The sequence below is a fragment of the Cryptomeria japonica genome, chromosome 6 (genome assembly GCF_030272615.1).
Source record: "Cryptomeria japonica chromosome 6, Sugi_1.0, whole genome shotgun sequence".
In the NCBI taxonomy this organism is placed as follows: Eukaryota; Viridiplantae; Streptophyta; class Pinopsida; order Cupressales; family Cupressaceae; genus Cryptomeria; species Cryptomeria japonica.
This window is the reverse complement of record NC_081410.1, coordinates 107,995,250-108,124,729: the sequence shown is the minus strand read 5'-3', so window position 1 is coordinate 108,124,729 and position 129,480 is coordinate 107,995,250. Positions and strand designations below refer to the sequence as shown.

The window sequence follows — 129,480 nt, the reverse complement described above, 5'->3', positions numbered from 1 at the left end:
GTGATGGGTTGTACATGATATGCTATTCTAACATGTGTATGGTTGTAGGATGGACTTATTTTTACATGCTAGAGTACTAGATCAAAATGCCTATGGACCAACAAAAGAATGGTTAAATAGAAGATAGAATTAGTGAGGAGTGAGGAATATTTAGGAGATAGAGGTGATTGGTTGAATCGATCTTGAATCCTTTTTGTGTTTTTATTGGTGTGCCACACAATCATCATTGATCCTTATTATATTGAAAACAAAGGTGTTTGCACCAAATGTATTAAGAACCAAGGTGCAAATGCTTTCATATTTCTATTAATAGACATATTACAGATAGGGAGTCTTTTCATCCATTATAGGGTTTGTGCATTAAGGGTTGAGGTATGTATGACAATCACAAGCATAGTGATACAAGATTTCATTTTTGCATAGGATCCTTGTCGAATGAATGTGCTAGCATGGAAACCCAAAATGCCTTTGCCCTAGAACTTTATGAAAACACACCGCAAATAGTAAACAATGAAAAAAGAGATCACAAACCATCTTGACTCCTCTAGTCACTTATGGACATCCTTGAGTAGGATAGTGTAGCGTCCTAAAATTGCGACACTTGCAATTTCGACTGCATTTCGGTCTTCACGATGGCGACGCAACACGCAACCTGAATGGAGACCCCAAAACTTGCTCACGACACTGAAAACTACATTTTTCAAGCACCATTGGCCTGAACCTCCTTGCACCCCGCTGTCCCGGAGGTGGGACCAAAGCGCCCAGCACCCTGGTCCCTCAGGACCAGGGTGCCCAGCGCCCTGGTCCCTGGGTCCTATTTTGGGCCCGGTTTCCTAAGTGATATCGGGTCTTTTTTATTGCAATTTGGAAATATACTTCCCTGGTCGGCCTAAGGTCGGGAAAATCAGTCTATCAGCCCTAATTGACAATATAAACTACATTTTTTCTCTCTCATTTGGGAGAGATAGAATAGAAGAGATACATGACGGAAAAAATGTGGAAACTATACTCAAGCATTCAAGCAATTGATCATTCCAAGTCTCCATTCAAGGCTAAGTGTTGCATTCAAGTCAAGGATTCAACCATTGAAGAGGAGATCACTTATTACATGCTACATACTACAACATACAACATCTAAACCTTTTCACATAAGGATACAAACATCCTTAGAACAAGGTATTAGTACTTGTTTTACATTACAGTCATTTACATTTACAGCACTTGCTCATTTCTTGGTTAATTCCAAAACCGGGGTTTGACCTAAAGGCAAACCCCTAATCCCTAACCCCCCATCGTCTTCGCTTTTCTGTGTGTAGGTTGCAGGTACGCGGCTGAGATTGAAGATTTGGAATCCTTGTGCAGAGACGAACCGATCCCACTTCGTTTCGCGGATTTTTCGGAGGACCGTGGCGCCGGGCGCCATCGTCCCGACAACTTTTTCTCAAATTTGCAGGACAGCGCCGTATCGACATTCTACTGCTAATTCCAGGTCCGCAGCTTCATCCTATAACCTAAACTCAGTTTATAAGCGAATCTTTATGACTTTCTATGCATCCTTAGCTTAATTTCCTTAATCAACATTCTTTACAAAAGAGGGTAGCTTTGCTTTCCAAACCCTTGAAATTCATTTAGCATCCAATCTTACATCGTGTGGGATTGAATCTTATGAGTTTCAACCCCTCTTTTGAATGTAAAGTCTTCCCCCTAAGTGAAAACCCATCGAATCCTAGCGAACCTCCCTTCTCTCTCCTCGGAGTTAGAAGAGGGGAGACCAACTAGGGTTCGACCGCGATTTTCCGCTTTACATTTTGGTGAACCCGACGTGAACATCCTTTCTGATTTTTCATGCTTAGATCTAAAAAAATTGATTACATTTCCATGTTTGATCTTTTGCAAAATTTTAGAGGTGATTGCATAAAAACCCTAAAATTTCTTTTTAGTAATTAAGCTTGTGAAATGTCTAAATGTTAATGCTTGTTTCAGATCTGCCCTTCTATTACAAATTATCAATTCATATTTGTGCTTTAATTTTGAAAATTAAGTGGTTAAGTGTCAAAACCCTAATTTTTGAAACCCTCTTGATTCAACCTTTGTCTGACAATTTGACCGATCAAAACATCTCCAAATCAGCTGTAACTTTGGATTCTGTAATAAAATCACAATATCTTTCATCCCTGAAAATTTGGAAAAAAGTTGCGAGGACCGTGTTGCACTCCGAGCGCCATCGTCCCTGACATTTTTTCCAAAATTTCGGGAGCGAGATCTTGCTGTATTTTCCTGCTAAAATCCAGAATTTTGGCTAATTTTGTCAATTATAACACTTTCAAAATTACAGTCAAAGTTGGTCTTGTGATTGCTTGGTTTAAGGCTCCTAATCATTCAAAAATTGTTGAAATTGAAATTTTGTGTCAAAATTGTGTTCTTACTGTCCTAAATCTGAAAATTGTGTTTGCATTCATTCAAAATTTCAGTACTTTATTCAAATTCTTGCATTTTGTGACTTTTGAAATTAAGTGCTTAATTAAAACAACCTTGATTTCCGCTTTCAAAATTGAATTTTGCGTGAAATTGAATCAATTTTTAAATTTCAAAACTTGCACTGCTTTTGACATTCCCTCTAAAATCATAAAATTCAAAATTTCAGTTCCCCTCTCTTTTTCAAAATTCAAAATTTTGCATTTTTCGACAATCTTGGTAGGGTTCAATTTTGAGATTGCAACTTTAATTTGGCCTATCTACAGATCGTAAAATCCCTCAATTTTTTCAGATTAGCTCTAAAATCATCATACCTTTCATCCCTGCAAATTTCGAAAAAAGTTGCAAGGACCGTGTTGCACTCCGAGCGCCACGGTCCCGAACATTTTTTCCGAAATTTCGGGAGACTGTTGTGATTGCATTTAACAGCTTAAATCTGGAAGATTGGCTGGTTTTACTGAAAATTGCTACCTCTAAAATCAAAATCTTCTCTCTCTCTCTAGTGCATGAGTTTTACAACAACAAGCCCTGCTTACACTATTCCCGTTAGACGAAGCCGTAGAATTAAGTCCTTCCGAGATTTAACTACCGAGGAGATGGAACCTAATTTGAGTAGTCTTTTTAACGAGGACATGGGTAATTCCTCTAATCCTCCGAATGATGAAGAAGCTCTCCATGAAGTTTTCGTTGAACAACTTTCCAAATTGGATAACCAATTTGACGATTTTCACCAATGGATGTCTCATGAGTATCCCGATAGTCAAGCTCTTCCTTTAATTGAGGGTCTAAAACGCATGCTTCAAAGTGATAAGAATGGAATTGATGTTTTATGTGGTATCGCACATATTGTGGATTCGAATGTGATGCCTATGAAGAGTTGTGCTGAATCTTTAGGTTATACACAGCCTCCTACACAAGTCAATCATTCTATTCCTTTGATCACTTCTATTGCTAGTATACCTACCTTTACATCAAACATCATGGCTACCTCTATACAAGACATTCCTCCTGTGATTACCAGTCATGGGGGCAATCCTCCTTCTTCAATTAACCCAATTCCTTCATTCAATCCGACTTCTTCATTCATTCCTTCAATGAGTGTTCCTATTACATCTTCACAAATGAACATGACGCAAGGGGGCAATTCATTTAACCATTCCATTCCTCCTTGTAGTGTTCCTCCTATCCAATCATCCCCTATGGTTGACTATCATAGGGTCCCACCACCTTACTCTTTACCTTCTTTCAACAACATCACACCTCCATCTCAATCTAACACACCTAATATGAACTCTTCGACTGAAGCTACCATTAATAATCTTGCACAAACTGTCTCTTCTTTACAGCAACAAATTGCCTCTATGAATCAATATAAGTTTAGTGTGCCCACATTTGATGTTGCGAGCCCACTTTCTCTTGACATTGTCCGAGCTGTTCCTCCTAAACATGTTGAAATCCCGCATTTGGAACTTTATAATGGTAAAGGAGATCCTCTAACACATGTTAAGACTTTTCAAACAATATGTACTGATTTTGCTTATGACCAAAGGTTGCTTGCAAAACTGTTCACTAGAACATTAAGAGACAAAGCCCTACAATGGTATTGCTCGTTGCCTTCTTATTCTATTACTTCTTTCGAACAACTTGCAAATGCTTTCATTCAACAATTTCAAAACAATATAAGCCCTAAAGTTACTTTGATTGATTTAATGCATTGTAAACAAGGTGTTAAAGAAAAAGTGACTGATTTCATTGGTAGATATAAGCATTTGTATGCTCAAATTTCTTTTCCAATGCCTGATAATGATATTCAAAGAATTTTTATTTCTAATTTGCAAAAAGATATTCGAGACAAACTTCTGTTTTCTGAGTTTACTTCTTTCCAACAGTTGTGTGCAACTCTTCACAATTATCAACTGACTGTGAGTCAAATGGAACAATCACATCCTATGGCTCTGAGTGATAAGGGTGATAGCAGTCAACAACCATTTGGGAAGTTTAAACCGAACAGAGATTCCATCAAATTCAATGAAAACATCATCAACAACAATGTGAATGCAGCATTAGGTGTGCCTCCTATTTCTAAATTTTTCAGGAAAGAAAGAAAGTATACTCCTTTGAATGAATCATTGCATGATATTATGAATAAGTTATTGGGACAAAATGTGCTTACTCTTCCTCCTGCACGACAAATTGATCCTGCAAAGATTACTTCACCTTATTTTGATCAGAAAGCTTTTTGTCATTTTCATCGTCAGCCTGGGCATGATACTGAAAAATGTTTTTCTTTAAAGGGTAAAATTCAAGATTTGATTGATAATAATACTATTTCTGTTTCTGGAGTGAATGATAAAGGCAACACATCTGTAGCTCCTCCTAACCAAAATCTTTAGATTTTTACTGATCCATTACCTTCTCATACCTCTCATACCTCTAATGCGATTGAGGCTAATGATTCCTCTTTCTCATCTGATGGTCTTGTGTCTATGACTCCGAATGTGATTAACTTTGTAGAGCAACAAGAAAACCCTAAAGAACCTTCCATCACATTTGATTCTAGTGAAACCATTAGAGCACCTGATGGTCCTTTATACATAGTTGCAAAAGTCAAAAATACACCTTGCCGTGGAGTGCTTATTGATCCTTCGTGCATGGTTAATGTTATTACTGAAGAATTTCTTTTTACTTTGCAATTGAATCAAGTGATCTATGACAAAACAGATGTGATTGTGAAATTATTTGATGCATTTTCTTCTCTTGCAATTGGTTCTATTACATTGCCTATTGAGGTCCATAACAAATCTCTTGATGTGAACTTTGCTATTATTCCATCTTCCGAACAATTTCGTGTGAAGCTTGGCTATCCTTGGCTATCTTCCATGAAAGCTATTGCTTCTCCTATTCATAAGTGTTTGAAATTTCCCCACAATGGTGAAGTTGTTACTGTCAATCATAGTCTCTTTAAACCAGCCGAAAGAACCTCTAGTGTTCCTATTGATTACTTTTGGCCTAAACAATTCCAATCTCTTCCTCCGCGAAGTGATCATCTTTTTAAATCTTATCAAAAGTGGAAAACAGATATGATCCTATCTCTAAGTGAACCTAGAACACCTAAACTTGACATTCCTATCATTCTTGAGAAGGAAATTCTTCCTTTGAAAGACAAAACTAATGTCTTTCCTCAAGAAGATTCCCAACCCATCCCTATGGATGTGACTATGTCTATACCTAATAAACTTCCTAAGAGTAGACCTATACCTCCTCGTCATGATGGACTTGGTCTTCTCCCTAAACCAAAAATTCCTCCTTTATATGGAGCAGTTCCTCCTCCTTCTTTTTATAGAGAGAAGAGACCTTCTTCTTCTCCTATTATCCAGCCTAAGAGACCACAACCTAAACACCCAAGTGCTAAGGATGAGAACATTCCTCCTCCTCAGTCTTCGCAACTTCCTACTAAGACTAGACGAAATCGTTCTGCACGTGAACACCGGCGAAAGCGTCGTCTTAGAGCTCAAACTTTGCAATCTCCAAAAACACCTTCAACAAGCATTATTCCATTTTCTCCTCAGCCGGACATTGAGCCTAAATCTCCTAAACATAAGATGCATGATGGTCTTGATCCTGTGCGAGTTAAAGATCCTATTTTTATAAATCTTGATGATGATATAGATGAAAATGTTATTCATGATGAAAATGTTACTCCTCTTGCTTCTGATAGTGAATATGAACTTGTTGATGTTGATAACCATTTATCTAATGAATTTTCTAAAGCACTTATCCTAGCTCCTAGACAAGAACAATGTGGCTTGGAACATGAACATAGCCCTTGTTTGGATCTTGTGATAGCTCCATCTGCTGTGTTGGATGTTCCTCCTCTAGCATGTTCCCTGCCTTCCCGAAACATTGATCAGCAAGATCGGGGGGTAGATGACGTGCTAGACTAGTTACATTAGCATAGCAGATTCTCTCCCCCTCTCTTTTGTTACTTCTTCTATATGTTATTCTCATTCTTCTATTTGTTGTCCTTAGTGTTGTCTACTTGAGGATGATGCAAAGCATTGAGATCTCTTTGGTCTCTCTCATGTTGACTCAAAAGACACAAGTGTTCCCTTCTTCTAGGTGACCTTCCTTGATTGGGGAATGAAGAACAATTATGCATACATCCATATGATATATACATGACTTATCATACAGCATACTGACCCCGAGGAAAGCGAAGTCACCTCGTGCTTTGTGTTTTGTGTCTATTATCCTTGGGTTTATCTCACACTTGGGGGCTAAATCTTTGCGATAACGTGCTCCTTTTCCTTTCTCATTTCTTATGTGTATCACTACGTTAAAACAATCACCCCCGTTGAGGCGTGTGCGATCGCTTTAACGTAGGGGGGCATACACCCTGTCTATCCTTTCAAAGATACTTGAAAATTTCTTGGCAAACTTAGCTTTGTCTTGAAGATTTTTGGTATTGCTTTTGCATGACTCATAGTGAGGGAACCTTGCTACTGACAGTCATGGTTCTCCCTCGTGATCTTCCCTTTTACTTTGTCAATCGAAGTCGTAAGATCCTTAGTCCACTGGGGGCTTGGTGTATCTTGCCTCCTTGACGTGGTGAAAGTTTTTCAATGTTGTTTCCTTGTACTTTACCGGAAGTATGAGCATACATACTCCCGCTAAAGTGGGGGCTAAATGTAGCGTCCTAAAATTGCGACACTTGCAATTTCGACTGCATTTCGGTCTTCACGATGGCGACGCAACACGCAACCTGAATGGAGACCCCAAAACTTGCTCACGACACTGAAAACTGCATTTTTCAAGCACCATTGGCCTGAACCTCCTTGCACCCCGCTGTCCCGGAGGTGGGACCAGAGCGCCCAGCGCCCTGGTCCCTGGGTCCTATTTTGGGCCCAGTTTCCTAAGTGATATCGGGTCTTTTTTATTGCAATTTGGAAATATACTTCCCTGGTCGGCCTAAGGTCGGGAAAATCAGTCTATCAGCCCTAATTGACAAGTATATAAACTACATTTTTTCTCTCTCATTTGGGAGAGATAGAATAGAAGAGATACATGACAGAAAAAACGTGGAAACTATACTCAAGCATTCAAGCATTCAAGCAATTGATCATTCCAAGTCTCCATTCAAGGCTAAGTGTTGCATTCAAGTCAAGGATTCAACCATTGAAGAGGAGATCACTTATTACATGCTACATACTACAACATACAACATCTAAACCTTTGCAAATAAGGATACAAACATCCTTAGAACAAGGTATTAGTACTTGTTTTACATTACAGTCATTTACATTTACAGCACTTGCTCATTTCTTGGTTAATTCCAAAACCAGGGTTTGACCTAAAGGCAAACCCCTAATCCCTAACCCCCCATCGTCTTCGCTTTTCTGTGTGTAGGTTGCAGGTGCGCGGCTGAGATTGAAGATTTGGAATCCTTGTGCAGAGACGAACCGATCCCACTTCGTTTCGCGGATTTTTCGGAGGACCGTGGCACCGGGCGCCATCGTCCCGACAACTTTTTCTCAAATTTGCAGGATAGCGCCGTATCGACATTCTACTGCTAATTCCAGGTCTGCAGCTTCATCCTATAACCTAAACTCAGTTTATAAGCGAATCTTTATGACTTTCTATGCATCCTTAGCTTAATTTCCTTAATCAACATTCTTTACAAAAGAGGGTAGCTTTGCTTTCCAAACCCTTGAAATTCATTTAGCATCCAATCTTACATCGTGTGGGATTGAATCTTATGAGTTTCAACCCCTCTTTTGAATGTAAAGTCTTCCCCCTAAGTGAAAACCCATCGAATCCTAGCGAACCTCCCTTCTCTCTCCTCAGAGTTAGAAGAGGGGAGACCAACTAGGGTTCGACCGCGATTTTCCGCTTTACAGATAGAAACATAATCTGAGATAAATTAATAAAAGATAAGAATAACTTAACCAAATGAGTCAATACCCATACTGATAATTGTCGATGTTGATTTCTTGTGTGATGACGATAATGATGTCTAGTTTTAGAGATTTAATACTCTATATAAGACCAATCGATCTATTTTTGAGTGTACCCTTTCCTATGTAAAACAAATTGATAGATGATGGATATGGATTGATTGGTTTGATTAGTTAGACATATAATCAATTTGATTGCAGACTTGATTGATTAGTTGCCTGTTGTTGCATGAGTTGGTTGACTTGTTACTTTGATCTGATGCACGTCTACCTATATGTTTGCTTTTGGAAGGGATAATTTATTGTTTTGGATTTTCATGGTCGATTATTTGATTTTTAGGTATTTCTTCAAGACATTTTTCAATTTTTAGGATTTTCTTGAGGACTTTATATGCTTTTTATGATTTTTTTAGCACTTTATATGCTATCATGATTTTGTTCAAGACTATTTGTTTTTTATGGATATTTTAAGAGCTTTATTTGATTTTTATGATTTTTTTAATTTTTTTTTTTTAATGATTTTCTTAAACACTTTATTTTATTTTTTATGGATTTTTTCAGAGCTTTATTTGATTTTTATGATTTTTTTAAGGATTTCATTTAATTTTTATGATTTTTTTTTAGGATTTCAGCTGATTTTTATGATTTTAAGGACTTTATGTGTTTTTCATGATTTTTGTAGGTCTGTATATGATTGGGAAATTTTCTCTAGGTTAGGCCTAGAACCATGTATTGTAGATATGGGAGATGGACTAACAAATTCTAAAGAGGAGATAATGACATTGAAAACCAATGAGTCTTAGACTAGGAGAGGTATGTTGGCAAAGAGAATGAAGTGACCATTGGCTAGATAAAATGCTATTAGATGGTGACACCTATTTGCTAGGTTTTCACCATGGTATTTACCTAAAGTGTCTGTTTATCAGGTTTTCACTATAAGGTGAATTATTTCTCTTTATTATTTTTCTATTAAATTTTTTTTTTTGTGACATACAAGATGCTTGTTTACCATGTTTTCATTAGGGTGACAAGTTTTTATTTTTTTTATTTTTTTCACTTTTCAAGATTTTTTTGATTTTTCAAGGGATTATCTAAGGATCAAGTGTAGAAAATTTTCAAATGCACACTGTTGAAGGGATCTGGAAATGGTTTGCCTTCGGGAGTTGACAACTAATATGCACCTTTTCCATATGATGTTGTGATGATGTACTGGCCCAACCAGTTTGGTTCAAATTTGCCTAGTCTCTCTTTGTCTGCTAGATTCCTTTGATTCTCTTTAAGGACCAAGTCTCCTATCTCAAAGAAGTGAACTCTGACTCTCTTACTATATCTTCAACGAAGATGAATCTGATATGCTTGGATATGATTTAATGTATTTTGGTGTTTCTCATCAAGCAGTTCTAGCTCATGCAATCTTGCTACTTAATAATCTTCATCTAAAATCAGATTTTGCAATGATACTCTAATTGATGGTAAGTTGATCTCTATTGGGAGTATAGCTTCAGATCCACATACAAGGAAAAAGGGCGTGGCACTAGTAGGGATCCAAAAGAAAGTTTGGTAAGCCCATAAGGCAATATTTAGTTGGAGATGCTATTCATGACCAACATCAATGACAACTTTATTTAGGATCTTCAAAGTGGTTTTGTTTGTTGCCTCAGCTTGATCATTGCTCTGGGGATAGTAGGGTGTGGTGAATTAGTGTTGGATATGGAACTTTTCACATAGTTGATGAATATATTGGTTCTTGAAAGAATGGTTGTTATTTGTGATAATGGATAGGGGTATTTTGTATAAGAATATGATATATTTATCAAGGAACTTGGTGATTTGTTTATTGCTGACATAATTAAGTAGAATTACTTCCACCCACATTGTGAAATATTTTGTGGCAGTAATAATACATTTGTCTCCATTTGGAGAGGTCAGACTAATTTTTTGTATGAGGACAAGTCCCCATTGCGAGAATGATCATGGATATTTTATAGGCTATAGTTCCCAAGCTGCTGCATGTATTAGGTCCCCATGCATTTGACATTGTCGGTACTTCTGTAAAAAAAAGTATGCATATTTTTTCATTGTAGGCTAATAGTATCCGATTTGCATGAGCTTCTTGGCCAAGGCATGACTGCTAGTGTGGGATCCACAAATACCATCATGTGCTTCTTACAAAGATATTTGTGGTTATGTTGAGTTGAGGCATTTGAGGAGAGTTCCATCTAGACCTTTTTGGTAGAAGGTTTCAATGATTGTAACATAATGGGTAGCTTCTTGAATAAGGGTTTTATGTTGGGTACGAGACAAATTGGGAGAAAGGTATTGATTGTGGAGGTAGGAATATATATCTTTATATTGTGGAGAATCGATACCAACAATCTCACACACAAATTCAGATGGATTAAATTTGAAGGCTAGAATCATGAGCTATTATACCAAGAACTTAAAGTGCATTACATTATGTATCCTATCAAGTAAAAATCCTATTACAGTCATTGCATCAACAACTTTATTTTGTATTCAAAGGTTTTTTTGAAGGCAATATTGTCAAATACTTTTTGAAATCATCCACCATGCATTTGTAAGGTTGAATCTTATCATCCTTGGTGAGATAATCATCATTAACCCATTTCACTACTAGCTAGGAGTCACCATAAACATGAATATCCTTTATCTTCCATTGAACTTTTATGCAAAGGCTAGTGATGAGAGCTTTGTACTTTGCTATGTTATTGGTGCAGGGAAAGTTTAATTCGTAAGACTTTGGAATGGCATCCCCCTGTGATGTGATGAAAAAAATGCCTACTCTTTCTCCATGATTGGTGTATGATCCATTAAAATATAGTTTCCATTGTGTGGATACATTCAAAGTGAACATTGATTCATCTCGCATATTTGAAAGTATTGGGTGATTTGCTTGGATCAAAGCTTCTGCATTTTAATCTGCTATTGCATATCATTTGATGGCTTTCTTGTCCACATATTCTATGTCAAATGCATTAATTATGATCAACCATTTGGCTAGTCTTCCTGTGAGAGCATTTTATTGAGGAAGTACTTGAGTGGGTCAATCCTTGCTATGAGTCTTATTTTGTGACTTAGCAAATAATATTGAAGCTTTTGAGATGTAAAGATGATTGTTAGACATGTTCTCTCTATCAGGGTATAATTTAGTTTATATCTTACAAGTGTTATACTAATGTGGTAGATCGCTCTTTCTTTTCCTTCTTCATCTTGTTGAGATAGGAGGACTCCTAACGAAAATGCGGTAGTTGATATGTACAAAAATAAAGGCTTTTGTTGAATAGGAGGCATAAAAACTAGTGGTGAGAGTAGATAATCTTGAGTAGTTGGAATGCCTATTGACATTGATCTTTCTAGTTAAAGGGGAATTTGATAGGGTTCACCTAGCCTACTCACCACTTCACTAAGTTGATGTTGCTTAATTTCACCAACTCACCAGGCCTAGTTGCTTCCTAGACCTACAAGTACTTATTAATCTCTTCTAGGGCTTTCTCTTACTTACTCCAAAGTATTTTCTTTAAGTGTCCTTGCTAGGAACCCTACCAATTTGCTATGTTTCCCATATGCTCAATGATGGCTTCTTGGCTCAAATTCATCAAACTGCCCTCCAACAGTCTTGAGATGTTGCAGAGGTGCAGAGGGTTCTTCTATCATGTTTTTAGATGGTTTTGAGGTCCATTTGTGGTTTACAATCCAAAGGTTTCTTACCGATTTCAAAAATTGGTCTAGAAAAGGCTACAAGGGAAAGAGCGCAATTAGGCCTCCTAGAACTAGGTTTTGAGGTCTTGGGCTAAAACTATCCAAAGGACCCCCAAAATAAAATGGATTTTCTTCAAATATTTACTCAACCCCAAAGGATTTCAATGGTTTTAAGCTTCCAACCCTTCTTTGCATATACAAACCCCAAAATGAGAATTTCAAGGGCTTCTAGGCACTTGACTGGCAGCAACAAGTAAAACTTGTCTTTGGACCTTCAAATGGAACTCTTGAGGATTCCTTCTACACAAGAAAACCTTTAATAACATATTAAAACTTCCCAAAATCTTGGTACTTTCATTTACATTCACCTCTGCAATTTGTGCTAACTTTTCATCTTGCCAACTCTAGCCGAGTTGCTCCTGGGCTCGCCTAGGGCAAGATGCTAAAAATATCAAATGACTCTTTCAGAACTTCTCCTTTCATATGTGAACTTTAAAATAGGTTGGATACCATGTCCCAAAAGGCCGTGATGAACACACGGTGGGATTTTATGGGGCACCCAAATTAGCAAAAATTGCTAATTACAAGCCAAAACTAGCTACTTGTGAATCAAATCACCTAAACAATAGTAAATGCTAAATAAAAAACTTGAAAATGAAAATCCTACCCTGAAACACACTACTAAACCTCAATCCATCATTGGATTCATGGATTCAATCCATTGAACCTTCAAAGAATGCAAAAATTGACAAAAACAATGAAAAGTGCAGTCCAAAATCTTGTATTTTGATTATTGCTTCCAAAATCTGAGTACACCAACCTTGATAAACATGAAAGAGAGGGTTTATATAGCCTTCCCATGTGTGGGGTCCTTCCATGGCATTGGGAAAGCCCTAGCTTCAACATTGAACCAATTTCAGGACAAAAATTGCCATGACAACAAAAGTTGTCATGACAACTTTTTACAACTTTGTGTTTTTTTACATTTTTTATCTCTCCAACCTAAGAGACCTATTCCCAGTCATCACATATGACATTTCAAACTTTCCTAAGATCTATTTGACCCTCTCTAAGGCTTTTGACAACATTTGACACTTTTGACCAACCAAAAGGCCAAAAACCTTCTCAAACACACTATTTACACAAAAATGTAAACCTAGGTAAAATGAACTCCACCTAGGCCTACATTGAAAAAATACTCACTCTTGGAACCTCTTGGATTCCTTATTTACTACTGACTTGGCTAGGTTCAGTACAAGCCAAAATTTGTAAAAACAAGAAAACTAGGACCTAGGTGCTCCTGCACCAGAATTCCTTGTGGAATAGATGTTGAAATGGATGGCATTTATCTATTTATTGAGAAATAAATATTTTGATGGATTATAATTTTTCTTGTAAGCTCCTTAGTTGCTCGATATTGGAAGGTGAAGGCATGTCTAGGATTGCTTTAACTTTTCTTGGATCCACTTCGATTCATCAGTGTAAGACAATAAACCCTAGGAGCTTCCCTAAAGTAACACCAAAGACACACTTCTTTGGGTTCAATCTAGTGTTATATTGCTCTAATCTATCAAAGATTTTGGTTAGGAATGCAAGATGACCATCTAGCAAAGTTAACTTTGCCAACAAGTCATCAACATAGTTTTCCATTATAGTATGTATCATATCATGGAATAAGATCATCATGACTCTTTGATAAGTTGCTCCAACATTTTTTAGGCCAAAAGGTGTGACATAATATGTGCCCTAAGGACAAGTGAAGGTGGCCTTATGTTGATCCTCTAGTGCTATTCTGATCTGATTATATTTGGGGAATCCATCCATAAGAGAAAGCATCACATATCCAACAATAAGATCAACAATCATATTAATGTTTGGTAGGGGAAAGTCACCTTTTAGACAAGCCTTGTTCATATCTGAAAGTCAATGCAAATCTTGATGCCCCATTTGTCTTGTTTACTAGTACCAGATTGGATATCCACTCTACATAGTCAATTGGTCTTATGAAACCCACATTTAATAACTTTTTGAGTTTGACTTTAACCAACAAGGCAATTTGTGGGTGCATTTTCCTTAAATTTTGCTTTACTAGTTTAGCTTTGAGAAGAGGTAAGTGATGAAGAACCAACTCAGGATCTAGTCCAGTAATATCATTATAAGACCATGCAAAGTTTATTTGCCTTTCCTTGAAGGATTTGATGAAGTTCTCTTTTTCAACTGGTGTGAGTGACTCTGCAAAGTAGACCTTTTTTGTATTTTTATTATCATCAAAGTTAACCTCTTGTGTCTGTTCCACTAGTAAAGAGGATATTTCTTGGTCCATGGGAAGAGGTTCCAACCTTCCATCCTCCAGCTCCTTAGAGAGATTTTCATCATTGGATACACCTTTTCTTTTTACTATTTTGCGGTCAGAAGGTATTATTCATGAAAGATCATTAGAGAAAAAATGTTCAACATATTTTGATTCTATTATTCATGCATGGATTCCATGAGGAGATTGACATCAAAGAAACACACAAGAATGCTATTAATTTTTAGTTATATATTTATTTCAAATATTTTGTACTTAGTTGTTTTGTATTTTAACTAATGATATGTCTAATATCATTAATGATAAGTCCTACAAATTTTTACACAACATCCATGCCTTCAAAATACACAACAATTGAACCAAATAGACTTAGAACATGGCTAAGAAGAGTTATTGAACTGTGTTGAATGTCATAAAATGTGTAAAGAGGCACCAACAATAGATAATCTTGATTGGAGAAGTGATCATGAAAGAAAAAAATGTTCAAATATTTTGATTCTATTATTTATGCATGGATTCCACAAGGAGATCCACATCAAAGAAACATACATATATGATATTAATGTTTAATTATATTTATTTCAAAATATGTTATACCTAATTATTTTGTATTTTAACTAATAATATATCTTATATTGTTATGATAGGTCCTACAATTTTTTTCACAACATCCATGCATTTGAAATACAAAACAACTGAGCCAAATAGACTTACAAGATGACTATGCAACTGTGTTGAATGACATAAAGTGTAAAGAGGGTTCTTGCCTTCGTAAGAAAAGAGGAAGAATATTTTGTAGGTAAGCTATTCATATATTCAAATATTTTGTATAAAGACATAATTAAATTATTTGTAGAAATTAACAAGTTGCCTTTTATTTGTAGGTACAATGTACCGTGTCCATTGCATCTAGATAGATCAAAATTATTTGAAGTTCCAATGATAGGAGATACAATATATGAACCTACAAGAAATAATGATCGAGTAAATACACATAATCATAATATACTTCAATTATGGAGAGCAAACGTTGATTGGAAACTAGTACTTTCAAGACATGTTGTAAAATGAATTATATTGCAAAGTATGCAACCAAAGCTAAAAAGAGTTTAGAAAAGTATCATCAAATGCTAATGCAATTTGCAAATATCAAAAAAATAGATGAAGCAACATCAAGGGCATACAAGAGACTTCTAATAGAAACACTCATTGAAAGAGACATTGGAGCGCAAGAAACATGTCATATGTTATTGGAGTTGTCATTGGTAGAATGTAGTAGAGTATTTGTCACATTAAATTTTTCAAGGAGGTGAGTGCCAAAAAATGAAGAGAATGATGATAAAGGTCAACTAAAAAAATTAATTGAAGGATATTTGGATAGACCATATGCAATGAAAATTGTTACATTGATAGATGCAACTAGATATTGGACTCATAATACGAAATGAAGAAGAGGTAACAAATGAGAAGTAATGACTATGGAAGCTATTGTGAGGGTGTTTCCAAGATTTACAACCATACCTTAATGACAATAAAAAAAGTGGGTTGACTTTTATTGGTCAAAGTTATTGTTGTACAAGCCATTTTGTAACATACAAAGAGATATTGAGATTGACAGTAATACAATTATATCAAATTAGAAATCACTGAATTATAATCCATGACATTTGGAATGAAGGATTATTTCAAATAAAATTAAAAATCATAATGAATTTGAATACGAGGATTGCATGAGTAAAGAGATAAATTATATCAACACCATGAAAGAGTGGATTATTAATAATGGGTGATATAATGACAAGTATATCATATGAAACCTTAGGTGCTAAGCATAAAAAATCATTTGATATTATCATGTCACATTATTATCAAGATGAAAAACATCATGCTACTATGCATGATAATTCAAGGAACAACTAGAATAGGTAAATCATATCTAATTTATGCAATTTGACAAGGTCTTCAAGATGCATCAACACCACAACATTTTCCCCTATCATTACTAGCACCAATTAGAGTCATAGCTTTTAACATTGGTGAATCAAAAATTCATTCAACACCAAGAATTCCAATTATAGATTTTGTTGAATTAGAAGGCACAAGGCTCAGAAGTTTCCAAGAAGAAATGAGTTTTATTGGACAAAATTTGTTACAAAATATTGACTCGAGATTATGCCAAGCCTTTCCTAATAAATCAAACTTGAGTTTTGGAGGAAGATCAATCATTTGCTAGGAGATTTGGGACAACTACCTCCTATTGGTGATAAAAAAACCTTATGGAAGTAACACACGTGCAAAATTACGTTGGGAAGAATTTAAGATCATTGTTACTTTGGATAAGGTATTCAGATATGAAGGTGAGAGTGACGACCAACAAAGGTTTCACTAGATATTCACAAATATTGGAGATGCACATCCAACAATCGATGTTTGAAAACTATTGATTCCAAGAACATATGTTTCATTGCATCCAATAGTTAAGGAAGAGTTTGATAATAATATCCATCTAACAAATGATAATGTACATAACCATAATAGGAAAATATTATATTCATTAAGAAGACCCGTAGCCTGTAACATTGGAAGTAAAGAAGTTAGTACTAATCTAGTAGGAGGTCAAAATGATGAATTGGATGTTGAATTATTAATTGCTAAGGATGTGAGGGTTATGTTGACCTCTAACCTCTGCATAGAAGCGGGTCTTGTAAATGGAGCATTAGGATATATTTGAAATATCATATACAAACTTGGAAGTGCTCCACTAGATCCACCAACATATATTATGGTTGAATTTGATAATTACTTTAAAATTCCATTTGAAGATGCATCTCCAAATTTAGTTCCAATTTCTCCAATCCAAAGTGGGTACACATTTCAATTGCGCTTACGATTAGCTTGGGTATTGATTATCCACAAATTACAAGGACTAACTCTTCCGAAGGTATAAATTGCCATAGGAATGAGAGAAACAATGGGCTTAATATTTGTTGCTGTATCATGTGTTAAGTCATTGGATGGAATCGAAATCTCACCACCATTTTCACATGATCATTATGAAAAGATAAAAATGAGTAAGCAACTCACCAAAAGGAGAGCTGAGAAATAAAGACTCAAATCTTGGGAACCATAATAATTTTATGTAATTATACATTAGTGAAGATAATTTTTCTATTAATATTTTTGGTTTAAGATGAAATGTCTAATTAATTATCTTTTAATATGTTTATTGTGGATTTGAAAAACATAAATAGATAACTAGATAGATATATACATGTGAGCTAGATATTTGGTTCACATGTATTAAATAGATGTTGCGTTGCAAATGCTACTAGCTTAGATATCTTTAATACATCTATCTAAATACATTGAGAGATATCAGTCTTGAGACACCTATCTATTCTCAGAAATTATTTTATCTCTTGGTGTATTTTAGATAGATGTATTAAAGATATCTAAGCCAGTTAATATATTAATAATAATACAATTGATATATTAATATTATTATTAAAAATTAAAAAAAAATACAATTAAAATGTTAAATTATTAATTATAAATTCTATAATTCTTCAAACAAAAATAAAAATACATACAAAAAATGTTTAATAATTTTAAAGAAAAATAAAATAGTTATTCAATAAATAATGATTAAATAATTAAAAATAAAATAAAATAATCATTAAATAAATAATCATATAATATAGCATTGGTTTGATTTTCTTGGTCTATTGATTTTCAATATTGTATTACAATTCTCTTTTTTTTTTGACAAATTTATCTTTAATTACATTGTAGACATCTACATATCAAATTTAAAAGTCAACTTTGAATCAAATAATAATTTTTTTCACAATTCTAACTTTGAACAATTCCACTTCCACTTTGATTATGCTTCTATAGATTTTGCTATCAAACTTAAAATCAACTAATCTAATCAATCAATTATTTATCTAAGAAACAAACTTAATTTCAATTTTATCAATAATGATTGTGCCTAGTATCAATCTTAAAATTTTGAAATCTAACAACTATTATCTTCACATTAGAAGTAATTTAATTTACAAACATTTATCCATCTCAAACTGTTACTAATCTTAATCACTGAGTTATATACATTACAACTCTTCTATCAACTGTCTATTGAATATATATATATATATATATATATATATATATATATATATAATTTTATTTTATGAAATTTGATTTGAATGAATGAAAGATTTTAATGACGTCCACGAGACTGATCAGTCTATGGGACCGAGGATAGTAATCTTAATTAATCTTCATATTCTTTTCCCTATCCACTCTTCTACTATTGATTTTGACTAGGAGGCTAGCAATCTGATTAATTCTATCTTCTTCAAATAACTGATGCATGTTGTCAACCTTTAACCCATTTTCATACTGAGTGTGGATGTCCTCGTAAGCCGCGCACTCCACGATGTAGTACCGTTTTGTTTCTACCACCCCTTTATTGTAGAATACACAAGTTCTTTCATCCCATGCTTCTTTAGGTATCTTCCACCTACCGGTCTCGCATCTAAGGTGGTGTGACCCGGTTCTCAGTTGTGCAATTAACATCCGCACTTTACCTTTAATAGCCCCTAAATATGTTTTTTCACCATGGTCCTTTGTTGGATTAAACTCTTTGATATAGTATGTTTTTTTCCTCCCAACCTACTTTGTCCACATGGTAATACAAACTTTTTCCGTAACATAACGTTTTATTTCACAGTTGGTGTTAGGGCACTCATGCAAATCAATGTTCCACTTGTTCATCCAATTGTTGTTCTGCTTCGTCCAGGTTTTCTTCCTCCAATTTAGCATCTCTTCCACAACCATTTTAGGCCAGCGATGCTTATCCATGTTCGCAACTTTCTTTAAATAACATATCAATCAAACTATAGCCGAAGCTTCCAGAGGAAAAGTACCTACTTCAGCTAACAAAATTTCATACGGCCGTGTTTTTAACTTTGAGATTGCTTGTTATTAAATGTTTCTGGATTCTTTCTAGTTGCCTCCAATTGCAGTTTGACATGCTGCTACCCCATACTTCACAACCGTAGAGAATAACCGGTGTGACTAGAAGACCAAAAAGGGTTTTCTTGGTTTTCCAATCCCAAAGTTCTGCTTTTTTCCACCTATTTTGAGGTAAGTATGAGGCATTCCAACCTCCTTGTATCCTTTTTGTCTTACAAGTCTCCCAACTGAGCTTGTGGTGAAAGTCGATCCCAAGGTACTTGTATTCTTTCACTATTTCCAATTGACTGCCTTCAAAAAGAAAAGTAACTTGTTTGCCTTTTCTTTTTAATGAGAAAATCATGATTTTGGTCTTGGATATGTTCACTTGCATCCCAACCTCTTGACAAAAGACTTCTAAAGCTTTCAAATGTTCTCTTAGCCCATGAGCTGTTTTTGAAATTAGGATAAGATCATCAGCATACAAAAGGAGTTTCACCACATAACCTGCCAACTGAACACCCTCACCCTCTATTTTGCTTAACCAAGCTTCTAACTTGTCAATGTATAGCCCAAAAAACATGGGAGATAGAGGGCAGCCCTGTTTAACTCCAATATCGCTACCAAAACACTTTGACATGTCTTCACTTGTTCTGATTTTAGCTCTAACCTTCTCATATAATCTATGAACTGCAGCTCTTCCATTCTTTGCCATAGTTTATCTCTAGGTACCTTGTCAGAGGCTTTCTCAAAGTCCACAAAACAACAATATGCTTCATCACCTTTGATTGTTCCAAATTTTTCCTATCAAATGTCGTAGAGTAATGATAGATTTTGATTTCCCCCCCAGATTGAAAGAAGGGTAAACCTGAAACCACTAAATAGATTGAGTCTCTCAGCGTGCCACGATTTTAAGAAACGCTCGGTAGGATTTTTATTTTTAGAGATGAGCTGCATTGTTAGCTTCAATGACGGCTTGCTGCTGTGTAAAAGGCAATCGATAAAATCGCTGGGAATCGGCCCACTGACATATCGCTGCACGAAACCCTCAAACACCAACAATAAGTTTTTTAATACTAATGACAGTTGCCTGCATCTGAGCAAGAAGAAAATATTACACCGTAGATTCCCTGTGATAAGAGCAAGTAAACAATTGGCTGAATCGATTGAGCATGAAATCGAGAAATACATTTCCACCGGAAAATTTCTAGAATTTAAACACCGTGCAGATTTTCATTTGCTCCGTGATAATGGAATCGACGGAGTAGATCTGCAGACTGCAATTGTTACTTACCAAAAGAAGTTACCGGGGTCGATTCTTCAGCCAGGATTGCAGGTTAAAGAATTATAATTCGTGCATTTAAAAAATAAATTTCAGTTTGATTTTAGTATTTGAAAATTTAATTTGTCTTTTCAGCTCACATGTAAATATAATTACGTTTTGATTTTTATATCTTTGGGATTTATCTATATAAACTTTGTTAGAAACACTCAAATGATTTTCATTTCTGCAGGTTGCCTTGGTATCTTGTCTTCACCACGCCGATAAAGAGTAAGTCCTGAGCTCGATTTTACTGTTGTTATTTAATTGCTTCTTATTTTGATGTGGCGATTCTTGGGTGAAGTCAGGGGTTGGCTTCAACTCAGTGTGAGTCAAACATCATCTTCATTTTATGCTTTGACCGTAGCTAAACCACCTCACAGCCTTGTTTTCCCGTTCTCTTGGTATATATAAAGTGAGCTAATGGGGCACCTATTACATGTGTGGGGGTGAACATTGACCATATTCTTTTCTGTTTTCTTTGTAAATTGTTGTTGGTGTAATATTGTCCTCCATCTGGGATAGCACCATTTTCTAAGAGTTTCGTTGCAATTTTTTGTTAACTTAACTCAGGCTGTAGGATATTTAATTTTTCAAATCTGAGTAGCTAATAAACCTTTGATTTGAGGTCATCGAGTGCTAACACCTCTTCAATAATTTTTGATTGATGAAGTGTAGGTGCCATCTTTGTCTCACTTGATTTTGAGTTAACTCATTTGTCATCCCAATGCACTCATTCAAGAGGTCTATATATTTGTATATTATTCGTTGTACTTTTGCTCATTTTTGTTGTTAACTCATAGACCTTAGGTTCTGAGCTATATTATTCACCATAAAATTTAAGATGGTATCAAAGCCATGATGTTCTAGGGTTGGTCTAATTTTGCATTTTAGAGCACATGGATTTAAGTGTTTGTTGTATTGGGTGAATGGTGGAGCTATTTGGAGCCCACCATTATGTCTAGAACAATAACATTAATTAGCAGCAAAGATTATTTTGTTTGATTTTGACTACCAAAAGCTTGCTATGGGGAATGAGGGTTTGTTTTGGTTTTGGAGCATCTTTTCCAAGAAACTTCTAAGTGAAAAAAGATTGTTCCATTGCATCTGAGAGGTTTCAATTTACCAAGAACACTTGTAAACATGGCCTATTACTTTAGGTTACTTTTCTCCAATACATGGATTGAGGTTGTGTACAGTCATCATTTGCATTTGGCTAAGGTTTTTTGTTTTTGTAGCAAAAATCAAGGTTCAAGTGTGCAGGTTCATCGCTCCCTTGTAATCTTTGTGCATGGTTTGGATGCTTTATTGTAGAAAAAGTTTTGTTCCTAGGCATTTGTAGTGGTCGTACCCAACTATCTATGCCCTTGTTATTGTAAGTAGCGTTTGAAACTTTGATTCTTGTGATTTCGACTAAAAGAGTTCAAATGATTGAACAATGTAAGGTGTGTGGGGGCTTGGATTATATGTATAAGACATGTTTGAGGTACTTAGTCTGAAGTACTTTAGTGTCTTTTTCTTAAAGTGCCATTCTTCAAAGTCAAAGTACTATTCTTATATAAAGTGCCCCTCTTAAATGTATGCAGCCTTTGTTGATTTCTTTGGACTATACACACCTTTCAACAGCCAGAGTCTTCCCATATTCTTTTGGCATAATCCTTTGTTGTGTCATTGCAATATTTCTTGATCCCCTCTTAACGCCTCTTCAAATGCTTGCATGTAGATAGGTAGAAATCTTTCCTTGGGTGTTAAATTTGTGATTTTTTATAGGTGCTGGAAAGCTCCTTTTGAGTCCTACTCATTGATTCAACTTGTGTTATTTGATTTTGCTCAAATTGTTTATAATTTCAATTTAAATCTTCTATTTGTCTTTGTGAGAAATTGGGCATAACTTATATATCTTTTTGCAACTTTTAGGCGTAAAAAATTTCTTTTCAAGCACCATGTTTTAGATTTGTACTTTGTAGTTGATTCTCCTACTTGCTTTTGTTTTTATGCAATGTCTAATAGGCTTGTAAGACCACACTAAGTATAAAGTGTGTTTTTCTTTTTTTTATAATTTTTATTTTTTTGTTCTCTTCTGGGGGGTTGGTGTTCTTGCATCATCTAATTATAATTGGTTCTTTTTTCATCTCAACATCATAGACCTAGAAATCGTTTCAACTTCAGCACCCTCTAACTAGTTTGTTTGGAAAACAAAACTCACTATGTAATTGAGGGCCAATAGGTTAAATAAGATAACTCAAAGAACAAAAAATGAACCTAAGGGAAAGATGGATAAAAGCAAGTGGCTTAATTGGCTTTTTGTGTCCATGTCTAATGATCTACTCTTTCATATAGGAAGAAATTCCTAATCAAATATGGAACAAACTATATTCTTTGTTTGGTCAAATAGATGAGCTTAGAGTACATCAATAACAATATGATCTTCATTGAATGAGTCTTAATCCAACTAATTTTGGCAATGTTCAAGATTTTATCATGCAATTAAAGTTAGTTACATCACACTTGAAAGATTGTAAGATTGAACTAATATTGAGTGTATTCTCTAAACTTGGGCATGATTATTCAATGTTTGATTTTTCTTTTAATGCTATTAAAGCTGCACTAGGAATGGAGTTTAAAATGCTTTCTTTTGATGCACTAACAAGAGAGCAAAATAAACTAATCCAAATGAGCACAATGAAATCATCTAAGTCACAAGCTTTGGTGGCAAGTCAAAACATTACAAATAAGGAAGATTATGGTAACAAGGAAAATAATAAGAAAAAGACCAAAACTAATCCAAGAAACACCTCAACTAATTAGTACAAGTCTTTACCCAATTCAAAGCTGAATCTAATATGTATTCTTCTAAAGTGATTCATAATGAAAGGGAAGGCTAATTGTCTAATGTCCATTTTTGTAAATGCCCTAGTGTTTACCCTACAATGACAATTCCAAGTAACTTTCCTACTAGATTTAGGAACATAAACTTAATCATGAGATATTTCTAATTTATTGGGGAAATCCAACCATAGGGAAGCTAGAATAAGGTGACTTGATAGGGTGCCCTAGAGATCCTCTACCCTAGGCCCAAGGACGGTTATACCTGTTGGTCGTAAAAGGGGCTTTGTACTACTTGTTAAGCTACGTTGGTTAAGTATGTTAGTGTCGTCGAGGGTAGTTGTCCATTGCACGACGGTTCCCCATGGGTGGTAACCGCAACCCTCGACCGTGTCTTTATATATGCTCTTGTACTTGTTGTTGGAGACACTGATGCAAAGAATGATTATTGTACTACACATTTTGGCATTAATGAAAGCATTGCTCTGAGTTTCTGGTTACTATTCTATCCTATGGTTATCATCTGACTATTGATATGCAATATTAATAACACACCCCACGGGGTAAACATCTGGCGCCGTTGCCGTTTGAATATGGGTAGCCACGAAGCATGAATGGCCTACGGAGGATAGTGGGCCAGCCCATTGGCAATAGCATCGAGGGGGATGATAGGCGACTGAGAGAACTTTACGAAGGGGAGAACACATTGACAGGCGACTTCGTGATCCTGTTCCAGGTGGCTATAGAGACTTTCGTACGAGGGGAGGCTACACAAGAAGAGGTACCCAAGGGTGTAGTCTGGGACATTCTCAACGTCAGTCCGGCGGCAAATAGGTTGTTGCACCAACTCCCGCGTCTCCTAGCCCAAGCAACCCTTGCCCACCAGCATCGAAGAGAGGAAACCCAACGTGAGGAGCGACGCCAATAGGTCCTCCGTGATGCAGAGCCCTCCTTGTATCCTGCCAAACACTCCAAAGTGTATGACACTGACCCCTCAAAGCAACAATAGGATCCTATCAAGGCAAGGCTGTACAACATTAGTTCAACATCTCACAATCTCCTAGACTCATACTTACTCAACTTGGATAATTTGCTCCAACATACACTTTGAAACCTCCAAGGGTTACTGTCCATTAGCACACCTATTTTGGGTCAAACATGACTCACCTAGACTAGATCAAACATTGGTTGTAAGGATTCAACCCCATTCCCTGTAGCACCTTCACAATTAGGCCTATTTGCTAGTAGCCCTTCGAAACGGGTAAAGGGACCCTAAGTCCAAACTTTTCCAAACACCCTGGCAAGCAAATCACAGATTCAAATACCCTTTTGGGCCTTACACAATTCCCCAAAAGGAAGGGTCAAGGTCTGGCAAACAAAGGTCTGAACCGGTAGAAGGTTAACTGTCCTAAAGGGCTAACTAGGTCTCCCTTTGTGAAGCTTCTATGTCCAAATGAGCAACCCATACAATCACAACCCCATGAGCATGTGGGGACCCATAAACCATCATGGATTCCAGGGTTACACGCCTGGAATCATCGCCATTTGCATTCAAGGGTAACTTTTTTGTTTAAGGACTAGGTAGCCACATAGAGATGTCTACCTAGGGTTGGTTCAAACACACACCCCCCTTGCTCCTCTTGCAAAAGGCTTTTGGAATCTTAGAATACACCGGCCATACTTGCATTTCACCCAATCCCATGAGTCTCATATTGATAAATTGCAAGTTATGGCCATGGAGGAGTAAAACCCTAGGTAAACCCTGGTTTTCCGAGCACCTACAACAAAATTGGAATAACAGGAGCAAAACACACGATCTGGACCTCAAACCACAACCAAATCAAAGGTAACTCTCTACTCTAACCAATTCACATATTTGGGAATTGACCCCAATCCGTACAATGCCGTACTCTGTACCAAAACTCCAGAATTGCAGGAAAAACTTAGAATTTCATTAGTTTGCAGTCATCAAATCTTTCCTCCGTACAGTCTAACCTTGGGAATTGGATCCACAAGGTGTATATACCACTCCACAACCGTTCTCAACCGAAAACAAGAGGTTAGCGCTGTTGGAGGAGTTCAAACAAACAAAAATGCAAAAAGTGCATAAAAGTTGCTTATGACAACTTTTGACAACTTTTGCCAAAGTTGTCAAAATGTCCTCTTGCCTCCTCATGCCTTGGGTCAAGACTAACCCCTCCTAAAACACCCTAGAAGCACTAAAACTACTAGGATAACTATGTCCTACACACTCTTGATCCTCTTTTGTCCAAAAGTCCTAGTTGGCTTATTAAGATGCCAAAATAGGAGTTTGGCTCACAAGATGGGGTCTTTTATTACAAACACACAATGCATGATTGAAACACATGTAAAACATCCTAAAGACATGTTTGATGCCTTATCCTTCCTCCTCTGAGCCTGATTATCATCTTGAAGGGGTGCTCCTGCACCACTCCGGGAGTACGAAGAAAACAACCGTTGCTGGGAAGAGGAGCGTAATGGCAAGCGACGACGGGAAACTTGAACCTTGAGCCTCAGGGGCAAAATAAAGAACACTCCTACATTATGTACGAGAATTAATGCCCAACTTATTAAATAAGGATAGAAATAAGAAGGCACAAAGTGAGGAGTGGGAGGCTGCACATAGAGGCTTGATTCTGGAACAACAAGTAGAACGTAGATGGAGGCTGAGGCAACTTGCCGAGGATGACCTGCCAAAGGGTTGTCCAAAGGGAACCAAGGAGGTGTCACGGAGGGTGCAGGAACAGAAGCTGAAGGAGATTGCAACTTGCCGAAGGATGACCTGCCAAAGGGTTGCCCGAAGGGAACCAAGGAGGTGTCACGGAGGGTGCAGGAACAGAAGCTGAAGGAGATTTCTACGTGTCGCCAGAACACCGTAGGGTGAGAAGCTACGAAGAATTTTTGGAGGAAACAAGGCTACGAAGAAATCTGGTCGAAGAGACCCGAGATCAGTTGAGGAATTTATCCCTTACACCGCACACGGAGGACCACCGAAGGAAGCGAACAAACGACGAGGGTGAGAACGGAGGGGAGGGCAACCGTACGACCGTAGGTGCGAAGGAGGCACAGGCACACGACAAGTAGGACCCCCTCTTGGGACCCATCTCACCAAGCATGCTGGTACAAACCACCGTACCCCCAGTCACTCAAACAGCAAACACCACCGGCGCGGGTGGGAGTGGTGCAGGTGCACGACAGGCGACACGACCCCCATCAATGGCTAGTAAACAGAAGCTGGCGAAGTTCAACGACGACGGGAAGGAAGATCCCATCCGCCATTGCTGCACTTGCGAAACCATATGGTCAGCAAATGGTGTTACCGACCAGGACGAATGGGTAACACAATTTCCAACAACCTTAAGGGGAGTGGCCATCGACTGGTACTCCGATACAGATAAGGCCAAAGTCGGTACATGGCCCAACCTAAAGGAGGAGTTCGAGATAGAGTTCCGCCTCCTCAGAGACGACAATGAAATAGTAGCCGAAATCTATGGCACAAAGCAGAACAAGAACGAGACGGTCCGAGCCTATAGTCGGCGGCTCAAGGAACTGTTGGGGAAAATGGAGGGTCAACCAGCGGATGGGTTGAAAAAGAGATTGTTCGTGGAGGGACTGAAACACTCCCTCCGGAAGAAGATGAAAATTGTTCCACCAACCTCATACGAAGATGCATATAATAGAGCGATGGATCTCAAGAGCGAGACCAGGACATCCAAGAAGAAAAAGAAGGATAGCTCGTCCGAGGGAAGCAACAGTGATGGCGAGTCCGGCAAAAAGGTGCAAGCCCTGCAGAAGGACATGTTGAGGATGATGAAAGAGCTGAAGGTTATGAAGGGAGGTCCGAGCAAGACCGACGAAGGGGAGCTTTGGTGCACGGAATGTAAGACGGACGGCCACACGAAAGGCTCCTGCCCAAAGAAGGCCTATTGTGATATATGCCAGTTGATGGGGCATCCCACCAGGGAATGCCCCTACAACATGAAAACACGAAACCAACAAGTATTGCTTATGCAGGAACAACCAACTACATCGAGCGGTACCGACAACTCCCAGGCAAACAACAATGCAACATCGGGAGGCTACCGAGATACCCGGTGGGGAGGACGAAACAACAATAACAACAATAACAATACAAGGAGCCGGATCCAATACGACTCCAAAGGCCGACTGATGATACAATGCAGAGCGTGCAGCCAGTGGGGGCACTTCACCCAAGACTGCCTGAAGGGAGAGGCCACACAATATTTGTGCAAATGGTGTAGACCGGGAGACCACGAAGACGCCAGTTGCCCGAAATCCGACGTCAACTTGCTCAATATCGAGGAAACCAAAGAGGAAGTGCTGGCCGTAACCCGCGCCCAAGCCAAACAAGCAACATGCCCAGAACCGGAGACGAAGAAGCGAAGGGTACGGGAAGCACGGGAAGAAATTGAGAAAGAGATACTAGAGAGTGCGAAGGCGAAGGGTACGACGGGTACTTCCAGCCGATCGGAGGCGGAGGAGGCTATACTAAATCAAATTTTAAAACTGGAGGTGCCTGTGAAGGTACACGATCTTCTCTAGACGATGCCTCAATTACGAACAACGTTGCTAAATAATCTCTCCCAACCACGCACCAATACCAACCACCGCACGGATGTTTCTGGGGGGTCTGCAATAGACCCCAGGCTTCTGGCAGGTAACACTGGAAGGAACCCGACCATTGTGGAGATGGGTATCCTTGGCACCATTCAAACCGATACCATCGTCGATGGTGGATCGGGAGTGAATGTTCTTCCAGAAGAAACATGGTGGAAGCTGGGGAAGTCGACGCTGTGGAGATCTACATTCAATCTGCTCAGAGCAGATTAGCATGGAATCAAACCCATCGGGACACTGATGGGCCAGCAAGTTACCATCGGGGCGCAACCCTTCATACTGGACTTCGTGGTAATCCCACTAAAGAAAAAAGGGTATGATGCGGTCTTAGGGCGAGGGTGGCTGGTGGCAGCCAAGGCCACCCACAATTGGAAGAAAAACACTCTGTCTATGGAGAATGGAGGAAGGAAGTTTATCATAGACCTTGGGATGCAGTTGGTTAGTGAGGAACTGACATCATCTTCGGAATTAGAGGGTGAAGGAGAAGGCGACCTGAGGGACGAAGGATGGGGCTGCATGGAGCCCAACGACGAAGGGATTCTCAAACTAGGTGAGTGCTCCGTGGATGAGATGGGGTCATTGAATGGGCTCTTCCACTAGCAGATGGAGGATTACGAAATGTTCCAGAGCTACAGGCTCGAAGTAGAGGAACCAGAGCAAGTAACAGAGGAGGTGTACCTGCCGGAATATAGAGAATATTGGAAGGGAGATGCCCGTGAGTGACATCACCACACACCAGTTCCCGAAGGAAGAACCCATCGAGTATCAAGAGGTAAAATTGAAGGAGACAAACCTCGGTGACGTAGATAATCCCAAGATCATTCGTGTCGGCAACGATTGGAACCCTGTGTGGAAGGCCGCAGCCTTCAAAATCTTTATTCTTCGTCTTCTTCTTCTTATGTACGGGCAGGAGACCGTGGTCCCTGTAGAATTTATGGTTCTAGGTCTTCGGATGGCCATTGAAAATAGACTTGCCATCAACGGGTCCAAATTGAAACCCTACCACGAGAAGCGTGCAGGGGACCCGAGAGGCCAGAAGGACACCTGAGAGTCCGGAGGGGGACCCGAGAGGATGGAAGGGGACCTGAGAAGCCGGGCAGGCGACTCGAGAGGCACGGGACCAAAGTGGGAGCGCAACCTTCAAAATCTTTATTCTTCTTCTTCTTCTTCTTATGTACGGGAAGGAGACCATGGTCCCTGTAGAATTTATAGTTCCAGGTCTTCAGATGGCCATTGAAAATAAACTTGCCATCAACGGGTCCAAATTGAAACCCTACCACGAGAAGTGCGCAGGGGACCCGAGAGGCCGGAAGGACACCCGAGAGTCCGGAGGGGGACTTGAGAGGATGGAAGGGGACTCGAGAAGCCGGACAGGCGACTTGAGAGGCACGGGACCAAAGCCGGAGGCTCTCGGGCGAGGCAAATTGAGAAGAATGAAGGGCGATCCCAGAGGCATGGGACCCGAGCCGAAGACTCTCTGGACAATTACATTAGGAAATTAAATTTTAAAAATAAAAATTGAAATTTTTTTTTTTTTTGCAAGTGGTGGTGGAACCACCGTGGTGAGACCACTGTACGGTGGAACCACCGTCGACGGAGGCCTACGGTGGTGGAATACCACCGTAGGCCTGAAGGAGCACGGCGACGATGGTTTAAAAAAGGGTGAAAGGAAAAATACCACGGCACGGCAAGGATAAATGGTGGTGATGGCACGTGAAAAGAAAAAATGCACCAACATTCAAACAAGCATGCATTTAATTAAAAAAAAAAACGACGACCAGATTGAAAAACCATTCAATGGAGTTTGGAGCCAGGACGCTGAAAAAATTTGAGTGGAGAAGAAGGTTTTTGGCATCTTAAAATATCACAAAAATGATGTGCGCCATGGACTTCCGTGTGGTTCTGAAGGTTGTAAATTGGTGTTGGCGCTGCCCCTCGACCTCGTTGGGGCATTGCCCCAGACCCCGCGAGGGTGCTGCTCCTCGACCCCCAATTTATTTTTGAGCTACAATACACTTTTGAGTTGGGTGAAGGGCATCAAAGAAGTCATGGTAAGTGTTGGGGTTGTTCCGTACTGTGAGAAAGAAGCCTAAAGTTAAGCATTGGCAAGGAAGCCATAAGCCGTAGAGGGAGACGGATTTGGAGGTTGCGAACAAACAGAGTTTGAGGGAAGGCATTGCAAGAACGTGAAGTCGTATGGCACCAGGGAGTTATTCAGTTCAGTTATCAGCCTTTGGGGAGTGTGATGGAGGATTTGAGGCATCTCCTAGCCTTTGTGCTAGAGGGTTGTGGCCACTTCCAGGCATGAATGGTACGCTTTGAGGAACTCGGAGTATGTCTCGGTTGGACGTGAGGTTGCCTTGGTGGATGCACAGAGGGCTTGGGAAGAGTTGACCACCAGGGTGGAGGCAGTAGTAGTGTGAGACTTAGCTCAACGTACCTAGGAGTTGGATGCCGAGAGGGCAGCGTGGGTGGCTATCGAGGACAAATTGGCTAGGGAGATAGTATCATTTGAGTAGCAATTGGTGGAGGCTGAGATTGAAAAGCGTGTTTTGCAGACAAGTTTGGTTTAGGCACAGGAGGACTGTGATGTCAAGGAAAAAAAGAACTCCTTGCGGAAGCAATAATGGTGAATCCGCACTTGAGCATCAGATGGTAGCAGAAAAGGGTTTTCAGGCGAGGACGCAGCAGGTGTATGAGTTTCGGGCTCGACTTGCGTCAGCAGTTCCTGCATCTTCTTCATCGGCAGTGCAACTACCTCCTTTAGGGACGCCCCCTCAGCCCCTTCTTCTCAGTGATTTTCTTATTGTATACAGTGTACTTCATCCCTATTTTGTTGTGTTAGTCTCGGATTTTTGTCCTTGTCGTCCGGAGATGACTTTTCTTAGGGGGGATGATGTTAGTCGTAAAAGGGGCTTTGTACTACTTGTTTAAGCTACGTTGGTTAAGTATTTTAGTGTCATCGAGGGTAGTTGTCCGTTGCATGACGGTTCCCCACGGGTGGTAACCGCAACCCTCGACTGTGTCTTTATATATGCTCTTGTACTTGTTGTTGGAGACACTAATGCAGAGAATGATTATTGTACTAGACATTTTGGCATTAATGAAAGCATTGCTTTGAGTTTCCAATTACTATTCTATCCTATGGTTATCATCTAACTGTTGATATGCAATATTAATAACACACCCCACGGGGTAAACAATACCATCCCTCTTGGCCTCATGTGGCCCTTGCCATCCATATGAGGTGGTGTACCTAGTGAGGTGTCCTATAACTGTTCCCCTCAATCTTGCCACATCTATCCTACCTCCCATGATTGAACATTCTTAATGCATTCATTTACCATGACAGGGAGCACGAGGAGCGTTCACAATATAGTGCCCCGAAAGTCCATCCTTTCTAAGCCCAAAGGCAGTACCCTTGTACCCCTTTGGCCCCGTGGGACTCCTTGGTCTTATACCATGAGGTGCTGTACCTAGAAGATGACCCCATTGCCGTTCCCCTACTTGTAATTCCTCATTATTCCTACCATGGTTGAAAAACAGAATATATATATAGAACATCCTATATTATGTCACATATTCTATATATCTATAATTAAATATTCTAATATATTGTGATCCAATTTTTTACTTTTGGTTTGCTGATTTTTTTCGCAAACGTTTTTTGCTGCTATGATATAAAGCAATGCAATTGTGGAATATGATTTGATAAGCTTTCTAAAATATTGAATTAACCCTACAAAACTCCTTGCCTCAATCACAATGAAATTCTTGGATCACTTCAAAATGACGTCCACTTCTACTAAATTCCTAATAGTAGATGGATTGTTGTTTGTTAAGTTTTGATCGCAGTTATTAAATAGACTTAGCTAATATTTGATCTCAGACTTAGACAACTATTTGGTGACTGTTCTCTTAAAAAGTAAACTGAATATTTGCCTATTTAATCAACAATATGAATATAAACAACAAAAGAATATTTTCTACAATTCATGGGTTAAATTCTATTTTGTTTGCTCTGCATATCTCTATGTTATGGAAATGCCCTTAAGGTTTTTAAAAAAATAGTTTTTGTTTCTTTTTCTACAATTTTTTATGTTTTTTTTTAAAATCTGATGTTTTCCCGATTTTTCCCAAGTTTTTCAAAAAATCTTATACTTTTGGTTTGCCATTTTTTCCCCAAACAATTTTTGCTGCTATAGATTTATGTACTCATGCCATCTATATGAGTAACTTTTTGGGATGTATGGTATGCTCATTTGAATTTGGCACAAAATGGAGTAACAAAGACACACACTTAGATTCCACCATTTCTTTTTTCTTACCAAGATCAATGTTGACTCTTCAAAGTCATCTAATGCTTCTTTTCAGCAAGTTACTTACGTTTTCTGTATGCAACTCAATGTGATGCTTACTTAAGAGATCTCTCATGTTTGTTTGTTGAAACCCATCTTTCGAATTTGGAGGACGCTATTGAGGACTTGTTTTTTCTCTTTAATGACAATGCTCTAGCAATTGCATCATCATCTTTTTTTGAGAATAGTTCCATCTCATTCTCCACATACCTTGGACATGTCATTTTCTTTTGTACATGGAATTCCTAGTACGGGATTGACAGTATTGAACACCAACATGGAGATTTAAGGAACATGTTGAAGAATTCATAATCTTTTTTTTTTCTTCCCTTATTTTCCTTCATGTATTGGGAAGACTGTTTTTTTCTTCCCTTATGTTCCTTCATGTATTGGGAAGACCTTTTGCATGCACCTATGGGTGGATCTCTTTTGAAGGGGAGAAATGTTATTTGGTGAAAGTCAATTGTCATTAGCATTCAGTATCATCCATCCATCTTTGGTGTAGGAGGCTACTCATTGGGGGCTACCTAGATCACTCTCTCATATGCCTTCTCTTCTAAGAGGTTCTCATTCTCTTTCCTTTGAAAGGGTCTTCATTCTTTTGTAGTGGGTACTATTTTTGTACACACGTACCTAACATGGTCTCATTGTTTGCATGCATTTCTGATTCTCCCTAAGTTGCATTAGGTAATATTATGTTTTGATTAGGATAGTATTATATCCTAAGTGCAATATTGCATTTGTTTATTAGTTTATGTAAGATAATAAGATATTTAATTTCTTTCACCTGGGTGGCTAATAATGGTATGTGTAACCCTTGATATTAGGTCATCTAGTGCCATGATTTCCTTATCAATTCTTGATTGATTAAAGTTAGTTGCTACCATTGGCTAATCAAGGGCCATCTTTATAACACTTGATTGAGTTAAGTCATCTCTTGATTGGAAGTTAACTTGGACCTCTTTGTTGATGTATAGCTAGGTCGGATCCCTTGGGTGGGCCGACGTAGTCAACTGAATTGCTAATGGGTCTTCGACCTTAGCAATTTGCCTTTGTATTGGGCTCTATTTGAGCGGGTTATAGGTCAGCCCTATAATTGTAACATGTAAAGGACTTCATGTAACGTGTGGCCCCATTTGGACAAATTAATGTAACTTGTAATAGGACTTGGGTTAGGTCCTACTTGTGCGACTTGGGTTATGTACAAATGTAACATGTTATAAGAGCCAACCCAAATGTGTCTTGCATATAGGGCATGACCTATATTAATGTATAATGTGTGGCCCTAATTCAATTTGGCGCCACCTCAATACATTTGATTGTAATTTAATATATGCTAGCCGACTTGAAGAATTAAGGGTTAAGTCGCCTATAAGTACAAAGTACTTATCATTGTTCATATCATTCTTTCAGTGAACTATCTCTGCAATACATTAGCGAATTTGTTCTTATCTTCAGCAAAGTATATTTGCATTAGGACATTAGCCTATAACAGCAGATTGAGATCTTGAAGTCAGCGAACCTGATCAAGGAGAGGCGAATCCATTCTATGCTGTGCAAATCTCAGTCAGGAGAAGCGAATCTCTTCTTTTTGCTGAGTGAACTCCATATTGAGCTGGCGATCTTGTGTTTCGGACTGCTGAATCTGTTAATGACAGATCTGTTATCATACTGTGCAAGATAAGTTGTCCTAAGCACCTGCCATTGTAATTATCTGCTGACTGATTAATCTAATATAATCAGAGATTTCTTGCTGGGTTTTTTCACCTCCAAGAGGGAGGTTTTCCCAGGGTACTGCTGTGTTCTTGTGTGTTATGCTGTTATGTGTTGTAATTCTTGTCTTTGCTATTTATTGTCTGTCTGATCACTACCATAAAATCAACACTCTTGACATGTGTCATCTCAACACACTCATCCAAGGGATCTATATATTTGTACATTATTCATATTGTTTCTCACTTTTGCTCATTAATATAGAATAGCGTTATTCTTTAGTTTTGTGGCTAATGGATTTGGCATCCTTGTCATCCCTTGGAGAATTGACTTCTATTAGTTGTCAAAGGAGAGCTTAGATTGCTTATGTGACTAGACATAGTGACTTCGTCAGCCATCTTGAATTCGAGAAGCTGAAGCTTTAGAATTTTTTTGCATTAACTGCTTTTGCTCCAAAACAATATATTCAAATTATCCTAGATTTTTTTAGACGATGTAGGTGGTTTCTCATTTCCATTTACTGTTGGTCACACGGTCTTCTGCATCTATTGCATTTGGATTTTTTCTTTCCCATGCAGAAGTTGAGGCCAAAATATTAATCTAATGTAATTTTCATTTCCAAAAAAATATGAACATACAATTTTTTTTTGGAAAATTTCAAACCCCAATTATTTTTTTGGACTATTCAAATTTTGAATGCAAATGGAAGTACCTTCAACCTTATTTGGAGCTGATGTGAGGACACGTAAAAATGGTATGCCCTAAAATCCTCCACTGAAATCCCATGCCCTAGCGACTAATAAAATCCTACAACCTTCTACAAATTTGTTTAAAAACCCTCAAGATATTTGCTGTAATAACAATGCCTTAGTCATGTTTGAAAATAGAGCTAATGAGAAAGGAATTTGTGATTGTGAATAGCGCCAAAGTCACACTCTAGTTGCAACTTGCAACTTTATGTGCCCTTCAAGATCTTGCAACCTTGTTTATCCTTCAATTTGACCTTTATTGTTGCAGCAACCTCTGCAAAAGTCTTGCAATGTCTAACACTCACGGGAAAAAATCCTTTCTAATGCCCTCAATTGTGTAACAACGATTCCTTCAAACACCCTATTCCGCAATTTTTCACATACCTTCTAACATCCTCAACCTGTAAGGAGACCATAATGCAAAAACTATAACACATTATTATTCCATCATGGTATCAGAAAGTCCATAATGCTCTGGTATTATGGTTAGCACATTTGTTCGACACTTGTGGATTAGACCAAGACTTTTCTGTGTGTCGGACAAAAGTGTTAAAAGTAAATGTGTCCTAATATAAAGTTTGGGAGATCTAACTGACAATTTTAAATGTGACTTGTCCTAGATTCTAAATACTAAATATAACAATAGCAACAAACCACTTAAGTCACTACGACTGAGCTTATTACAAAGGTAAGCCTCAAATATTTAACATTGGAAAGGATGGAAGGAAGCTGGCATTGAGTCCATTGAAAGAAAAAAGAGAAGTGGACAACAGTCACACAATGTGTTGGAAAACAACAAAACCATTTAAAAGTAGTAAAGGAGGTTGGGACAGCAGGTAGAGATTAAAGGAATTCTTTTTATGAAATTGGTGGATGAGTTGAGGAGTTAAAGTGACTTGGAAAGAATTAGTGCTGGGTATATTTATGAATTGCATAAAAGGTAAGGTATGATTTGAAGATGAGCAACAAAAGTCCTAAGCAACATGCTTACTTTTAGAGGATAAAGTAGAATTTTGAAGTTGGGGAGTTGGTCTTTGCTTATGTGGAAGGAAATCTCCCTAGAGGAAACTAATGATAGCTTTAAAATGGAATATGATGAGACTATTTAGGGTCTCAGATAAATTTGCAGTGAATGAATATGAGGTAGCATTTTTAGAAGGACTGGACATCTCAACTGTTTTCAGTATTACAGATTTTATCACTACTGCAAGGGTTAGTCATATATAGGAATAAATATAGGTTTATGTTTAAAAATGGAAGGTTGCATGTGGTAGTTGCTTGGAAAGGTGAAGAATTGGATAGGAGTAAAGAGGAAGGTAAGAGAAAAGGAAGGCAGTGGATATTTGGTGAAGAGGAGGAAATAGTTGGATGAAGAAACAACTTGGATAAGAAATAAACATTGAATCTTGGTCCCAAGTTTCACAAACTGTTCATGAATCATAACTCATGGTACATTTCACTTACCCAACTGTGTTTAATGCAATAGTGTTCAGGTTTATGAGCAACACCACATCATCAAAAAACAAAATAGGGTAGTGCTGATGTGTTTTTTACGCTCATGCGAACACAGAATAAAATACCACAAGTATCTTGTCCTCTCTTGAACAAAATCTCTCGGATGCTGAAGATTAGCTTAAGGATCATTCGAGACGACTTCGAGGTTCACGAATGTAGGGTCACTACGTGTGGATAAGCTCTGTTGGTTGATGTGATTATGTTGGAATAACAAGGGGACTTACATTCGATTGCCTGAATGCTTGATTTACTGGAACTTAGATCCTATCTATTCGGCTGGAAGATAAAAAAAGAGCAAAAGGAATAGGGTTTGAGAAGTCTATGCTAGGACCTAGAATGTAAGAAGATGAATGAATGACTTTATGGAATCCTACTAGGCATGGTCTCACCATCAAATAGAACAATTTGACACAAGCTCAATGCAATCTTCTAAGGACATTTCAAAGATATTTGAATCAATACCATCAAACATCAATTACCATTCAAGTTAATGCATAAGCAATGAGTGTAGAACGATTCAAAGTTAAGCCCATATCAATCTAGTTGACCACACAAGGCACACTCACAATCAGTAAGAGGCTAGTGGTATGGATTAGGTGGATTCCACATGAATACGTCCAACAAATTCCTTCATTCAATCTAATAAATTGAGAAGTAGAATCATGAGGCTTGTTGAAAAAACAAATTTCACCATAACTTCAATGAAAAGAGTATCTCATTTACAAGTCATACCAACAATTCTTCCTTCTTTTAATCTACTCTAATTGCTATTCTACTTACTATTAGCTATTCTATTCACTATCAGCTATTCTCCAACTATTCACTATTCACTAACTATTAACCTTTACAAATGAAGAGTCTGAGCTTTTATAAAGAGCTCATTTACAATGAACGACCAGGATTGAATCTCTTTCAATGGCCAAGATTTTACAATGAAAACCCTAATTAGGGTTTGTTACAACAAACTCAATTTGACCAATGAGAAAATTACATTTAATAAGTGTGGACCAATAGATATCAGGGGTAGGTGCCTCTGAGTTTGTGCCATCACTGGTAAGTTAGGTACATTGCACCTAGACATGCTGATGTGGACCTCCACTGATTTGTGGAAGTAATGACTAGGATTCTGCCTTTATCTTGCACTTCGTAGTCTTGATTTGATTCATCATCATGAAGAAATGTTGAGAGATATCTCTTGATACTCAACATTATTCAGTTGCTCAATGTGATGATGATGATGAGAAGCAAACTTTTGATTAACTCTTCTGAAACTATCTTCTTCTTCAATCGTGCTCGATGTAGGCTTCAATCATAAGATGTGCGAGGTGTAGATCTTAGTTTTGAAGTATTGATGTACTTATGATCATTATTCAGTTGCTCAATGTGATGATGATGATGAGAAGCAAACTTTTGATTAACTCTTCTAAAACTATCTTCTTCTTCAATCGTGCTCGATGTAGGCTTCAATCATAGATGTGCGAGGTGTAGATCTTAGTTTTGAAGTATTGATGTACTTCTGATGTCACCGCTGTCTTTCTCCTTTGAAACTCCAAACTCCTTTTCTTGTGACTCTCTTCATGTCGTTGGACGTTTCTTGTGTGATCTCCTTATTTCTTTCTTCATTTCCTGCAAAACAAACAGGTGAATATCAAATACACTTGACATATAGGCTTAATAAGAGCATATAAAGAGGATTTGCCATCATGAAGTAACACTTGAAGTTGCTTTTTGCTCGTAAAAGGGGGTCTTGAAATTTACTCCACTCTTGATATTCATTAAGTTGCCCTTGTCTTTTGAAGTCACTCACTTCACTGAAATCATAAAGTTGTTAATGTAGATCAAATCATATGATTTAACATGAAACTCGCTCATGAAGCTTTTGAAGATGAAGATTGCTCTAGTTGGTGTGCCCATGAAGTTGTTTCTCACATCTTGCTCATTAGGTTTGTCTTTCCTTTCCAACTTATGAGGTTCGCTCATGATTTCTAACTCATGAAGTTTGTTTGGATGAAGCTTGCTTAAGTGAAATCCGTTCCAAATCCTTGAGTTATGAAGTGTACTTGTTATGAACTTGGCTCTAAATCTCCCAAACTTGAAGTTCACTCCAAATTGTCACCTCATGAAGTTGACATTCATCTCACCAATTCATGAATTTCATTCATCTCATCAACTCATGAAATTTATTCATCTCAAATTTGCTTCATTCCTTTATTTCCAATTTTCATTCATGAATGCTTGAAGGCAAAATTCGCTCCAAATCCCCAATTTATGAAGTTCGCGCCAAATTGGCAACTCATGAAGTTCCAAATTTGCTTCAAATCTTGGACTCATGAAGTAGGAGATTCGCTTCAAAACAGCAAGTCATGAAGTTGTAACACCTCATCTGAAGGTTTGTACTCATGATATCTTATTTCCATGGCCTTGTTTGCTAAGTTTGCTCATCTTCTCCAAACATGAAATCCGCTCCAAAACTCTCAAACTCGGAGTTCACTCCAAATGCCTCAAACCTGAAGTTCAACTTCGCTCCAATGCATGAAGTTGTAATATCGCTCCCAAAAGGTGGAAACATGAAGTTCTCTCCTAAAAGCAAAGTCATGAAGTTCAAACTTCGCTCCACTCTTGCAACTTCCAAAGTTATCTACTTCGCTCGAAAATGATGATTCATGAAGTTGTCAACTCCGCTCCACAACCCAAACTCATGAAGTAGCAAAGTTCGCTCCAAAACTAAAACTCATGAAGTTGGAAGTCCGCTCCTCTTGGTCAAGTCATGAAGTCTGTATTTCACTCTATCTTAGCAGTTCATGAAGTAAAGGATTTCATTCCAAAGTCTAACTTATGAAGTTCACTCTTGAATGTTTGATCATGGAATAAGCACTTGTTAAATTCCCTTCACTCTTCCACTTTTAATATGAAGAATTTCCCTCCTAATGTGCAACTCTTGAAGTCTGCTTGGAATTGCTTGAACATGAATTTCGCTCCAAGAATCAAACACATGAAGTCCGCTCCAAGATGCTAACTCATGAAGTTGTCAAGTGGTTTGCTCCATATTGCCCAAAAATGAAGTTCGCTTCAAGTTGTTGTCTCATGATGTAGACTCAAGCATAGAGTTTGGAATGATCATCTTGCATCTTGATGAAATTGTAAAATTCGCCTCAAATGTGCAACTCATGAAGTTTGCTTGGAATGTCTAACTCGTGAAGTTAATTCTTGATTTCTCCAACATGAAGCGAGTGTTCACATATTTCTCCATTTTTCATCTTCATCATGAAGAAGTTCGCTCCTTATCCTTCAAGCATGAAATTCACTCTGGATATCTCTAACATGAAGTTTGCTTCAAACTGCTAGAGAAGACTTAGAGATGAAGCGGATTACAAATGAGCTAATGATCACTTCATTACCCATTCAAATGCTGAAATTCATACTTTCACCAATTCTCAAGAAAAAGACTTAAAGACGACTCACTCATCATTCAACACGAAATGGGCAATTTCAATGAATTCCTTAACTAGGGCTTTTAATTCAACTGACATGGCATGCAAACCTTATAAACTCACTCACTTACTTCACATTTCACATAAGGCTCCCGACTCTTGGCCATTTTGAGCATCTATACCTCTTCTAAAGCAAAGGCTAATAGCTAAGACTCGACAATACCTAGAAAGCAGAAAAAAGTGGGGGTCCCCATTTGCAATGGGGTGATGTGTGAATACCTGACAATAGGTAGGTTGAGATGAATTTTTGGGTTTTTGTGTGTTAATTAAATGGCATATTGAAGAGTCAAGGAATGTTCTAGTTGAGATTGTTAGCAATAGAAATATATAGTACATCTCCTACAACAATAGATTTTTATTTTGTTAGCATCAAAGAATATGGTCACAACTTCTATAGCAACATGCCATCTTATGCACAACTTACAAGTTACTTTTGCAGCCACCACTGTTGACTTCATTAGCAACAAGCCTTGAGTAACTTCTGCAGCATCATAGTTTCACTTTGTTATCAAGCAATGTGGACTTCACCTCATCAACACGTTGTGCATAACATCTTTGTCAAGAAGTTGTGTGGTTCATATCGTTAGCTTGATAATTGAACGACTTTTGCAACACAACATGGACATCTTTCAAAGGCGTTTTGATGACGTGGATCTCATCTTTGTCTAGATCAATTACTTTTTAATGTACACTTCTTTGACCTGAGCATTTGGGGAGATATTATTAGCCTCTTATATTCTCGTAAGCTAATTTGGAAAATTAAGAAGGGAATATTTTAATTAATTAAATTAAGTGGCCTTAAGTTGTGGTGACTTAAAATTCAATTAATTTCTATAAATTGCATTAAGTCAAAAAGCAAAAATAATATAAAGTTACTTTATGGCTCCGAAAGGTTATTATTTTATTAAAGGGGAATATAAAACTGTAACTTCTCGAAAGTTCTTGGGGAGTTTATAAAAGAGGAATAAGGGAGCTCATTTTCATATCTTGGACATTTTATTTCTCATTACAAGCTTGGACTGCAAGTTCAACTTGCAACTGTAGTATGAAAACTCTAGAGGTATTTGGCTTCAAGAACAAAAAGATTTTCTCCTAGTCAAAACTATGGTGGATTCACAATTGTGCTTAGTTAAAATTTTTATATTTATAGTTGCTGGCATCAGAATATCAGGTACAAATTTATTGAGATTTGCAAACAAATAATTAATCTATTTTTGTGATGTGTGTGAATGGTGAAAACACAAGAATTGTAAGTGTGGTGTGTGCCTGTGAGATATCAAACAAAGTTACTGTGCTGTGTGCAAGTGGAGAGCAGAAAGAAATTTACAAGTGCTGTGTGTGTGCAAGGGTAGAAAGATATAAAGCTAAATATCATTTATACTTGCTGAGAAATATCCCAACCGTACATCCTGAAGCTCATCAAGGAGCTGTAACACTACATATTGCAAGGACAGGGGAGTTCGATGCCAAAAAGGAGGCTATAAAGCCTTAAATACTTTCAAGGCAGCTTGTGGGAGGAGGGTTTAAACCTATTGCAGCACACTTGGAGGCCAATAGGAGTCAATGCAGCACCTTATTAGAAGTTGACCTTCTTTGAATATAGTGGTACCAAGTCTAGGAGCTGCCGTACCAATTTGTACGCCGCCGTACCATGTGCTTGGGATAGGAAAAAGTATTTATTGGGTGCTGACTATGATTTGACGTCAGTTATTTAGTATATAATATTGTGATTTAAATTGCTGTATGAAATTTTTTAGAATACTTCCTTTGTAACAGCAATACCAAAAATTCTAAAGAGATTCACTGTGATTATTTTGTGTAATATTTCTGGTATCAATGAAGTTGATTTCAATACGTGGGATTTAGAAATTAATACTATGTTGATCACTTACAATACCATTTCAAAACAAGTTGAAAACCATCTCAGACCAGTCTTTTGCAAACTATTTGACAAAATGTTTGTGCACCAAAACTTGTGAAAATTTCAATAAATAGGTTTAAAATTTATTTCAACTTATTATAGTGATATTAGAGCTGTGTATCCTAGAAGCCTGTGGTAATTTGAGACATTTTATCGTAGTGAAATGGATGGAAAATGGTGTTCACTAGCTTAATAATGCAAACTAGGAATCATTTCCAACCTTACTTCTGTTGGAGAACAATCAATTAGGCTCAGATTCAGTCCTTAGGAGAGCTGAGCATTGTGATTAATTGTTCCCTTTCTAATTTGATATGATTGGAATGAGAAATGATGCAAGAACTAGGTAAAATTCTAGGAAATTGACAAGATTTAGCATAAATAGAAAGATACAAAAGAGAAAGCAAACACAAAAGTATAGATCTGGAAATTAGGTACAAAGAGGAACCTGTTATTGAAATCTGAGCTTGGAAATGTTGGACTAAGGAGCTAGGCACGGTAGTTCCGAAGGTGTTTTCATTAGCTAAAACTTAAGATCTCAGATCAAGATGCTCAGTAGACTACTCCCTCTGAAATCCAAAAAGTGTTGGGCAAATGCTCTAACCAGATTAGCCTTGGGGTTTTTACTTGTTTAAAATGTTGAACTGTAGCTCTCAGGCCTTTTGCAACTTTTCAATTTTTTGCAGTCGGATTTGAAACCTGCACATAGAAAAGAGGGTGAATTGTTGTGCTGTATAGGGGCTTTCCTAAGTCCAAACCTCGTGTAGGAATTAACCTCCACTATAGCTATGCTATGATGTGAGAGAGCTTGACTTTGGTAGGTCAGTGGTTTAAAACTTTAAAGGAAATGCTGAATTGACAAATGATACCTTTGCTACGAACTTCTTGCCTTCAAGCCTTCACGAAAGGTTGATGATGCTTGATAGGAGTTAATGCACACCTTCATTCATGGATGAACACATAAACTTGATCATGATGCTAGACTTGAATGCTTGAATGCTTGACTTTAGATCTCTCCTCTAATGCCTTGTAGATGCTTGATTGTCATGCTTAATTGGAGTAATTATTTTGGAATTAGGAGATGTAGATATTCAAATGAAGGGGTGGGGGTTGTATTTAGACAATTTACATGTTTTGTGTTAAATTTTTGAAGAAGGTCAACATTAGGCAGCACTTTCCTACTCTACAACTTCCCAACCATTAGAGGTTTAAATTTTGGTCCAAATTGATTTGACCATGGCACTAGGCACCATTGTCTTGGCCTTTTGAGCCAAAATCAAGGTCATTGAGCTCAAGATTGTGCTAGGCTTCCAGATGTGGCTATGGATTGAGGACAATCATTTATGAATTAGGGGCATGAGGGAAAACCACCAAAGTGAGCCCAAAAATGGGAGTGAAATTGTATAGGGATACGATTTATGACACTACATTTATCCCCCACTTTAGCTGAAGTATGACCTTACGCTCATACTCTCGTTAAAGTAGGATATCATAGAAAGACTTTCTCCAAGACATTAAAGAGACAAGACAACACTACATTTAGCCCCCACTTTAGCTAGAGTATGACCTTACGCTCATACTCGTTAAAGTATAGGATAACATAGAAAGACTTTCTCCAAGACATTAAAGAGACAATACAACACCAAGCCCTTAGGACTTAGGATCCTATCGGTCTAAAATATCAAGATAAAAGAAGCAACATGATCAACACAGGTTACACATACACATGAAGCATGCAAGAACAAAGAAGGGATATGGCATCTGGGTCTAGTAAGGGTTGCTTACTAGGAGTCATAGGAGAAGAGAGTCAAATAGGTCTAGCAAGGTGCATTATGCTAGTTGACTCTTGCTAAGGAAGATTAAAAAGCATAATCTCTAGTTGCTAAAGAATCTGAAAAAAATGTGATTGCAAAATTGGGTGTTGTAGTGTGCACCAAGCACATCATGGTGTGTGGTCAAAGTGTAGATACCAAACTTGTGGTGTGTTCACAAATTGTAACATATAGTGGAGAATATATCCCTACGTTAAAGTGATTGTGTATGCTTTATTGGGAGCTATTTCTTTAAGGTAGCATAGATATGTCCAAAAGATAAGCATGTTGCAATAGTGAAATGCCCCCAAACATAGGAAAATCAAAGACTATGGTCACAAGACATGGAAGAGAACATAAGGGATCCACTATCTGGGGTTAGTATGCGCCTTTGATAAATCATGTATATCAAGTATGTTTGTTTTGAATTGATCTCATCCCCAAGTGGAACTACAAGCACAATGGAAGAAGAGCACATAAATTAACAAAAATTCTTTTTGAGTCAAGATGGAAATGACCAAAAAGATCTCAATATTTTGCATCATCCCCAAGTAGACAACACAAAAGCGCATGTACAACAAGAGCACATTTACAACACAACACATATACAACATATAAAAGAATGATGATACAAATAGAGGAATGTTACGACAGGGTCAGTCTTGTTGATGGGTGTTTTATGACCACACCAACACAGAATAAAGTTTCCAAAAAACACTCTATCCTCTTTTGAGCAAAATCCCGTGTATGCTAAGATTGCGAAAGATCATACAAGTGATTCTAAGGTTCCTACTGCGAACGTGCGACTTTGTGATGGATATGAGCTCATTTGGCTTGATGTATGTTGATCCACGAGTGACTTACGCGAAGTGAAACAATCTTCAAAGGAGAGTTAAGCAAATTTGGATTCAAGGAAATATGGTGAATGATTTGGCAATGACAAGTGCTTTTTGAAACGTTTTCTCAATGAAATATGCAAAAAGTAAATGAGTAAGGGATTGAGAGGTTCTAAATCTAGATTTAAAGAACTCAAGAGACGATGACTGTTCAAGTGAAATTGACCACACTTTGTTTCGCCAACCTAGACAATTACACAAAGGAGGTGCAATCTTCAAAGGTTGTGCTAAGAATTTTCATACCATCAATGAACACCATCAAAAAGAACAATGCACATTCGATGATCGAAGTTAAACGTACACAAAAAGGCTTAGTCCAACTTTACACTGCAAGTAGAAATCATCTATTTGCAAAAGGTATGAGCAAATGATTTCACCACAAAACAATATTATCCATTTCGTTCATGTAATTGCTTGAAAACAAATTTAATCTAGACTTTAGAAAGGGAAACCATGCAAACTCCAAAACAACACAAGTAATCAAAAAAATTCAATGAGTTACTCTTATTATCTTGATAGTTTATAGCAACAATTTCATAACATTCTCCCTTTGTTACAAATGAAGGGGTGAACCCCTTTTATAGGCCCCAAAAATGAAATGGATGACCAAGATCAAATTGAAATCAAGGGCTAAGATTTCTCCATTCAAACCCTAATTAGGTTTGACTGAAAATGACTTATGTGGTGCCAAGTAGTGGGCTTGGCAATTAATAAGGCATTGCGCCCACCATGTATTTAATAGCCCATCACTGAAAATAGGGCACCTACTATGCATTTAGTAGCCCACCATTCCAATATGCACTTAATAGCTCATCGCCCAAAATAGGGTGCCCACTATCCCTTTCTCTAACGGCAAATGCAACGAATCAAGCCATGATGGTTTCAAGTTTGCCCATAGAGACACTTGGCACATTCTCGAGCTTATGCTTCAAAATAGCTATGTCCTTTTCATAGTTACAGAAAATCCTCTCCCATCTTGACATTGCTTCCAAAGTCTTGCGCATGATGCTTGGAAATAGGGAAACATTCTCTAGATGATCCTTTGAGAAGGATTCCACGAAAAAGAATTCCTCTAGCTTGTTCCTCAAATTATCCACTGTTAGCTCCTCGTCAGTTAGTCTCTTTGAAAACAATGCCTCGACATATTGAGGATTCCTGCTTGAATGTTCTTGACTGATGCCCTTAATCGAGCGGACTCCTCATTTGATCTTTTAAAGAATTCTTTCCTAGTAGTCACTACACGATACCACCAAGGGAAGTCATATGCTTCATTTTCTCTTATGACATCACCATCTATCAATGCTTGCCCAGGGATTTCAATCAAAGCTTCCAGGCATGAAATGGTCATGTCTTGATAGATATGCGTGTCTTCCTGGATGCTTGGTCAACATTCTCAATTCTACCAAGGATAGCCAAAACTGTCTTGTATATTTGAGTCAAGTCCTCAATGAACTTGCATGCTACATTGAAAATGGTCTTCACCCACTTCTTAGTGCCTTGGGTGATTTTCCTCGTTTCTTAAAGGCCATCAACTGGTTCTTTCAGAAAAATTGTATGAGGAACAAAAGCTTGGTCTTCTTGCCTGAATGGACGCATTAAGCATTGCACATACTCACATAGAGCTTTGTTCTCACTTTTCAATTTCTTATATTTCTCTTCCATTTTCTTCATTTGTTCTTTTCGTGTTTGAGAAAAATCCTCAAAATCCTTGATGATCTCTGCCCTGGTAGCATGTCCAAAATCAACTGTTGTTACATCATATTCGTCTGGGTTGATTTCATTCCTGGCCTTGTCAACCTTTGGCATTGCCACATGTAGAGTTCTGGATCCTGATTCGTTCTTGGTGACCTTGGAAAATTTCTTTGCCGCCTTCTCTATTGGCTTATTTATCCAGTTTAGAAATTCTTCCAACTCTATTGCAGGATCAATTTCTTCTTCTAGATCCTTTCTCATTTTTCCCTTAGCCATTTTGGAGTGGTCAACTGCTGATCGTGCACTCCTAGCTGCTCTTGCTCTTGCGTTACTTCCTCAAGGAGCCCTAGGTCTTCAATTGTTGTTACTTCGAAATAATCCTGGATATGTTGCTTTGTATCCGGAGGAAGTTCTTGTTCTTTATCCCTTTGCTGAGCAGACCTCTTGGAAGCATTGACACTTAGTGTATCTTGTTCTGTTGAAGTGACTTGGTCCACTTCTTGTGATTGATTTTTTGTGTTGAATCCCACTATTTCTCCTGTGAGGATGCCAATTTCTTGCACGCTTGAGGAGTTGTTAGGTGATTGCACCTTTTCTAATCTTTTTTTCTTCTGCCGTGATTCTTCTCTTTGGATCTCCTGCCTTTTCTTCAAGTGCAAATCTGGGGAAATGCTCTTCTCTTTTCCACATTCTGCCTTTTCTTGTGGAATTGTTCCTTCTTTGGCTTGAACTCTTGATGATTCCTCGGTAACCTCATCTCGTGATTCCATGTCTCCCATTAAATCGTAAGTCAGGTGGGCGTTCTTTGCTTTTAGCTTGCTGATGTGACGCTCAATCCAAAGTCTCGTGAATTTTGTAATTGGCTCCCAAAGTGTCGTGAATTTTGTAATTGGCTCCCAAAGTCTCATGAATTTTGTAATTGGCTTGCTTAATGTGTTGAGATTGACAATCTTTGGTTTTGACCAATTAGTTGTTTGGATTGCTTGGTTTTCTCTTTCTCAAAATCCGGATGAATATTGTTCACATCCTCTTCCACCTGATCTGACACTGGGAGGATTTCACATATCCTTATCATTTTGAGGGGTAACCTGGAAAACATTCTCTTCTTGACCTCATAATCATCCTTGGCATTAGTCCAATAATCTTCGAGTTGTATCTTATGCTTGTGCTTCACGCCAACCACCATTCTCATCTTGTCATATGGATCAAAATCTGATCTCGCATTGTGGAATGTGAGGTGATAGAGCTGCAGTTCCTCCATTGACTTCTCCGTTGCTGCTAATGATGGGAACACTTCATCAAAATCTCCCATGATGATTGGGAACTCAATTCCACCCTTCTTCTTTTTTTGAATCTTGTCATAAGCTGTTAGTTGCCTTGTCACCTCAAGTAGTTCCATCTTGTCGGTAGTGTATCTCGAGAGTTTGTAATGATAGGAGGAGAATCCTTGAAGCTGGATGTAGGTGAATCTTGAAAATTGGATGAACCATGGTCCAAACTTTTTAATTAGTTTCTTTGCTTCCTGTGACAACCTCATGTGAATGCCTCCTTGTAGGGATCGAATAATATGCGTGGTGAAGGTGTCATTGGCTCTTTTGAAATAGAGGTCATATATAAGTGCAACCGAGGATAGCACTCATACACTTCAAATTGTCTTGGACCACATCCCATGGGTCCTTTGCTTAATAATCCATTGAATTTGGCCATCCTTGCTAGCATATAAACAATGTATGATCCCATGTAAAAGGACTGGCAATGTATCAAATTCTTCAGCTGTTTGTCTAGGTTGTTACTAATTATTCTTGCCCAATCTACCATCTTTATTGCATCCATCACTTCCTCAATGAAGTAAAACATCCATGGCTTGAAGATGAATGCCTACAGACATCCCATGACTCAACTCATCAATAGCATGAGGTCACTGTACTCTTGCTTGAAGTCCAACCCGATAAGCTGCTTAGGCATTTTGGAATGATGGGGCTTTGGCTTTTGCATCCATTTACAGTTGATAATACCCACACAACAACCCACTCTGAAATCATAGACTTTGGCTGCCCTTTCCTTTGTCTTGTACAGGATGGAATGATACGTGGGAATTCCAAATGCTTCAGTATTTGCCTCAGCTGTGAGATTCGCCAATAGTCTATCGTCAGGAGCTACAATTGCTCTTCGCTCAAAGTTGTAATAATTTGCACATTCAATGATCAACTCCAAGCACTGTATGGTAGTAGGGAAACCAATTGCTGCCATAATTCCACTTCTAGCTATCTTTTTGGCTACAATTGATAGAGGATGTCCATCGTGACCAAACATTCTCTTCTTTAATTCTTCCAAATTGAATGTTCCTAAGTTGGTGTTGTTGACTTCCACTTTGAAATGATCTTCAATTCTAGGAGAAATCCCTTTTGTTCATTTTTAAATTAGTTTTCTTGGACGTGTGTGCCACCTTACTTGATTCCGCCATCTTGCTTCCTGCAAAACAAAATGAATAACATTAAAATCATGCTAAGGAAATTTAAAATCCATTATGGGAAGAATTCCATGTTGCATGTTCCAAATGAGGAATAAATTTAAATGTTCGAGGACAGGATTCCTGGATGAAAAGACCCACACTTCAACTACTTTGTACATCTTGCTTCTTTCCCGTGCTCTCCAAAGTGCGATTTGAAGAATGAGGGTCACGTCTTCTTTAAATAAGAAATTTGCCCACTATGCTGCCAAGCTAGCATTGGGATAATTTTAGTAACTTCATTATTTCCTTCCAAAACACACTTCATATTTCCATTGTTGAGGGGGAGATAACTTGTTGTTTTGGTGGACCCCGCTCATCATACTTAGTTTCAAAATAGCAATTTCCATTATGCCTTGAGTCATGCCTCATTAAGAGGAATATTCCTTTCTGGGTGTTCAAACTTGCTCTTCATGTTAATTGGGCACATTCCAGATGGGGAGGTGGATTTTCTTGCTTGTGCGCACATGAGATGTATGGAGGATTTTTCAAACACTTAGCCAAATTTGCTAATTTCATGTCATCTTGAAGTTGGGCACACTTGAAGAAGATAGGAGGAGTTTTCCTATACTTTGTGAAATTTTGCCATTTCCATGCCCTAAGAGTGTTTGGGCGCATATGGAGGGGGAAGAAGGATTTTCAAGCTCAAGGATGAATCCTCTTCTTCTTGGGATTTGCACCCAAGGAGACATTCCTGGCACATTTAGAGGGGAGAGAAGAACTTTCCAATACCTTAGTTAAATTTTGCATTTCCATGACCTCATGCATACTATTGTTCTCATTTTTGAATTTTCAAAAATGTGAAAACCCCTACAGATTTTTCCTCAAAATGTGTCATTTTTGTCTCTAAGGCACATTTTAGGAGGTGCAAAACTCACATTTGTTAGTTTCAAATAATTAGGGGGTGTCTTTGCCATTGTTATCCAAGTTTTGGTGAGTTTTGGCCTTCATTTTTCTAGCTTTTTGTGCAATTTCGGGTTTGAGAATAGTAACTGCAAGTTGGAGATTTTACTCTAAGGCATGCTTTTCGAGGCAAAAGTTTTACTCCTTTTTGAATTGGACTAATGTTCAATTCATCCTTGATCCATGTTTCAAATTTCATCGCGTTCTGAGTTCGTTTGCTTGGTCTTTTCTTCAAGATCGAGTTTTGTTCTCTGGACTACGAGTGGGAAATTTTCCTTTTTTTGCAAGTAAAGAGACTTTTTGTTTTTAAGTTATAGGAGCTTTTTCAAACAATTACAAGTGAAAGTTTATAAATATGTGTAACTCGTAACTTGTCTTTTCTTTTCCATTTTCCTTTTTGCCTTATAAGTTGTTTTGTAGGAACTTTTTGGTCATATTGCAAGTGAATTTAAAAATACAAGTTTATGAGAACTTGTGAGTTCTCTTAAAAGTTCCTACTTAATAAGGATTTTAAAACCCAATTACAAGTCTTTATGTGCTCTTTATGTTTTATATTTTTTGCTTCTCAAAAACTCGATTTTGGAGGTTTGCAAGGGAACATGTTTTAATGAAGCATGAAGTTGGGTTTTTGAAACCCGACTACGTCTTTCCTTGGTCTTGTTTTTAGCTTGTGCTCTATGCTTGAAGTCAGATTTTAGAAACCCGTTTGTGTGTTTCTTCAAGGGTAGCAGACTTCTGTTTTGGCTCTCAACCTGAAATCCGATTCTTATGGGAGTGGGGCTTTGAATGCATAGCAACATGGGGGTTTTTTGCTTCCATATTTGCTGTATTACCTCTGAATTTCTTGGCCTTTTGCCCACGAATTCCGCCATATTGTGACACGTTTTGCATTCAGCATTCAATGATATGTGTTTGACGCCTTATGGGATTCTCCTTCCTTGCCGGTTTTTGTGCTTTGAGTTGAATGCTAAGTCGTTTTTTCTGCAATAAGGAATGTGATGTGGTGGCTTTATTATCTATATATAGAGCATTTTGGGTCATCTCTTGTTCATTTGTTTTTGTCTAGGGCATTTGATCAAGCAAGGTATGTGATTTTCAGTTTTATTTTGCGTTCTTTTTGTTGTTTTTTAGTTTTCTTGTTTGATCAATTTTTGTAAATAATCTTGCTTTTGTTCTAAATTCAGGTTTGTAAGAGATCTTCCCAATTGATAAGTTCATTGAATGCAATTTGTAAATTTGCATGATTTTCCCCTCTTACAAATTTTTCCTATTTACTTATGATGCACGCGGGAATAGGATGCACAGGAACACAAGTCAAACGTTAGTGTTGTTAGTGACAATAAAAAACGAAAGAAGAATGACACTACAATCCTAAGCATGCATATCAAGAGAGATATAAAACAGATTATGGAAAGCACACAAAAACGAAGGAAAGATACAAAACCCTCCAAGATGCCTTCCAATATGCTCATAGTTGCTCCTCCCTTGTTCCTCTCCTCTCCAAGTTCCACATGAGTGTAGCTCTCAGCTTTTTGCACTACTATGGATGTCTTATGGAGATTCAAGATTATGAAAATGAAGATAAAAAGATTATGCAAATGCAAAACAAGCTATTATGAGAAAGCACCTAATTATCCTTTGTTAATTTTATCCAAAATAACAAAGTAAAAATGCTCCTAGAATGCTCTCTTAAAATTGGTATAACTTTGATGCATACAAGATTTCAGGATTTGGATATGAAGGAAATGGGCTCTATTTATAGGAAAAATAGAGAAATGAATGGTTGAGATTGAGTAATCTCAACAAGGGTCAAGATTGAAAGGTTTATGATCCATGTGAGGGTTTTCAACCCAATCCCAGGATGACAAATGTCATCATGAGATGGCTTGAGAGGAGAGGGAAGAAGCATTAAATGCTTGAGATGACATGAAGGTTACCTTAGGAGGTAAGGTTAGGTTTGAGTTTGTGAATAAAACTTTTATGCAATGAATAATGTCTTTATCCAATGGACAAACTCTTGTGCAAGAGTTAGTGGGGATAACCATGGTCAAAGCAATGAATGCTTGAAGAGACCCATGAGCTAAATGGAGGTTGAGTTAGAGGAAAAACTTCTAACCATGTGGGCAAGTGGAATTAACCATTAATTGTTATGTAAGAGCCATTAATGGTTGGGAAGACTTTAGGGGTTAACTTGTTGGAGACATAAAGCATTTAATGCTTTTCAAAGACTTTGGAGGCTTTGAGAAGTGACTTCAAGTTGCTTAAGAATGTGACAATAATTAGGGGATGGATTAGGCTAATTAGAAGGGGTTAGAAGAGTTTAAAAGGATATTAGAAGAGCAAGTGGGTTTGGTGGGTAAGAGAAAATAAGATTTTAATTAAAATAAAATTACTTTATTTCAACAAAATAGGTGCAACTTGCATTTGTAGGAGAATGCAAGTGTGGGGGGGGGGGTAGTTTAGGGATTTAAATAAATATTTATTTATTTAAAGGAGGAAAGGGGTTAAATTAAATAAATATGTTTCATTCATTTAATTGATTGTGAATTTAGTTTAATGAATTAATTTAAATAAATTGAATAATTTATTTAATTAATAGGAGAAGAGGTTGAGGGTGAATTAATTAAATATTCAATTTAATTAACTGGTTATTGATGGTTTATTAATCAAGTAAACATTAAATATTCATTTAACTAAGTGGATAGATCTATGTGTCTACAACTTGTATTCGGGATTTTGAAACCCGATTACAAGTAACTGTGGTAATATTGACCTTCCCCTTTGGTAAAAGGAGTTACCTTCTTTTTACAAAGTTATCATGAAACTCATTTACTTAATTTGGGGTTTTATAAATCTGATTGCAAGTAAGAGTTTTTCCCTTTTTCCAAGTTGCCAAGATAAAAGTGTTCATCTCCATATCTATCCATGGTCATCCAAGTTTGCCATCATTGGTCAAAATCATTTTTTCCATCATTTTCATCATGTCAAAATTCCTATTCACACCATTGCGTTCATTCATCACACCTTCATTTATTTTGCCCATTCTAAGTCTACTTGCAATCAGAATTTTTAAACCTGATCGCAGTAACATCTTCACAAAAGTTTTTCCCTTCGTTGCACTTTCAGTCAGCCTTCTAGAACCCGAAATTGGTCCAAAATGCACTCAAAAACACTTGAAAATGTGTCTTAAAGGTTCAATTACAAGTGCAAACTTATAGTTACCCATTACACATATGAAGTTGCATGTTTGTTCTCCACAATTGCAATTTATGCTCTTGTTTTTCCACACATGTAATGCAGTCCTCAAAACCCAAAATTCACTTGTGAGCCCATATTTGCATCAATTTATCCCTTCCCTTGTAAATCTTGTTTGCACACACGATCTATCAAAATAACAAATCAAGGCATGGGCATTGTTTAATAACAATATCATCTTGAATGTGTTATGGGTTCTTCATCAATGAACAAAAGAAGAAGAGATACAACAACAATTCATGGATGCAAATTATAGAATGCTTTCAAGACAGAGATGGTCATAACATGAAAAGAGGACGACAACCCTTTCCCTCTTGAAGAAATGGTACTACCCCAAGCATGTGAAAGGTTGAAGTTCGCTAGTTAAAGACACAAAGACTATCAAGGGTGCAAGTTCTTGTTCCAATTCAAGATGTCATTTACCTCGATCATAGAGTGTTTTGTAGCAGCATGAAGATTTTCAAAACAGAGGATGATGTAGTTAGAGTCATGTCTTCAACATAGAATATTTTCAACTATGTATTTGTAATTTTGTTTTGACAAGTTACATGTAAAAACAAGTTTTGTAACTGCGAGTGTTGCTTTCACTTGCACTTTTGTAAAATGTAATTACATGTAAGGCAACTAAAAGATGAGTTAGATTAGGACTGTAGCTGGAATAATTCATGGTGGTTAAGAGAATTTCTCAAGTAAGTTGGGATCCTCCCACCTTTTTCTCAAGGCTCCTCTCCTATAAATACTTGAGGGGGTCTATTGTAATCGAGATCTTTTTGGCAATGCAACAAGAGACTGCTAGTTTGTATGTACACTCTAAGACTTTGAGCTTAGTTGTAAATCAGATTGCAGTCATTTAAAAGAGGCAAATTGCTTTCAAAGTTTGTGTTGATTCAAGGTGTTATGTGACGACATTTTCTGGAGATTGATTGTGAGTTTTGAGGTGTTATACAAGAGGGATTCAAGCTCAATCTTGCAGACTTTGAGCTGCTTATTGTGCTTGGAGTTTTAGATTGGTTTTAAGATTTGATACTGCAGACTTTGAGCTGCTTGTCATGTTTGAAACTATTGTAGGGTGCTCAAGCAAAAGGGGGCAACTTGCAGACTTTGTGCTGCTTTTGTTTTCTATGTTTGTGCATAAAAGTTGCATCATGTAGTTAGACTTTGAGCTGCTACATACTGTGCTTGGTTACCAGAAAATCATTTAAAAAGGTCAATAGGAGAGTAGATAGTTGAAGACTTTGAGCTTTCTTTCTGTTTTCCCATCCCGGAGAAGCAACGGAGGACTTTGTGCCTTTATGGAAACTTTGCTTCTTTATTTAGTTTACTTCATTAATCATTTGTGCTTTCAGCTGTGATTTTTTTCTGAATGAAGAGAAAAGAATAAGTGTCTTTTTTGAAAAAAGAGAACAGGCCCAGATTTAGAGTTTATTTTTAAATTGTTGAAGTAGAAAGCAAATGTTATGGCCCCACTTTGGAATATAATTTAATAATAAAAATACAATACAAAAGAATAAAAATAAAAAATATAATTAAAATACATTTATGTAGTACCGATTAATCATCCATTTATTTATCTCAGCAACATAATATGAATTGAATCAGTTAAACAATATAATATTAATTAAATTAATTAAGCATGTATTTTTATAAGATACCTATTTAACTAATAACTGAATCTTAACCTAGTGATGATTAACAAGTAAATATGAATTCTATTAATAAGTAAATATAAATTCAATTAATAAATAAATATTAATTAAGTATTAAATTATAAAAAGTAATTGTCTCCTAAAAGTCGCGATAGTGCAAAAGAAATATTACTAAGAAGAGGACATGACTCTCAATAAGCCACGTCTCTCCCAAAAGGCTGTGGGTCTACCTTTAAATTTTGATCCATTACTTCTCATGGAGGGGAGTTAAGGAGAAAGGGAGGTATAAAAAAAAGAAACACAGAAAATAAGGAAAAAGAGGAAAAATGTATCTGCCAACAAGAAGTATAGATAGAAACTACCGGGAAGAAAAAAAAGAGAGGAAGGGTCAATAAAGGAGCTGTTCCAGCAGACCACACTAGCAAAGGTATGAGTTCCGTATTACCCAAGTCTTACCTAGAAATATACATGCACAATGACACAATCACTACAATCTGACAATTCAAACGATTATCTGGTAAATGATCATCCACAGTGAATGGGGTTTAATAATGCAATTGATCATTTGATAAATGATCGACAAATATAATTTAATACTAAGATCATTTAATGAATACAATCAAATATAGTGGCATAATGAGGGATACGAATGTGATGAAGATGAACTCTATAATGCTCTTAACATAAAATGGGATAATATAATATAATGAATTGAATTTGGTTTATCATAAATCTGATAAATAAGCGTAATCTGAAGACTATCACAAAATCTGATATAATACAATAAACTAAGCTTTCATTGATAAATAAGGCAGTGATATTTATGATGACATTAATAGAAAAATGATGTAACTTTACATTGGAACTTATAATCTATATGAGATTGTTTAATTGATCAAATGAACTGCATATTACTGTTTAATATGGGACCCTCTCTTAAGTACGCCACTCCATAGTGGATGCCTAACACCTGCCACATGGAGCCAAGAGGGGTGAAGCATATGCTCTTGGGCTTAAGAGAGAAGGTGGTTGTGATGAGGGGGAACGATGATAGAACACCTCACTGGGTACACCACTTCATGATGGATGCCTAACACCTGCCATATGGAGCCAAGGGGGATATGGTGTTCTGCCCTTGGGACTAGGAGGGATGGTTTCTAGGACACCCTATCCAACTAATGTACTAAAGGAATTGATTACAAACTGACTTACAAACTGACTTTATATAATAATCTAATCTCATTAAGGAAATATAATAATCTAATTATATTCAATAATTATAATTCTAACAGTCATTAATATAACAGATTCGATATCATTTAATATAATTCATATTTCAATTTTAAGTATTATTCCATATATGCTCTCAAATTTTGTTGTAGGAAAACAATATACAAAGGTACACCTACAAAACCCAATTACTTATTTATAAATTTGGCCAAATTTAGGTTAAATTAAAGCATAACTAATTGGGGGACATTACAACAAAGGGGGAGCCTTCCCTAAATTAGAAGAGTTTTATACTCACACACAGTGGCTGAAACCACAATTTTGTACATCCCCTAGGGGTACAAAATTTTCAACCAACACATACTTGGGCGCACTTCGGAGGGATAGGAGGATTTTTCCCACAGTGAAATTTCGAAGTTTCATGCCATTCTGTGGTCTTGGGTGCACATTGGGCCTAGAGGAGGAATTTTAAGTAGAAGGATAAATCCTTCTTGCCTTGGGATTTGTGTCCAAGGAGGCCTTAGTGTCGTACTTGAGGCTTGGAGGAGGATTTTTGGGTTGAGGATGATTCCTCCTCCTCCTGTGATTTGTGCCCAAGGAAAGTTCTTGATGTGCTCAATCCTTTGAAGGAAGATTTCTAGACTTAGCCAAAATTTGATCATTTGCTTGCTTCATTCATTTTTCGAATTTGGAACTGGATGCCTTGGTTCTTTTAGCAATCAATGCTTGCCTGTTGCCAAGGATAGACCTTCTAAAAATAGATTTACTAAAAATAGTAAGTTCTTCCAATCACAAAATTATGGCAAATAGGGACACAGTGAAACTAAAAATAGACATTGCTAAAAAAAGTAAGTTTATTCAAACTCAAAATTAGGCCAATCGAGGTCACAATGAAACTTACTAAAAATAGACTCACTAATTTTAGTAAGTTCATGAAAAACACTCAAACTTTACTGGTAGGCCCTTTGAAAGATTTTCTTCTCTACACTGGTAGTTACCTTGAAACACAAATACCAGACATGACGCAAAAACAAACATATCTTCTAGCATCATGTGGAGCATGCAAGGACGTTCCTTGAACATCCAACATCTCCAAATATTTCTTTCCCACTATCACATGAAAGATATACTTGCACAACACAATTGATACTTTATTCTAGAGGGCCAAAAAAACCAAGCATGAACAAAACATCATTATCAACTCTTGCAGACAACATTTGCACCTGAAACTTGAATTGAGACATAGCACAAACATTACTAACATGTCCTTCAAGCCGCGTCACTTGAAACATCAATGCGGAGAAATGCTAAGCATTTTTTTTGGATCAATCCTGACAGACAACCAAACTGTCAGCAAACTACAATTACCAAGAGACTTGAAATGATAGGAGTGCAATGTCCATAGAGCATACACAGTAGGTTCAAATCTGCAAAACTATATCATCAAGTGCGGAGGAATGCAGAGGATTCTTCCAAATTGACTTCAACGTACATCTTTGCAACTACTTATTTCATGTAATGTCCCCACTTGGGATTTCCCTTAATCTAAACCTGAGACATCCATTCTAACCTCAAATTAGAATAGTAATATATTAATAAATATAATTTTAACATAATTAGATATATTTTACTATAAAATTCTGAGATTAATTCGAATAATGGAACTTATCTTGATCAATTTTCCAGATTTTGACAATTGAGGATATGTTATGACTGATAGAGTTAATGATACCAGCAGTTCTGAAGGTGTCATTCATTGATATGAGTATGCAATTTGTGTCCATGACTGATTTTGTAATGGCAACTGTACTGTCATGGTTTGTTTTATAGTTCTTTGTCACTATGCTATGTATATACTGTCACCCCTGACACAAGTCCACGTATTCATGCGATCTGGTTTACTGACTCTGTGCATGTAGAACCACCCAACTGGGCAATGATGGTGGTGTTCTTCCGGCTTTCTATCCGTAAGTATATATAACCAATTTATGCCAAAATGTGAATGAACAACTCAGCTCATCCCCATGCATACCACCAAGAACTAAGATGTCACTGTTTGTAACTTAATAACAGTTCTGATCTTATCAATCCATCGTGATGTTATTGGATGCTTTGATTCCTTTCCTTTATATCTCTCAATGTGAGGGACAGGTCACACCTCTTCATCATGTATACCCTTTGGCAAGAGACACGCCCTTTCACCATTAGCACCCTTTGAAAGAGTGCAACTCTTCATTATTTCTGCCCTTTGAAAGGGACACAACCTCTCATAATCAGATCAGCACTTCTCATTTCCAAATTATTCCCCCTCTCAAATGAGGTTCTCTTCTCCCTTTAATATCTCATTGTTGAGGGAGTCGCAACTTTTCCTTTCATGTCTTTTGACTTTTCATTAACTTAATCAATTTTTAATTAATCATATTTAATTATATTATTTTATATTTTAATTTAATTTTAAATATTTTAATTTTATTATTATCATTTATTATTAAATTTTATTTCAAAGGGGGGACATTACACTCCATCAATTCTCTAAGGACCAAAATGTCCCAGAAACATCATAAACCATCATCCTGTAGTACACAAGATCATCACATCCACTTGTTTGTTATGCATCTAATCCTCATCTTAATGTATCACCATCATCATGCTTCTAATCCTCATCTTAATATGCCACCTTCAACATACTTCTAATCCTCATCTTGATATATTACCTTCATCATTATATTAACATCGACAGATAATGTTAAGTGTAGACATCAAACATCAAGAAGGTGGACATCCACAACACAGAGCAATTGTAACAATCATCAATCTGTGACAACAACTTTCAACAATTTTCTTATACACAAATAATCATCACACTAGACATATCATCAATGACAACACAACAACTGCCAACTATCTCCTTCTTTGTCATTGATGGCAACACTTATGAATGCTTAATGCAATGTTTTTTCCTTCCATATTTGTATTCTCCCCCTTTCACTAGTATCTCTCTAGTATAGTAACATCCAATATCTGTCCTCTTTTGACAAAAACAATGAGCATTCAACAATGTCTCTCCCCTTTGATATCAAGGATAAAAGGGCACATCTTCACCTGGTTCTGCATTCATATTCTTTTGCACCATCTCTCTCTTTCTGATTTGCATTCTTTGTCTTCCATATTTTTACATTTTTCCTTTTCAACAACAATTAACCATCTACTCCCCTTGAGAGTAGCAACCACATCATTGTAGGAGACAAAGGATATGCCTTGAATTTCTCCCCCTGGATAGATGCACCAACCTATGCATCTAGTTAGGAGGGACAATAACCCCTAGCTTTTGTCTGAGATACTCAAAAGTATCCTTTGAATGTGCTTTAGTGAAGATATTTGCAATCTGATAAATTAGTCGATTCATACTCCAATTTGACTTCTTTGCAACTTTCTCTCTTAGAAAATGATATTGGATAGAAATGTGTTTAGTCCTTGAATGCATCACCAAATTCTTTGAAATGTTTACAACACTTGTATTGTCACACAAAATAGGAATGGGCTCATCATACATCACCTTGATATCCTTCAATGTTTCCTTCACCCACAAAACCTTAATGTAGTTGGATGCTGCAACAATGTACTCTACCTCTGTTGTTGATAAAGACATTGAATCTTGCTTTTTATTGAACTAGGAAACCAATCTGTCTCCCAAGAAAAATGCACTACTGTTGATACTTCTTCTGTCATACACAAAACCAACCCAATTATCATTAGTATAAGCCTTCAAAGAGAAATCATTTTTGTTGTACCATAAGCCATAATTTGGAGTCCCTTTCAAATATCTGAATATCCTTTTAACAACCTTGCCATGAGATTGCTTAGGATTAGTTTGATATCTGACAAGCAAACATACTGCATGCATAATATCAGGTCAACTAAACCTACAAAGAATCTTGATAAACTCCCAGAGACTCATCATCCTTACTCAAATGACAACTAGTAGCAATGGGGGTACTCATTGGTGTAGAATTCTCCATACCAAAATTCAACATCTCCTTTATATACTTTGCTTGAAAAATGAAGATGCCATCATCTAACTGAGCAACTTGAAGTCCAAAAAAGAAAGGCAACTCACCTATCATTGACATCTCAAATTCTTTTTGCCTTTCCTCTACAAATCTCTTACATACACCATCATCTTGACCAAAGATGATGTCATCAACATATACAACAACTATCAAAAGTTTGTCATTTTTAACCTTGAAAAATAAAGATTGTTATTTTTTGTACCTTTCTTGAAACCTTGTTGCAGTAAGTACTTGTCCAACCTTTCATACCAAGCTCTAGGGGCTTGCTTAAGACCATAGAATGCCTTTTTAAGTCTGCACACCATTTCTAGATCTTGTCAATTGATATCATCAGACTGCTCCATATAGACTACTTCTGAATCTCCATACAAGAAGGCTGACTTGACATCCATTTGATACACCTTAAAGTCCTTGTGAGCTACAAATGGAAGAAACATTTTAATTGCCTCCATTCTAGCCGTTGGAGGAAAAGTCTCCTCAAAACCAATTTCTTCTTACTAGGAGACATGTCTCTGAACCCCTTGGACACGTCTCCGATACTATGACTCGTCTCTCGTCCCCAAAATGTCTCAAGAGACTTAATGGTGCGCAATAAGGTCTCTTGAAGTCTCCAATGTCTCCTGAGATAAGTTTTGCCATCTCTTGCAATAGATTTTAGAAAAAAATGTAGCATAGAATAGAAAAATGTGGCGCTAAAGGAAAAAAAACATCAAAAATAAAGGAAAAACCGAAAAAGTATCATGCACCCTAGGGATTTAGAAGTATTTGAGTGTTTGCATATATTATTGCACATCCTATGCTTAGTTTTGAAACCTTAGTATTTTAAAAAATTTCGACCGCCTTTCATCTATTAACAACCGCAACAGCCACGACACAACTTATATTCAACACTTAGAAAAATATATCTCTCGTAACATATTAAAGTCACAACCTTTGAGACAACTCTTCTAGTAAACTCAAAATATTACGCTATTATTTCCGATAGCAAGGTTCACATCAAATAATTATTTCAAACAATAGACTTTGCTGATAAAATATGGACTTAAAAAGATTCTAAATAAAGGATCGAGACCAATGAAAAATTAATACTCCGATATACTGTTCAAAAATAAATTAAATCCTTATTTTAATTGAACCTTATAATGATATTTGCAATACTTCCTCAAAGACAGTTTCAATACTTATCAATTATTATATTATAATTTTAATATTATTTTTATTATGTTTTATATATTAAAAATATTATATTATTATTTTTAATTAATGGGTCTCCAAGTACCCTTGTCTCCTTTTTTTCAAAAATAGATGTATCGGTATCGGTACTAGTATCCAGAGTCTCCAAGTACCCCATCTCCTAGTAACCTTGGAGAATATCTTTTGCAAACCAACCTAGCTTTGTTCTCTGTCACTTCTTCGTTCAATTTATTCTAGATCACCCACTTGGTTCCAATAACATTCTTATTTGTTGGTTTGAGGGCAAGTTCCCATGTCTTGTTCTTCTCAATCTGATCAAGTTCTTCTTTCATATCTTTCATCCATCCTTCATCTTTGCTAGCATCAAAAAAAGTCTTGAGCTCTACCTTTGATAAAAGACAAAGATTCACCTTCTCACTTGACAAGTCTTGTTCTAGTTTGCATACCTTCATTCTTATATTAATCATTTGATCTTTTGAATGATTCTTTTGAACATACTTTGTTGGAGTCTCAGGGGCCTTCTTTGATTCTTTTTCCCCTATTTCCTTTTATTCTTTCTCGTCATCTTCTTCTTCTACAATGTAGGGAGAACCTTCTATTCTGCAATCCTTTGGTTCTTTTGTGGTTTGATTCCAATTTTCATCTACTCTGGCATTTGTGCTTTCACTATCTTCTCGAGTCTCTTGTTGTAACATTTGTAAGCCTTGCTTTTTGTTGAGTAATCGAAGAAGATTCCTTCATCAATCCTTGAGTCTAGTTTTCCAAGATCTTCGTCTTTTTTGATGTAACATCTATTTCCAAAGATTATGAATTACTTGACAGTAGCTGTTCTTCCATACCATAGCTCGTAAGGGTTCTTAGAAATTTTGACCCTTACCTACATTTTGGTAAGAATATAGACAACACTATGCACAACCTCTTTCCAATATACATCAGACAAATTAGCAACCTTTAACTTTGTCCTAGCTATCTTTTGAATAGTTCTATTTTTCCTTTTTGCTACCCCATTCTGCCGAGGGGTCTTAAGAGAAGACAAATGCCTCTTAATACCATGATCTTCACAAAACTTATTAAACTCATTTGATGTAAATTGACCTCCTCTATCAGACCTTAAACATTTGATCTTCACATTTATTTTATTCTCAACCATAGACTTGAAAGCTTTAAACTATTTTAGTGCTTTAGATTTTTCTCTTAGAAAAGTAACCCATGTCATTCTAGAGTAATCATCAACAAGTAACATAAAATACCTTTCACCATTTAGTCCTCTTGCCCTGGTACATTTGCATAGATCAATATGTATTGGCACCAAAGTTTTTGTAGTAGAATACGCCTTACGCTTGAGTCTTGTCTTTGTCTGCTTTCCCATCATACACTTCTTACACAATGTATTTGTAGGTTTTATAATGTTTGACATATCTCTTACTGCTTGTGTAGAGCTGATCTTCACCATGTTGTCAAGATTGAGGTGTCCCATCCTCTTGTGCCAAAGCCAACATTCACTGCCTTGAGTTATCAGACAACTTCCTCCTTTAACTTACTTTAGATGATAGATATTTTCATCAATCCTTTTTCCTTTTGCAATCAATCTTCTTGAGCTACCTTTTTCAATTTCACAGCCATTCTCATGAAATGTTTGTATCTTTTGTTGCACATTTGGCTGGCACTAAGAAGATTATGTCTCAATCTCTTAACATAGAGAACATCCTCTATCGTGTTCTTTCCATCAATGGTTATGGTTCCTTTGCCACAAATCTAAGTAGACTCTTCGCCACCAAACTTAATTGATCCACCATTTCACTTTTCAAGATTAATGAACATTCTTCTATCACCGGTCGTGATTAGAACATTCACTGTAACTCACCCTTGAGCATTTGGTTCTTTTTTTTCATGAAGAGCAATCCACACAATTAATGATTTTTCATTGTTTTCATCACTAGATAGGGTATTTGACTCCTTACATTCATCAATTTTATCAACTTTCACAGCCATAATTAATGTTTCATCATTTGAATCATCACATTTCAAATCTTCAGATGAGCGACTACTTTCTTTGGAATAAAAACTTGTTTTAGGCTTGTCTGTTCTATCTTCTCTTGTGTTTCTAGCATCTCCTCTTCTATTGTTATCTTCCTTGAATGTACATGTAGATGCATAATGACCAATTCTTCGACAATTAAAACATTTGAGGGGTAACTTACCTCTGTATTTACTGGTGCCTTTCTTCAATCTTCTCACAAAGTTTGCTTCTACATCATCAAGATCATCATCCTGATCGACATTACCTTCCACTTTCTTCCTGACATTGAATGCAACTTCCCTGTGATTATCAGATCCAAACTCCCTCATCTTAAAGGTAGAGAGCACACCATAGAGTTGATCCATTGTATATTTGACCAAATCCCAACTTTCCTCAATAGTAGACACCTTAGAACTATAGGATTTGGGAAGAGTTCTAAGTATCTTCTTCACTACTACATCTTCATCCAATTTTCCACCAATACCTTTGATTACATTGACCACTTTTGTTATTTGGTGTATATAGCTATCAATATTTTCCTCTCTTGACATTTTTAGATTCTCAAATTTGCTTTTGAAGTTTTGTAACTTGACTTCTTTTATTTTCTGATCTCCTTCATAGATACTGCTGAGCCTCTCTTACATATCTTTAGTAGAATTCCAGTTCATCACCTTCAAGAGTTTTAAATCAGCCAAACCACTTATGATTGCATTCCTTGCTTTTCCATTGTTCTCATGCATTCTAATCTCATCCAGAGTAGTTAGAGGAGTAGGAGCAATATAACCATCTACAACAGACTTCCAAATTCTAAACTCCATAGAATTCAAATATGATTCCGTCTATAGCTTCAAGAAGGAGAAGTTCGTACATCAAACTTACGTATCTTGTAAGATCCATCTTGTGCCATCTCAGACCTTCCTTAAGCAGTTAAGCTTCTTCTAGAGGTACCCAACTTTGATGCCAATTGTTAAACACGCCTCAAGACTAAGAGGGAGGTGAATCAGTCTTGATCAAACACCTAAATTTTATTCCACAAATCAATGTCAATTTAACCTTCATCTTATCAATGGCAATGAAAGATAAAACAATGAATCACCATGCACAAGAGAACACCGGATTTACATGGAAAATCCCAAATAGGAAAAACTACGGTGAGAGAACTCACAATATATGAACAATATTACAATACTGTTTTAGGTTCACCGCCTGTTGTGACGTTTTCACACATCGCCCCATTGCAAATGGGGACCCATGTTTTTTTGTTCGTTTTCGCTTTGCTTTTTCTAGGGTTTGGTTAGTTTGTTAGTTGTCTGGATTTAGGGTCAAGCCTTAGGGTTCTAATTACCGTCTTTTCGGACCAAAATCCAGTCGGTTTTGGGAGCTTTTTGAATTTCCTTTTCTAGAATGCAAATTTTGAATGCAATGAATTCGCCAGAATGGTCTAATTTTCAATTGGAATGTTGACGCAGAGTCTAAATTTGTCTAAGTGTTGATGATGAAACATGAATTTTGTCCAATTGAGTAATTTTGACCAAATTTTGACTTTTTTGAATTTTGATCCTAGGCATTTCAAATGATTTGTTTTCGCCTTGTGAAGTGATAAAATGTGTAAAATCATGATATTTTGGCCTGTAGGAGCAAAATCGCTCCTGTCCCTCAGTGAAGGACAGGAGCTCAATCTCAAATATCTCATCATTCTTGCAGAGTCCAGACAAATTTTACGTTTGAAGTGATGGAAAACGGCGAGATCTTTCCATTGAATATAAATTGAAGATTTTCATGAGCACAGAAATGCCTCCAGGAGGAAAATCGCTCCTGTCCCTCAGTGAAGGACCGGAGCTACAATTCAAATTTCGTCTTGTCCTTGCAAGATTTTGAAAGTTTAATGAATTGAGGACGTCCGAAGGAAGATACTTTGCCAAATGAATATAATTTGATATGCAAAAACGAAGGAGAATGACCTATATTGACCAAATCGCTCCTGTCCCTCTCCAAGGGACCAGGGCGAGGTACCTTGTAGCTCTCGTCCCTCTCCAAGGGACCAGGGCGAGGTACCTTGTAGCTCTCGTCCCTCTCCTAGGGACCAGAGCGATTTCCTTCATTATGCAAAATCCAGACAAAGGTCAAGGCAAGTTTACGTTCAAAAACAAGGAAAAACATGAGATAAATGCGTTGAATATAAATTGAAGATTTTTGGGACGTCCATAACAGTGCTAATTGCCTAAATCGCTCCTGTCCCTCAGTGAAGGACCGGAGCTACAAATCCAATTTTGCTTTGTCCTTGCAAGATTTTAACGTCTTGACGATGTGAGAAGGTCCAAAGAGGTACATTTTATCAAATGAATATAACTTGAAGTGCTGTCGGGGAGATCAACAGGGTAGCAAGTCCGGCTTGAGTGAGGTCCTGATCCTGAAATTTGGCTAAGTCTGGAATGTCCTGATCCTGAAATTTGACTAAGTCTGGAAACTGAAAAACCTCCAAAAACTAGATTTTGCAATATAACTCCTGGAGGTCTGAAACCACTCTCAAACATCCTGAAAGTATATATGGAATATAACTTAAAGTATAAGAAAGAAGAAACATAGAAGGAAATGTCACTTATACTTAAAGTATAAGAAAGAAGAAACATAGAAGGAAATGTCACTTATACTTAAATGTTATATTCCATTAAAATTGTCCTGATCGAGAGTGCGAAAAGTCAAATTTCGCTCGTGTCCTTCTTCAAGGGTCCAGAGCGAAATGCGCTCGTGTCCCTCTCCAAGGGACCAAGGCGAATCGCTCGTGTCCCTCACCAAGGGACCAGAGCGAAAATGCTTAGTTGAGCCATTCCTGACCTTGTTTGGACGAATCGAGACATCAAAGGCATGGTGAAGGACGAAATGAGCATGATAGAACATCCAGACTTGATCAAAAAAAAATGAAATGATGAAGTTTTGCCTAGAGGGTCAAATTCGCTCCTGTCCCTCACTGAAGGACCAGAGCGAAGTTCTTCATAAGGTACGATCTGGGCAAAGATCAAGCAAATTTTATGTTCGAAGGCAAGAAAGGAGGTCAATCGAACCCGTTGAAGACAAATTGAAGATTATCAAACGTCAACAAAGGACCAAAATGCTTAAGTTCGCTCCTGTCCCTCAGGAAGGGACCAGAGCGATTTTTGTTGTAGATGATTTTCTCGCCAAATTTCAACCGATCTCAAGGCATGAATGAATGAAAGGAGGCATTGCGAATCCGTTGGATATAATTTTCGAAGGTGATGAAGTGAAATGAGGCCCACAAGAGCAAAATCGCTCCTGTCCCTCTTCAAGGGACCAGGGCGATATCACATCTAAGGGACATTTATTTGCAAGACAAGTCACTCAAGTTTGAAAATCCTAGCGAAAATGCCAATTCCAACGTGAGGTTAAAGGCTTTGAACGTCAAAAGTGCAAAAATCAAGACCAAGTGATGGATCGCTCCTGTCCCTTAGTCAGGGACCAGGGCGATGAGGTACATATTTTCCATGTTTTTTAAAATTTTGGCGCTCAAACGCATTTTTGAATTTATTTAAATGCTAGGAAAATCGATATTTAATTAATGGCATTTAAATTTAGCGCTTGGTATTAATTGATTATTTTTGCCTTGTAAGAAAATCGAATTTATTAATTAAAAATGAAGGCATTTAATAATTGATTATTAATTCATTAAAAAATTAAATGGAGCGCTTGGTATTTATTTGTTTTATGGAGGTCGGCCCTTGTTATTCATTTAAAAATCATTTAAATTGCTTTATTTTTACAAAGTCGGCCTAAATGGTGGTGAGAAGGTGAGCGCCTATAAAGGAAGGTGTTTATTTCATTTTTCACATCATCATTTATCATCTCTCATATGCAACTTGGAGAGGGCAAAAGAGGAGCGAATTTCATACAAAGGTGGTGCGAAACTACTATCCAAAGGAGAGGCGAACTTGAAGTTTCCATTTGAGCGAAGTTGCCTAGGACGTCAAAGACATATCAAAGATGGCGAAATTGCTAACTTGAAGAGGAGATCACGTCCAAGACTTGAAGGGTGGCGAAGTTGATAAGAGGAACGTTCTTTTGAAGATCACATCAAGACCATCTTATTTCAAATTTTGCCTAGGCAATTTTATTTATTTTGCATTTTAGAGTTAAGCTCTCAAAGAGGTATGGTGATATGGATTTATTGTTTTGATTTTGAATTTTGATCGTCATTGCCTTAATTTTGGAATTTTGTTTTCCCTTAGCTCAATCTTTTTTAGGAAATGATTAATAAAGGACTTATCTTTAAGTTTCCTAAAATTTTGCTCTCTAATTTATGTTATGTATTGCAAAATCATGTTACTAATTTTGAAATGTTGTGTAGGCATCAAATGGAGATCTCATCAAGGAAAATCAAGCCGGATCAAGGACGGTCTTTGCCGGGACGGTCTTAGCCAGGACATGGGCGACCTCTTTCAATCCAGCGTTCCAAGGCGAGGTACATCATCTTCCTGCACATCAAGGACGCAAGGAGTTAGAACAAGGGCTCGTTGAAGAAGCAAAATAGATCCAGAGGAATTAATTAAAGCAAGTTTCTCAACAATATCAAGATGAATATCTACCAAGTTACAAGTGTTAGATGAGGTGGCGTCCTAGTCATCATTTCTCCAGTCAGTGTGTTCCACCTCAGCATGTCCAGATTCAATGTACTTAACTCATGGAAGGTGGCACAAACTTCGATGTACCTACCCCGGCTATCCATTGGTCGATTTTTCTAGAAGGGACATGTGTCCAAGCAATACAATTTTATCATTGGTCAAGCATTAAATGTTATGTAATGGTTGTAACAAACCCTAATTAGGGTTTTCATTGTAAAATCTTGGCCATTGATCTTGAATTGATCTAAGCCATCAAATTGTATTGTGGGCACTATATAAGCCCAGGCATTTCATTTTGTAAAGGGGGATTTTTTAGATGATTAGAGAAAGTTGTAAATAGTTGGAAGAGTTAGAATATAGTTGATAGAATAGCAATTAGAGTAGAATAGGAGGACAAGGCAAGAAATTGTTGCCATTGATTGTAAACAAACTCCATTTTCATTGAAGTAATGGTGAAATATGTCGTTTTCTTGCAATTTGCATGGTTTCTTGTTGAAGTCTTCAATCTTAGATGATAGATGATTAGATGAATGGAGGAAGTGTGATTGATTGATGGTGGAATTCGTACATCCATACTACTAGCAGTTTGTTGATTGCAGACTTGCCTTGCGTAGTCAACTGGAATCATTTAGCTTAAGCTCAATTTCAATTTGTCGCCTCTTCATTGATATGCATCAACTTGGATGGTATCTATGCCTGCGGTGATGATTTGAACATCATAAAGCTCCCTTAGAAGATCGCACTAGTCTTGTGTAGATGTTCCATTGATGTCAAAACAAGATCTAGTTAGAGTTTTGTCAAAGATCAATCATTGCTCCTACATTCTTAGTATTAGGATTAGATCCTCTCTTCGCCCTTATCCTTTTTCCATTTTTTTTAATCTAAGTTAGTAAGAGCCTGTGTCCAGCAAAGCAGATCGGAAGTTCAATGTAAGTCCCCTTGTGATTCCAGCAAATCACATCATACCACTGGAGCTTGTCCACACGTGGAGACCCCACTAAAAGAACCTTGGAGTCCATCTAACTGATCCTTTTTGCAGATCTTCAGCAGTTAGAGACTATTTTCTCAAGAGAGGATAAGATGCCTGTCGGTATTTTATTCTGTGTATGATTGTGTACAAAATACACGTCAACACCGCCAAAGAAGCTCATCGCTCCTAGAAGGACTTGCAGGTTGAGTTGTACAACCCCAGGGCAAGATACGAGGGACTTGTAGGTTGAGACTAATTGCCTAAGGGTAAGATACAAAGAACTTGCAGGGGTGATTCACTATCTCCAAGCAAGGTACATGAAAATATGAATCAAGATGAATAAGCTTTTAGCAACATTGCTTCCAACAATCTCCAAGTATGAAGCTGCCCTTGAATGTCTATCTCATGTGATCAACTTCAAAACTATCACCACACACTGCCTCATCTTTGTATCACATACATTGCAATTGATATGATTATGTAAGCATGCACACATATTCTGATCCACACAGTTCATTCCACATTGATCCACACATGTACACCAATCAACATTGATTTGATCTTCTATATATACCATCCTCTTTATTGCAAACATCAATTAGGTTGGCTATAGTAGGAAACAAGCATAAGTCCTATTAAGTTGGCCACCAAACACAATTGTGGTGAAAGCGGTCCAATTCAAGAGATAGAGAGGACCTAAAAGAATCATATCACATCTTTCCAAGCTAGTTAAATGAGGAAGTTGTCTGATAGCTTAGGGCAGTGAATGTTGGCTTTGGCACAAGAGGATGGGACACCTCAATTTTGACAACATGGTGAAGATCAACTCTGCACAAGCAGTAAGAGATATGCTAAAGATTATCAACTCTACAAATACATTGTGTAAGGAGTGTCAGATGGGAAAGTAGACAAAGAGAAGATTCAAGAGCAAGGAGTATTCTACTATAAAGATTATCAACTCTACAAATACATTGTGTAAGGAGTGTCAGATGGGAAAGTAGACAAAGAGAAGATTCAAGAGCAAGGAGTATTCTACTACAAAACCTTTGAAGTTGATACATACTGATCTACGCAGACCTACTAGGACTAGAGGACTAAACGATGAAAGGTATTTTATGTTACTTGTTGATGATTACTCTAAAATGACATGGGTTACTTTTCTAAGAGAAAAAATTAAAGCTTTCAAGTCTATGTTTGAGAATGAAATAGATGCTAGGATAAAATGTTTAAGGTCTGATGGGGGAGGTCAATTTACATCAAATGAGTTTAATAAGTTTTGTGAAGATCATGGTATTAAGAGACATTTGTCTGCTCCTAAGACCCCTCAACAGAATGGGGTAGCATAAAGGACAATGTTAAAGGATGCTAATTTGTCTAATGTATATTGGAAAGAGGCTGTGCATAGTGTTGTCTATATTCTTAACAAAGTGTAGGTAAGGGTCAATAATTCAAAGACCCCTTATGCGCTATGGTATGGAAGAATTGCTACTGTCAAGTATTTCAAAATATTTGGAAGTAGATGTTACATGACTCCACAGAGCATACACACTATGTTCAAATCCACAAGACCATATCATCAAGTGTGGAGGAATGTGGAGCATTCTTCCAAACTGACTTCAGCATACATCTCTGCAAATAATTATTCTATCAAACCTCCAAGGACTAGAATGTCTTGGAAACATCATAAACCATCATCCTGTAGTACACAAGATCAACACATCCACTTGTTTGTTTATGCATCTAATTGTTATCTTAATATATGACCATCATCATGCTTCTAATCCTCATCTTAATGTATCACCTTCATCATGCTTCTAAACTTCATCTTGATATATCACCACCATCATTATATCAACATCAACACAGCATGCTAAGTGTAGACATTAGACACCAACAAGGTGGACATCCACAACACAGAGCAATTGCAACCATCATCCATCTGTACTCTATATCAGTGACAACAACTTCCAATAATCTTCTTATATACAAATAATCATCATACTAGACATATCATCAATGACAACACACAAATTGTAGGTTGACATCAATGACAAGACAACAATTGCCAATAGAAGCATTTGCTAGGACGGGGAAGGAATAGCAAGTGCAAGAAATTAAACTATTTTGGGATTTTCACCCTCAAGCTTCTTTCCCAATCCACAAAGCTTGTGGTGTGTATTGAGCTTTGTAAATCACCCACTCACCCCATGCTAGAATGAATGTGAGATAACTGCTCAAAACAATCAGCATGTGGTAATTATTTTTCATTCAACATTTTTAATATTTAATTTACTGTACTGGTACAAGGCAAGTAATGATTTATGTTATTCTTAATAACATGAAACATTTGCTATTATGGGGGAGGAATAGCCAGTGTAAGAAACTAAAGTATTTCAAGTTTTCAACCTTGAGACTGTTTCCAATTCAAAAAGCTTATGGTGTATACTGAACTTTTAAAATCAACCACTCACCCCATGTTGAAATGAATGTGAGATAATTGCTCAAACCAAACAACATGCAGTAAGTATTTTTAGCTCAGCATTTTTGATATTTAATTAAATTGGAGCAGTAAAAGGCGAGCATGATTTATATTATTTTCAACACTGTGAAGCGTTTGCTATTATTGGAGAAGAATAGCTAGTGCAAGAAGCTTAACCATTTCAAGCTTTTCACTCTTGAGCCTCTGTCCAAATTCAAAAAGCTTGTGCTGTGCATCGAATTTCTTAAATTGCCCATTCACTTGGTCTTGTAATGAATGTAGTATAATTGCTCAAACCAAGTAGCATTCAGTAAGTATTTTTAGTTAAATAGTTTTAGTATTTATTTAAACTGGAGTAGTACAAGGTGAGCAACAATTTATATTATTCTCAATATCATTAAGCATTTGCTAGTATGGAGGAGGAATAGCTAATACAAGAAATTAAACTATTTTGTGCTTTTCATGCGCAAGCCTCTTTCCCAATTCTCAAAGCTTATGGTATGTATCGAACTTATTAAATCACTGACTCACCCCATCTTAGAGTGAATATGGTATAATTGCTCAAACCAAGCAGTATGCGGTAAGTATTCTAATTCAATATTTTAAATTTTCAATTAAACTGGACCAGTACAACACAAGCAACAATTTATAGTATGAAGCATTTGTTCAAGGTGAGCGATAATTTATAGCCAATGTGAGAAACTAAACTTTTTTTGGGCTTTTCAGCCTTGAGTTTCTTTCAAAGCCTATGGTGTGCATTAAACTTCTTAAATCACCCACTCACTGTGTGTTAGATCGAATGTGGGATAATTGCTTTAACCAAGCAGCGTGGTGTAAGTATTTTTAATTCCACATTTTAAATATTTAATTAAACTGGAGCATTACTGGTGTTTATTGCTACTGAATGTTGCATTAGCTTAGATTTCTTTACATCACCTTTCTAAATGCTCAATTCCATGAAATGGATGACACTTTAAGGGCAAACACTTGTAATCTCGTACTTGATGTCAGGTTCTTCAGTATGTAAAAGTTTAGTTGTTATTGGGAGGAGTTGGAGGGATCTATTTTAACATGTATCCATGCATACATTCTTAGGGATTTTTTCTTAGTAACGTTAGCTATGCTAACAAACTCATGAATAAAATTTCCGATATCCCTAGAAATCAAGTGATTTTACAATTCTGATGGTAATCCAAATAATCTAACCTACACATAATTTTCTCATCATTTCTTTACTTGGATGAAAATTTTGAGGCCATGACCTTCAAATGTAGTCCTAAATTCTTTGGTTGTATTGATTAGTTCTCAATCACTATTAATGGTGTTATTTTGTAATTTTGATATCTGCATTTTGCTGGTTTCTGGTCTTTTTCCTCTATTTCCACAATTTGTTTACTATGGTTTACATTCCTTGATATTCCATTTTTCCCGCCTCCAAATTTAGCCCCCATTAGGCCTTTTTGCCATTCTTCTGGTGTCTAAGGGATTTCAATCCCCCTTGTGATATTGGTTTCTTCTATATCCATAATTCTCTAAGCTCTTAAATTAAAAGCCAATTTGCCATTCTTTTTGTGTCCTCAGGAATTTCTATCCCGTTCTATTTCTCCTAGGTGTGATTTGATTACCATCTCCATCTGCTAACATCTTTGACTTTTCCCCCTTTAGTCACTCGTTAGTATCTCCATTTTTCTGTTGCTAGTCCTTTATCTCCTTTAATCATGGATAATCTAGGAATTTTAATACAAAACTTGGTGTCTAGCTGCTTTTTCAATTTGCAGTTCATAATACTAAATAAAACGTGAAAAAATTACGGTATACAAATTTCATTTAAGACCAAACAAATAAAAATGTTTAACTTGTTGCTGAATTTGATGTTTTGTTTATTCATCAACTATGACTTTTTTTGCAAGTTGTCTTTATTTAGAAGACATTAACTGCAGTCAGTTGATTTTCAGGTTTTATGCAGACCTTCAGCAAGAACTTGATAACTATGACAGGGTCCTATATGAAGGAATTATATTTAAGGATCCCATCAAGCAATCAAATAGAAATCCAGAAACACGCTTGAAACTTAAGAATTATATTAAGTTTCATCCAAGTCCATTTTTTTTAATTGCATACTTTCTTGGTCTATATGATCACTCGAGTTGTCTAGATTATGGGAGGGATAACTGGTATAATGCAGATCTTGATTATCACACGTACAATCGGATGCGGGTAATATTTTTCTTTCTTTCAAATGTATTTACATTAAAATTTTCCATGTGTTTATTGCACACCTCTCCTGGGCATACAATCTTTTGTCTTTTTGTTCAAAGCTCAAGGACTATGTGGGGATTGCCATAAATGCTATTTGGATTAAGATACTAATGAAAGTATGTTGAAAAAAATTGGCTGACTATTATTTCTTTGGTAATATTTTGAGCTTAAGCGTGAAGCTAAGGAAAATTGCACGGACTCCATATTGGAAGAACAAACAAGTGACAAATCTAGCGAGGCAATTCCTTTGTCAGCATTTGATGAATCTCATCCGATGAAAACATCTTTGACAAATGTATGCAAACTTTTTTATGCAGACTTCATTGCTTCACGGTATGTACCATGCTCCTTATTTCATTTCCTGCAGAGTTTTCGACTGTTTGGTCACAAGTTTTTTGTTTTCATAAAAAAGTACTGAATACATTTTCAAGACACTAGTAATTCCATAATGCACTTTGAAGGTTGGACGCTGATGGTCTAATTTACTCTGTTGACATTGAGGAAAGGAACAAAGTTGTAATGGAAGAGTTGAGAGCAGCAATGAATGATGGATGCAATAAAATAGCAGTACTATATGGATCTGGCCACATGGCAGACCTGGATAGACGCTTACAGGCAGAACTTGACCTTGTACCTACCCAAATATCGTGGAAAACTGCATGGGCGATTAGAAATCAGAGCAATCTTCAAAAAGAGCTGCTCTGCTTTTCGATTCTTGCAGTACTTGTGGTTTTGGCAGTTCGTCTCTTCTCTTTGATTCCTGTAGTACTTGTGGCTTTGGGAGTACTTGTTGTATTCCTTTTATAGCCTCTCAATAGAAGTTTAGGTTAATGTGTTCTATCCCCATGTTCAACTGATTGCACTATTGGGAGTTAGACAAGAAGAAATCAGGATATAATTGTGTATGCATTGTCTATGTATGTTTTTGGTGTTTGGGATAAACGATTGAGAGTTAGAGAAGAAGATACCAGGAGATGAATGTGTCTGCATTGTCCATATATGATTTTACTTTGAGCCTTAGTAGGAGATTGATAGAAATGGTACAAGGCATGCAGTATGAAATAGTAATCTAGATAAACGTGTATTATTACTGCCCTTGTTAAAAACAAGAGTTCTAGTTGGGTTGTAATGCTTTCTTTCAAAAGCTTTTCGTTAATTTATGAATAGTCTTGAGATGGTATACTTCGTGGGATCAAACTCTGCTATTTAAAAAACAGTGAAGTTCTTAAAGAAAAGTTTTTATTTTTATTTGCAAGTTTTTGGTGAGTACAGATTCTGTACCTCGAAAAATAAAAAAGAAAAGAGAAGGCAAATATTGGATCTAGGGAAGATGACATCTAAATATTAAAGTGCACATGTCTAAAGTTTTTAGAATTTCAATTCTAAATTTTTATTAATATTGTCTAAAAGATATTTTATTATTTGCCCTTCTTAGAAGTTAGTCAGTTCCATTTGTTAAATATACGATGTATAGTTTAAATGCATGCAAGGACATCTAGTGAGCTCAAAGTTTGTTTGTGTCTAGTTCTACTGCTGAATTTGTGAATGGAAGGTAGTTAGTGGGTTTGCGCAGTTGCTCTATTGCATGCGTCAAATTCTCATCAACTTAAGGATATACTTGATCTTCTTAAGACATCAAATCCTTTTGCAATGAGCAACATATGCAAGATATATGTTGCCAACAATGTGCTTAAAATGTAGAAAATAAAGGAAAGATAATAGAGAATCTACACCATGAAAAAGAGGAATACATGCCACCATGTAGATGGAGACACCCTTAATGAGAAGAAAACTCTAGGAAGATTGCCATAGCCATTACATCAATGTTATTACAAGCATTACCCCTACAATTATGACCATGTTGCCCCTCATAATATTTATGAATTCCTTTTGCAGTGAACAACATTGGCAACATATTTTTATTATTTTGCTAATGATGTGCTTAAAATGTAGAAAATAGCTGGAAGAGCACATAATAGGAGAATCCACACCATATAAAAGATGCATACTTGCCACTGTATAGCTGGAGACACTCTCTAAGTGAAGAAAACTTTAGGAAGAGTGCAATTTCTTTTCTTAGCCACTATATTAAAGTTATTACAAGCATTATCCTACCCTAAGGGGTTCATTGGAAGATTCAATTGTCAACATATTTGTAATGTCCCCTTCTATGTTGTCACTCTTGGAGGACTTATTAACCTATTTAATTTTCGTAGGTTATAGTGGGGATTAAGAGAATTAATTATTTTAACTATTTAATATTATCCTTCAAAAGTAAATCTTAAGGGTAATATTATTAATTAATATAATAAAGTTATAAATTGACAAATTAAGTGATTTTTTTTTTTTTTATAACTAGCAGTAGTATGGTTATGCTTGGGTAGTCATAGGCGGTTTAAAAAGTAGAAAGTTCAATTAAGAGGACGAATTGACAATTCTGCAATATTGAGCCATAAATGGAATATATATTTAAAAAGGAAAATAAATTTTATTAATAAAACACTAAGAAAATTTAATTGATGGTTGTAGGAGTGAATATTTTATTTTATTAATTTTTTTTCTTTTTACATACACATCACTTGGAAGGGGAAATGATATTTATAAAGTGGACACCACAAAACCTTAAATTTCTTATTGTATTTTGAGTAAGAATATGTTTAAGCAAGAAACAAGGGAGAATTTTATTTTTTTTTTAAATTAAAATATTTAAACTTTTAAAAAAAATTTCTACATAATATGTGGAAGGGAAATTCTTATTTATAAAGCAAACATTATACAAACTTAAATTTGTTATTATATTATGAATAATAATATATTCAAGTGAGATGCACAAAAAATTGTATTATAAAAAATATTAAGAAAATTTAATTGATTATTGTAGGTGTGAATTGTTTTTTTTTTTTTTTTACATAGCACTTGGAATTTAAAAAGTCAACACTACAAAACCTTGAATTTCTTATTATATTTTGAATAAGAATATATATAAGCGAGATTCAAAGAATTGAACACAAAGAAGTGCACATTGCAATAAGGCAAAGAAAAATTCTAAATATATATAAGCCAACCTATATGAAAGTAATATTCAACAACTTATACAAAAATACCTAAGTTGAGTTTAACCTATACAATATTGAGCCATAAAAGAAAAACATATTGAACTTGGTTAAATATATCTATTGAGGAAAAAAATAAAATAGTTTGGAGAAAATATGTGCAATATGTACAATTTTTTAATGTAATAATTGCTTTTTATTAGATTATGATTGGTTCCTAATTTGCATGCATGAATCTGCAAGACCATGATTGGAATCTTTCACTTTTAATCTACAATCAAAAGAGAATTGAAATTAATATCACAATTAGATTTAATATATACATATATAGTTACGTAATGGGAACAAGATTCAAATTGAAATCCTATTTAAATTTAGGTGTATATATTCAATAACAATACTTCAAAATTATGTAGGAAATATAAGACAATCTAACTTGGGCATTCAATGTTTAAATTGGATGTGTGAGAGGATGATTGAAATCATCCAATTTACATGTGCAATGAGAACAAAATTGCAATTAAAAATCCATTTTAATTTGAAATTCCACATATCTTTTGGTAATCTTATAATTGCAAAATTCAAACATGTAGCATAAACATTTATAAGGCAAATACTTGCAATGTAGAATGAAATGGGTGGGAAAGAAAGAGACTTTGTATTTTTGTAAGTTGCAATTGTGGACAATGGAATCTATTTATTTGCAATAAAACAATTAAAATTATTAGAATATGTTTGATTATAATATTTTTAAAGTATTTCAAAATATATAATTACATTTATTATGCAGTATATATTATAAGTAAGTAGAATATACATATATTGTTAATGCAGAGAATCAATATGAACATACCAGTAATTTAGAATGGCAAGATGGGTAAAAAAAAGTAGGAACGTTTTTTTTTGTCTATACAATGGAGAATACTTACTTTGATAATTTATTCAATTACAATGCTATAATTTTTTTAGTTAATATACAATCACTCTTCAAATCAAATGAGGAAGAGGAATAAATAAATTATTCGATCTGCATCTGCAACGAGGATAAGCTTGAAATTAAAATCTTATTTGATTTCACAATGCTTGTATCTTTTGGTAATCTTATAACTTGAAAATTCAAACATATAGTATAAATATTTATCAAGCAGTATATATGATAAGAAAGGGGACGATACCTGCAACCAAGAATGAAATGAGCAGCAAAGGAAGGAATCTATTTTTTTTTGAGTTGTAGTTGTGGATAACAAAATGTATTGATCTGCAATAAAGAAAATGTAATTATTAGAATATGTTTAATTACAATATTTTAAACGTATTACAAAATGTAATGCCCACTTCTTACCCAAGTGAACACCACTAAAAAGTATCAACATTTTTTTTATTTTGACAACATATTACAACATTACTAAAAAGGAATATGATCATACACACTGTAACATAATAAATTCTAATTTAAACAGTACACAACTAATAAACCTGTCACCTCATACCCAAGAATCTCTCTCTCTAGTAAAGTACACGACTTGACCTACCGCACGTTCCTGCACACAAACCTATACCACTAGATGCACACATTAGATCTATGAAATGTTAGATATATGTTCAATGGGCTAAATCATACAATGACTTAAATTGGGTCAAACATCCACCATTGATCTCACAAGGGTAAACATATAACATAGGAAAAGCGACAAAACTAGACAACTCAAAAGAGCCAGACCTATAGTCTCGGGGGCTCATTGCAGATGGCCTTGCCTACGTGAATGCACAAAGATTTTGTAGTTTGACTTAAAAAAAACATAACAAAAGCGGGCACGCAACCCTTTCTAGGGTCTCCTACCCCAGACAATTCTCTCGTCGACTGCCACCCACTTAGGTGAAACAGAGACGAAGTCCTAGATGGCCTAATATAAAGGTTATTGTACAACAATTTCCCTACAAAACTACACCAAGGGACCCAAACACCAACTTCAACACTAAGATAAACCAATATGATACCTTGGAGCATTAAGAATACTTAAAGTGCTAGATATAATTAACATCTAACATTTTGAACTAGATTATTACCATGGAAATGCATCACTAAAATACTCACACCTAATTCTACCAAAGATGAATCTTATTTTCAATCAAAAGTCTTCATACAAAAATATGCTTGGAATAGCTATTGATTTTAAGGGATAGCCTCTAACATATAGAATCAACACTCTTTCTCTTGGTTCCTATCCACTCTTGCCTCTTAAGAATAAGCATTGCTAAATGCTAAATCAAAGGTAACATGACTATAATAAAAAGATTTACATACTCAACTAACTACGTCAAACCAATTGGAATTCAAGTACAAGATTCACCTAAGATACATAACACACTTTACTCGATACTAAAGAACCATAAATCAACAAAGATTCTTCTAGATCACTTCCTAAATTTAATATCCACCTAATTAATGAGGTTAACCAGATGTAAACATTTCCCTTAACAAATTGGAAGTCTTTAACTACAATTTACTCTTTTGCAAACAAGAGAACCATATCAAGTATAAAAGAAACTAATAAAACCTCATCTATAGACATAAGATTTCTGTCGATTAACGGTATCATAGTTATAATAAAATCAATTTATTTATAATCCACTATTCAATGCACAAAATTTTCCTTCCGAGTAAATACGTACACCTACACACTTCCTTACTGGTCTCGGTTGGGGAGAAAGAAATTAACTCTAAATACCAATACAAGCACCAAAATCTAAAATTATGAACTATGCATCACCGATATACTCATCACATGGGGTATCCAACACAACTGCTAGAACTTTGACCATTATCAACTGTAACAAGGGATGGACTACCTGGAGGTAATTGGTCAACACACTAATACTTGACCACTTCAAAAGGATAAAGACACCTAGATTGACAACAAAGGTCAAACCATAGCATATAAAACAAGTTCATTTCTTAATACCATAAACTCATTTAATAAAACATATTTAAAGCATAAAATACACACTTACCTTTTTCACATTATTTCCATAGTTTTTCCCAAACTAGATTATAAAACCAAATAATTTGATCATCCTTGAATTTCCAATTACATCAAATTAGTACCTCAAGAAATAATTACTTGATTCACATATTACACTTTCAATAATGTATTACTTTAAATCCAAATAATCTCATTAGCCAAAACATAACTATATTTATAAATAAACATACATACATACATACAAGAAAAGTTAAAAAACACTCTACAATAATAACACCATAGATTGTGGATTAAACCCTACAGTCGTGGATCTCCATGGATTGTGGTTCCCATAGCCGTGGGTTTCCACAGTATTGTGGATACCATAATTGTGGCCTCCACGGTTTGTGGTTCCATAGTTGTGGCTACCACGATATGTGAATCCACAATCGTGGCTTCCACGGTATTGTGGATACAACGATGGGTTGTGGGTGATATTTAACTTCCCACACCCATAAAAATAAATAAATTGAACATTTACTAACCAAAATAAATTTAATAAACAAATATTACATAATAATAATTATTATTTTAAAAGAAATTTATAACTTCAAACCCTGTAAATAGAACAAAATTAAACAAAATTCCAAACACAATTCCCAAAACATTAAACCCATACTTAATATCTATAAATTGAGATTTAAGAAAACAAAATTTGCCCAAAATTTATAATCAAAATAATATATTTTAAATTTCATAGCAATGGATTTTGAAACCCCTGGAAGCAGAATACAAAAGTTCAAGATTAGACAAAACCTCAGATTAAACACAAAGCATTACTTTTCTTCAGTTGAAATCCAAATAGCCCATACAAATAATCCAAAAACATTTCATAGACAATACTCGCAATCTTTCATGGAATAAAACAAACCCAATTTTTTTTTTTGCAAAATAATAAAATGAATCCACATAGACATAAAGGGATTTAAATCCCTGCCTCCAAACACATTCCTAGAAATGACACTTGCAGGTGAAGACTCAAGTTCCAACACCTGGCAACACTCCAACAACCCAAAAAGCAAAATCCAAGCTTCAAAACTTCATCCCAAAACCTCTACCAATATCTTCTTTCCGAGAACTCCCTTTAAAAAAAAAAATCCAGAAAAGAAACATTTAAGAACCAACAACCCCGATAAGCCCAAAACCCCCAAATTTCAATCTTTGCAAAATTTCTTTTTGCAGAGCTTTCTCCCAAAGAAAGAACCCCCTATTCTGGCCATTTTCCAAAATATAAAAGGATTTTCCCTAAAAATGTACGCACAAAGATCCCCAAAAGTCACCCTTTTTGAAAAATTAATTAAAAACTTTAATTATTAATGCTCATGAAATTAATATCTATTTAATTTATTAAACATTAAAACATAATTCAATAAAATAATAAAAGAAAGCTTTTATTTACTTTATTTAAACAAAGCATTTTTATTGATTAATTTATTTACAACTATAATAATAATTTATTAATCAAAAGATAGTGCTAATTTAACCCTTAAATATCTTTACAATTACAAACATAAACATCAATTATTAATTACTTGAAAGTACTAATAATTGATCAAATTAAACTTAATTATAATCAACACTTAATAATAAATTAATAATTAATAAAACCAACACATCCTCAATAATCTATATTCCCAACTATATTGATTAGCATTTAATATCGAATATATCTACTAATATTATTATAGCAAGGGTATAGTGTCACAATACCTGCTTAATCTTAGCCGGCCTCGAGGGGCATTACATCCTCCCCCCCTAAAACTTGACTTACTCCTAGAAGTCACAAAAGCTTAGATGATAAAGAGCCCACATTAGTCTTGAAACTTATTAAACAAATATCAAAATGTACATGCATATCTTTTCTTAGGTAAATGAAACATCACTGCTAAATCCTTTATGAATACAACTATCCAATTAGTTAGGTCCATCCAAAATCATACATTTCCTATCATTCTAGGAGCTAACTATAATCACAATAGTGAAACAAGAATTTTCTTCCTTTAATCATACCAAATTTATGCCTTAATTGAGATAAACAACAAATTATATCATTCGTCCACTAATTCATACAAGAAAAACATATCATCATTTTCAATTTCATTTACTATTCCATCTGCTTCCTAACATAGTATTGCATAAAAATAGCTTCAAATTTCAAATTCCATCTCCATGTTATTACTCATGAAAAACACACAACACAATAATTTTATACTTTTCAGGCATATTAAAACTTTTCAAATGTCTATTCGCAATAATATAGTGACAAAACCCACATTTTCTTCAATAATTTACACATACATACTCATCCACATCACTAGGAAGTGCACATCACAAGGCTACATGAGCATCTCCATGCTCAGTCATACATAATATGCATAACCAACATCTACATGCATGGTTTCAAAACAAAGTACATAATCATATATATCTAGTGCCTCCATGCCTCAAACATCTCACTCAAGGGCTTGATGGTGCTAGGACAACACATAGTGGTGTGACCTTCTATGCAAGACCCTCGTGACCATCCCTTGTTTGTGTAAGGTGGTTAGCCCGATGGAAATATTGTCATTGATGTCAAAGGAATTCAGAGAAGCATAGAAGTTGATGAACACAATATGAAGAATTGGTGCAAATTTTAGAAGACACGGAAATTAGCTTTGACAAATTTCTAAGTGTATGACATCACATATGTAAATTTATATATATACGGATTTGAAGATAGTTATAGTAGATTTAAAGGAGGGATTTATAGAAGATGTAAGAAAGAGTCTATAGAAGATTTGTGAAGGAAAATTGAGACAACTATAAGTGACAATAATATATCAGACCCGTTGAAAGAAATAATAGCAGATTTGTAAAGGAATTTACAAGAGACTTGTATCACAGATTTATGAAGAAAGTGTGGCTAGGTTTATATGACTGGTTACTAATGTTCATCATAGCAGTTTGAAGAAAGAAATTAAGTGTCCATCATTCGTTGTTATAGCAACATTGTCAAGGTGGAAAATAAAATTTATGTGAAGTGGGTTGGTGCTCACAAATTCTGAATTTGGAGTTGGTGCTTCTAGTAGGTAGTTGCTCAGAAAATCTGAATTGGGAGTTGGTGCTTCTAGTGGGTTGGTGCTCACAAATTTCAGAAGTGGGAGTTGGTGCTCACAAATAGAGTCAGGGGTTGGTGCCTCCGAAATATTGTAAAAGAAGAAATAAATGAAAGCATTAATTTACCGTAGTTTTCTCCCGTAAGGGTTTCCATGTATATATTTTGTATTCTACCTGTGTCTATATTATTTAGATCACATATGAATGTTGGTGTGCAATGAATATGTTAATGAGATAAGTTATATACTTAAGATTGGAGTTGAAAAAGGTTTAATTGGTAAAAGATTTTTGTTATACCGATTCACCCTCCCTTCTCAGTATAGCCGTGTGCTCTTGATAGCCTCCACGAGATAGTCACCACACATAGGTAGGTAGTGGATCTTAGCTGCATCACAACCTCACATACCCCATCATCAAGGTTCCCCGTATCTACTTCCTTGCATAGACTCAACCAAGAATGCCTCATATGTCCTTGGAGAGGAAACACATTACAATACAAGACCAACATTAAAAAACAATAAAGAGATACTTTTTAGCCACCAATATGTAAATGAATAAAGAAAATAAACAATCAATTTCAACAGTAAGACAAGAAATATCCATGGAATTGCAACACTAAGTCAAATATGCAAAAGATCACATGATCATGGCTAAACCTTCACAACCAAGGATAAATAAATTTGTTGGCCACACAAGAAAAAAAAAAAGTCCTCAAAATTGCACATCACAACACTGTGTGGCTACAGATAGCCACCTCACGAGAAAGGAGGGAACCACATCCAGTTATCACAATAGCTCATTAGGTGGTGTGACATAGTCACACTACCCACATGGCATGGGAGTGTGAACCTTGACATCACCTCGTATCACATCATCATGCGACATGGCCCTACCCCAAAACAAAATTGGTAGGCCGCATGGTGATGTCTACTACATCCCACATTGTGTCTCAACATGACATGGAAATACTCCAAGAGGAGAAAGCACGCAATGGACGTATTTCGCATGATAGTGTACCTCACAGAAATAGGCACATGCAAGTCACACCTTGTATATCGATGTACCTCTCACGATACTCGTTGTAAGCTAGAGGTATACATGGCTAGGGCCCACCCATATGCATACTGATGCAATAACAATCGAGAAACCATGGGTTCCCGTCTACATGTGCATGCGTCTCCCTATTGCTCTGCATCATGTAGGAATACATAACATACATATGTGCCTTTATGTATCTATGTACACAGAATTGTACGCTCGAGCTCAACTTGCTACCATTAATAACACAACATCATCACCTACCGCTGTGTCGAAACATCAGTGGGGTGTTACATCATACCTATTACATAATGTTGGAACACTTGTAGGTACAAAATTTGTCTCAACATGAGTAATAAATCTTCGTCCACATGTTGGACCTCAAACTATACATATGCATGAAACACATGGTCCCACATGGGTTACCCTGGTAGTCTCACTCACCCTAGAACCCAACCCCCAAGTGGCGACACATGTTATCACATAGTCCTAGTGGGTTACCTTGGCAATCCTTCTCACTCCCGACCCTGGTCCCCAACTGGCAACTCATGTGGAAAAAAAAAACATACCTCTCATGAAGACAAGGTAAATGATCCTCCAAGACATACCGTCACTATGCTCAAGAATTATGGGGATTAGGCTGACACATATGAACCATACAAGTTGGTTCATCATAGGGGAAGCATTGAGTACACCTTTTAATATAGTTTTTTTATATATATTTTTCCTTGAATTAGAAAAGCTGAGGTCCCTTCGCGCCGCCATGATTCGTACATTGATCCATACTATCTGAGAAACGGTGAATTCTACTACTACCCCTTCACATAATGACTTATCAACTACCAGTGGATTGGCACTCAATAGGGTAACAAACATGCAAACAACACATAGATAGTACAATTTTACCATACCCATAAGTAAACATATCCTCCATAGTTGATTTCTTCATCATCCCATGGGAACACAAAGCAAACACTGGTTTCTCACAACACACAACATAAGCACTGGTACTGGTTTATTCACATTTACGAGGAGTAATTTTCAATAACACTATCATCTACTCAAAGAAATATCTTCATTACTTTCCCACGTGAATAACCATATAGAATTTATTCCCAGATACAAGTACCCCCAATTTTACTAAAATTCCCTTTAAAGTACATAACACTAATCAACCATCCTCATAAAGATTCCAACAACATCCAAGGAATTTCCATCAAATAATAACATTCCATACATTTATTCATTGCTCTAGATCTCTTAGATGAGCACATTCTTTCCAAATTCCATTCACGACGAAATGGTAACACCATTACCTTTCATATTTACTTGATCAACCACAACATTCATGTTTCATAAAAAATATATAGGTCCTTTCAAGGTTTAACCCAACCATTACTCAAGTCAATAAGACATGAAAGAATGATTCAAGTTTCACATACACCCTTTTAAAATATCATCAAGAAAAAGACATTCCATTCAATATTCTAAATTAAAAAGATCATGAATACAATGCAAGAACTTGTTTTTCCAACACAAGATTCATTCTAATCTAACAATTCTCATTGCATATACTAGTATACTTATATTCCCAAGTAGCATATTCATTAATAAAACATCTAGATAGAGAGAGAAGAGGAAAATAGAGCTATCATTCTAATGGATAATGTGTACATACTAAATCAAGTAAGGTCATCGAAGAATAACTAAATTCTCTAAATACACAATCTTTATCGAGCAATGCAACCACTACCACATGCTATATAGTTATATTTTGATAAGGAACACATATAATATTCTATAAGATTTCCAAGATTTAATAAATGTAACTTGAAAACTTAGGACCATGCAACAAGATGAGTTCTATACAAACAAGATTTTATACATACAAGATCCCATTCACAAAATAAGAAAATATTGTTAATTGGTACAAAATACATCATAAAGCATCATCCTTTTATTGCATATCAAGGTAGGGAAATGAGGGAAATAAAGGTAATACCCATATGACATATACATCATTTAATTTCTTCACCTATGTGTAAAGCTTAATCCAAAGAAGATGCATGCAAATTTTCATGCAGACCCACACTTCTTGTAACTAGTCATAAGGAAAACAATACATCATCCTAACATGTTAAGCCTAATCATGTAAATAGAATTTTCAATAAATAAGTTCTTACAATTTCATTCTAATATATAAACATGTTCATTTTTTATATCAGTACTATCTTTTGCATCCAAGTTATGCTAGAAACCTTTATGTAGTTCAAATCAAATCATCAATTACTAATATTAAAGAAGTATACCCAATAAATTAATATACACAAAGTTGGACACTCTAATTTAGGGTAAAGAAAATGAGAGTATTAAGTAAATTATTCTTTCACTAACATGCATCAAGGAAGACAAGAAACACAGTTAATGACTTACTCCGAAAACACATCATACAAGACTAAGGGTAAAGTACTTGACTAAAGATCCCAGTGTTGCAACTTGCGCTCTGATACCAAATGTAATGCCCACTTCTTACCCAAGTGAACACTAAAGGGTAGCAATTTTTTTTTTCACAACAACATAATACAATATTTCTAAAAAGGAATATGATCATACACATTGTAACATAATAAATTCTAATTTAAACAATACACAACTAATAAACCTATTGCCTCATACCTGATAATCTCTCTCTTTGTTACTTTACATTACTTGACTTGTCACACGTTCTTGCACACAAACCTATACCACTAGATGCACACATTAGATCTATGAAATGTTAGATATATGTTCGATGGGATAAATCATACAATGACTTAAACTGGGTCAAACATCCACTATTGATCTCACAAGGTAAACATATAATATAAGAAAAGTGACAAGACCAGACAACTCAAAAGAGCTAGACCTACAGTCTCGAGGGCTCATATCGCAGATGGCCTTGCCTATGTGAACATGTAAAGACTTTGTAGTTCGACTTAAAATAAATAAATAATAAAAGTGAGTACACAACCCTTTCTAGGGTCTCCTACCCTAGACAATTCTCTCATCGATTGTCACCCACTTACGTGAAACAGAGATGAAGTCCTAGATGACCTAATATAAAGGTTATTGTACAACAGTTTCCCTACAAAACTACATCGAGGGACCCAAACATTTCCTTCAACACTAAGATAAACCAATATGATACCTTGGAGCATTAAGACTACTTAAAGTGATAGATATAATCAATATCTGATATTTTGAACTAGATTATTACCAAGGAAATGCTTCACTAAAACACTCGCACCTAATTCTACCAAAAATGAATCTTATTTTCAATCAAAAGTCTTCATACAAGAATATGCTTGGAATAGTTATTGCTTTTAAGGAATAGCCTCTAGCATATAGAATCAACACTCTTTCTCTTGGTTCCTATCCACTCTTGCCTCTTAAGAACAAGCATCACTAAATGCTAAATCAAAGGTAACATGACTATAATTTTTGTTTACATACTCAACTAGCTACCTCAAACCAATTAGAATTCAAGTACAAGATTCATCTAAAATACAAAACACACTTTACCCAATACTAAAGAACCATAAATCAACAAATATTCTTCTAGATCACTTCCTGGATTTAATATCCACCTAATTAATGAGGTTAACCGGATATAAACATTTCCCTTAATGTTGAAAGTCCTTAACTACAATTTACTCTTCTGCAAACAAGAGAACCATAACAAGTATAAAAGAAACTAATAAAACCTCATTTGTAAATATAGGTTTTTTATTGTCTAACGATATCATAGCTATAATATAATCAATCTATTTATAATCCACTATTCAATGCACAAAATTTCCCTTTCGAGTAAATACCTAAACATTTCCTTACTGGTTTCAGTTGGGGAGAAGAAATTAACTTTAAATACTAATACAAGAACCGAAATCTAAAATTATGAACAAGGCATCACCAATATACTCCTCATCACATGGGGTATCCAACACAACTGCTAGAACTTTGACCATTATCAACTTTAACAAGGGATGAACTATCTAGAGGTATTCGGTCAACAACAAGTCAACACACTAATACTTGACCACTTCAAAAGGATAAAGACGTGTATTGACAACAAAGGTCAAACCATAGCATATAAATCAAGTTCATTTCTTAATACCATAAACTCATTTAATAAAACATATTTAAATCATAAAATACACACTTACCTTTTTAACATTATTTCCATAGTTTTTCCCAAACTAGATTATAAAACCAAATAATTCAATCATCTTGGAATTTCTAATTACATCAAATTACTACTTCAATAAATAATTACTTAATTCACATATTACACTTTTAATAATATATTACTTTAAATCCAAATAACCTCATTAGCCAAAACTTAACTATATTAATCCAAGCACATCAATAACTCAAAATTATAAATCTCTCTCTCTCTCTCTCTCTCTCTCTCTCTCTCTCTCTCTCTATACATATATATATATATATATACAAAACTTAAATCATAATAAAAAAATCCACCATAACCAAAGTTAAAAAGAAACACTGCAATAATAACACCATGGACGGTGGATAAAACCCCACACTCGTGGATCTCCATGGACTGTGGTTCCCACAACTGTGGGTTTCCACAGTACTGTGGATACCACAACCATGGGTTTCATAGTTTGTGGTTCCATAGCCATGGCTACCATGGTTTTTGGATCCACAGTCGTGGCTTCCATGGTACTGTGGATACCACAATGGGTTGTGGGTGAGCTTCAACTTCCCATGCCCATCAAAATAAATAGATAGATAAATTTAACATTTACTAACCAAAATAAATTTAATAAACAAATATTACATAATTATAATTTTTTTTTTTAATGAAAGTCATAACTTTAAATCCTATAAATTACAATTTACAGAGAACAAAATTAAACACAATTCCAAAAACATTAAACCCATATTTAATATTTGTAAATTGAGATTTAAGAAAACAAAATTTGCCCAGAACTTATAATCAAATTAATATATTTTAAATTCCATAGCAATAGATTTTGAAACCCCTGGAAGTAAAATACAAAAGTTCGAGATTAGACAAAACCCCAAATTAAACACAACATTATTTATTTTTCAATTGAAATCCAAACAACCCATACAAATAATCCAGAAACATTTCATAGACAATACTCACAATCTTTCATGGAATAAAACAAACCCAATTTTATTTTTGCAAAATAATCAAATGAAGCCACACAGACATAAAGGGATTTAAATCCATACCTCCAAATGCATTCCTGGAAATGACACTTGCAGGTGAAGACTCAAGTTCCAACACCCGACAACACTCCAACAACCCAAAAAAGCAAGACCCAACCTTCAAAACTTCATCCCAAAACCTCTGCCAAAATCTTCTTTCCGAGAACTCCCTTTGAAAAAAATCCAGAAAAGAAACATCCAAGAACCAACAACCCCAATAAGCCCAAAACCTCTAAATTTCAATCTCTGGAAAATTTCTTTGTCCAAATCTTTCTCCCAAAGAAACGCATAAAAGAAAACAACAACCCCCTATTCTGACCATTTTCCAAAATTAAAAAAAAGGGTTTTTCCTAAAAACACACGTACAAAGATCCCAAAAAGCACCCTTTTTGAAAACTCAATTAAAATCTTTAATTATTAATGCTCATGAAATTAATATCTATTTAATTTTTTAAACATTAAACCATAATTCAATAAAATAATACAAGAAATCTTTTATTTACTTTATTTAAACAAAGCATTTTTGTTAATTAATTTATTTACAACTATAATAATAATTTATTAATCAAAAGCTAAAGTGTTAATTTAACCCTTAAATATCTTTACAATTACAAACATAAACATCAATTATTAATTATTCAAAAGTAATAATAATTAATCAAATTAAACTCAATTATAATCAAACCTTAATAATAAATTAAATGATTAAATTAATCAACACATCCTCAATTATCCATATTCCCAACTATATTGATTAGCATTTAATATCAAATATATCTACTAATATTATTATAACAAAGGTATAGTGTCACAATACCTCCTTAATCTTAGCTGGCCTCGAGGGGCATTACACGAAATATAGAATTAGCTAACCCACCATGTTTAATGATTAAATTGGGCATGTTCTAGAAAGGAAACAATTATTAGGCAATATATATTTTAAGTAAGGGGAGTATACATACATTGTAGAGGTGGAGAATCAATATGAACATACTAGTAGTAGAGAATGGGAAGATGGACAAAAATATAGGAATGCTTATATTTGTCTCTATAAGTGGAGGACAAGTTCATTTACAATATATCCAAGTGCAATATTTCAAAAATTATTCAAAGAATATATAATAATCTCATTTTTGTAATTAGATGTGCAAGAGGATGATATAAATCATTCAATTTGCACATATAGCCAAAACAAAATTGAAATCAAAATCATATAAACATTTATCAATTAGTATATAATAACATACAAAATATTAGTAATTTTAGTCATAATAAAAATTTATAAAATCTGAGATATCCGATTTCTCTGACAAAAATTTGAAATCTTCGAATTTGGCTTGAGATTGCTTTGGGATTTGGCTAGGAATTGTCAAGCCAGGAAAGTCAACAGAGAAAACATGTTTTTGAGTATTCCTTGTTTTTCTAGACTTTGCCCTGGTGGTTGATGACTTTTTTTAAGTCGAAATTGATAAAATGAAAAGGGATTTTTAAGGACATTCTCAACTTTCCAACAATATGATGCAGGAGCATCCCCTGTTCTTAGCAATCTTGCATCAACCAAAAACATTTCCTTTGTGTTTTTCAGTTTCCGCATTTTATTCTGCATTTTTTGGCATTGGCTCATTGGATCTTGAGGAGTTGGATTTTCCTTGAGGACTTGATCATCTTCCTTATTCCTAAATCATAAAGCATTTGGATCATTTTTCAGCAAGTTATCGATTCCGGTTTTCGAGACAGTTTTCTGGCACTGGAACCAGTTAGACCTATTTGCTTTGGTGAATCTACTCGATCCCTTTCATATCTTGCGGAGCCCTAAGCGTCTATTCCAGTGATCTTTGGCGTGTGATCGACATTCCCTTTGATCTAAACTTCATCCTTTGGATTTTCTAGAGGAATCTCTTTGGCGAAGGCTGACCTTGTTGGTTTTACACGTTTGGTCTTGTTCTTCGACATTTGATCCTTTTGGGCCGACATGATCCCCTTGGATCGTATAGATCATTGTAATGGAGCATTAGAATGTAGATCTGAGGAAATAAAGAGCATAGAAGCTAGATCAAAAGTTTTGAGATCCCGGTTGTGAATTGTTCTGTAATTGAGCATGTTTGTAGTAGGCCAATGAGCTTAATATTGTATCCTAGATGTTACTGGTTGCTTGTAATTAGTTTTCATGATTTAATTCATTCAGTTCACCACTACCTCCATCATATCCTTGTGTTTCCGTTGTGTTTTCTCTTTCTAACCGGTCTAGACTGATCTCTTTGAGGTCCCTCCTAATCGGTGACTGCACCAAGTGGTATTAGAGTGGACTTCGTTTCAGAGATTGCGTGGTCCTGAGAATTTTGTTGTGGGGTGGTGAATTGTGGATCCGACTTGCAGCTGTAGAGGACTAGTGTGAAGATGACGTGAGGAGGAAACATGAATGGTGGAACACTTGGGAATGCAAACCCGACTGTGATGGAAATGTTGAGAGGAATTGCAGCCCGGTTGGAAGTCGCCCGGTTGGAAGTCGTTGAGACAACCTAGAGAAGAGGCCAACATATTGAATATGTGAGTGAAGATGAAGGAGAAGAAGCCTCGACAAAACAAGTAAACTCATCGGTGATTGATCTGGATGAAGAAAGTTTCTTAAGGGTTTTGAGTAGGGTGAATACTAAACCATGTTTTACTCCACTAGAATATGATGGAAATTTGGATTGGGATGAATTGATGGATTGGATCTCAGAGATGGAGAAATATTTTGATTTTGAGAACACTGTAGAGGAAAGGAAGGTGAAATATGCCTGCACCCGATTGAAAGATCATGCATCTCTTTGGTGGGAGCATTTGCAGGTTGATAGACAAAGAAGAGGTAAAGAGAAAAATTAAAAGGTGGGATTGGATGATCGCTAAGTTATAATCAAAATTTATGCCAGGAAGTTGTAAAATTTGAATTAGAAGGAATCTAGTGTAAAGGAGTATACCGAAGAATTCTACAAGTTGAATATCAGATTTAGACATGTTGATAATGAGGTTGAACAAGTTGCAAGATATTTGAATGGATTAAGGATGTCTATACAAGATGAAATTAGTTTGATAAAATTGCAGAGTGTTGAAAAAGCTTATCGGTATGCCCTGAAAGCAGAAGAGAAGGTGAACAAAAGATATGAGGGGAGACAAAGAGGTAGGGGTGGAAGGTTTTTCGAAGGAATATTTCAAGGAGGAAGAGGATATACCAGAGGTAGAGAAACCTGTACATATCAGAACAAGGACAAGGAAGTAAGCAAAGATGGTGGTTTATACCAGAAGGATGATAGAAATTTCTACTGGAGAAGAGAACTTGATGGTTACCGGAATGAGAATTTTGGAAAAGATGACAGAAGATAAGACAAGAGAGAGTTAAAAGGAAATTGCTTTAAGTGTGGAGGAGAAGCACATCATTATTTTGAGTGTAAGAAGGTGGAGAGCACCTAGAGAACAATAGTGGTGGAAGAAAGCCCACTGGATCAGCTAATCCAGATTTGAGGAGTTGAAGACCTTGTATGATGATGACCCGGATTTTGCAGAACCTTGGAGAGCATGTAGAGAACCGGTTATGGTAGATAGAAGAAAGTGGTTGGATTACTTCATTCAGGATGTGATGTTATTCAGAGGAGTTCAGTTGTGTATACCTAAGATTTCAATGAGGGAGAATCTGATAAAGGAGAAACATAGTTGAGGATTAGCCGAACACTTTGGTATTGATAAAACAGTAGCATTGGTGAGTGAGCATTACTTTTGGCCCTAGATTCATAAGGATATTATGAAATTTGTGCAGAGTTGTAGAGTTTGTCAAGTTGCAAAAGGTAGTAGTCAGAATGAGAGATTGTATAAAACTTTGACAGTACCAGAAAGACCTTGGGAGGATATAAGCATGGATTTCATACTTGGATTGCCTAAAACACAGAGAGGAAATGATTCTATATTTGTGGTAGTGGATAGATTCTTGAAGCTGGCTCATTTCATACATTGTAATAAAACATTAGATGCGGTGCATATAGCTGATCTATTTTTCAAGGAAGTAGTAAGATTGCATGGATTACCTAAGAGCATAGTTTCAAACAAAGATACTAAGTTTGTTGGTTATTTTTGGAGAACACTTTGGAAGAAGATGAAGACAAATTTGAAGTTCAATTCTACTTTTCACCCACAAACTGATTGATAGACAAAGGTACTTAACCGGAGCTTGGGAAATTTGTTAAGATGCTTAGTTGGAGACAAAACTAGAAGTTGGGATTTGATTCTTGCACAAGTAGAGTTTGCCTACAATAATTCAGTAAACAGGAGTACCAGAAGGACACCTTTTGAAATTGTTATCGGAGCACACCCTAGAGGTATATCAGAATTGAGAGATATCAACAATGGAGATAAGAGAAGTGCAGAAGAAGAATACTTTGCATACCACATGATAGCCTTGCATATTCAAGTTAAGAAACATTTGGAGGACATGAACAACAAGTATAAGGAGAAAGCAGATGAGAAGAGAAGACATAAGGAATTTGAAGTTGGCAATGAAGTGATGGTGTACCTGAGAAAAGAAAGATTCTTAGTTGGAACTTATAACAAATATACAGATGAGGAAGTTTGGACCTTGCAAGATTTTGAGAAAGTTCAGTTCCAGAAATGCATATGAAGTGGAGTTACCGAATGGTTTGAGTATTTCACCTATATTTAACATTGCAGATCTACATCAGTATCATGAACCAGAATTCAGTGAGGATAGTATTACAGACTTGGAGAAACAATTACCCCAGAAGGAACCGGATCAGATTGAAGACATTTTGGATAGTAGGATTGGGTGTAGTACCCAGAGAAGTCAGTATAAAGTGTATCTAGTGAAATGGAAGGGTCGACCAATTGAAGACTCATCTTGGATTTCTCAGGCAAAGGTAGACCGCCTTGGTTTTCCTCTGATGCCAACAAAGTGAGAGACTCGCCTTTTTTCAACAACCCTGGATGTTTGATGCAAGAGCATCCCCGGTTCTTGGCAATCTTGCATCAACCAAAAATATTTCCTTTCTGTTTTTCTTTCTATTTTGCAGCTTCAACATTTCATTCTGCATTTTCTAGCATTGGATCACCGGATCTTGAGGAATTGGATTTTTCTAGAGGACTTGATCATCTGAACCTTATTCCTAAAACATGAAGCATTTGGATCATTTTTCGACATGTTATTGATTCCGGTTTTTGAGACAGTTTTCTGGCACTGGAACCGGTTGGACCTATTTGCTTTTGTGAATCTACAGGATCCCTTTTGTAGCTTGTGGAGGCATGAGTGTTGATTTCGATGTTATTTGGCATGTGGACGACCTTCCCTTTGATCCACACTTCATCCTTTGGATTTTTGGGAGGAATCTATTTGGTAGAGGCCAACCTTGTCAGTTTTACACGTTTGGTCTTGTTCTTTAGTATTTGATCCTTTTGGGTTGACCAGATCCCCTTGGAGTGTATAAATCATTGTAATTGAGTATTAGAATGTAGATCAGAGAAAATATAGAGCATAGAAGATAGATCAAAAGTTTTGAGGTCCCGGTTGTGACCTATTCTATAATTGAGCATGTTGGTAGTAGGCCAGTGAGTCTAATCTTATATCCTAGATGTTACCGGTTGTTTGTAATCAGTTTTCATGATTTAATTCATTCAGTTTTGCATTGCCTCCATCATATCCTTATGTTTCCATTGTGTTTACTCTTGCTGACCAGTCCAGGCTGATATCTTTGAGGTCACTCCTAACCGACGACTGCACCGCGATATAACGTTTGCCTTATTTTGACTTGAATATATAATTATTATTTATTTTCTAATTGAATTCTGACTAAAGTCCCGATTGATAGGTTGATTGAAAAACACCCATAACTTTCAAAATATCACATTTTTTGAATCCAAAATATGCATCACATTCTATGCTTCGTCTATTATAGGATAAAAAATGATAATTGAATTTCATAAATTTTAGACCAAATTAAGGTGGTCAGATGTACAAGTTTTTGAATTTCTGAAAAGTAGTAAAAAAATCATAATTAATTACTTAAAAAAAAGTACAAAAAAAATATGTCACATTCGGACATGAGTCTACTACTTATATCAAAAATCTTATGAAAAAATATTATGATTTGATTGTGGTTAGGGTGGTGAGTCATACACCTACTTCTTATCTTTTTTCCTAAAATTTTAGTACTACTGCATTGAAATTTTAAATTTTTGTCACATAGAATCTCTTTTTTCAAAAAACAACTAGTAGCTTAGAAACTACATTTAATTTTCTACAAATATTCTCACATATTTTTAAAATAATGTTCATAACTTATTCAAATTTTCATGTCAAGTTGCATAACTTCGATTTTTTGAAATTTCATTGCCACTTAAGGGTCTGTTTTGGCCCACCATAATCCTACACATAACCTTGTGATGAAAAATAAAGTGTTGATTTGATCTTTGAAACACCTCCTCAAGTATATTCAAGTGAATACTTATCTTCACTAGTTATTTGGGAACTCATTAAAAAATTTGTAGAAAATTTAGATCTAGAAAATCTAAATAAATAAGGAGCCCCTTGTTGAATACACCAGAAACTAAGAGGGAGTGGGATGATTCAATATCTATCAAAAACTTACTTTTATACACCAAAGAAGTTGCTACATACTCAAGTATCATGAATGATTGATGAATCTCACTACAACACTTCTACACCATTAGTTGCCTTTGCCTCACTACCTCAAGTACACTTTTGGGCTTATCCAATGAGATTACCTTTGGCTCATTGCCTCCAATACCATTAAGCTATTGTTTGCCACTCTTCATAACACTCACTAAAACTAGACACTTTTTCCATGATTTAATCTTTCATGTATATCCTCTGCAACCCTTCAAAAAACCAATTAGGTCAAGTGCAAAAAGAATATAGATAAAATGTGTAGCATCACACCAATTGGCCACAAAACGCATACCGAAGAAGATAACACATTGTAGTTCACAATAAGGTTCAACTGGGCCCAAAAGATATCTCAATACATCTTCCAAACTGGTGCAAACATACATCTAATCATAACACAAGCTCAAACAACCTTCTTGTAGTCAACCGATATGAAATATGTAGACATGAAATGTGCAATGGCCAAAGAGATTGGCCCAAAAACTTCCACATGGAGAGAAAGTAACTGCAACACAAACTAGAAGATTAACATGACTTAAAACACCTTATAACGCATCATCATGTTGGCGCAAAGAAAAAAGCATAGGTACAATCACTCTAGGTCAGCTAGGCAACCATTTAACCTTCCACGCATTCACTGTAGTTACTAGACCTCTCTAGAATGATCAGGAACTTCAATGCAGAGCACATGACAACATTATATTACTTTTGTACTGTTCCTTTATACTATCATGTTTATTTGAGCTAACACAAACACATAGATACTGAAACCAATCATCACATTCATGTCAAAAAATATAGTTAAATCCTTTGTTGCATATATATGTTTTTTCAATAGTGGAGCTATAAGCTCTAAATCTTCTAGTACATTGATGCATTATGTGCCATTTTTTTGTGCAATAGTCAAGCCAAGCACTAGCGATTCATATTATATAATATTATATATACATTTGAGTGTCAACGTGAAAGAATACTTAAATGTCTCACCATTAGATGCAAGATAACCTTCTGTAGAACATGCTCAATTGAATAATATGATCCACACACCATTTATACTTTTAGTAGTGTTGCAAACAACAATAGTTTTTGTCACATCCATTTTTTTTAATCATAATACTCGATAAATGAACTTTGTATTCATGTAATGCACTTCAACATTGGATCCGTATGCATCCTCAATTATATTTGGCACTTTGCTTTCCCTACGGAGTTTAACAATATCTTTCTCTTATAGGATAGTAACATAAGGAAAATGCATTTGTATACTACCACCTATGGAAGCAACCCCTATTTTGAAAAGAAGCATACTATGTTGGAGTAATTTGGACAATTATCTAATTATTAATTAATTAGGTCATTTATTTACTTTGTTCATTTAAGCTAAAATTAGGGTCTTTAAATAGCTTTTATTTAATTAGGCTAATATTATCTTCACTTGAGCTTAGTTGTAGTTGAGATTTTTTTAACTCCTCGTGCTTTTTCTTTAGTTCTCCTAAATTTAGTTTACGACATCCTTGTTTTCTCTATATAAGCACACCATAATGCACTGTAATTTAAATTTTTTATCGTTTCTTTTGGGGATATGACATATTTTTGTTTCTACTATCGTTTGTGGAAAGTGTTCTAGTTTGTTGTTTGATATTGCAAGCTTGTATTGCAAAATTCACTATGATATCAGACTTCAATCTAACTTCAACATGGTGTTAGAGCATAGATTTAACAAACCCCTTCACAAGCTTTGAGGGGTTATTTTCTCAAAAGCATTGTAGGGTCACAAAATTTGCCTTCTTTTGTGGATTTGGAAGTGGGCGACTTATTATTAGCTTTTGGAGCAAAATGGGTGTCTGATTTTTTTTTTTAAATTTCAATTTAAAAAAAAAATCTATTTTGGAAACTTTCTATTCACAAAAAGTTTCTATTTACAAGAATTTAATAATTTTTGGAAAGTTATTAATTTTGCACCTAGTGATAGTAGTATATCGTTGAATTCAACTCACTTTTTTGTGCTTTCAGGGCCATAACATGGGCAAACAAACTCCATTTTTTGACTTCCACATTGTTGAAAAGCTCTTGAAGTCCTCAATCCAATTCTATTGCTATTTTTTCAGATTTTTTGTCAGGTATATTTTATTTAGTCTTTTGTGTTTTCAATTTATGGCTAATTATTTGGTCATTTTGGCTCATGGAAACTCTTTTTTTTTTTTTTTGTATTGGATGACTTCTTTTTAGTTGTTGTACATGTATTTCTAACACTTTTCTCTATTGATATTTTAAGCATCCTTTTCATGCACTTATTTGTTAATAGACACACTAAGATAAAGTGGCACTCTTAAGTATTATTTTTGGGGACTTTGCACACTTCATTATGTCATTTTTTGTACATACACTATATTATAAAATGTCATAGATGGTTGTGTGGTTTGTTTTGTTTTGTTATTACACCTTTGTCCAATGAGTATCCCTTCATGACAACATATTATATATTAATTAATACTTAATTAAATACATTTATTTAATTAATCTAAATTTAATTTCTTTAAACTCCTTTTTATTTTGTTTATAGTATTCAAGAAAACTGCCACACCTCAAAAAAAAGAAATTACAATGAATTTTCAAACATGTAGCCATTCATTAATTTTATTCTTCTACCAACTATTCAATTTTTTAAGGAGCTCTCTTTTGTGTTAATTGTTTGGTTTCTCTTTATTTGTAAATCTTTTGTTTCCATTTAAGAGATACGATATTTTTTGGAAAAACAAAATCGAAAAATAATATTGAAATTTTAAAAATAGAAGTGTATATCATGTGATATATTTTTTTAAGAGGTATAATTTCAATATTCTTTTATTTAAGTTAAAGATTTAAATTTTAAATTGTAATTGTTTTTCAAATTTTTTTAAAAAAATTATATATTATGTTTCAAAAAATATTTTTTAAGTTTATATATTTTTAGAAAAACTAGCATATTTATGTTTAAAGGAATATAGATAAAGTATGTGGAAGATATATATTTGTTCATTATTCTACTTAAAAAATGATATTTTTTTTTTATATTTGTTCTTATCTTATCATTGAGAAAAAAGTGAAATCTATTTTATAGATTATCTAATATCCACTGAAGAGCCATGATTGAAATAATTATGAAATTAATAGATAGACAAAATTGATTGATAAGTTAAACGAAGTGATTGGGAGTTGAAAGGTGGAAGTAAAGATAAAATAATATAAATTAAAATAATAATAATAAAAAAAATTTGTAATTTTTCATGCATTAAAGTGTTACAAATATGTCAAATTAAATGCTTTTAATTTTTATTTATGAATGTTTTTACATCCATATATGAGTATAATATGTCTTCAATGCAATTAAGATCGGAGTAGATTCTTGATTTTGCAAGTTCAATAATTCTCAACAAATTCATGAAAGATAAAACACTTAGAAGTTTGAATTGCAAGAAATAAATTTCTCCGAATCCTTAAATCTCAACCAAATAGATTTCATCCTAAAACTCTATCACCAAATCCAATTAAAAAACACCTATACAAACCATGAGATTAACCTTTAATCTTAACCTACTAAGCGCAAGAAACAAATTTTCCTCTATACCCTTAAACATGGTTTTGGAGTTAATTGAATTGCTGCTTACTTTCCACCACTTTACCATGAGAATCTTTTTTCTATATTCATGTCACACTTCATAAGCTTCCAAATTTTATGCAACTCACGCTAACTGCATTTAATCTTTTTTTCCGCGTTACAACAACGTTCTCTATTTAAATTCAACATAAATCCAATATTTCTACAAAACTAGTAATCCAAAGCTTTTCTCTTATAATCTAAAGAAATCAGCAGTACAAAATTTTGTTTGTGATTGAAGATGGAGAAGGTTGCACTAATTGTTGTGCTGGTAACTATGGTTGCATGCATCATGCTTGTTCACGTTGAAGGTGGTAGAATAATCTTTGTAGCATCTGAACCAGTCAGTGATCGACAAATATCACACCAATCTTTGAAGAAAGGTATTCTACTTGTACAATCCAAATAATTTATTATCTATTGATGATATCAGATTTTTACGAATTTATAATTTGATATGATTTTAGATTGTCGCATTCGATTGTGTCAAAGTTTTTTGAATCAACATTTCAGATTCTACGGGATCCATCACCAAGATGCAACCTTGATTCAAAAAACTTTTACACGATCAAATTCAGAAATCTAAAATTATATCACTTTGTTATCTTTGTGACGTTAAATTTGTCCAAGTATTGACACTAATTTATAATGAATATGATATTACAGAACATAATTTTCAGAATGAAGCTGCAACACCTTCTGGAGTAATCAGTGGGATGGTTTTCCCTGTTCCATGTGCAGTTACAGAGTTTATTCCATTCCCTTGCACAACTTCTCTCACTAACAATTCACAGATAACTGAGTTTTGTTCTTGCAGAGTGATGTACAACTAGATCAGCTTTGATCTACATTGATTTCCATTATAATTTGCTATAACTTTATGTATGTACTGATCATCTCATAGATCATAAATAACCATGTTACAATTATGTGGCTAATAACTAATAAGACCAGAAGTGTTGTGAGTATTGTATTGGTTTTATGTCATCGAATTTTGTTGAATGAGTATCTAAAATAGCATTTAAGATTGTTGTTTTCTTCTCTATCTAATTAGAAATGACAACTTTCCTTTTACTGTTTGGAAGACAGTTTTTAATTTTATTTTTCTGAGATTTGTTGTGGACCTTATTTTTATCTTTATTTTTTAAGAAAAAGAAACGCTTGACAAAGATTACTTTTACTACTTATTTTATTTTAAAAATCTGATATACATAGATTTTAAAAAATATAGCTATGTTAGTTATGTATAAATTTTTATAATCTAATAAATTACTATATGTTAGTTTTGTATAAATTTTTATAATCTAATAAATTACTATAGATATACATCTATTTGATAATTTATGAAATATGAAATATAATTTCTTGAGTGTTAATTTTTTTTTAAATTATTTAATTTTATCAACATTGTTTATTTTACATTATTATAATAAATAAAATACTAACACGATCTAAATAAAATTAAATAATTCTCAAGTAAAAAGAATAATTTTCATGTTTTTCATAGATGTATTTCAGATATTTATAGTTAGGCACAAATTTTTATTTTTATTTAAGAACTATTTTATTTTATTTATGTTATTTTTAAATACTTTTTTTTTTTTTTTTTGCTAGAGGCAGTACCCTTGTATTAAAACCAAAAGAACATTACATAACAGAAAATGAGAAAAAAACTCTCAATCATACAGATAAGCTATACCCTTCCCCATCTCCACAAACCTCTCCACCATTTCTTCTGGCATAAGCTCCTCATTGTCCTTCATGAAGGCAACAATTTTTTTCTAAGGAGTACTGCTTCCCAACTCCTGCTTTGAAGATGTTCTAGGCTTTCGTCATCTTTGTTTTCTTTCCTTTTGCGTTCAATCAAAATACCCTATCATGATGCCAGATTGAGGAATAGGAAGAAGTTCATTCATTGTTGACTTCACATTCACATGATGCTCCTCCTATACCATTCACCGAGCAATGTCGTAAGCAGATATCGAGTGACCCAGGATTTGGACGACGAGGTCGAACAGGGCCCTATACACCTCCCCATCATGAACGTTCCCCCCTCCCCAAAAGTCTAAACCCAACACTTGATATATTGTCTCCCTTTACTTGTCCTCTACCTTCTGGAAAAGACTGGATATTTACTCCTTCGGGGTCTCAGACAGCTCCTTCGGGGTCTCAAGCACTAGACGCCAAAGGAATACACCATATTCACCTTGCCTTCACCTGCCAAATCCTTTCCTGAAATGTCAATGTATCCGCTCAACATCCATCCTTAATATAGCCTCCCGAAGGTCTATCTATCCAGCCTACGACCAACCTTTGATGGAAAAGCTCATTTGACAAAATCCAATGAATCCCATCCAAATCCAATCCAATCCTTCTAAAAATAAGGAATGACAATTGGCCCTTATCTATGCCTCTTTCTGACTGCTCGTATGTCACGCCAAGCTCCTAGATTGAACGAGAATATTGAAGGGATAGACTGCTTACCCAACACCCTCGTGTGAAGCACTAGAACCAAAATTTGAATCTTTGGTAATGATCTCCCTCAACTCCTCCTGCATCAAAGGACCATCAATCACTGTTATCTAAGTACCACTTTTGATCGCTTCTCCAACAAGCCAGTCTGCCATTTTATTCCCTTCTTTAAATATGTGAGTGATGGAATAGTTAGAGAATCTGCTAAGTTTGTCTAGGATGCCGGGTAGCCATTAATTAAGCTTCCAGCTAAGGATGTTGGATTTCAAGATAGCATTAGCAACATTGGTTATACCCTTCACATGACATAAATCCAACCCACTATCTAGAGCTTTAAACTCAGCCTCATTGTTCGTGGCTATACCCATAGAACCCATGACCATCGAAACCATGTTCCCTGAATGATCTCGAATGATGGCTCCGAACCCTACGGGCCCCGGGTTACCCTTACTGACTCTATCAAAATTCAGCTTATGTCAACCCTCTCCAGGGGCAAGCCAAGTTGTGTTGTCCCTATTAGCTTTCTTGCAAACAATTTTGACAATCCCCTGTTTCAAACTCTCTAATTTCTCCTCCATGTTCTTATCCCATTTGGAAAAGGTTTTCACTTTTTTGTGAGGTGTTTTACAATTGACAATCTCCACAATAGAAACTTTAATTTTCCCAATAATGGCTTCCTGAGAGAAGAATTCCTCCCAAAATACCCTCTTGTTTCTCTCCTTCCATAGTTGCCACAAGAGGACGGAAGGCCCTACTATCCATAAGTCTCCCCATTTTGAATTAACTATGTCCAAGGGCCATGACTTGAAAAAGTCCAAGATATTTTTGTTCCTAGCGGTCTGCCAATCCAATTTTTCCATCAACCAATCCCAGCAACCTGATGCCACTGAACATCTAAGGAGAAGATGATTAGAAGATTCCTCATCTCTTCTGCAAATAGGACACCAACTTGGCCCCTCAATGCCAATCATCTTAAGCCTATCTCCCATAAGAATTTTGCCATGTAAAGCAATCCAAGAAAAAGCACCCACCCTTGGAATGACCCTTATGTCCTTATTGGCAACAACAATGAAGGAAAACTAAGAGGAGGGGAGTGAATCAATTTTCATGGGATTAACCAACTTAACCACAAAAGAAAATCTGATAAACTGCAGCAATAAAAAAGATAAACAAATTGATAGCACAACACACAGTACCAAGATTTTGACTTGGAAAACCCGGTTAAGGGAAAAACTATGGTGGGAACCCACAATAAGATGATACTTTGTACTAGTAATATGTGTAAATATTACAATGGGGAATGGACATGCTTTTAGGCTCACTTCTCAAAAATACAGTAACTTGGAAGGCTACAACCCTTAGGGAAGTCTCACTGACTTACAACAAGATTCAGACTATAATCTAGAAGGAATGAATTGCAATAAAAGCATCTGCTAATGCCCAATGGCAGTTCCGGTTAAGCACATATGTCTACTTCGCAACCCTCCAAACTCTTCTCAATCACAATATTGAAGGATGTATTCGCTTGTTCACACCTTTTCCAATCTCTGATAATGCAGACACCACCGTCATTGATTTACATGACTTTATCACTTATTTATACAATTCATCAACCTTGACAACAAGGTCAACTAAAACCTCAACACCTAATTGCAAAATTACATTACACGATACAAAGATCGACCAATGGGCCAATACAATGATCTACATGGCATAACAGGGACCTAAACCAAATATCCAAACATGCAACACCACCGGAAATCTCGCCAAGATCAACCGCAACACGCTACACTACCAAGAATATCGCATAACATGAAGAACATCACCAAATCATGAAAATCACCAGAAACTCGCACAACAATCAATGCAGATCATTAAAATAAACAGGACATAATTAAGAAACACCAACAAGCATGTTAGAATCATCATTAATAGTTGCACCAACACCACTTATCAAATCTTCATCTATCAACATCTGAACCTCAAGAACACTCAAACAACAACGACTATCACGAAGAAAGATAACTTGTGAAGCACCAAATCACGAACCATCTAAACTGAAGATACACAAGAACATCCCAAACTATCTCCCAAAATATCAGTGCGAGATCTAATCACATTGGAATATACCAGAGGAAATACTAAACTCTACAAAGCACTCATAAGAAAAACCAAACTGCAAACCATATCATATGATATGATCAATTGAGCTTCCCGAATCACTAAAACCAATACAAAAAGATGTAATGACACTAGAAATACTCCATTTAGCAAAACATGATCCCAATAAACCAATTTGCAACCACCAGAGAAATAAATCATAGGAATATGTTGACATTAATGATAACAACATATCCTAGCAGCAACAATGTTCAAAGGCTCTCATTTGGGCACACACACTAGGAAGTTGCGTACAATTTTTTTGACTCTAGATTTTTATACCTACAAATTTTATTTTCTTTAGAGTTTTCAAAGCCTTTTCAACATGCCTATTTCGTGCTTCTCTATGCTCCTATGCAATTCTTTCATTTTTCCTATCTCTCTGTTGCATCTGGGCTAATATTAAACGACACGCACTAAGCAACATATTAAGTCTAGAGAATGTCAATCAATTATGAATGTTTAACACTTTTAAGTCTAGAAGTTAAAGCTTAGTGTGTATGATTAAAGTTGTCACCTCTACGTGAATGTTGTTAACAATATGTTGGATTTGGTTAAGTGTTTTCATTGATGTCAACACTGTATCCCGGTTAGTCTTTGTGATCTTCTTGGTTTCAGCTGTGATTATGATCTGGTATGATCGGATCTTTGGAATCGGTTTTGGATGCTTATTTTGGATGGTTACATGCTTACTATATTTTGTTGGTTTATGATTTGGTGCTTTGGTTGTTATCACTTTTTGTATTTATCAGTACCAATTAGCTTCTAGATTTACCGGCTTGCCTCCATCTATCTCAGTTATCTTTACCGATATGCATTATTTGGTGACTTGATCGATGGATTTTGGGTCCAGCTTATGGAATCGGTTTCTATCATATTGAAGGTGTTTCTTGATTGTGTCCTGAGCATTTGGTGACTTTGTACTGGATGGTGTGTTGTTATTATGGTCCTATTTGGATCCGGTTAAACTTTATGTTATTTCACTGAGGGTTTCTATCGGTTGGTGAAGCGTGTTGGATTTTGGTCTTGGTGGAATTTTCGACGGATATAATTGTTTGGATATTTGATTTAGGTCCATGCTATGCAATGTAAATCTTAATATTGGTCTGGTGATATCGTGTGATGCAATTTTTGTAACTATGGGTTTATGGGTTAAGGGTTTAGCTGATCTTGTCGATAAGGTTGATGATTTATATGTATAGGTGATTTATTCATGTAATATGATGGTTATGGAATCGGTGGTTATGTTTGCATTATTAGAGAGAGAATTATGTGCGAATAGAGTCATATCATTCCAGTGAAGGTTGGAAAGGTTTTGTATTGCAGAGAAGACATCAGTGCTTAATCGAAACTATATCAAGCATTAGTAGATGCTACTTTCACAATTCATTTCTTTCCGGATTATAGTCCTATGTTTATGTAAGTCAGTGAGACTTCCCTTTGTGATGAGCAGTGCGCTCTAGGCTATTAGCATTTCTGCAAGTACAAACCCCATTGTGATTATTCATAATACTACTGTAGAGTATTCATTTGATTATGGGTAGGGTTTCTCACCGTGGTTTTTCCCTTTCTAGGTTTTCCACGTCAAAATATTGGTATTGTGTATTGTGCTTTCATATTATATCTCTCATTATGTTGTGCTCCGCTATAAGGTTTATAATTGATTTTAATTGTTGTACTTGTGAGTAAATTGATTCACCCCCCCTCTCAGTTTACTGTCGGTATCAAGTTTGTCTAACAATTGGTATAAGAGTGAGGTTTTCTCTACGAAATCTTAACTGGTTGAGGAGATTTGATGGCATTAGCATCAAGTTCTACATTCAATCCCTACCGAAGGGAGAGTCTCAGATTTGATGGTACTAATTACAAAATATGGAAGGAGCAAATGAAGATTCATCTCAGATGTCTTGGATCTGAAGCTTGGGAGATAGTGGAAAAGGGGTATATACCTCATGATCCTAATTCTGGAACACTGGTACCTGTTAACGAACAGAAGAGAGCTGAAGATGATGTAAGAGAAAAAGAAGCATTGTTAAGCATCATATATGATGAAAAGCTATTGAAAGTCATAGAATTGAAGAATGCTAAGAAGATTCGGTTGAAGCTTGAAACTCTTTATGAAGGTGATCAAGCAGTAAATATTGCTAAACTTGAAGGTTTCCGGGTAAGGTATGAAACTTTTAAGATGGAAGATAAGAAGATAAGTTCTTTCATGGATAGGGTCAATGAGATTATCATGGGTATCAAATGTTGCGATGGATCATTCAGTGAGGATGAGATAGTGTCAAAAGTTATGAGAGTTATACCTCCGGCTTACAAGATGAAGGCTACTGCTATCAATGAACTCCATACAATGTCAAGTACCCATGTGACCAGAGATACATTACTTGGGAAATTGACAACTTTTGAACTGGAAGAACTTGGAGATTAGAGTGCTGCTAAAACTAAGACTACATTTAAAGCATCTACCTCTAGTAAGAAGAAGATAGATTGGAAAGAGATGTTTGCTAAGGATATGGATTAAATTGAAAGAGAAGAAATAGAACTTGGAGAGCTGGAAGCCCTGATTGCTAGAAGAATTCCTAAAGGACCGGCTGGAAGTAAGTCTGAAGGAGAAGTCCCTTTTAAATGTTTTTCATGCAATAAGATTGGTCATTTTTCTTCTAGATGCCTTGAAAGAGATGCTAGGAATCATGAAAGATTTAGAAATTATAAGCCTAATCCTGAATATCAGAGCAGACCTAGATTCAGAAAGAATAAGGATAAATCATTTTATTATGCTGGTGATGATGATGATGAACCTGTGAGTGGATCTAGTAATGGAGCCTCATCTGGCAAAGATTGGGTCTTTATTGCTATTAAGGATGATTCTCTGAAATCTGTCATTGAAACCACTCATACTGAAGAAAAGGCTTTAACTACAAAAATTGAAGAGAAGGATGAATGGGTTATGGATAGTGGATGCTCACATCACATGACTGGTGCCAAGAGAAAGTTTTTAACATTGCAAGAATTTGATGGTGGATTGGTCAGAAAACAAGGCGTGCAGGATCAAAGGCAAAGGAACAATATCATTGGATGGTAAGACTAATATTGATAATGTTTATTATGTTGAAGTCTTAAAGAATAATCTTTTAAGTGTAGGTCAGATGTTGGATAGAGGATTTCATTTGCAATTCAAGGATGGAAAATGTAAGATCATCAATAGATATAGATTGGAGATTGCTTCCGGAACTCAGACCAAAGGTAATATCTTTCATTTGAACTCGGGTGAGAAGGTTTGCTTGGTTGCTCAAATTGACAAAAGTTGGTTATGGCGTAAGAGGATGTGTCATGTAAATTTTGATTGCATAGTGAAGATCAATTCAATACCGTCTGTCAAAGATTTGCCCAAGATTGTTAAACCTCATAATTCAGTATGTAGAGAATGTCAAATGGGTAACCAAGATATAACTTCTTTCAGAAGTATACATGATAAATATAATGAAATTCTTGATCTTATTCATACTAATTTGTGTGGACCGGAAAGGACTAAAAGCTTTCAAGGTGATAGATATTTTATGTTACTTATTGATAACTATTCTAGAATGATGTGGGTAGCATTTTTGAAAAAGAAAAATCTGAAGCTCTTGAGAAATTCAAAATCTTTAAAGCTATGGTTGAGACTAAGATAGGACTGAAGATAAAATATTTAAGATTAGATCACAGTGGTGAGTTTACATCCAGTGAGTTCAACATTTTTTGTGAAAAGAAAGGTATTAGGAGACAACTTTTTGCACCTAGGTCTCCACAATAGAACAAATTGGTGGAAAGGAAGAACAAAACAATATTGGATGCAGTAAGGACAATGATGATAGAAGCTATATTACCTGATATCTATTGGAGAGAAGTTGTCAATACAGCGGTATACACTTTCAACAAAGTACACATTAAAGGTGATACCGGTAAGACTTCTTATGAATTATGGATTGGTCATACTTCTACCATCAGATATTTCAGAATTTTTGGAAGCAAATGTTACATTAGAAGAGATGATGCATTAGGAAAGTTTGATCCTAGAAGTGATGAAGGAATATTTTTGGGTTATTCTACTAAGATAAAATCATATAGATGTTATTCTACTAAGAGTCAAGGTGGATGAGCATGGTAGTAATCAAATCAGATCATTTGATTATGAACCGGAAGATGAAGTTATCAGACCAAAATTGGTAATGCAAGAATCAGTTCAAAACAATGAACCAGTGACGTCGGTAGCATCATAAAATTCAACAGTGACAGATGAACAACAAAATGAGTCAACAAATCAAGAAAAGTCAAAGACTCCCAGGTATGTAAAACTAAATTATTCTGAAGATCAAATCATTGGAGATAAAAGAAAAGGTGTGAAGACTAGGAGAGGTTAGTTGCTGAAGAGGTATGTTTAATTTCTCAAATTGAATAGGAATTATTTATTGAAGCAAGTAAGGATGAAAATTGGATAAAAACAATGGAAGAGGAACTAGATTAGATTGAAAAGAATAAAACACAGGAACTAGTACCTAGACCTAAAGACAAGAACATTATTGGAACTAAATGGGTTTTCAGGAATAAATTGAATGAGGAAGGTCAAGTTGTAAGGAGCAAGACTAGATTGGTTTGAAAAGGCTATTCACGGGAATAAGGAATTGATTATGGAGAGACTTATGTCCCAGTTGCTAGAATTGAAGCAGTAAGACTTTTTCTTTCTTATGTTGCACACAAGAACTACAAAGTATATCAGATGGATGCTAAATGTGCATTTTTGAATGGAGATCTTGAAGAGGAAGTTTACATTAAGAAACTTGATGGATTTTCCTTATTAGAAGACAAGGACATGGTTTGTAGATTGAAGAAAGCTTTATATGGACTAAAACAGGCCCCTAGAGCATGGTATGCTAGATTGGATAAGTATATTTCAAAGCTTGGTTTTAGTAAAGGTAATGCTAATAGTAACTTATATTAAAAAATTCAACATGATGACATATTGATTATTAAAGTCTTTGTGGATGATATCATATTTGGAGGAAAAGAAGGTCTATGCATGAAATTTGCTAATGATATGAAGAATGAATTTGAAATGTCTATGATTGGTGAGAAGAAATATTTCTTAAGTTTGCAGATTACTTAGACTGATTAAGGTATATTCATTTGTCAAACTAAGTATGTGAAGGAGTTAAGAAATTTGGACTTGAGAATTCTACACCTGTTGGTACTCCTATGATAACTGATTGCAAATTGTCTAAGGATGATGAATCCCCTAAAATGAATCTGAGCAGATACAAATCAATGATTGGTGTTTTTTTATACCTAACTCAGACTAGACTTGATATAATGAATTTTGTTTGTATTGCTTCTATATTTCAGGCAAATCCTAGAGAAACTCATGATATTGTTGTCAAGAGGATTTTCAGATATTTGGTAGGTACAATAGACTTTGGGTTATGGTATCCAAAGAATGATGACTTCACACTATGTGCATATACAAATTTTGATTGGGCAGGAGATGTGGATGACTGAAAGAGCACTACTGGCAATGCATTCTTTCTTGGGAAGATGTTGGTTTCATGGCTTAGTAAGAAACAATCATGAATTTCATTGTCTATTGCTAAAGCAGAATATGTTCCAGCTACTACCAATTGTACTCAGATTTTATGGATGAAACAAATGTTAAAGGATATAGGGGTAAGTTATGATGAGCCTATTGTTATTCACTATTGTTATTCACTATGATAATACTATTGCTATTGATATGTCAAGGAATCCGATATTTCATTCCATATCAAAACACATTTATTTAAGGTATAATTTCTTGAAGGAAAAGGTTGAAGCAAAGGAAGTCAGATTGGTTTATGTGCCTACTAAGGAACAAATTGCAGATATTCTAACAAAACCATTTCCTAAACACACTTTTGAATATCTCAGAGATTGTTTGGGTGTTACCAAACCTCTGGAAGAGACTTAGAGATGCAGGGATGCATCAATCCGGTGAGCTTATCAAACATGCTTTTCTGATCCAGGTTGATGGAGATGGTGCTACTACTTAGGGGGAGTAGTCAGTTGTTTGGTTCAGTATTCTTGGTTTGGTATTCATCCTTTCTCATTGATGTCAAAGGGGGAGGAGGTATTCATGTGAAAAATAGTTAGATCTTTTGAGAGGAGGTGTTAATCTCAAGGGGAGTTATTTCAGATCAGTCTTTTCTCTTTTGGGAGTTTGTTGGCATTCCTTGGCACTTGGATGTTTTTCACATTTAGTGTTGTCATCAATGCTAAAGGGGGAGATTGTTGGCAATATGTTGGATTTGGTTAAGTGTTGTCATTGATGTCATTAATGTATCCCAATTGGAGACTATCCTAGTTGGATCTATCCCAGTTAGTCTTGGTGATCTTCTTGGTTTCAACTGTGATTATGATCCTATATGATCTGATCTCTGGAATCAGTTTTGGATGCTTATTCTAGATGGTTACATGCTTTCTATATTCTATTGGTTAATGATTTGGTGCTTTGGCTATTATCGCTTTTGGCATTTACTGGTAGCGATTAGATTCTAGCTTTATCGGCTTGCCTCTAGCTATCCCGGTTAGCTTTACCAGTATGCATTATTTGGTGACTTGATCAGTGGATTATGGGTGTGACTTATGGAATTAGTTTCTATCATGTTGAAGGTGTTTCTTTATCATGTCCTAAGAATTTGGTGACTTTTCATTAGATAGCGTGTTGTTATGTTGGTCCTATTTGGATCCGGTTAAACTTTTTGTTATTTCATTGAGAGTTTCTACTAGTTGGTGAAGCGTGCCAGATTTTGGTCTTGACGGAATTTCTGACAGATCTAATTGTTTGGATATTTTATTTAGGTCTATACTATGCAATGCAAATCTTAATATTGGTCTGGTGATATCATGTGATTTAATTTTTGTAATTATGGGTTTATGGGTTTAGGGTTTATCCGACCTTGTTAATAAGGTTGATGATCTGTATTTATAGGTGACTTATTCATGTAATAGGATGGTTATGGAATTGGTGGTTGTGTCTGCATTATCAGAGAAATAATTATGTGTGAATAGAGTCATATCTTTCCAGTGAAGGTTAGAAAGGTTTTGTATTGCAGAGCAGACATCGGTGCTTAACTAGAAATGTATCAAGCATTAGTATATGGCACTTTCATAGTTCATTTCTCTCCAAATTGTAGTCTGATGTTTATGTAAGTCAGTGAGACTTACCTGTGTGATGAGCAGTGTGCTCTAAGTTGTTGGCCTTTTTGCAAGTGCAGACCCCATTGTAATTATTCATAATACTACTGCAAAGTATTCACCTGATTGTGGGTAGGATTTCCCACCGTTTTCCCTTTCTGGGTTTTCGACATCAAAATATTGGTGTTATGTGTGTTGTGCTTTCATGTTATATCTCTCATTGTGTTGTGCTCTAGTATAAGGTTTATAATTGATTTTAATTGTTTTACTTGTGAGTAAACTGATTCACCCCACCTCTTAGTTTACTGTTGGTATCAGAGTTGTCTAACAAATACTTATTCACCTTTCTCCCCAAGCACCTCGTTATCTTCCCCTAAAATTTGTATATACTTTATGATTTTATGGATGCTCATACCCCCTTTGTGAGTTATCCCTGTAGTGCAAAAAATGACACAATCAAGATTCTAGAGTCTAGCATTTACACCTACAAATTATGTTTGCTAGAAATTTTCAAAAGAATTTAATGGATCATGGATGCACATGTTGTTATCTTAGAGAAAGATTACTCCAATTAATGTGGATGGATACACATAGTTTTTTGTGGTGTTGATGCCTTATTGATGACATGACACCACTTTCTTTCCTACCCAAACAATACACTTGTGCCCTACTCTTCAAGTATTGACTAGGTGGGATGTGACCGCATCTTAGACATAGTTAGGCAAAACTAGACATAGTGAATCTCTAAGGAATGCCTAGTTAGTAATTGTAACTAGAATTCTTGTATGTTATAATACATTGTTGTTATGATTATAAAGATTGTTACAACATCCTTATTATGTTTGTATTACCTTATTGTAATCTATTTTAACAATTAGAAGTTACTGTTACTTCTAATAACCCTATTGCATTATTGCATTATTATATAATGACATTTGAGGATAATATTAAGAGGATTAATATTCTTTAATGAATAAATATTTACTAAGATTAAGGCAAATCTTAAAATATTGGTACATTGGGTCTACAAATAAAATACTTTACATCCACATAATATAACAATGTTAACTTTCACTAAGTTGAGTGGGTATCAACTAATGATAATCTATTTAAGAAATATAACTTTGGAAAGGGTTATACAGAGTGATCTAATATGACTAAGGTTTCCTAAATGAATTAATTCTCTTTAAAAATTTGTGTGATTAGATATGTATAGAAGTGTGGTGGTTGTTTTTTGTGCATCAATTTGTATGAGGGTGAATTGTCAATCATGAGTAGTATGAAGTCATATAGAACCCACCCCTTCTGACTTATTGCCAACTCACTCTCAAACAAATAAGTAGTCTTATGCTTTTCTTATGGGTGACATTGCAAATTCCTTTTCATTTGAAGGACTAATATGCCATATCCGGATAATAGGTGAGCATGTGGCACTATTGTTTGTCTCTAATGATTTCAATAACTAGGCCCTAGAACCATAAATTAGGGATTTGATATCCATGCGAAGTAGTTATCTCATAATTATGAAGGCTCATCCTCTATCAACCCGGGAGTGTGTACTTGAAATGGGTCAGCAAAGTATATGCACTAGAGGTCCAATTGTAGCCATATGATCTATGAAGGAAATGGTACTGAAAATAAATTGCATAGAAGAGTAACAGTTCAAATAATTAGAAGTAACTATCATCTAGTTGAACTCAAATGAATAAAAATAATCTAATCCATGGCTTGAACAAATAGGAAACTACTCTATCTGCTTTGACTGCAGGAACAATCACAGGATGGTATTTCCAGTGGCTATAGGAACAATCAACTACCAGGTTAACAAATAAATACTGAATGAAAGATAATTACTGAACACAAAGATTGGAATTCCCACTAAGTGGCCCCCCTGAATGAGTCTTTCTAAAGCTCAACTAAGTATTGCAAACTCTAGAATATCTAGTGCAATCACCGATTAGGAGGGACCTCAAAGAGATCAGTTTGGACCGGTCAGAAAGAGTAAACACAACGGAAACCCAAGGATGTGATGGAGGTAATGCAAAATAGATTTAATTATAACATGAAAACTGATTACAACCAACCAGTAACAACCCGGTTATAGTAATCGGCTCACAGGCCTGCTAAAACATGCTCAAAATATAGAACATGTCACAACCGGGACCTCAAATTTAAGATTTATCTTCTATGTTCAATCTAACTCCCTCGATGAATTTTAATGCTCTATTACAATGATTTATACAATCCAAGGGGATCTGGTCAACCTAGAAAGGGATGAAAACTGAAAGAACAAGACCTGACGTGTAAAACCAACAAGGTCAGGCCCCGCCAAAGAAATTTCTCCAAAAAATCCAAAGGATGAAGTGAGAATCAAAGGGAAGGTCAACCACACGCCAAGGAACAACAAAATCAACATCCAGGGCTCTACAAGCTATGAAAACAATATGGTAGATCACCAATGCAAATAGGTCTAGTCAACCTGTAACATAAAACTATCTCAGAAACCGGTGGCGATAACTTGCGGGAAAAAGATCCAAATGCTCCACGGTTTGGGAATAAGGAAGATGATCAAGTCTTCAAGAAAAATCCAACTCCACAGGTTCCGATGAGCCAAATCTGGGAAATACAGAAAGAAATGTTGAAAAGAAAACAAAAGAAATATTTTTGGTTGATGCAAGATTGCCACGAACCAGGGATGCTCCTGCATTAATATCATCATCCTATTCATTCAAAAATATCGTTACATCATAATATGGCTGAAATTATTCAATAAACTAACAACTGAGATTACAATATCTAGAGTTCTATATGCTTATGAAGGAGTATCCAAACTTTATTTATAGCAAGAAGACTCCTAACTTATTCTAACTAACAACAAGTCCACTCCCATGACACTATGAGGACACAATTTATTACAACATAAGAAAAGTGAAGAAAGTTATGTTTTGAATAGGAAACAATCAAGTTGTTTCAGCTGCAGAGGAAATTCAACATAACCAATCCTTCCTAGATCTACTCTATTACAAACATGAATATTAAAGTCTCATTATGGCTCCACACGAGCTGTAAATAATTAGTTGTTGACTCTTTAAACATTTATCTTGACATGACTTAGTCTTCAACCAGTTGATTGGCACGAACTTCCCACATTGTGAGGCTTTGACCATTGCTACTCCTTTATTTACTCCTGCATCATGATATTATCATGTACAAAACAAAGGCATATCCATTCCACATCAAAATAGAATTTATTTAACGATGTACAAGATTAATATGAATAAATCACATAGCAAGGTCACAAGTATAAGAGTAAGTTCATGTCCACTTTATCAAGATCGGGAAAAAAACATAGAACCATCATTAAAAAAGTCTTAAGACCTATAATAGTGTTCAAACCCTTGACAAAACCAATAAAAACATAAAAGACATGGACATAAATAAGCCATTATGTAGGCTCATCATTCTCCCTAACCAAACTCCCTGCTAGTCCTCTAGCAGGTACAAGTTTTCTCATCTAGGCTTGCATTTTGTAATCACTGGGATTGACATGGCCTATACCTCTAGTAGCCAGACTACAATAGAAGCCTTTCTTCTAGTCCAACTTGTCCCACCTATCTGCCTCTGCTTCTTCACTAAAAGCACTTCCATACTACCTATAATCTGGTATTGGCCATAAAAGAATTGATGGTTGAAAAATAAAAGGAAGTCGGTTGTTCTGCTTTGCTCTGCCTAGACGTGTATACCATGAGGCTCTTCTAATGGTTGCATAATAATTCTGAAGGGAATGTGACTCAGCCTTCTTTAGATCGTATGTCAAATTGTTCCATCTTTGTGCTAGATATCCCATTACTATTTGTCCAATAGTAAGGACCATTTATTCAAATTCTTGGAATGCCTCTTCTCTTAAAGCTAGGATTTGCAACTTACAATGTGATTTGTATAGAATCATTTTCCAACAAAAGTAAACAATCCTAGGATTATTAGCCTTATCTCTTGAAGGCAAAGGAATCTGGACTTCATCATCCCTGTGTGTGCTAAATTATTGTCCCCTATTATTTTCATTTTGGATTCAAGAAATGAGGTCTCTAAGATGTATATCACCAATGTATGTCAAGGGATTCGAGTTATTGTCATGAGCAACTACATTATTATGAATATATAATTCGCAAAGAAAGTTTTTAGTTACCATAGGAGAAGACTAAAAAACTTGATAAAATCCCTCTGGAATCTCAATGGAAGGATTCAAATCTAAAACCTTGACAATTTGAAAGAGATACTAAGTTCCTTTAAATACATTGCATACACTCTGGGTGGTATTATACATTCTAGAATTTGTGGTACCAAGGTCACCACATTATCCACCTTTCTTTTTAATGCAACAATTTTCTCATCCTTCTTATTGATTGTCTCTTGTAACTTATTTTTCTCCTTATTTTATTCTTCTTCCTTATCCATCATATCCTTGAACAAGTCTAGGTCTATAGACATCCTTGAAAAATATGTAGGTCTATGCCTAACTACTTGGAGTTTTTTATGTATTAATTCCTCTTTTTCTCTCCTCACTGGCACTTTCTCTACCATCTGCTCTACTGCAGTAGCTAGTCCAACAAGCCCCCCTAGACTTATATCCTCTTGAATATGCTCTCTAATCCCTCCTTCCTATAACACTTGTTCATCCCTCTCCCCTTCTGACTCATGGACTACCATTAGTGGATTGTCTTTTTGTTCAACTAAAGTGGAGAATTGTGGACTCTCTCTAGGAGGACGATTGAAAACTATCCTCTATTCTTCGCTAGGGGTAATATGAACAGATTCTGATGTTTTAATTCAGATATTAACCCTTGACTCACTATGTCTAGTTGCTTTCCTGGGCTTTCCCTTGGGCCTATGACTTCTTCTTGGTGGTGTCTTTTTAACTGCTCTGGGGGTTTTGGCTGGTTTGGGTTTCTTAGCAATTTTCACAGCCTGAGCAGTGGCTGCGGATGATTCTTGTTCTGCAGCTTTCCTTTTCCTAAGATGTGGGGTTTTCTTTTCCAATTTTTATTTCTTCATATTTTCCCCTATTACCTCTTCTTTCTTTGCTTTCCCTTTTGGTTTTCGCACAACAACCTTGGTCCTAACTAGGGTTTCAAGTGAAATATCGACATTAGGTTTTGCTGAAGAGCTACAAGTATCACTAGATGAAGATTCAGATGGACATAGTTCAGTTGTAGGAGAGTCTGCAGTAGGAGATGCCCTAGATGGTAAGGCTCCTGGGGTTAATTTAACAGTCCCCTTTGCAACTCTAACCCTCTAAGTTAAAGGTTGACCCTTAAGTCCAATATTGATTGCTCTAATTTTTTTAAATGAAAAAAATTATTTCCAATACATCTAGGATACATCCCGCAAAGATCTTTCAACAAGCAACTTAATTAGACAATGGTGCGAGAAAAGATTTGGCCTACCTTTTTGAGTTTCAACTGTCATAATTTAGATTATATTATACAATATGTTCAACACGTTCATCCTATGTCTGTGTCTCATGTGGCTTAATTGTTTAAAATGCAGTGAATGGAGACAAGATTGTCTGCCTTCATAGGTGAGATACTTGATCACATAAACCACCACTTGCCTCCATTTATCTCATAAAGAGAGTCGTCTAGTCCCCTTCTTATCCATGATGAGTGGAGGGTCATGAGGCTCAGTGAATTCAGCCTTGGCAGACCTGGCATCTTTGGTTTCAGGGTATTTTTCACCATCCATGGGTAACCTTGAAACCTCAACTATTCATTCCTCTATAGAAAATACCTTTAATCCTTTCACCATTTCCTCTCAATTCAAAAAAGTCTAGGAAAACTCCAAAGCAATGTCATTGGGTTGACTTGAATTTCATCATCATAATACTACCTACAACATGTTAGTTTTACAAAATACAAAGGAAATGCTATAGGAAATCCAAACTCAAACAATGAAACTACATGAAATGAATATTAAAATAAAAACATTATTTTTACCCTCATGATTTAAGTCTCATTGTCTCCTAACTCCATTGTTTCTAGTTGCAGAGGATGTGCTCTCAAACAGGCACTAATAGCTTCCAAGATGGCATATGAAGAATGGACTAATAACTGATAGTTAATTGATACTATGATATGCAATGCTAAATGATTATGCTAAATGAGAAATGCTTATTTGCTTCAAGATTTAAAACTCACAAATGCATAAGTTTTCACAAAATGTTACAATGAAAACTCACTTGAAGACTAACTCTTTCTCAACTCAAACTCCCATTTTTATAGACTTTGAGAGGATAAGATGATGTGGCCTAGATCAACGGTCATGATTAGATCTATAGATTTGGATGGTTGTGAGCAAAGGTGAAGGTTGAGAGAAATGGGGAAGGAGAAGACAAGTGTCACTCATCTCACCTTGACTGGGTTGCTAACTGAGGAAATCTAGAGATGGTTGGAGAAGATTTAGGCATGAGAGGACAAGTGGAATCAATTCCTTCCTAAGATATAGGGATGTTGGAGAGAATATAGAAGAAGGTTAAGAAATATGTGTACGTACACAATATTTCATTAAATTTGGAAGTTGAAGATAAGTGGCTAATAAGATATTTATTTATTTTAATTTTGTTGAATTAATTTAGCCACATGGTGGATGAGTTGGCAAAGGAAAGATGAAGTGGAGATGGAAGGTGAGTTGGCAAAGGGGTTAAATATTTTAAGAAATCATTTAATAATTGAGACTATAGGATAAAAGAATAACCATTAAATATTAGATATTTAATTGATTGATTAGAGGAATAATTAAATATTTGATATCTAATTAATTGATTAGAAGAAAAGGAAAAATTAATTAATTAATAAAATATTTCAATTAAATTAATTAATAGAAGGACATGAAATGAATTAAATAAATTAATCTTTTCAAATTAACTATTTAATAGAAGAATAATTATTAAATAAATATAAACTATGTATTTAATCGCTCATAGCCATTTTTATGTGTATACATTTTTCCCCTCTTTGAAATGATGTCAAGTCAACATTGTTTCAAATATTAAATCAAGTCTTGATAGTGTGCCTGATAGACATAAAAATCCTGATTGTGTGCCCCCTCAGGAGATTGATCGTGAAATTGTTGAAAATTTTGGATAAGCGATTGATCTCACGATAATTGAAAAAAGTTTGTCAATTAAATTCATTTGTGAAAAATAAATAAAATTTCCCCATTTCAATAGCATTAATTACCCTTCCAAATGGTAAATAAAAAATTAACCAAAGGCAAATTTAATTTCATTTGCATCCTTGTCATCTTTTGAAGAAATTTATCTTGTGAGGTGGCAAAATGGTGATTTAGTTTGAGAACCATCGATTTGAGCGCATTCGACGATCTTAGAGACCTCCTGACTATGGGTATCCGATATGTATGTTGGTGTAAATAATTATTCATCTTGGATATTATTACACTTACTTAAGTTTACTTAGGAAATGCATTTCATAGTAGTTTGGGTATGAGACACTTGGGTGTTTGTGCCACATTGGGATAGTGTGTGTAGGAGAATTTCCACCTTTTATGGTGTTGATCTCATTGTTACACTCTGCATCCAGTGGGTGATCCACCTCATGTGGACTATTATATTGTTTCTCCTACCTACCCACACCTATTTCCTACCTACCCTTATTTCTTATTGATCCACATGTCATGTTTGTGTGCTCACATATCCATAAGTCTTGCCTATATAAGCAGGCTCATCTACATTGTATGTAATTGATTTTATTGATCATTTTCTATTTATGAGAATACAATTTATTCTTGTCCTATATTTTGTCTCTATTGTAATTTTAATTGAGTTCTTGATCTTGGCAAAATCTCACATGGTATCAGAGCCATTAGAGTGTCATTGGTTTGCTAATTGAGAGAAATTGATGCTATTTGGTATTGTGTATTTTGGAGTTTTCTATTGCAGGTTATTATTGAAGCTTGATGGGTCAAATCTGAGGTTACCATTGGATTGAGGAGGTCCAAGAAAGTCAGTTGTGCCTTTTTGTTTCATCCAAATCGGACTTCGGAGGCCAAATCTAGAGGCATTTGAAGTTCGACATTGCGACGGAAATTTTCCAGAAATTATAATTTTGTAGGCAATTTTCAAATAGCAATATCTCACTCATCCAGACTTGTTTTTACGAGCAATACTTTTTGTTTTGGGGTATAATTTTGTGATCTATACAGTGGTGCAAAATTTTTCTGATTTTCGAATACAGGTTTTTCGGAAATCACGAAATCCCATTTTTTACAACTTTGGAGGCTTCATTTGGGCTCATATGGACTCCTTTTCAAGTGCCGTTTTTTTTTTAAGTGCATATTTTTTCATCTACTTTCATAATTTGCCATTTGTTTGTAGTGATTTTAAGTAGAAATAGTACTTTCAGTATTTGGCCATTTTTGGCATATTTGGTACTTGCATTTTGCTTGGATCTCAGTTTACATCACTAGCAGTATTTGTTGAAGTCTCTTAGATCTCATTTTAAGAAGTTGTAAATTGAAATCAAAATTTCACCTTGCCATTGTTTGCAGGTGGCATATTGTACACGCACTACATATAAAGTGCCAAAATCATCATTTTGGGGGGGGGTACTTTGATTGAGTGAATTTGGGGTGGTGTCTCTTGTGCTTTTGTGCTCTTGTGTTCCTTCCTTTTTGCTGCTATGAGTTCTTCTAAGTTTCCTCTATTAACTCCTCATAATTATGCTACTTGGAAAATTGATGCATGGAGTAAACTTATGGAAAAAGGACTCACTCATTACATTGATGAACTATTGTTGCTCCCGTTGATCCTAAGGTTGATCCAATTGGTCACTTGGATTGGCTCACTAAAAATATCATGGCAATTGGTACCTTAAGAAAGTATGTATCAAAGGATCTCATTTTTCATATTGAGAAGTGTACTCTAATCAAGGATGCTTGGAAAAAGTTTCAAGACTTGTATGGTCAAGTTGATGAGATTAGGGGATATTAGATTGATAGTGATCTCACCATGTTAGATCCCAAGAACTTTGATACTATACAAGATTGTGTCACTAAGGCAAATGAGTTGAGGGAACAACTCAAAGATTGTGGCATTGATAAGAAGGATACACAATTGATATTCAACTTGATAGGCAAGCTTCCACAAGAATATGAAGCATTTGTTTCTAGTTTCCAAACCCATAGGATGACAATGGGTTCAAGCTACACAATGCCTACATTTGATCCTTTCAATGAAATGTTGATGATGGAACAAACTAAGTTGATAAACATGGGCATTCTTAAGGCTTCTAAGTCTCAAGCATTAGTGGCAAATCAAGGGAACAAAGGAAATCAAGGAAAGGACAACTCAAACAAGAAGAAATGGTAATCAAAGCCTAAGGACAAAGAACCATCTTCTCCACAACAAGGAGATTCATCCTCTTCCAAGAGGGATAATTAACCAAAGAGGGAGAGACCTACTTGTGCCTATTGTAAAAAGGTTGGTCATGAGGAGCGTTGTTGTCATTCTAAGAAGATTGATGAGCTCACACATATCCTCAAAAAGAATAACATTGATTTTCCTAATGTCTACAACAAGGATGATTCATCAACTTCCACTTCCTCACATTCAAAAGGAAAAGGGCAAGCATTCATGGCTTCTACAAGTGGGAAGACTCACTCTTTTGAAACAAGAAAAGGAAAAGCTCTATGGCCTACTATCAGTCATGATTTAGAGAGATGGCTTCTAGATTCAGGGGCTTCTCATCATATGGTATCTTCGCAATCTTTGTTCTCTACATTTGAGCCTTGCACCATGCCGCAGATATTGATGGGCAATCATACATACATGGATGTGATTGGGAAAGGATCTATTGACATTGGGGATAACTCCTTCAATAATGTGTTGTGTGTACCCCACTTGACAAACAATCTCCTTTATATCTATCAAATCACACATGGCGCAACTAAGTGAGTTTTGGAGTTCACACCTAAGTCAGTTTTCATTAGAGACTTGGAGACTAGAGCTATCATTGTGACTGGGGTGGTTGATCATGCATCTCGGTTATACTCATTTTCAGATTTTGTTGATGATGATGATTTCACATTTGATGATTCTACACATGATGATCACACTTCTTGTGATGGTTCAGTTTTTTAGGAGAAATTTGGACACTTGAACATGGAGATTCTCACATGTGACCCCATTCTTGAGTCTTGTATTTCATCTCCTCATATTGATATCACGTCACCTATTGCACCTGATGATGCGGATAGTGTGACAGTTTTGCCTTCATGTGATTCAGTGCAGCAAGATATTCATTGTCTTCTAGCTTCAGATTCATGGGATGATTACTTGACAGACATTGCAGGTTTGTTTATGGAATCCTACATTGCAGATTTGGGAGACATCATTGATGACATTCATCTTCTCTTTGATGAAGGTGATCCTTCTTCGATTGTTGTGAGGGAACACTCTAACCCTCTTGTTCATTCTCTACATGATCATTCTTTCAAGGTTGACATGATTGTGGATACTTATGTACAACAGCTGGAGGAGGTCTCTTTATCTTTTGAGGAGACATGTGAGTCTTTGGGACATGTTCTACATCCATCTCCACTAGATCTTGGAGTGCCTTTTTCAGTAGTGTGGCATAGTTTACCACCTTTGGAGGGGGTATCTTTCAGCATCGACATGGGGACACTTGAGTAGTTTTCAGAGATTCCTTTCATCATGAGTTTTCTTCATACATCTTCCCTTCATGATTGGGGAGACTTCATGGATACACCTTTGGTTTTGTTTCTTCCTAGGGGGAGGAATGTTGTTCGACGTTCGTGGAGCAGTTTCTTCATACATCGAGCTTCTATTATTGGTACAGATTCCACATTGAGGGGGGGCTTCCTAGCTTCTCTTCTTCTCTCATATGGGGGGGACTTTTTCCTCACATGGGGTTTTGTCCTTCACATACTTTTATGAGAGTTCTTTGTATCTAGTTTTCATCTCTTTTTTGGGGGAGGGTTTTTTCCCATTGGGTTTTTCTCTCTTTCTCTACTTTGTGAGAGATTTCATTGCATTGGTTTGCATGCATTTGCATTTGTACATGGGTACCTAACATGGCCTAATAGTCGGGACCCATCTTGCATTGCTTAGTTGCATTGTAGACTTAAGTGCATTCCCCTAAGTTGCACTTAAGGGGGGGTGTTGGTGTAAATAATTATTCATCTTGGATATTATTACACATACTTAAGTTTACTTAGGAAATGAATTTCATAGTAGTTTGGGTATGAGACACTTGGGTGTTTGTGCCACATTGGGATAGTGTGTGTCGGAGAATTTTCACCTTTTATGGTGTTGATCTTGTTGTTACACTCCGCATTCAGTGGGTGATCCACCTCATGTGGACTATTATATTGTTTCTCCTACCTACCCACACCTATTTCCTACCTACCCTTGTTTCTTATTGAGCCACATGTCATGTTTGTGTGCTCACATATCCATAAGCCTTGCCTATATAAGCAGGCTCGTCTACATTGTATGTAATTGATTTTATTGATCATTTTCTATTGATGAGAATACAGTTTATTCTTGTCTTATATTTTTTCTCTATTGTACTTTTCATTGAGTTCTTGCTCTTGGCAAAATCTCACAATGTACCTTATCCCAAGTTGTTTTGCAACTTGTCGTACGATTTTCCATGTTTTTCAGCGCATATGAGACTTTTTTTTATTTTTTTTATTTTTGGCATCGTGTTTTAACGCTTTCATTTTGTTTGTTAGCACTTTTGCATTTAAAGTTAGCGCATCTAATAATTTTAGCGAATATGCTCATTTTGTTAGTGCATTTGTGATGTATGTTAGCACATATGATTTGTCAGCGCTTATGCTTTGAGTGTTTGCGCATATGATGAATAGGGCAGCGCTTTTGATTGTTTCATGCTTTTGTTCGAAGCTTTAGCGCTTGTGCGAAAAAGGTTCATGCATATGTTTGATTTAGCACATTTTCAATAGAATAGCGTTTTTGTTAAAAAGATTAGTGCATATGTTTCAAATGAATTTGTTTGATGTTGTTCATGTTAAAATTCACTTCAATGATTAGATTTAGGCATTTTGATGCGCAATTGTGATTGATAGGTACTTGATTGAAGTCTTGATTGATAAAGAGTTAATAATACTGATTGATAGGATAAAAGATTGCTTGATTGGATTTGATTGGATAGATTGATAGATTAGCTGTAAGAAACCGATGCAGTTTTTGATGAAGAGCATAACAGAGTTTGATTGAACTCAGTGATTGATAGAAAACCATGATTGATTTGTTTAGATTGATTTGATAGCCTGATTTGCTTCATTTGAAAAGATGTACCAATTGTTGATGTGATAGATTAGCGATCTCTTTGATACATAGATAGATTATTGATGATTGATCAAATTCTCTTGGTAAATAGGAGAAAACTCGATGTTATCTAGTGTCGGGAGAAATTCCCAGCTATGCGCCACTTAGTGCCAAAGCTTACACAAGGTGAGGTGAGACTTATAGATGCCTACGGATTATGCCACTTGTTATACATGTTTGATATTACCCATAATAGGGGATTGTTGACTGCTTTAGGAGAGAGATGGCATAGTGAGCATAACACTTTTCACCTACCCATGGGTGAGATTAGTGTGACACTTGAGGATGTCTATAGGATTCTCCACATCCCTATGACTAGTGAATTAGTCCAGTACGATTTTTAGGATCATGGAGGGACAAAGGCTTGCAGAGCCGTATTCGGTGATGAGAGAATTTTGAGAGGAGAGATCCGATGGGAGGATATGATTATATATTACGAGACTGTCCCCATGATTCTTGCAGGTTTGATTGGGGGATTCATCTGTCCAGACAGGAGATCTCAAGGTTTTTTTGTTCCTTGGGGTGAGATTCTTCATAGCAAGATGCAACATCAGACTCGATATGCATGGGGTGTTTGTATGCTCGCTCATTTGTATCATGATCTTCATCAAGTTGTTTTTTATGAGAGCCCTGGTTTATCGACAAGATGCACTCTGTTACGATCTGATGTTGGAAGAACATTGCTATTACTCGGCGCATTCATCATAGAGTTTGTGGTGAGAGGTAGTCATATATTTATTTATATGCAGGTATCCTTACTCAGCATAAGCTCAGTAAGATGGAGTATTGGCGTTGGGTTCTTGATTCACTGGATAGTGTTATTTGGAGACCTTATATCGATTGTGAGCCATGGATGGATGATGCACATACATTACCATTTATTATGCAGAGTAGATATCTCATTGGTTGAACTCCATACATTATTGAGCGATAGTTGATTAGTCGCATTCTGAGATAGTTTGGTATCATTCAGCCCATACCTACTAGTGTCACGATATATGCATGACGGTATAGGGATAGGCGAGATTGGGGACCTTCTTTGTCATTTGAGATAGCATGTGTAGAGTTTCTAGCTACTCCTAGGGTGGCTTATGATTTGAGATTGCACATTATAGATCCTGGGGTTACTGCAAATTATGCTCAGTACATACTTGCACATCCATTTTCTCGTATTACCGATCTAGCAGACCCTCCTCCCAACTCGGGAGATGAGGATGACGATTCAGATGATCTCATTATCAAGAGACGAAGATGGATATGAGAGATTAGAGCTGCTTAGGAGGCCAGAGGCGATGGAGACGAGGGAGGGGATGGAGGTGGAGGCAGTAGCAGACCCAGATGGAGAGGAGATCGATTGAGAGTTCATAGAGGACCATTTGGATCGGTTGGCAGGATTGGGAGACCACTTCCTATGGGTGGGAGAGAGGTAGGATGGATTGGGAGGGATACTAGTAGGGAAGGGATGAGATTAGTGAGAGGTTTACCCTCTACAGGAGGAGGCAGGGTTACCAGACTGGATGGGGGTTGTGAGAGAGGCATTGATTTTGGTCAGATTCAGCTAGACCCTAGGATTATTTCAGCATATGGTGGAGAGGATGAGGATCCAGAGGATCATGTTCCACTTATTAGACAATGGGTTCTAAAAGCTACTCAGGCTGAGATTCCAACAGGTGGATAGGGAGGTGGAGATGAGGGGATTGGGGTCATGTTCCTCTGCAGGATGTGCCAAAGAAGGAGACCTTGGATAGTCTTAGAGAACAGGTACATACACTCATGACAGAGAGGGATAGGGTTGTTAGGAGACATTAGGATACTCAGGGTCTTCTTGATCATATTCAACAGGTTGGATCAGGCACTCTCTCAGCTGATACCGTTAGAGAACTATTTCGGGCCAAGAAGGAGACATCACACTGGCGACGATTATATGAGGTTCTAGTCATAGAGAGCCAGAGAGAAGGTAGCTATCATACCACTATGGGGATGGATACTAGCAGTGGTGGAGTCATGGGACCTCCTTAGAGGAGTGGTGATCGTGTGAGATAGGCGTCTAGAGGATCTTCTCTCCCACAACCACAAAGACAGACAAAGTCAAGTGGTAGTGGTACAGGACAATCTTGACTTGATTTATATTGATGAGGCACTTGAATTTTTGATCCGATATCATTGTATACTTGGACTTTTTATTGTTTTGTGATGATCTATATGCAGACATGGACTCTATATGATGATCTTTTATTACGCATGTTACTTTATATGATGATGATCTATATGCATTGATTACATGGATGATGATCTTTTCTTTTCTTTTTTACTTTTTATGATGATGATGCTCTATATGATGCAATGATGGTGGAAATGACATGGTTTTGATTTTGAAAATGCAAATGAAAATGATTATTAACTTAAATGGTGTGAATGAAATGATCTATATGGGAATGCAAATGAATGATGATGTAATATGTAATTCAAATATTTTTTTTATTTTTATATGTAATGCTTATAATGATTATGAATCTAAGTGCAAAGATGCAAGTAAATGATCTTAATGAACTTCAATGATCCTAATGCAAATAAGTATGATGATACATTACATGATTTAATGAAATGCACTGAATGGAATGCAAACTAATGCAATGATTGAAATGCAACTAAATGAAATGGATGATGGTGATTCTAAAAAAATTGAATGCGCCTACAATGATCAAATGCAAATTATTTTGTTTGTCCAAGTATACTCAATCTTTATTTATGACTGTTGATTTATGAATGAAATGAAATGATTATAATGCAACTGACAATGAATGCTTATAATGCAGATGAATAATGAGATAATCTAAAATGATCTAACTAAAAAATGATACTATCATTCTTCATATGCTTGTCTTGTAACAGTGCTTGATTTCATCATTGAGCTTTAAAATGTTGTAAGAAAATACAAGCAACTTGACATAATGATTCAAGTTGACCTGATTATTTCTTACATGGAATTTGATATAGCAAGTTTATACAAGCAACTTGATATAAGGAGTCAAGCTGACCTGAGTATTTCTTGCAAAACAAACAAGGATTATCTCCTTTCATGCATGACTCGGAACGTCCTCCTTGATCTTTTTCTGATCATATCCTTAGACAAGTACATATCGTAGTAAGAGATAAACCACAAACAACAAACAAAGAAAATAATTGTGCCCCATCATAGCTCCTCTAGTCATGGACATCCTTGAGTCACATAGAGTACATGATTAGCAATAAATTCAAGATATAAATAATGAATCGTGTATGTCATTCACATGTTCTTTGTTGCGGGGAATAATCATTATGTTATGTTGTCATATTATGTTTATGTTGTCATCGGTAATAATGAGTTATGGCGGTCATTTAGTTAGTCATCCCAAAGGGCAATTAGATGCGACGGTTGGTCGTACCCCTTCGGGTATTATATAATGCATACGTTTCCTTTGTAGTGGAATCATAATAATCGTATCAGATGCAATGTTATAAGCACTTGATGTACATGGACTGTTGAATTAATACAGAGACAAGTTATTTAATATATTTCCATTATGTTATGTGCATTTACTTTCTGTGTTTAATTGTTTACCGTACATGGAAAACATTTGGCGTCATTGCCTAGACGTACTCGGGAACGGAAGATGCAGATTGCGCACGGACATGATGGGCCTACCCATTGGTGAAATAAACCCAGAGGCTGACGACACACGAACAAAACTTTACATAGGAGAAGACACAGCAACAAGAGAATTTTCAATTCTGCTCCAGGTAGCCATCTAGACCTACGTTCGACGAGAGGCGGCAGAGGCAAAAATCCCACCAAGTGTCGTGTGGACAACACTGGAGATTAGCCCAGTCGTAAACCAGTTGATGAACCACCTCCCTCGGTTGCTTGCATAGGCATCATTGGCACAGTAGGCTCACCTGGAGGAGATTGTCCAAGAAGAGCGATGCTAACAAATCCTTCAACACTACGAAGAAAATAGCTGACGGGAAACGGAACATGATGGCGCCAGGCCAGGAGGGAATTGAACCTTGAACTTTTTATTTTCAAATAAAAGTGTCATTGACATGAGTTGTATTGGAGGAAATGAATCAATAAAAGATGTGTTTTGATTTTGTAGCGTCCTAAAATTGCGACACTTGCAATTTCGACCGCATTTGGGTCTTCACGATGGCGTTGCAACACTAAACCTGAATGGAGACCCCGAAACTTGCTCACGACACCAAAAACTGCATTTTTCCAGCACCCTGCCTGATCCCTCCTTGCACCCTGTTGTCCCAGGAGGTGGGACCAGAGCGCCCAGCGCCCTGGTCCCTGGCCCTATTTTGGGCCCGGTCTCCTATGGGGCTTCGGGTCTTTTTGTTTGCAATTTGGAAAATAACATTTCCTGGTCGGCCTAAGGTCGAAAAAATCAGTCTATCAACCCTAATTGGCAAGTATATAAACTACATTTCTTCTCCAATTTTGGGTAAGAAGGACATATGTGTACAAGCATGGAAACGATATTCAAACATTCAAGCATTCAAGCATTCAAGCATTCCTTCAAGCAATTGATCATTCCAAGTCTCCATTCAAGGCTAAGTGTTGCATCCAAGTCAAGGATTCAACCATTGAAGAGGAGATCACTTACTACATACAACATACAACATACAACAACATCTATACCTTCGCACATAAGGATACAAACATCCTTACAACAAGGTACTAGTACTTGTTTTACATTACAATCATTTACATTTACAACATTTCTCATTTCTTGGTTAATTCCAAAACCGGGGTTTGACCTAAGGGCAAACCCCTAATCCCTAACCCCCCAATCATCTTTGCTTTTCTGCGTGTAGGTTGCAGGTACGCGGCTGAAATTGAAGATCTGGAATCCTTGTGCAGAGACGAACAGATCCCCCTTCATTTCGCGGATTTTTCGGAGGACCGTGTGCACGCCGGGCGCCATCGTCTCGTCAACTTTTGCTCAAATTTGCAGGACAGCGCCGTATCGACATTTTACTGCTAATTCTAGGTCCGCAACTTCATCCTATATCCCTATCTCAGTTTATAAGTGAATCTTTCTCACTTTTCATGCATCCCTAGCTTAATCATTCTATCTACATTCTTTACAAAAGAGGGTAGCCTTGCTGTCTTAACCCTTGAAACTCATTTAGAATCCAATCTTGCATTGCGTGGGATTGGATCTTGTGAGTTTCAACCCCTCTTTTGAATGTAAATTCTCCCCTAAGTGAAAACCATCAATCTTAGTAACCTCCCTTCTCTCTCCTTGGAGTTGGAAGAGGGGAGAGCAGCTAGGGTTCGATTTTCCGCTTTACAGATTTATGTATTGTGAGTTATGGAAATGTGCGACAATTAATGCCCAACCTATTAAATAAAGATAGAAATAAAAAAGCAGAAACAGACGAGTGGGAGGCCGCACAGAGGGCCTTGATTCTGGAACAGCAAGTAGAATGTAGACAGAGGCTGAGGCAATTTGTCGAAGGACGACCTGTCGAAGGGTGGCCCGAGGGGAACCAAGGAGGTGTCACGGAGGGTGCAGAAGCCGACGAAAATTTCTACGTGTCGCCAGAGCATCTTAGGATGCAGAGCCACGAAGAGTTTCTGGAAGAAACAAGGTTAAGGAGAGATCTAGTCGAAGAGACTCAGGATCAGTTCAGAAACTTATCCCTTACACCACAAAGTGAGGATCACCAAAGGGAACTAGGAGTGGGCGCGGGTGACAATGAAGGGGAGGATAACTATACAATAGGTGCCACACTCGGCAGGCAAAACACTGTACCTCCAGTCACCCACGCAGGACACACCACCGGCATCGGAGGGACCGGAGGGAGCGGTGCAGGGGCCCAGACACAGCCACAACCACCTCCAGGAAGATGACCCCCATTGATGGGCAGTAAAAAGAAACTGTTGAAGTTCAATGGCGATGGGAAGGAAGATCCCTTT

At 36.0% G+C, this 129,480-nt stretch overlaps 2 protein-coding genes across 5 annotated transcripts; both read left to right on the top strand.

The window, feature by feature from the left end:
- The first annotated feature begins 20,033 nt into the window (after positions 1-20,033).
- On the top strand, positions 20,034-74,717 carry LOC131030543 (uncharacterized). Of its 4 annotated transcripts, none has more exons than XM_057961402.2 (5): positions 20,034-20,755; positions 20,934-20,971; positions 73,234-73,495; positions 73,704-73,870; positions 74,044-74,717. In XM_057961402.2, the coding sequence occupies exons 1-5, from the start codon at positions 20,366-20,368 to the stop codon at positions 74,342-74,344; spliced, it is 1,158 nt and encodes a 385-aa protein (XP_057817385.1). In that variant the 5' UTR covers positions 20,034-20,365; the 3' UTR covers positions 74,345-74,717. The 4 variants fall into 4 exon arrangements, with proteins under 4 accessions (XP_057817385.1, XP_057817383.1, XP_057817388.1 ...); XM_057961400.2 differs by having other exon boundaries at positions 20,038-20,755; positions 73,999-74,717; XM_057961405.2 differs by having other exon boundaries at positions 20,040-20,755; positions 73,710-73,870.
- Positions 74,718-99,457: 24,740 nt separating this feature from the next.
- LOC131030552 (uncharacterized) lies at positions 99,458-100,260 on the top strand. Its single transcript, XM_057961414.2, has 2 exons — positions 99,458-99,675; positions 99,959-100,260. Exons 1-2 carry the CDS (start codon positions 99,534-99,536, stop codon positions 100,123-100,125), a joined length of 309 nt encoding a protein of 102 aa, XP_057817397.1. The 5' UTR covers positions 99,458-99,533; the 3' UTR covers positions 100,126-100,260.
- The last annotated feature ends 29,220 nt before the right edge of the window (positions 100,261-129,480 follow it).

What these genes read in the sequence shown, in the direction of transcription:
- LOC131030543 (XM_057961400.2), top strand. Translation starts at nt 20,366, where the DNA reads ATGAGCTGCATTGTTAGCTTCAATGACGGCTTGCTGCTGTGTAAAAGG. An exon ending in CTTCACCACGCCGATAAAGA is followed by an intron (nt 20,972 to 73,233) that starts GTAAGTCCTGAG and finishes GTTGATTTTCAG; the next exon opens with GTTTTATGCAGACCTTCAGC. An exon ending in ACACGTACAATCGGATGCGG is followed by an intron (nt 73,496 to 73,703) that starts GTAATATTTTTC and finishes TAATATTTTGAG; the next exon opens with CTTAAGCGTGAAGCTAAGGA.
- LOC131030552 (XM_057961414.2), top strand. Translation starts at nt 99,534, where the DNA reads ATGGAGAAGGTTGCACTAATTGTTGTGCTGGTAACTATGGTTGCATGC. An exon ending in ACACCAATCTTTGAAGAAAG is followed by an intron (nt 99,676 to 99,958) that starts GTATTCTACTTG and finishes ATGATATTACAG; the next exon opens with AACATAATTTTCAGAATGAA.